The sequence below is a fragment of the Prionailurus bengalensis genome, chromosome X, assembly GCF_016509475.1.
Source record: "Prionailurus bengalensis isolate Pbe53 chromosome X, Fcat_Pben_1.1_paternal_pri, whole genome shotgun sequence".
In the NCBI taxonomy this organism is placed as follows: Eukaryota; Metazoa; Chordata; class Mammalia; order Carnivora; family Felidae; genus Prionailurus; species Prionailurus bengalensis.
In genome coordinates this window covers 60829759-60973937 of record NC_057361.1, presented here as the reverse complement: position 1 = coordinate 60973937, position 144179 = coordinate 60829759, and the positions used below count along the sequence as shown (strand labels likewise).

Here is a 144179-nt window from a genome sequence, read left to right as displayed (position 1 = left end):
ATGAGGCTCTGGGCCAGGCCAGTAACTCATGTCAGGAGTCCAAACTCCTAACTGTGTGAGTCCTGGCAACCATACTCTGCCCACACCACCCCCCCAACCTGTCCTGCCTCCAAATAGGTAAAAGAAGGCTTTAAGAAGGAGTCAGGGAAGGCCTCTTCTGACCACCTCTTAGTCCAGGTCCTACCCAACATCTGTGAAAGACCCATGTAATCCCACCTCTTCTGACTGCCCTGGACCATTTCTTTCCTCCCAAGTATCTGCCTTTGGATGCATGTGCGTCAGTCTCCCACTCACTCAGAGTGCAAGGAACTTGGCTCTGGATGTTGGTGACCCGCCCCACCTGAGGCTCACCCAGAGGCATTTGGAAGATGCTCCCCAAATGGAGGGCCTACTCACTGACTGCCTGAGTCAGGGGCCTTCTGGAGGGTGGGTGTGCTGGAAAGACAGTTGAGTCTTCGGGAGGAGAGTTCCTGGACCCCAGGAAGGAGCAACCATCAGACACTGCAGAGTGAAAGCAGTCTCTCGTGTCCTCAGAAGAAGCAAGGAAGTGTCCAGGGAGTAGCCAGACATCCTGAGGACAGGGGCCTTTGGCCTCACCCCTCCCTTTTATAGACCATTTACCCTGTGAAGGCATCAGGGAGTCCTCATCTGTGCAGCAAAGACACTCCAGAGAATCGGCTGGGCTGTCTTGTGGTTGAAGGAGCCCTCTCAGCTTGGAGCAATAAAATGTGCTCTGGCTGGAGAGCCCTGATGTCAGGTCTGGGTCTCTGCTCTTTCATATGCTGCTCAGTGACCCTGGGCAGGCAATTTCCTCCCTGTGGGTCTCAGTTTCCTTATCTATACAATGAAGGGATTGGACCAGATGATCTCTAGGGGCCCACTAGCTTCCACATTTCTCTGACCTCCAGGAAAGGGAGACCCACAACATTTCTTGGTAAATTGTTACTGTTCTTAACTATCTTTACAGTCAGGAGGGTCTTGCTGCCTGTTTCCTACTGCCTTTGAGCTTGTTTTCTCCTGCCAAGACCCACGTCTGGATAAGCATGTTCATTGTCCCAGAAGTACCTGGGTGGGAAATAGGCATTTTCATGGACTAGAATGCACAACTCAAGTCACAATGGTGGGAGAGTGGGGCTGAAGCCCTGCAGTCCCTGCTCCCAATCCCAGAGGTGATCAGGAGGCAGCAGTGTTCAGACATCATGGAGATGAACAATTGTGACACTGATCAGCTCCTTGCCCTCCATGTAGCCCAACTTCCCCATTTTCCAGACAAGGAAACACGGACTTGTCCAAGGTCACAAAACTAAACTAAAACCAGTTTACAAAACCCACCATCAGGGAGCTCCCAGGTTCTCCTGGGGGAACACACACACACACACACACACACACCCCACAGGAGAAGAGGTCACAAACATTTCTGACTACCAAGTGCCTGAGCTGGGGCTCTAACTTGGCCACCCCACCAGGAGCCACTGAGTCTCTCAGGTACTCTATTCAACAAATAGTGACTAAGTTACTGGGAACCGAACTGTGAACAAGTGGGATGTGGTTCCTGCCTTCTCAGAGTTTGCAACCTAGCTAGGCAAGCAAGTGCTCAAGAGGAGATTCCAACCCAGGGAATTACTCCCAGGCTAAAGGAAGCCAGCAGCTGTGGGAACCCAGTGGAGCCTATCTCAGGGGCTCAGGTGTAGTCCTATGCTACAGGCACTGCCATGGCTGTGCCCATTTCTGGAGGAGTCAGTTCTGGTTGGTTGGGAAGGTAGCTGTGGGAAGCAATTGGTCTCCCTTCTTCAGGTCAGGCAGGCATAGTCAAGGATGTGGATGACCCTCAGGAACTTTTTGTTATCTCAACAAGAACTGGGAAATTTCTGGGGCCTGGAGGAGAGGTGAGGCTCCCCTTCTATAGACAAGGGTTCTTGTAGTATTGGTTGGGATCCTCAAGATCACTGTTGAGTGTTCAGTGGCTCTTCTGAGCAGACATTGCATATGAACTTGGCCCCTTTTTCTTGCTGGTTATGGTGATGTGAAGTGTGGGTTGTGGGGACTCAAAAAGTGTCAGAAGTTAAATTGTTCTGAAAAACAAATTCCCCTACTCATTCAGAGGGTCGTTTTCTTCTTCAAACCTGTGTTTGTGATTTAGCTTCCATTGATCTTGACAATTAATATAAAGGGCACCTGAGCAAGGGCACTGAGCAAGGCTGCCCCTTTTCTCCATCCTTGCTGCTCTTCTCCTATGTGTGTGGCGGGAAGTGACACAGGAAACAAGGGGGCAGGTATGGAAAGTGTCCTGTGGATTCTATATTTACTGATCCCAGTGACATGTAGAGAAGTTTAAGTGACACTTTCAGGGAAAAATATAAGGAAATGTCTTGTTTTAGCTGCCTCATCATTCCTATTTGTTTGGTTTCTGAGTCTATTTGCTTCCAGGCTGTTTTGTAAGTGCTGAACCATCAAGGAGCTGCATGTTTTCTTGGATCAAAAAGGTAAGGGCCCTCTTGTCCCTTGGGCCTTTCCGACCCCAGACTCTCCATCCATTTGTAGGCTCCCTTTTCGCCACTGGCCCTGATGTGGGGCCTGTGCCCATGGAAAGCAGTGGGCCTCCACTCCTTTGGGGCCCAGGATTCCACCTCCCTTTATTTCCTCATACTGAACCCCACCGCTGTCTGACCATCATTGAGGGAGAAAGTACAGGTGTTCTGCATCCAGTCCCTTCTTTTTCAGAGTTAGGAAGTGAGACCCAGAGAACACAGGCCTCTTACCCTTGTTTCAGAAGACACAAGGCAACTCCTAATGAATTATAAAGGTAAGCTTAGGTGTTTGGAGATAGACTGCTAATCCTCCATTATTATTCATTCAACATGTTATTATTGTTTGCTTGACATGTGGCAGACACTATTCCAGATGCAGAATACAGCAATGAAAAGAAAATAGATGAAATCTTCTGCCCACAACGATCTTACATTCTAATAGAAGAAAGCGAATCCTAAATAAATCAATAGGAATATATAATATGTTGCAGGATACATAGTGTGGACATCTATCTTTTATATTTGGCCATTAATTACTGTCTCTTTGAGGAAGTGACATTTGAGAAAGAACTTGAAAGTCAAGGAACAAGCCATATGATTATCTAGGGGAAGATGTTCATGTAGGAAGAACAACAATTATATTTCCTTGAGACATGTTTGAAGAACAACAAGAAGACTAATGTTCCTATAATGAGTGTGAGGTACTTAAAATATTAGGAGATGATGGTAGAGAATTGGTGAGTCTGATTATATACAGCCATGTAGGCCATGATAAGGAAGCTGGCTTTTATTTAGTGAAGTGGAAAGCCATTGCAGTTTTGGGAGAGGAGGAAAATTACATCATCTAGTCATGAACTGGATCTTTCTGGTGACTGTGCCAAGAATGGACTGTTTGTAGGCAAGGATAGAAGCAATGAGACAGCTCAGAATGTTATTGCCATGAGACATTTTGTTCATGTTCCCCTGCCATTACAGATAAACTTGGCAACTTCCACTTCTGGATAATTCAGTCCTCTCCATTTGTGTTGGCATCTAGGGAAGTACTGAAACTTGCATTAGGCTCCAAACCCTGTGCTCTTTGTATTTCCCTACATAGGGAAATACATTTATCTATGATAAATGATAGTATTAAAATATTTTAAGAATGCATCTTTAGATATTTGAAAGTTCTGGTCAGGAACCCAAAGGATTGCCTGGCACCTTACTTCTTGTATTTTAAAGTTGGAAATTAGACGGGGCGCCTGGGTGGCTTGGTCGGTTAAGCGTCCGACTTCGGCTCAGGTCATGATCTCACGGTCCGTGAGTTCGAGCCCCGCGTCGGGCTCTGTGCTGACCGCTCAGAGCCTGGAGCCTGTTTCGGATTCTGTGTCTCCCTCTCTCTCTGACCCTCCCCTGTTCATGCTCTGTCTCTCTCTGTCTCAAAAATAAATAAACGTTAAAAAAAATTGTTTTAAATAAATAAATAAATAAAGTTGGAAATTAGAAAGATCCAAGAGTAAAAGTCACACACATATTTTAGCCTAATTTGAGGATTAATCTTTGCTTATGGAAAGAAAGCAAAATTCCTCACTTATTAGTGACAAAAGCTCTCTCCATGACCTAACTTTTAGTCAGGTTCCTCTCAAACTTCTTTCCAACTAGGCCTCAACCTTTGAACTTCCATGTTTGTCTTTGCATTACCCAATTTTAGCAAAAACCCTCCTACATTGGTTTAGGAAGGATCCCTATATTCAATATATGATTATTCTTGATATCTGATTAAGTTCTTTATATTTCACCCTTAATATCTGATCACACTGGCCTTTCTTCAACAGGAATCCTGTCAAATCACAATCTTCCTTTACCTCTGATGCTACCTTATAGTAATTTATTACACACTGACTCCCACTCCCAATGCAATAGGCACTTGAATAAAATCTTCCTTACCATTTTTTAACAAGTGTCAGAATAGTTTTTCTTTGACATCGATGAGAAAGACAAAGGCATTTGACAATGAAAGAAATTAGTTTATTCAGGCTATTGCAATAGGGAAAGTGTTCATTTCTGTGGAAGAATGTCTCAAAGAAAAGGAAAGGGACCTGGGTTTTATAGAGGCAGATAAACAAGAAAGCTATGAAGAAAGGTGGACAGCAAACTTTGTCTAAGTTATGAGGAAGAGTGGAGGGGAATACATGAGGGCAGAATGACCCTTTTGGTTAGCCATTTCTCAGATCACAAAAGGATAGGGGGATTATTCAACCACCTCTGATCGCCAAGAGCACAAGGTTCAGATATAGCTAAACATTTAGCTATATGTTTAGCTATACATCACTAATTTTATTCTATCATCTTGATTTAGGAAAATAATTTTCAGACTGTAATATTGTCTAGAGCTTTTCAGATAATACTATGGAGTACACACATGGTAGCATATGCATTAACGTGTTTCTGGAAGAATAAATAAGAAATTATTGTCAGTTCCTTTACCTTTGAGGGGAAAAGCTTGGGAGCAAGATAGTGAAGGAAAACATTTCTTTTTATCCTTCTATTTTGTTTGAATTTTCTCTCCATATGCATGTGTTTATTTTATTATTAAAAATACTATCTTTGGGTGGCCAGGAAGATGGCATACATTCACAGTTATCATGCCCAACAAAACCAACTAATAACCTATCAGAATAAGGAAGGGGGTCTGCTTGGAGAAACTTGCAAGAAGAGGCTCTCACAATACTACAAAACCATTGGTCTGGGATTCAAGATGCCAGAAATGCTCCTTTCCTCATAATGTCTCCACCCAACGGCACATTCTGTCTGGCATGGTGACCAGAGTGAAGATGCAGAGGACCATTGTAATCTGCCAAGATTACCTCCACTACATCCAAAAGTACAACTGCTTTGAGAAATGCCACAAGAACATGTCTGTGCACCTGTCCCCCTGTTTCAAGAATGTCAATATTGAAAACATTGTCACAGTGGGTGAGTGCCAGCCCTTGAGAGAAACTGTGAGCTTCAACACACTCAAGGTCACCAAGGCTTCTGGCACCAAAAAAGCAGTTCCAGAAGTTCTGAGGTTAGGCATCTGCCCACACCTCAAAACAAAACAAAGTTATTTTCCCTGTAAAAAAAAATACTGTCATTGGAAATTTATTGGGCATTCAGTTATAGGTCTTTTGTTTCTTATTAATATTTTTCTGCATTTCAAAACCTAACAAATAATTTTTTAAAGAGTAATATAGGCAAATTTTTCTACAAGTTTGATCTGTTAAAAGCAGCCCCATGGGGGAGATTGTCAGATGGAATTATTTGGATTCCCCTAGAAGTTGGTCCTTGGATATTGTTTCTCTTCTTGCCTACGTAAGGGGCAAAAAATTATTAAGATGTCAAGTTTCTCAATTTCTACTCTGCCCCTCAAGGAAGCAAACAGATGGAATCTTTCCAGGTGTAGAGGCCCCAATCAGGAGACCAATTCCCTACCAGGTAAGTTCTTAAACGTTTTGCAATGTAGAAATAGAAAAATAAACTGAGGAAAACAATATCTCAAAGGTCGACAAAAAGATAAAGGATGTAAAGAGAGAGAAGCTAAATTAACCTACATAATAAAGAATGAGAAAATATTGGCGAGAAAAAAACGAGAGTATTTGAAGGCATTTTTGCAGATAAGAGGCGCCAGACATGTTAAGGTGGGGTATGTAATAAAATTGAAAAGAAGAGAGAGTATATAAAAAGTATTGCAGGTGAGATACCTGGGTGGTTCAGTCAGTTAAGCGCCCAACTCTTGATTTTGGCTTAGGTCATGATCTCAGTGTTGGTGAGTTTGAGCCCCGCCCTGGGCTCTGCACTGACAGCATGGACTCTGCTTGGAATTCTCTCTCCTTCTCTCTCTGCCCCATCCCACTAGTGCTCACTCTCTCTCAAAATAAATTAATAAACTTAAAAACATTTAAATATTGTTGGTATGTATAAATTGGATTCTATTTCATATTCTGAAAGGAACATAAGATAAACATGTAAAATATTTTTAAATTATTTAAGATCTTTTGAATGTGCTTCCTTGAATACAACTCCTTGCAACAATTGGACCTCATGGGTGCAGTATTTGTAATGATTATCTTTGGGGTACTTTTCCATGATAATGGAACTATAGAGTCATATTCAACTCTACTTAAATCTAAGCATGTCTTAAATTTGAGCCAAGAGATGTCCATTTCTGGCATTCAGATTGTTACAAAAATCACGCAAAGAAATTAAGATGAACTCATGAGATGCAACCGTGTTTGAAATATTCTCTTAAAGGGAGAGGGATATGATAGAGAGCTGAATTCTTTACCTTAGAGTCACTGGATGCAGTGACCTTCAAGAGGCAGTATTTAAAATGGAAAATTGGAACTGTGCTTGCTGAGCTGTTTCTAAACAAAATTTCCCTTGATAAATCTCAAGGGAAGGTGGCCAACAAAGGGCTGTATATATACATGTGTTGTCTAACACAATGTTGTTTACCTTTTGCTTTTTAAAAATGTAAAAATTGTGTTTTTGTAAATGAAAATGTTCATATAATGTAAATGTAAAACTTGCAAAAGTTTTCTGTAGAAAAGTTGCAATAATAGTATAGGGAATTCCCATATACCTTCTGCTGCTGTTGCTGCTGCTGTTGTTGTTAAACTATTTGAGAATAAATGGAAGATGTCAAGCCCTTTATTCCTAAATATTTAATTATGATGCAAAATTTTAAAAGAAAGTTCAATTGTTTCTAGAGAGGTAAGGCACAAACATGAGCAATTTACTAGAGGTAGGAAGACCTAACACACACCAGATCTGAAAGTGGCTCAGGATTTTGCCGAGGTAATAAAATAGGTTCCAGACAAGGAAGACTAAACCATGGAATAAAAATGCTAAGGAACTGTTAGATAAATGGAACGTTTAGATTTCCTTAAGTTTTCCTTTCTGTGTATGGCCTCTATTTTTTCCAAAGTACTCTCTCTGTTTGTTGATTTTGGTCCTCTGTCTTTCATATTATTTATATTCATATTTCCTCAAATGTGTGGTGATTCTTGGTTGACTACTTAAGATTTGAATAGTAGGAAGCTGATTAGAAGTGCTGTGCATGTGGGTGGGATTTAGAGACTAACTCTGTGGGGTGTTCTGATTGCTCCTTTTTGGGGGGCAACTCCCCATGTCAATATCTTTAATCTTTTCTTTCGGGGTAATCAGATACCTCACAGTCATCCAATCTTTCCCCTGGAGTAAATCTAAATAGCAGTAATCTCAGAGACTGGGATGAGGTAGGTATCAATATTAAGTATGTAAACGTTCATTTAAATGAATTATACTATTTTAAGTGTAGTACTTCTCACTTCAATTGTGGCTGGGTTCCCTGCTCCAGAAATTGCTTTACCCTTTCTAAAGAATAAATCCCTGGGGCGCCTGGGTGGCGCAGTCGGTTAAGCGTCCGACTTCAGCCAGGTCATGATCTCGCGGTCCGTGAGTTCGAGCCCCGCGTCAGGCTCTGGGCTGATGGCTCAGAGCCTGGAGCCTGTTTCTGATTCTGTGTCTCCCTCTCTCTCTGCCCCTCCCCCGTTCATGCTCTGTCTCTCTCTGTCCCAAAAATAAATAAACGTTGAAAAAAAAATTAAAAAAAAAAAAAAAAGAATAAATCCCTAATCTTTAGCCAAGATGGAAGAAAGGAAGTTGACTAGCTGTGTTCAGTGGGGTGGGGATCCAGGGATCTAACTGATTTTAGATAAAATTTAGACAATCAACCATCAGTTTTTATCATCATCTTCATTCCCATTTTCAGAAGTACCCAGTATTGCCAATTCCTGACCCTTTTAAGGGTTTCTCAGGGTGAATTGGGTTATTTTTCAGTTTTTTCCATTGCTTGGGGTTCAGCTTCCTCAGGTGTGCAAAGTCAATTTCATTGTTTCCTTCTCCCAAAATTATGTTGCTTTTATTTGTCTCCCTTTACCTAGATCTTGGTACACTTATACCTTCATAATATCCTATTACTGTCATTTTTGTGAGTTTTCTGGAATATCTGGTTCACCATTTCTAACTAAAATTTCTGGATTCTATCATTTTTCAATTGTTCTGGGTGACATTTGTCCCCTTCAAGACCAACTAAAATTGGGAGGTTGTGGCATAAATGAAGATAACTTGGGGTTAAAGTTTAGAAGGGGTTATGGAGGGGAGAACAAGTGTAGACATTTCTCTAGTGGGCAGCTCAGGCTCCATGGGTTGAGCAGGATGTACTGCATTCGCTAGGGACATATTCAAGCTCTTTAAAGTTTTGGTTCATTACTGACACCAGCACCTTCAGAGCTACATTTAGTTGCATTTTACATACATTTTCCATGAGTTAATTAGTATATACCATAGCTAGCATGAGGCAGTTTCTAATCTGCCCAACCAGGAGGCTGTTAGAAGAAGAGGTGGGGAAAGCCTGACAGAGACTGTGTTTAGAAAATTTTGATATCAGGGGTGCCTGGGTGGTTCAGTCGGTTAAGCATCAGACTCTAGATTTGGGCTCAAGTCATGATCTCACGGTTTGTGGGATCAATCCCCACATTGGACATCATGCTGATAGCGTGGTGCCTTCTTGGGATTCTCTCTCTCCCTCTCTCTCTACCCCTCCCCCTTTCTCTCTCTCTCTCTCAAAATAAAACTAAATAAAATTTTTAAAAAAGAAAACTTTGATATCAGTGTTTACTCACAAAACACAAATAAAACACATAGTATCAAATTGAACCCAATCGCCTAGCTTCAGCAATTATCAAATCATGGACAATCTTGATTCTTCTATATCTCCACTCATCCTCCTCCTCATCCCTTCCCCACTCCAACCTTTGGAATATTTTGAAACAATTCCAAACATATAATTTTACCTGTAAAAATTTTGTTATGTAACCATATGTACTTCTAAAAGCAAGGATTCTTCTTTTTAAACATAACCACAATACTATCATCAAACACACATTTCAAAATCAACAAAAATTTGAATAATTTTAACAGGTAAGCCATGAGCTAGAAGTAAGATTTGCTTCATCCATGAATAGAATTTAGAACAGTATCAAATAGCATTACATAATCCTGATCTTCCAGGAACATTCAAGAAGAACTTGTCATTTAAGGGACCATATTTTTTTTTCTTTTTTAAAAAGTTTTTATTTAAATTCCAGTTAGTTAGCATACAGTGTAATATTAGCTTCAGGTATAAAATATACTGATTCAACACTTCCATACAACACCCGCCGCTCATCACAACAAGTGTACTACATAATCTCCATCACCTATTTAGCCCATTCCCCCACCTATGTCCTCTCTGCTACCAGTTTGTTCTCTATAGTTTAGAGTCAGTTTCTTGGTATGCCTCTCTCTGTCTTCTTTTCCTTATGCTCCTTTATTTTGTTTCTTAAATTCCACATTAGTGAAATCATATGGTATTTGTCTGGCTGACTTATTTGGCTTAGTATAATACTCTCTAGTTCCATCCACGTTGTTGGATTTCATTCCTGGCATTTCATTCCTGGAATATGTATGTATATATATATATATATATATTAGTATAATATTAGTATAATATAAATATAACTATATAAAATATTAGTCCCAATAGTATATATATATATATATATATATTAATCCAAAAAGTTTATTTTGCTTTTATTTCCCTTGCCTCAGGAGACATATCTAGTAAGAAGTTGCTATGGCAAATGTCAAAGAGGTTACTGCTGCTGTTCTCTAGGATTTTAATGGTTTCCTGTCTCACATTTAGGTGTTTTATCCATTTTTAATCTATTTTTGTGTGTGGTGTAAGAAAGTGATCCAGTTTTGTTCTTCTGTATGTTGCTGTCCAGTTTTCCCAGCACCATTTGTTGACGAGACTATTTTTTCACCATTGGATATACTTCCCTGCTTTTCAAAGCACATAATAATGCTTTGACCATATAATTGTGGGTTCATTTCTGGATTTTCTTTTTTTAATGTTTATTTATTTATTTTTTAGAGAGAGAAAGAGTGTGAGCAGGGGAGGGGCAGAGAGAGTGGGAAGGAGAGAATCCCAAGCAGTCTCCACATTATCAGCACAGAGCCTGACAAGAGGCTTGATCTCACAAACCATGAGATCATGACCTGAGCAGAAATCAAGAGTTGGACGCTTAACTGACTGAGCCACCCAGGCACCCCTCATTTCTGGATTTTGTATTCTTTTCTATTGATCTATGTGCCTATTTTTGTACCAGTACCATACTGTTTTGATTACTACTTTGTGATATATAGCTTTGTAATATAACTTGAAGTCTGGAATTGTGATGCCTTCAGCTTTGTTTTTCTTTTTCAAGGTTGCTTTGGCTATTCAGGGTCTTTGTGTTTCCATAAAAATTTTATAATTGTTTATTCTAGCTCTGTGAAAGATGCTGTTGGTATTTTGATAAGAATTGCATTAAATGTGTAGATTGCTTTGGATAGTATAGACATTTTAACAATATTTGTTCTTCCAATCCATGAGCATGGAATATCTTTTCATTTCTTTGTGCCCCCCTCAATTTCTTTCATCAGCGTTCTACAGTTTTCAGAGTACAGGTATTTCACCTCTTTGGTTAAGTTTATTCCTAGGTATCTTATGGTTTTTGATGCAATTTTAAATGAAATTGATTCCTTGGTTTCTCTTTCTGCTGCTTCATTATTGATGTATAGAAATGCAACAGAGTTCTGTGCATTGATTTTGAATCCTGAAACTTTACTGAATTCGTGTATCAGTTCTAGCAATTTTTTTTTGTGAAGTCTTTTGCGTTTTCTGTATAGAATATTGTGTCTTCTGCAAATAGTGAAAGTTTGACTTCTTCCTTGCTGATTTGGATTCTTTTTTTCTTTTTGTTGCCTGATTGCTGTGACTAGGACTTCCAATACTATGTTAAATAACAGTAGTGAGAGTGGACATCCCTGTCTTCTTCCTGGCCATAGAGGAAAAATTCTCAGTTTTTCCCCATTGAGGATGATACCTGTGGGTTTTTCATAGATGGCTCTTTTTTTTAATTTTTTTTAACGTTTATTTATTTTTGAGACAGAGAGAGAGAGAGAGAGAGAGAGAGCATGAACAGGGGAGGGTCAGAGAAAGAGGGAGACACAGAATCTGAAACAGGCTCCAGGCTCTGAGCTGTCAGCACAGAGCCCGATGTGGGGCTCGAATCCACGGACCACGAGATCATGACCTGAGCCGAAGTCGGATGCTTAACCGACAGAGCCACCCAGGCGCCCCTATAGATGGCTCTTATGCTGAGTTATGTTCCCTCTAACCCTACTTTGTTGAGGGTTTTTATCATGAGTGGATGTTGTACTTTGTCAAATGTTTTTTCTGCATCTATTGAAAGGATCATGTGGTTCTCTTCTTTTATTAATGTGGTGTATCATGTTGACTGATTTGCAAATATTGAATCCCCTTGCAAACCAGGAATGAATCCCACTTGATTGTGGTGAATGATTCTTTTAATGTACTCTTGGATTTGATCTGCTTTTTATTTTACTGAGAATTTTTGCATCAATCTTCATCAGGGATATTGGCCTGGAGTTCTTTTTTCTTTTTTTAGTGGAGTCTTTATCTGGTTTTGGTGTGAGGGTAATGCTGGCCTCATAGAATTAATTTGTGAATTTTCTTTTCATTTCTATTTTTTGAAATAGTTTGAGAAGAATAGGCTATTAACTCTTCTTTAAATGTTTGGTAAAATTCCCCTATGAAGCCATCTGGCCCTGGACTTTTGTTTGTTAGGTGATTTTTGATTATTGATTCAATTTTTTGAAGGTTATCAGTCTGTTCAAGTTTTTCTATTTTTCCTGTTTCTGTTTTGGTAGTTTATATGTTTCCAGGAATTTATCCATTACTTCCAGGTTGTTCAATTTGTTAGCATATAGGTTTTTTTTTTTAATTTCTCTTATAATTGTTTGTATTTCTGTGGTGTTGGTTGTTCTTTCTCCTTTCTCATTTGTTATTTCATGTATTTGGGTCCTTTCTCTTTTCTTTTTGATAAGCCTGGCTATGGGTTTATCAATTTTACTAAGTTTTTCAATGATCTAGCTCCTAGTTTAATTAATTTGTCCTATTAGTTTTTTGAAGCTTCTATATCATTTATTTCTGCTCTCATCTTTATTATTTCCTTCCTTCTGCTGGCTTTAGGCTTCATTTGTTGTTCTTTTTGTAGCTCCTTAAGGTGTAAGGTTAGGCTAGGTTTTTTTGTGAGATTTTTCTTGTTTCTTAAGATATGCCTCTATTGCTATATACTTCCCTATGTGGACCACTTTTGCTGCATCACAAAGGTTTTGGACCATGTGTTTTCATTTTCATTTGTTTTCACATATTTTTTTAAATTTTTCCTTTGATTTCCCAGTTGGCCCATTTATTATTTAGTAGCAGGTTGATTAACCTCCATGTATTTGTGTTTTTCCAAATTTTTTCTTCTGGTTTCCCAGCATTTGGTCATAAAAGAATACACGATATGATCTCAATATTTTTGTATTTATTGAGGTTTGGTTTGTGACCTATTATGTGATCTGTTCATGAGAATGTCCCATGTGCACTTGAAAAGAATGTGTATTCTGATGTTTTAGAATGGAAACTTCTGAATATATTTGTTAAGTCCATCTGATACAGTGTGTCAGTCAAAGCCAATTTTTCCTTGTTGATTTTCTGTTTAGATGATCTGTCCATTGCTGTAAGCGGGGCATTGAAGTCCGCTACTATTATGGTGTTATTGTCAATAAGTTTGCTTATGTTTGTGATTAATTGATTTATATATTTGGGTGTTTTCATGTTGGGGGCATAAGTATTTATAGTCATTAGACCTTCTTTTTTTAATTTTTTAAAAATGTTTATTTATTTTTGAGACAGAGAGGGACAGAGCATGAACGGGGGAGGGGCAGAGACAGAGGGAGACACAGAATCAGAAGCAAGTTCCAGGCTCTGAGCCATCAGCCCAGAGCCCGATGCGGGACTCGAACTCATGGACCGCAAGATCGTGACCTGAGTTGAAGTCGGACGCTTAACCGACTGAGCCACCCAGGAGCCCCAGCAGTCATTAGATATTCTTGATGGATAGACCCCTTAATTATGATATAATGACCTTCTTCATCTCGTTAGAGTCTTTGTTTTAAAATCTAGTTTGTCTATTATAAGTATGGCCATGCTGGCTTTCTTTTGGTGTCCATTAGCATGAAAGATGGTTCTCTATCCCCTCCCTATCAATCTTCACGTCCCTACATCTAAAATTAGTCTCTTGTGGGTTCAGAAGTGGTGCGTGCTACACGGACTGGTGGGAGGGAGCCCAGGTGGAGGGGCATCCCACCAGCAAAACAGAGCCCCAGAGTCTGGCTTGCAAAATCAGAGGGGCCAGAGTGTGTTCAGACAGCAACCGGGACTTAACATCTGGAAGGTTATCAGCTAACAGCTCTGCTCCGAGAGCAGGAAGGCTGGAGGACAACTGGAGGGACAGTTGTTGAGCCCCGGATGACAGAGATCAGCTTGGTGGGAAACAAAGGCGTTTGCCAGCAACATCTCCTTCGCCCATCCTCCAGCCAAAGTCCGAAAGGGAACCAGTTCCTGTCAGGGAACTTGCTTGAACCACGCAAACACTGCTTCTGCGGATCCATCCCTCCAGCGGTGGGTCTGACTCCCTCCCGGTGCTGCAGGGCCCCTCCTGAAGTGGATCACCGATGGAGAAGTGAACTGAGCCTGCCCCTCCGGCCCCTGTGCACCTTGCCGATCCACCCCGCTATTATGCCAGTTCCCCAGCACCACAAACCTGGCAGTGTGCAGGTAGCCCAAACAGGCCACGCCACCCCACAGTGAATCCCACCCCTAGGAGAGGGGAAGAGAAGGCACACACCAGTCTGACTGTGGGCCCAGCCGTGGGCTGGGGAAAGACATCAGGTCTGACTGTGGCCCTGCCCAAAATGCAATTTATTCAAGACAGCACAGGGGAAGTGCCCCACAGTTCCACACCACTCCAGGGACTATCCAAAATGATGAACCAGAAGAATTCCCCTCAAAAGAATCTCCAGGAAATAACGACAGCTAACTAACTGATCAAAAACGATTTAAACAATACAACAGAAAGTGAATCTAGAATAATAGTCATAAAATTAATCGCTGGGCTTGAAAACAGTATAAAGAACATCAGAGAATTTTTGCTACAGAGTTCAAGGAACTAAGGAACAGCCAGGAGGAGCTACAAAAAATGCTATAAATGAGCTGCAAAAAAAAAATGGAAACAACCACAGCTCAGATTGAAGAGGCAGAGGAGAGAATAGGTGAACTGGAAGATATAATTATGGAAAAAGAGGAAGCTGAGAAAAAGAGAGATAAAAAAATCCAGGAGTATGAGGGGAAAATGAGAGAACTAAGTGATGCACTAAAGAGAAATAATATACGCATAATTGGTATCCCAGAGGAGGAAGAGAGAGGGAAGGGTGCTGAAGGGGTACTTGAAGAAATAATAGCTGAGAACTTCCCGGATCTGGGGAAGGAAAAAGGCATTGAAATCCAAGAGGAACAGAGAACTCCCTTCAGATGTAACTTGAATCGATCTGCACAACATATCATAGTGAAACTGGCAAACTACAAGGATAAAGAGAAAATTCTGAAAGCAGCTAGGGATAAACGTGCTCTAACATATAAAGGGAGACCAATAAGACTCGTGACGGATCTCTCTACTGAAACTTGGCAGGCAAGAAAGGAATAGTAGGAAATCTTCAACGTGATGAACAGAAAAAATATGCAGCCGAGAATCCTTTATCCAGCAAGTCTGTCATTTAGAATAGAAAGAGAGATAAAAGTCTTCCCAAACAAACAAAAACTCAAGGAAGTCATCACCACTAAACCAGCCCTACAAGAGATCCTAAGGGGGATCCTGTGAGAGAAAGTACCAGGGACATCGCTACAAGCATGAAACCTACAGACATCACAATGACTCTAAACCCATATCTTCCAATAATAACACTGAAGGTAAATGGACTAAATGCACCAACCAAAATACATAGGGTATCAGAAGGGATAAAAAAAAACAGAACGCATCTATTTGCTCTCTACAAGAGACTCATTTCAGACCTGCGGACATATTCAGATTGAAAGTGAGGGGATGGAGAACTATTTATCATGCTACTGGAAGTCAAAAGAAAGGTGGAGTAGCCATACTTATATCAGACAAACTAGACTTTAAATTAAAGGCTGGAACAAGAGATGAAGAGGGGCATTATATAATAATTACAGAGTCTATCCATCAGGAAGAGCTAACAACTATAAATGTCTATGCACCAAATACGGGAGCCCCCAAATGTATAAAACAATTACTCACAAACATAAGCAACCTTATTGATAAGAATGTGGTAATTGCAGGGGACTTTAACACCCCACTTACAGAAATGGATAGATCATCTAAACACATGGTCAATAAAGAAACAAGGGCCCTGAATGATACATTGGATCAGATGGACTTGACAGATCTATTTAGAACTCTGCATCCCAAAGCAACAGAATATACTTTCTTCTCGAGTGCACATGGAACATTCTCCAAGATAGATCACATATTGGGTCACAAAACAGCCCTTCATAAGTATACAAGAATTGAAATCATACCATGCATACTTCCAGACCACAATGCTATGAAGCTTGAAATCAACCACAGGAAAAAGTCTGGAAAACCTCCAAAAGCATGGAGGTTAAAGAACTCCCTACTAAATAATGTATGGGTCAACCAGGCAATTAGAGAAGAAATTAAAAAATATATGGAAACAAGCAAAAATGAAAATACAACAATCCAAACGCTTTGGGATGCAGCGAAGGCAGTCCTGAGAGGAAAATACATTGCAATCCAGGCCTATCTCAAGAAACAAGAAAAATCCCAAATACAAAATCTAACAGCACACCTAAAGGAAATGGAAGCAGAACAGCAAAGACACCCCAAACCCAGCAGAAGAAGAGAAACAATAAAGATTAGAGCAGAAATAAACGATATAGAATCTAAAAAATCTGTAGAGCAGACCAATGAAACCAAGAGTTGTTTTTTTAAAAAATAAACAAATTGATAAACCTCTAGCCAGGCTTCTCAAAAAGAAAAGTGAGGTGACCCAAATAGATAAAATCATGAATGAAAATGGACTTATTACAACCAATCCCTCAGAAATACAAGCAATTATCAGGGAATACTGTGAAAAATTATATGCCAACAAACTGGACAACCTGGAAGAAATGGACAAATTCCTAAACACCCACACTCTTCCAAAACTCAATCAGGAGGAAAGAGAAACCTTGAACAGACCCATAACCAGCAAAGAAATTGAATCAGTCATCAAAAATCTCCCAACAAATAAGAGTCCAGGACCAGATGGCTTCCCAGGGGAGTTCTACCAGATGTTTAAAGCAGAGATAATACCTATCCTTCTCAAGCTATTCCAAAAAAACAGAAAGGGAAGGAAAACTTCCAGACTCACTATATGAAGCCAGCATTCCTTTGATTCCTAAACCAGACAGAGACCCAGTGAAAAAAAGAGAACTACAGGCCAATATCCCTGATGAATATGGATGCAAAAATTCTCAATAAGATACTAGCAAATCGAATTCAACAGCATATAAAAAGAATTATTCACCATGATCAAGTGGGATTCATTCCTGGGATGCAGGGCTGGTTCAACATTCACAAATCAATCAACGTGATACATCACATTAATAAAAGAAAAGGTAAGAACCATATGATCCTGTCAATGGATGCAGAAAAAGCATTTGACAAAATTCAGCACCCTTTCTTAATAAAAACCCTCGAGTAAGTCCGGATAGAAGGAACACACTTAAACATCATAAAAGCCATTTATGAAAAGCCCACAGCTAACATCATCCTCAATGGGGAAAAACTGAGAGCTTTCCCCCTGAGATAAGGAACACGACAGGGATGTCCACTCTCACCGCTGTTGTTTCACATAGGGTTGGAAGTTCTAGCATCAGCAATCAGACAACAAAAGGAAATCAAAGTCTTCAAAATTGGCAAAGAGGAAGTTAAGCTGTCACTTTTTGCAGATGACATGATATTATAGGTGGAAAATCCGATAGACTCCACCAACAGTCTGCTAGAACTGATACATGAATTCAGCAAAGTTGCAGGATACAAAATCCATGTACAGAAATCAATGGCATTCTTATACACTAACAATGAAGCAACAGAAAGACAAATAAAGAAACTGATCTCTTTCACAATTGCACCCAGAAGCATGAAATACCTAGGAATAAATCTAACCAAAGGTGTAAAAGATCTGTATGCTGAAAATAGAGAAAGCTTATGAAGGTAATTGAAGAAGATATAAAGAAATGGAAAGACATTCCCTGCTCATGGATTGGAAGAATAAATATTGTCAAAATGTCAATACTACCCAAAGCTATCTACACATTCAATGCAATCCCAATCAAAATTGCACGAGCATTCTTCTCAAAACTAGAACAAGCAATCCTAAAATTCATATGGAACCACAAAAGGCCCCGAATAGCCAAAGTAATTTTGAAGAAGACCAAAGCAGGAGGCATCACAATGCCAGACTTTAGCCTCTACTACAAAGCTGTCATCATCAAGACAGCATGGTGTTGGCACAAAAACAGACACATAGACCAATGGAATAGAATAGAAACCCCAGAACTAGACCCACAAACGTATGGCCAACTCATCTTTGACAAAGCAGGAAAGAATATCCAATGGAAAAAAGACAGTCTCTTTAACAAATGGTGCTGGGAGAACTGGACAGCAACATGCAGAAGGTTGAAACTAGACCACTTTCTCACACCATTCACAAAAATAAACTCAAAATGGATAAAGGACCTGAATGTGAGACAGGAAACCATCAAAACCCTAGAGGAGAAAGCAGGAAAAGACCTCTCTGACCTCAGCTGCAGCAATTTCTTACTTGACACATCCCCAAAGGCAAGGGAATTAAAAGCAAAAATGAACTATTGGGACCTCATGAAGATAAAAAGCTTCTACACAGCAAAGGAAACAATCACCAAAAGTAAAAGGCAACCAACGGAATGGGAAAAGATATTTGCAAATGACATATCGGACAAAGGGCTAGTATCCAAAATCTATAAAGAGCTCACCAAACTCCACACCCGAAAAACAAATAATCCAGTGAAGAAATGGGCAGAAAACATGAAGAAACACTTCTCTAAAGAAGACATCCGGATGGCCAACAGGCACATGAAAAGATGCTCAACGTTGCTCCTCATCAGGGAAATACAAATCAAAACCACACTCAGATATCACCTCACGCCAGTCAGAGTGGCCAAAATGAACAAATCAGGAGACTATAGATGCTGGCGTGGATGTGGAGAAACGGGAACCCTCTTGCACTGTTGGTGGGAATGCAAATTGGTGTAGCCGCTCTGGAAAACAGTGTGGAGGTTCCTCAAAAAATTAAAAATAGATCTACCCTATGACCCAGCAATAGCACTGCCAGGAATTTACCCAAGGGATACAGGAGTACTGATGCATAGGGGCACTTGTTCCTCAATGTTTATAGCAGCACTCTCAACAATAGCCAAATTATGGAAAGAGCCCAAATGTCCATCAACTGATGAATGGACAAAGAAATTGTGGTTTATATACACAATGGAGTACTACGTAGCAATGAGAAAGAATGAAATATGGCCCTTTGTAGCAACGTGGACGGAACTGGAGAGTGTCATGCTAAGTGAAATAAGCCATACAGAGAAAGACAGATACCATATATGTTCACTCTTATGTGGATCCTGAGAAACTTAACCGGAACCCATGGGGGAGGGGATGGAAAAAAAAAGAGGTTAGAGGAGGAGAGAGCCAAGCATAAGAGACTCTTAAAAACTGAGAACAAACTGAGGGCTGATGGGGGGTGGGAGGGAGGGGAGGGTGGGTGATGGGTATTGAGGAGGGCACCTGTTGGGATGAGCACTGGGTGTTGTATGGAAACCAATTTGACAATAAATTTCATATATTTAAAAATAAATAAATAAATAAAAATAAAACTATTCTCTTGAAGGCAGCATATACATGGGTCTTTTTTATTTTTTTTTCTTTTTAAAAATTTTTATTAACGTTTATTTATTTTTGAGACAGGGAGAGACAGAGCATGAACGGGGGAGGGTCAGAGAGAGGGAGACACAGAATCTGAAACAGGCTCCAGGCTCTGAGCGGTCAGCACAGAGCCCGACGCGGGGCTCGAACTCACAGAGTGCAAGATCGTGACCTGAGCCGAAGTCGGCTGCTTAACCGACTGAGCCACCCAGGCGCCCCTACATGGGTCTTTTTTAAATCCATTCTGATACCTTATGTCTTTTGATTAGAGCACTTAGTCCATTTACATTCAGAGGAATTACCTTTTTAAATTTTTATTTAATTTATTTTTTTAATTTACATCCAAGTTAGTTAGCATATAGTGCAATAATGATTTCAGGAGTATATTCCTTAGTGCCTCTTACCCATATAGCCCATACCCCTCCCACAACCCCTCCAGTAACCTCTGTTCCCCATATTTAAGAGTCTCTTATGTTTTTGTCCCTCTCCCTGTTTTATATTAGTTTTGCTTCCCTTCCCTTATGTTCATCTGTTTTGTATCTTAAAGTCCTCATATGAGTGAAGTCATATGATATTTGTCTTTCTCTAATTTTGCTTAGCATAATACCCTCTAGTTCCATCCACATAGTTGCCTACATTCAGAGTAATTATTGATAGATATATATTTATTGCCATTTTATCACTTGTTTTGTCAATGTTTCTGGAGATTTTCTCTATTCCTTACTTTTTTGTCTTTCCTTTCTGCTCAGAGAGTAGTCATTAATATTTCTTGCAGGGCTGCTTTAGTGGTCATGAACTCTAGCTCTTGTTTGTCTAGGAAACTCTATCTCTCCTCCTATTCTGAATGATAGCCTTGCTGGATAGAGTATTCTTAGCTGCAAATTTTTCCCATCCAACACTTTGAATATATCATGCCAATCCCTTCTGGGTTGCCAACTTTCTGTTGAGAAATCTGCAGCTAGCTTTATGGGTTTTCTAAGGGACCATATTTTAAAAATTCAAATTTAGGGCATTATAGTAAAGCCTATACATTCCTGATTTTACACAGTCCATAACAGACTTGGAGAAAGTAGGCTATGAGTGGAATATTGTACACTAAACAAATAACCTAAGATTGATCAGCATGCCGTGATTTGTACTCAGTAAGTGGCAGATTGTCTGGAAGAAAGCCAGGGGCTTTTAGTGTAGGTGTAAGTAGTATGGTGCCCCGCAAAGGAAAATAATAAGACATCTTTCTATTAGGATTTTTTCTAATTATATATAAAAAGGATTATAAGGGAACACTAAGAACAACTATATGCTAACAAAATAGATAACCTAGATGAAATAGACAAATTCCTAGAAACACAAACTGCTGATACTGACTCAAGACATAGAATATGTGAACAAATTTATAATAAAGAGAATTTGTAAGAAAATGATTATAACTATGACCAAGAGGAAATGTCTCAAATGCAAAGGTGGTTCAACATACAAAAATAAATTAATATTGCCTACATTAAGAGATTAAGGGGGAAAACCCACATGACTATTGATACAGAAAAATCAATGCAGAAAAAGTATGACAAAGTTCAACACCCTTTTATGTTTAAAACGCTGAACAAACGAGTTATTTCAAATTGCTTGTCTTTTTCAGAGATTTTCTGCATCATTTTACATGTATATTCCATATGAACTAAGGTATCAGGTTGTCTAGTTCAAAACAATAATCAAATAAATAAACCATATAAGCATATTTCTTGGCATATTGTTGAATTTGTAAATTAGGAAATTTGGCATCTTTATAAATCATCTTCTGAAAACTGTTATGAAATAACATACATACAACATATTTTAATATGTACAGTAATAATAAACAAATCAACATTCATTTATCCACCACTAGAGATACAACTAGAAGTACTTTTGTTATTATTATTTATTTTTAATTGTAAAACTCATATAACATAATATTTATCATCTCAACTATTTTCCCCAGCTTCATTAGGTATAATGGACACATAAAATTACATATATTTAAAGTGTACATCTTGATGATTTAATGCCCATATACATTGTAAAATGATTGCCACAATCAAGTGAATTAACACATCACCTCACAATTACCTTTTATGTGTGCGGTGAGAATGCTTAAGATCTATTCTTTTAGCAAGTTTCAAGGATACAATACGGTATTATAACTATAGTTTTACATATACTACATGTTGTATATTAGATCCTCAGAAGTTATTCATCCTATAACTGAATGTATGTACCCTTTGACCAATATCTCTCCATATGCCCCACCTCCAAGCCTCTGGTAATCATCATTCTATTAACTGTTTCTGTGACTTTAACTTTTTTTTTAATATTCCACATATAGATGACACCACATAGTATTTGTCTTTCTCTGGCTTTTTTTTACTTAGTATAATGCCCTCCAATTTCATCCATATTGATACAAATGAATTTCCTTCTCTTTCATGACCAAATAATATTCTCTTTTTTTATTATTTTATAATGAATATAAAACATTATATTCCAATCTTAATGTCTACACTTCCTAGATTTTAAAAAATATTTAAGTCCAAACTTTCCAATAAGTAGGTTTATGTCAACAATTTTTTCTGAAGGTTTTTTTTTTTTTGGTTTTTTGTCATTGCTCTCTGTCTCAAAGCTACTTACATACATTATACATATTTTTCTGGTTTATTTTCACTAAACTATACACTCTTTGTAGGGCCAGGTAAAGATGTCTTTCAATGTTATTTAAAAGCTAATGAGATCAGAAAATTCAAAGCAATCAATATATAATAAAGTTAAAGTTATTTAGCAAGGTCATACACATTTTCAGAATCAGCTTTATTTATGCAATGAATCTCTGAGGAAATGTCATCTCAGGGTACTTTGTGTATCTAAGACAGAACCACCTGTCCCCTCCCCATGCACATTCCATTCTTTTACCTGGTGTTCTTTTTCTCTACAGCAATTTATCTCCACTGACACATTATATTATTTTTCAATAGATTCTAGGCCTATGTTCCCAAACTCGATCTTATTTGTTCACTGATATATCCTCAATTCCTCCAACAGGGGCTGGCACACAGTAGTAGCCCTTAATTAAATGCTAAAGCAAAACACAAAGAACCTAGAAATTGGCTGATACCCAGAATGACTGTCCAATAATCAGATTCACCAATGGTGCAGAAACCCATTAATTACAGTATAAGACATCTAAAAGTGAACAACTTATTTGGAGATTTTTTTTTTCCAGCCCTTTCCTTCTAGCCTGGGAGTAGCCTCCATCTATCAACTTTTGGTCAGTGAAATGGTTTGAGAGAAAATAATACAATTATCTATCAACAAAAGGAGGGAGGGACAAAGGAAAAAAAATTAAGCGGTAGCCTCAGTGGGGCATTCCCGGGCCAGATGTCCAGACTCGCCACAGCGGTAGCAGTTGACTTCACTCGTCTTGCTGCAGTTGATGGCCATGTGGCCAATCTCACCGCACCGGTAGCATTTGACTTGGGTGCAGTCTTTCTGAATGTGGCCATATTCACCACAAGAGTAGCACTTCTGCTCTTCCTGACGGTCACAATCACGAGCCAGATGGCCTGGTCTGCCACAAGTGTAACAACACTGCTCTCTCTCTCGCTTAGGCTCAATACAATCTTTGGCGATGTGGCCACTTCTCCCACAGTTGTAGCAGATGTCCTCGAGAAGATCACAATTCTTAGCATGATGACCAGACTCACCACAGCGGTAACAGATGTCAGACGGGTTGGTGGAACTGCACTGGGAACCTCTGCCATGGCTTCTAGCTCCACGCCCTTGACTTCCTCCTCCTCTAGGGCATCCCCGGGCCCAGTGGCCAGAGCGTCCACACTTGAAGCATTCCTTATTGCTCATGGCCATGGTGAGATCTTAGGGCGAGGGGGCCCACCACTGCCCCTGAGGCTCCGACGCACCTCTCCTTAGGGCGGCTTAGAAACAAGTGGCCGTTTTTCTCTAGGTGCCTCAGTGACATCACACAAGGTTTGCGCACGACCCCACTCACGTGTCACAGGCATTCCAGCTGCCCTTCCCGCCTGACTTTTCCTTCCATTCTTGAAGTGAAAAGCATGGCTGAGTGATGGTATTTCCTGATTAAAAAAAAAAAAAATACTTGGGTCTTCAAGTTTGTTTGAATCCCTCCCTGCTCAGACAATGTACCCTGTAGGATTTCTTATATTAAGAATTAGGTCTTCTACCCTATGACCCAGCAATAGCACTGCTAGGAATTTACCCAAGGGATACAGGAGAACTGATGCATAGCGGCACTTGTACCCCAATGTTTATAGCAGCACTCTCAATAGCCAAATTATGGAAAGAGCCTAAATGTCCATCAACTGATGAATAGATAAAATGTGGTTTATATACACAATGGAGTACTACGTGGCAATGAGAAAGAATGAAATATGGCCCTTTGTAGCAACATGGATGGAACTGGAGAGTGTTATGCCAAGTGAAATAAGCCATACAGAGAAAGACAGATACCATATGGTTTCACTCTTATGTGGATCCTGAGAAACTTCACAGAAACCCATGGGGGAGGGGAAGGGAAAAAAAAAGAGGTTAGAGTGGAAGAGAGCCAAAGCATAAGAGACTCTTAAAAACTGAGAACAAAGTGAGGGTTGATGGGGGGTGGGAGGGAGGGGAGGGTGGGTGATGGGTATTGAGGAGGGCACCTTTTGGGATGAGCACTAGGTGTTGTATGGAAACCAATTTGACAATAAACTTCATATATTGGAAAAAAAAAAAAGAATTAGGTGTTCTCCGTGATCTAGTAGATGACCAGTTTTTATATATGCCCTATGGACATAGGAAAAATATGTATGAGATGTATCTAATCCAGTACATGAAAGAAACAAATTATAGCAAAGTAGACTAACTTCTTTTTTTGTTTTAAAAAATAAAATACAAACATCCACAAAGATATGAGATACATAAAGCAGAAAAAAAATCTTTAAAATGCCACAGTGAGATTTACTCACATTCTTCCATATTTTATTGCAGGAATGTTAGTTTTCAATATAATCACCAGCATTTAAGTTATGAAACATAACCCGATTGAAGCATTCAGTATAAAGAATACATTATTACTTGGAAACTAAATTACAAAACTGTAATTTAAATATTGGACAGATTTCCTCTCTGTTGTTTTCCAAATTGTTTATATCTTACAAAAACCATATAAAGATTTATGGACATGTTCATTTATATAGCTATAAAAATAAGTATGGAAAAGTAGGTACTGAAATATCCACCATAGCTATTTTGGGGCTATATGATTGAATACAATTTTTTCTCCTTATTTTCCTTTTCTATACTTTACAATTTTTGAAATGAATTTAGTTTGTTGGTAATTTTTAAACTGTACAATAAATATTTTTCCTTCAGCTACTAGTTAACTATATGTTTTGCTTATGAACTTTTTCCAGGCAGCCAATACAAATGTATTTGGTAAAGCATAGGCATGAGAATAGTAAATGTAGCAGTTGGTCTTTATTTTGAATGTGACTTGATTGGGATGTACAACTGATTCCATAAATGCAATGACAAAGATAAATATTTTCAAAAATTAATACATTTAGAGCCAAAGAGCATGGGCAATCACCATATATAGAGTAATGAAATGAGTTTTATTCCTAAACAATTAAATGATTCTGCATAAATGGTTTCAAAAAGCAAAAATTCTCTCCCTGGTTCAAAATTTGATATATGCTTATTAAATTAACCTTATTATCATGTTTAACCCCCCCTAAGGTTTATACTTTTATTAAAGTAATACATGCCCATAGTTAAGAGCATTGATTTTCAAATAGCTTTAATTGGGACATGAAGTAAGACTTGCATTTTACATTGCAACAGAGGATATGTGTGTGTGTTATAACTCAAATAAGTTTAAGAAAAAAATATTTACCTTTAATGTGTGCAATTCACTTTGATGTTTTCTTTTATTTTAGATATTAAAAGAATAATTTACTATGCCAATAAATTTGATAACCTAATATAATGGATGAATTTCTTATAGAGTTTCTTATAAAATTTCTATGAATTTCTTATATAACTGATACAAGTAGAAAATCTAACAAGTTCTCTATCCAATTAATTTTTTTTTTTTAAATATTTTTTTTAACATTTATTTATTTTTGAGACAGAGAGAGACAGAGCATGAACAGGGGAGGGGCAGAGAGAGAGGGAGACACAGAATCGGAAACAGGCTCCAGGCTCTGAGCCATCAGCCCAGAGCCCGACGCGGGGCTCGAACTCACGGACCGCGAGATCGTGACCTGGCTGAAGTCGGACGCTTAACCGACTGCGCCACCCAGGCGCCCCTCCAATTAATTTTTTTTAATTTAGAAACTTCCAATATATTTAATAAAGAGCCCACATAAAAAGTAGGATCATATGTAATGTAAGCTACACACTGGAATGTATTAAAAGTTGTACATGGCAAAAGGGAACTTAAAATGATGAAGTAACAGTGAAATTTATATGTCTATATCTATATACCTTAGGTTCATTACACCACCAGCTGTATTTGCCTAGCCTGGGACTGTTGGGTAAGACAAGGGGAAAGAGGAAATTAATATTAATTTGATATGTATAGTACAGTAGACACTATGGTATAAATTTTGAATTAGGAGGGCAAATGATTTCTATAAGAAAATATATTCTTTCCTGTTTTTCTTGAGGCTTAAAATCCTAAAAATCTAATTCAGTTTAATATATGGGAAGGCAATATGAAATTTCAAAGATAAGTGATGAATTTGTGATCACCTGCCACTCTTTTTTTCCCCCATCAGGCAAACACCCTAGTTTTATATTTTTTCTTTTTCAAGGTTTTATTAAATTCCAGTTAATATTAACATCCAGTGTAATTTTAGTTTCAGTTGTAGAATTTAGTGATTCATCACTTACATACAACAGCTGGTACTCATCACAACAAGTGCCCTCCTTAATACACATTACCTATTTAACCCATCCTCCCCTCCTCTCCAGTAACCCTCAGCTAGTCCTGTATAGTTAAGAGTCTGTTTCCTAGTTTGCCTCTCTTTTCTTTCCCCTATGTTCATCTGTTTTGTTTCTTAAATTCCACATGTGAGTGAAATCATATGGTATTTGTCTTACTCTGACTGACTTATTTCACTTAGCATAATACTCTGTAGCTCCATCCACGTCATTGCAAATGGCAAGATTTCATTCTTTTTTATGGCTGAGTAATATTTCATTGTATATTCATGTATATATATGACCTCTTCTTTATCCATTCATCAGTTGATGGATGTTTGGGCTTTTTCCATAGTTTGGCTATGGTGTTTTTTATTCATGTTGTAATAAATGCTGGTGGCGACCCATTACATTGATCTCTTAAATACATTACATGATTATAACTGACAGTTTCAAAACACACTGAATTAAAGAGTCATAACTTTAGATAATGCTTATGAGTTCTTCATGTTTCAATTTTAGATGTTTCAACTTATCTATGGTTTTCCATTTCAGAGAATGAACATTTAGCCCTCTGTTACCTACACCATCTTTTGGTCCACATCATACACTTAACACATTTCAAGTTCTCCACCCCCCCCACCCCCCACTGTTTCACCTTTCTCCTAATATTAGGAGAATATCCAACATTTACATAAGTATGTAAATGCTACTCATGGCTCAGCCATGAATACTCTGATCAATTTTCACTACCTGCACAGCTTTTTGTCTCCTGGAGTTAGTTATTGTCATTCTTCATTTCCTTAGTTTCTCATACGTTTACCTCATTTCTATTTTACAGATCTATATGGCTACTTTTATACCAGTACCACACAGTCTTCATTACTGTAGTTTTGTATTTTGTTTTGAAATTAGTTAGAGGCCTCCAACTTTGCCCCTCTTTTCCAAAATGTTGTGACTATTGAGTCTCTTGCATTTCCTTATGAATTTTAGTATCAGTTTGTCAATTTCTGCAAAAAAAAGGCAAATTAGATTTTGATATATATTGTGGAACCTATAGATAGAATTGGAGAATGTTAACAATATTGAGTCATCCAATTCATGAGCACAGGATGTTGTGTCATTTATTTAGGTTTTTATTTTCACTCAATAATATTTTGTGGTTTTCAGTGTGTAAGTTTACACATCTTTTGTTAAATTTTTTCTAAGTATTTCATTCTTTTTGATGCTATTGTAAATGGGATTATTTTCCTAATTTCATTTTTGAGTTGTTCATTGCTAGTATATAAAAATACAATTATTTTTGTATATTGATCTTTTATCCTGCTACCTTGATAAACTGAACTGATTTAGAGTACCAATAGTTTTTTAGTGGATTCCTTAGGATTCGATAGACAAGATTATGTCATCTGCAAGTGGAGATAGTTTGAATTCTTCCTTTCCAATCTGGGTGTCCTTTATTCCATTTTCTTGCCTAATTGCCCTGACTAGAACTTTCAGTACAATGTTATAGAAGTGGTGAGAACCAACATCCTTGTCTTATTCCTGATCTTAGGGGGAAATCTTTCAGTCTTTAAGACCATTAAGTATGGTGTTAGCTATGGGTATTTTATACACATTCTTTTTCAGGTGAAGAAGTTCTTTTCAATTCCTACTTTGTTGAATGTTCTTATCATCAAGGGGTGTTGAATTTTGTCAAAAGCTTTTTCTGCATCTCTTGAGTTTGTCTTGACTTTTTGCATTTGCTAGAACCACCAGTTGAATAGAAGTTGTGAAAGTGGGCATTATTGTCTTGTTCCTGACCTTAAGGGGAAAATGTAGTCTCACCATTAAGTATGATGTTAGCTGTGAGTTCTTGGTAGATGCCCTTTATCTGATTGAGAAAGTTCCCTCCTATAGGAATAGTTTTGCTAAGCAAATAGGAAAGTTTGCTAAGCACTTTTTATCATAAAAGTTCATTGGATCTTGTCAATGTCTTTGTGGCTATTGAGATGATCATGTAGTTTTGTCTTTTATTCCATTAATGTGGTGTATTATGTTGATTTTTATGTTCATCTAACCCTACATTCGTCAGATAAATACTACTTGATCAAGGTGTATAATCCTTTCTTTATGCTGCTGGATTTGGTATGCTAGTATTTTCTTGAGTATTTTTGTATCTTTATCGATAAAGAATGTTGACATGTAGCATGTTTATGATGATGATAATGATATATCTGGTTGCCATTTCAAGGTAATATTGATATCAAAGAATGATTTTTGAGGACTTTCCACATCTTATACTTTTTGGAATAGTTTGTAAAGAATTGATACTATATCTCTTTTAAATGTTTGGAAATTTTCACTAGGTAAGCCATCTCAGCCTGGGATTTTCTTGTGGGAATTCTGTAAAATACTAATTTAGTTTGTTGTAGCTCTATTCAGGTTTTCTATTTCTTTTTGAGGCAGCATTGGCAGTTGTGTCTTCTGGGAATTTGTTTAATTCATCTAGATTACCTAATTTATTGGCATACAGTTGTTCATAGTATTCCTTTTAGTTCTGTAAGGTCAGTAATGATGCATTCTCTTTCACTCCTGATTTTAGAAATTTGAGTCTTTTCTTTTTCTTGGCCAGTTCAGCCATGTGTTTGTTTTTTTTTTTTTCAATTTTCTTGCTCTTTGAAAAAGCCACTTTTGGCTTTGTCAGTTTTCTCTAGTGTTTTTTTTAACTTTTTATTTCACTTATTTTCACTCCAATTTTTATTCTTTCCTTCTGCTTGCTTTATGCTTAGTTTGCTCTTTGTTCAGTTTCTTAAGGTTATCGATTTGAGATCCCTTTTGTTTTTATAATATGGGTATTCACAGCTATATATTTCCCTCTGAACACTACCTTAGCTGCATCCCATAAATTTTGTATGTTGTTTTCTTTTTCTCAAGGTGCTTACTAATTTTCCTTGTGATTACTTCTTTAAGCTTCTTTAAAGTATGTTGTGTTTTCTTTTTCTCAAGGTGTTTATTAATTTTCCTTGTGATTACTTCTTTAAGCCACTGGTTATTCAGGAGTGCAGTATTTAACTTCCACACTTTTGTGAATTCCCCAAATTTCCTTCTGTTATTGATTTGTAATTTCATTCCATTATGATTGGAGAATATACTTTGTATAATTTCAATCATTTTACATTTATTGAAGCTTGTTTTATGACCTAGCAAATGGTCTCTCTTGGAAAATGTTTCATGAGTGCTTGAGAAGAATGTTTATTCTGCTGCTATTGGTTGGCACATTCTCTAGATGTCAGTTAGGTCAATTTGACTGATAGTATTGTTCCAGTTTTCTGATTGCTGATTTTCTGTCTACTTGTAGTATCCCTTATTGAGAATAGGATATTGAAGTCTCCAACTATTATTGTTGGATTATTCATGTATCTATTCAATTTTGTCTGTTTTTTCCCCAGCACTTTGGGGATCTTTTGTTAGGTGCATATGTGTTTTTAGTTGTTACAGTTTCTTGATGAATCATCCCCTTTATCATTATAAAATGCTTTAACCTTTTAAATATTTCTCCAAGGTATCACATTTATCTCCATCACACTACTACTCTAAAGCAGGTCTACATCATCTCTTGACCAAGTGATTTTCTAAAATGAAAAGTTGACCACATCATTCTCTTGCTTAAAATATTTCTCCAGAATAATTACTAGATAAACTCTGTTAGGTCCAAGAGAGGAAGTAATCTTCCCAAGATCAAATTAATATAGTGACAGAGCTAAGACTACATCCCAGGCTTCCAAATTCCCAGTTGAATACTCCCTTTACTGTATGTACCACTGAGCTGTGTACTTTGGATTGGCTCATTCAATCTTCATTTAATTATCCTTCTCATTTGAGAAGTTGGAAAGTCAAAAACTCCACTTTCTATACTCACTTGCAGCCATAGTTCTGTATGTAAAATAGGGTCTATCAATCAGAATCAACTCCTCAAGATTTGGAAGACAAATGTGGCATCTTCCAGTTACGTTTTGCCCATTCCTGCTGGCAAGCAAATTGTGCAGACTTGCTGTACAAATAACATTTCGATGTTCATTCACCAGCACTGTTTGCCAAAAATCAGTTATGGTGGTGACAGCAGATGGTTTTTCATTTTGGCTTTGGTATATTCTGGAGTTCATGGATGCAGTCATAGCCTCATAGATAATAGCAACTCTGGTTAGTCCGTTTTTTATTTTTGTTTTTGTTTGTTTTGAGAGGTACTGTGTAAATTCTGCCCTAGGTGGGGCCACCAGAACCATGATCCATTCTCCCAATTCTAATGGGGACCCCATTACCCTGGGCCTCAGGGTTCACACTCACTATCTTAGACTGGAGTCTATAGACCCAGTGGCAACACTGTAATCCCTCTTCTGGGAGTACTTAAACCTTCAAGCCCACATTCTGGATTTCCTAAACACTGTCTTAAGGGCCTGTAGGCTGAGAATCTCTGATCCGAGCCCCTGGCTTTCCCAAGACCCTTAAGTCCAGTTCTGGGACTCTGGATCTCAGATTCAAGCACACAGACACATTGAAGATGGCTTACACCAACTTGAAGTCCCCATCTAGAGAACCCATAAGACCAGGACCCCTACCTTTAATGTTGCATATGCATAGACTCAGTCCAGGGCCCCTCAAGCCAGATGGGGATGTATTGAATTGGGAGGGGACTTCAAGCCCTCAAGAATGGCACCTTCAAGCCCCAGCCAGAGGACAGGTCCCCACCAGAAGGCCTCATATTATTCCTCAATGTCCAGCTGCCAGAAATGCATATTCTGTGGGGAGGGGATGGGCTCAGGGGCAAAGTGGCCACCTCACCCCTTTTCCCCCTCAGGAATCCTAAGTCTTAGTCATGTTCTCTGTTAGGTCATTTTTTGAAAGGTGGTGGCTTCAGGGAAGACAGGGGCCTGGGGTGGGGCCTGGGGAATGTGCATGCAAGACTGAGATAGCAGTAGCAGTGGTGAGAGAACTCTGGTTGGTCAGTTCCATATTTTTCTAGGAGTTATTCCTTGGACTCCGCCTAGAACCTGTTCCTCTTTTCCTTCCAAATAGTTTGTAAACATGTGATTTTCTATATTAAATTCCTTCCTACATCTAAAATACAGATGGGTTTTCTGCTCCTTGAAATGAATCCTGATTGTTAAAAACATCTCCCAAATTTATAATTATGACCTCCTTAAAAACATACACATCCTCTTAAGTGACACACCTTTGCTTTATAACCAGCAAGATTATGGGAATATTGCCCATACACAAGAGTGGGTGGATGGATTCTAGGCCCTAGTATAACTTATATTTGCCCCCTGCCTGGATTTTGTTGCAACAGATCATTCTCCAAGTAATTTATCAGGAGTCAATAAACAAATCAATCCTGTTACTTGGTCTCTTAGCCATCTTGTTCACATATTCAAACTAATTAACTTTTAGCAATGAAATTAAGGCCTTTATTAACATGAGTTTGTTACTGTACCATCTTGCCAGTCTCTGCTATCCTGTTCCCTCATTCCTCAATATCACAAAGAACAGATGAGTTCTTGTGTCATCATGGAAAAATTATTCGACTCTGAGAAGACAAGGGTACTCATTTCCTCAGTTGTTTTACATCCTTGTAATGACAGCTTTTGCAAAGTTAAGTCCAGTTCTATGTCAGATTTAGCTGCTGTACAATTTGACAAGGCAAACCTGTATTCGAGGGTTTAATAGAATATTCTTTTTGACTACCATTCCTCCCTGCACCCCAACCTCAATTCAGGGTATTCACAGGTTTCAGGAAACCCCCCATGTGAGTCAAGATTCTTCAGAGAAGCAGAACCAACATGATATCTCTACCTATATCTGAATATATATGACCATACCAATATGATATATATATGTATCTCCAACATGGTTATAATTATATATCTATAATTATAATTATGTATCTATATCTATCTGTGAAGTCCAAAATCTGGGAATAGATGGTGTTGCAGTTCAAGTCTACAGGCTATCTGTTGGCAGAATTCTCTCTTGCTTAGAAAAGGTTAGTCTTTTGTTCTAATTCAGCACTTCAACTGAAGGATGAGGCCACCCCCAGTATGGGAGGCAATCTACTTTACTCAAAGTCCACGGATTTAAATGTTAATCTCATCCAAAAACACCATCACAGAAACATCCAGAATAATATTTGACCACGTATCTGGGCACCATAGCCCAGCAAAGTTGGCCCATAAAATTAACCATCACATCTTCTAAGAAAGGGTATAAGGTGAGGGAAAAGAGGGAAATAGAATGTTAGACTAAAATGGATAGATACAGTAGAGTTTTCCAAATTTCTCCTTTACTGCTCCCAAGAACCTGCGTATGAACTGGGAAGTTCAGACAAATAGGTAGGCCCAGGAATCTAAGTATTTTATAGGGTTCAAAATTGACAACTTGTGCCTCCTTTTTGAATTTCTCTTCAGATGGGACCATTGTAGATTAGGGAAGTTTTGTCAAAAGGAAGAGAAGTGGAAAGAGCAAGTAACTCCATCTGTAAGAATTATTAAGTGCTGACCTCAATTTTAACAATACTTAAAAAAATGAGGGCTGTCCATTTATTTAAAAAGATAAAGACAATTAGAAACATGGAAAAATAGTTAAAAGACACATTGTTACATGTATAAAAATAAGAATGGTGATGTTAAAACATTACATATTTAAACAAAAATTTAAAGAACACAAAGATACACTAATAGGAAGGCAGCTATGCTCACCACTATACCACCAACGCACACAAGATACACTAATAGGGATGAGGTTTCTTTTTGGAGTAATGAAAAATTCTAAAATGGTGGTGACGGTTGTACAACTCTGAATACACTAAAATCCATTGCATTGTACACTTTAAATTGGTGCATTGCATGACACGAAATTACATCTCAATAAAACTGCTATAGCAACAAAAAAAGAACACAAAGAGCAACTAGGAGATTTGGAAGTGAAACAGTGGAACTAAGAATAGGAGAGGGATTGACGAAAGAAGGATGGGCTGAAGAAGGGATGGTGGTGGAAGCCGGTGGGAACAAGGGGAAGATAGGTGAAGAAAGCGGATGGGATAGGGCCCTAGGGAAAACGTGAAAGCCAGAGGGTTAACCTCTGAAAGGCAGTAGTGGGTGGGGGTGGGGAGAAGAGGGCGTACTTAGCGCATGCGCCAGAAGTACACTGCGGCGATCCCGGAGAGGCAGATCTTAACTGGCATCAGCGCTGCGGCTGGAGGCGCGGCTGGTTCTCTGCCTGCTGTCCAGTTCCACCTTGGTTTGTGCAACCACCCTGGATCTCCGAACTCTGTGCAGCTGCTCCGTCCACCCTATCTTGCGGCGGCGAGCGCTAAGAATTCATGCTACGACACTCGATTCAGCCAGGAGGTAAAATAACGTCGTAGAAGAACACGGAGGAGGGAGGAGGGAATTCGGGCCGGGGAGACCCTTGATTTGTGAATTCTCGCGGTTCACGAGAGGAATAAGTGGGGGACAGCACGGGCCTCAGGCCTACAAAAGGATATTGAACATTTACTTTCTATTGGGAAAGGATACAGACTCCTTTCTTCTAATCAGGGTTGAGGCACAGGAGCGTTGTTATTTCCCATGACGTTCTCTGTTTAAATATTTTGGGAGTTCCTCTTACGTAGCCGAAGGTGTGTTTAAAGGGTGGGCCTTAGGACTAGGCTCATCCAATTATGAGAGGTTTGTTTGGTTTTTTTTTTTTTTTTTTTTTTTTTGGCCTTTGTTAAGGGTGGTGGGTCTTATTAAGGAATCTGAGGGCACGCCATCTCCTCCCTGGGGGCCGGTTCAGAGTCCATCTAGATTTGCTCTCTGCCATCACCTGCAATGCCGTCTTTCCCATATTCCACTTCCCTAGTTTATCACACCTACTTCCATTAGGAAACGCTGGTAGTGGCTCTCCTTGAGCACTGGGGCACAAGTATGGCGAGAGACACATCCCGATAGCATCAGGCATGTATATATAAGAAACCAAGGAGGAAGGAGGGCAGGGAATAGGGGAGGATGGTCTTGGTGCGCATGTGTATTGGGGAGGTTGGGGGAGGCGCGGGATCGCGCACACATATTTGAGAAGACCTGATGTGAGCGGGAAGGGGCCCCAGCTGGGGAGAGTGGGAGGTAAGCACGCGCAAGCTTGGGTGGGGGGGGAGCATCGAGTGCGTATTTAAGAGAGCGGAATTCCCAGTACACAGTTGGCAGCCCCGGTTGGAAGGGAAAGTGAAGGCGCGCATGCGTATTTGAGACGACATTGTGAAGGTTGGCTTTAGGAGGGGAGAGGGGCGCATGCGTATTTCAGACGGAATGACGGGGAGGGGAGGCGCGCACTGTAGGTGTGGTTACGATTGCAAAATGGCGAGGGGGGAGGTAAGTTGTCTTTTGCTAGGCCATTTTGGGCTGGGGGGCCCTGCAGAGAAGTACAGCTACCTTTCTGGTTGGGTGAAAGGATCTGCCGAGTTGGAGTTGCCCTAGGCTGTGGCCAAATTCACCAGAAATTAACCTAGAATCTTAGCCCTTCAGTGGTCCATTGATAAATGTGGGTTTGAAAATGCCGAGGCGATGATGACTCTGAAAGGTTTCGGCAGCTGGTGTGTGTAAGAAATGCGTAAAACGGGAGCCTTGGGGACAGGGCACATTCTGGCAATACACAGTTGGAGGGCTCTCTGTCAGACTTTGGGCCGCTGTACTTGGCACTCGACACATTCTCTCATCCCTTCAGATTTGCAGAACACGGTGATTGCAGTATTATTGTGAGAGTCTACTGTTACGTTGGTCGGAAGCCCTTGCTTTTCTCACTTGCAGAACATAGGGCTGAGGATTTGGCTGTTTCCAAGTGCTTGTTAAACTTTAAACCCAGGATTTGGGTAAATGGAAATGGTGGTGTGAAGGTGACCTGGGTTCATACCCTTTCCTCGAAATTATTTTTTTCTGCAAAATTTTAGCCTAGGGGGAGGACTTTTTTAGGTAGCCCTACTGTCGTGGATCTCAAGAGGGCTGTCAGTGAGGATCTATTGTAAATCACTAAAACTAACAGTTTAGCACTTAAATATGTAGCAGAAAGGGCACAGGATTCAAAATTGAAGAGACAGACAGGTCTTTTCCAGTGATCCTAGTTGTGATCTCCTAGTGGTCCTTTTCCTTCTCTGGGCCTATTTCTCTATTTATAATAATAATTGTATTCAAACGTCTGTAGCACTTAAAACTATGTGCCAGGTACTGGTCTACCTGCTTTTACACGTGCCTCAACTCATTTAGTACTTTCGACAATCTTACTAAATAGCAGTACCGTTATTCAGATTTTACAAATGAGAAATGTGGGGGACACAGATTAAGTAATTTGCCCAAGGCTTTACATCCATTTGAATGGCTGAAACTGGATTTTTGTCCAGGTTGTATGGGTCCATAATGCTGTGTTCTTAACTATTATGCTTTAATTCCCTAAAATGAGGGGGCAAATTTAAGGGACCCTTCTTTTATGATTTCAAAAAGTTTTTGGAACTTACCTGTGCTGTTTAAGAAGGGAGACCTGTTTGCTCTTGGCCACTTTTTACTCGGTGCATCCTACAGGGTTACATATGTAGAAGACAAAAAGTAAAAATTGTTGATTTGCAGCCTACCGGGGCTGCCATCCTTATCTATCCTTGTCTTCTGTGCTTTTTGTTCTGCAGAGGGTTTAAAATGGCCGACTGCGGCAGGCTGGACACACCCATCTTGTTTTGCCTGATTTGAGATCTGGTCAAATGCTTTGAGAAAGCAGTCTTTTGCTGCGGTAGAGATTTTTTCTTACCCATTATTAATATTATGGTGTGTTAATACAAATGTCCAATAGTAAAGTCAGGTTATTGCCTTTTTTCCCCCTTATAATAGAAGACTGAAAATACATGCATTTCTTTTATTATTGGTTAGGATAGATTCACTGAAGTGGAATTACTATATCAATGCGTTTTTAACATTCAATATGTACTGATAAAGTTCATTCCGAAAAGGTCGTACCAAATTTTACTCATAAAAGTATTAAGTGGTGTTTGTTTTTTAAAAAGATGTTATGGATAAAAACAAGTATTATTTTAATTTTGCATTTCTTTGGTTATTAGTGAGTTTGGACTCCTTCCTCCATATATTTCTTAGCAGTTTAATTTTCTTTCATGTGATGTTAGTTCATGTCTTACACTGATTCATCTGTTGGAGTTTAGTTTAGTGTTGTTATTATCTGTTTGAAAGTGTTTTTCAAGTAAAGGCTATTTATTACTCAGATTTCTGCATTGTTATATACTCCAGGTTATTGTTTACCTTTTAATTTTTGTTTTCAAATATTTGGTTCGTAGAGATTTGAAAGCAAGTAGTAACTTTGTCCATCTTCTATTTTGTGATTTTTTTCCCATTAAGTTTGAATAGTTTCCTCAATCTAGAAATTTGGTAAATATTCATTATAGCTTTGTCTGAGGATAACCATCAGGTATAGGGAAGAAGGATCTGTAATTTTACCACCCAGAGATAACCAGTGTTTATAAATGTGTTCACATCTTTTAATTCCCTGCATTTTTCTACAGTTAATCATGTATTTGTACTGTTTTATTTTCTGTTTTGTGTTTAACATTATAACATGCATTTTTCCATGCTAAACATTGTTTGCAGTTGTCATGTAATGGTTTCATGATATATTGTTGTATGGAAATATTTTAGGATTTTCAGTAAAGTATTACAATGAATGTCTTTTCATTTTCATTTAGTTTTTATTGTTTATCTATTTTGAGTTATTTCTTTATAGAGTTCCAGAATTAGAATGGTTCATCAAAAAGTTTGAACATTATAGAGATTTGCTACAGTAACATTCCAAAAAAATATGTCATTTTTTTGTGCCCAGCTATTTAGGTATTTAGAATATTTTTTTTGCTAACTTTATATGTAAAAGAACGGTATCTTTGTTTTATGATCCATTTCTCTGATTATTGGTGAGGCTGAATTCTCAAATGTTAATTATTAACTCTTCCCTTTGTGAACTATTCAATTTGGGTATGAATGTTAAGTATTTGTAAGAGCTGTATATTATGTGTTCTGTATAAGGATCTATTATCCTTGTCATTTATTGCAAAGGATACATGTGATTTGCTGCACATATACTCCTAGCATATGTTGCCTTTGAGTCTTAAAAAATGTTTGTGATTCCAAAGACAACTGCTTTGTGGAATACCTGTCAGATTCTTGGTAGCCATTTTGAGATAACATTTCTTTGTCCTTTAAATAGATAGCTATTTCTTTTTATCTAAAGGAGAGCAGTCTTGAATGCTGCATAGCATTATTGCACCCTGGCTATGGATGTGGGAAGAAGACATGGCAACATTTTGTCCCTAAAAAGAAACCAACTTATACAACACACAAAACAGTAGTACCCTCGCCCCCATCCATTCTGGGACTGATCTTATTTTGAATATTCACGAGTGATGTGGGAGACGGTATGGACATAGTGTGATGTCCACATATAGAGAGAACACTAAGCACTTTGAGGGTGTAAAATGCTGGTAGGAACAAACTGTAACACCTGAGAAGGCATTGTGAGTGTGGGCTGACCGTGATAGAATAGAACAGTGTAGGCAAGAGCAATATAATGACTTCAGGGGAAACTAATGTGTTAAGCGTATAAAATAGTGGCCTCAGAGACATTGAATCCCAAGACAGGGATCCCAGTGTAAATGGCAACAGTTTATTGATGTCATCAGCTCAATTTGCTGGTGCAGACACAAAAGAGCCATTAAAAACATAGGCCCTATTAAGAACAGTATGGGATGCAGAAAAATTCCATCCTGTCTTTGTATAAAACCATCTGAGCCAAGTGACTAGTAATCTCTTCACAAGAAGTCTGTTACTGTAACTCAGTTTTGAAAAGTGGTTGGGAAGAGTGTATTACCTCATTTCATTTTTCTTATTTATTATGAGGTAGGTAATTTAGAGAATCTTTAATTATATTTATTAAGTAAATCTTTCTAAATTATTATTCCCAATACATGAGCTATATACTATCTCATATATGTATTTAAAAACATTCTAATTTTTATATTTTCAGTTAATGAGGGGGATTATAGGATTTAGAAGTGCCAAGTCATTTGTTACGTATTGCTTTTTGCTATCCAGTTACACTGGGTTAATCTAGTTAGTCATAAGTTCCCATTTTTCAGCATTTTGTTAGTTGCAGATGTTAAACCAGGCTTAGGTATGGGGGTGGGGAGGTTGACAAATGTATAATAAGCAAAACAAAACAAGAACAGAGCCTGCATTGTAGAGGAGGTGGTGGAGAAGGTCCTTTCTAGAGGTCTGTGCCTACCTTAAGCATAAGAATCTTATCATGCCAATATCTAGTCCTGAACCCATGTCTGATCAGGAGTTAGGGAGAGCCTGGATATTTGAAATAGCCTAAAGGCATTTAACCTTTGATTTCCACAATTTGTTCCTCCCCTCTGTTGTTACAGCCAGCAGCAGCCTGGAGCAGCGCCCCTGGAAAGAAATTTTACATCGGCCATTATAATACAACCTGATAAGTGTTACAGCACTTACCAGGTTGTATTGTAATTGTCTGTGTATGCCTGTCTCCTTTCCTATGTTATCAGTTAGACTGTGAGCTCCTTGAGGGCAGGGACAGAGTCTTCTCCAGAGCCCAGCCTGGCACATTAGTAGGCTTCAGTAAATGTTTATTGGATGAATAAATGAATGACTCATCAACAAACATTTATCGTGTGCCTGCTAAGGTGATCTCCACAGGCTCTGGACTGTCAACTGTTTATTCAAAATGCATGTGGTCAGAAACTTGGTGTTTCTTTCTAATTATGTATCTATCGTAAGAGTTTTTCTGAGATAATGCTATTTTTTTGTGTGTTTGGATTTCAGTCCTTGGTATTTACAGATGTTGCTACTGTTGTTGCTGCTGACAGCCTCTTCCTTGGTGGGACCTGGGTGATAGCTGCCACATCATGAGCCTCATCTTCACTGCCCAGTGTTTGCTCAATGGTTCCTGTTTGTAGAATCATCCCCTTTTCACCCCTCCTCAGATCATCCTTCAAATGGTGTTCCTAGGTAGGGCTCCACATTCTAGATATAGGTAGACAAATACAGCCCGTGGACTGCCTGGTTTTGCAAATAAAGTTCTATTGGATCATGTGTTATTTGTTGATATTTGGTCTGTGGCCCTTTTGGCCTGCAAAGGCAGTGTTGAGTAGCTCCATCAGAGATCCAGTGGCCCATAAAGCCTACCCTTTACAGAAAATGATTGCCTACCTTGCTTTGGATCATTACTTAACAGTGATGGTTTAATTTCCCTCTCCATTCACCAAAGATACTTCTGGCATCTCAGAAACTCATTTATTTACCTCATTCGTTACTGCTTATAACAAGTCTTTTTCCTATTTTACAGATGGGCCAGCTAGAACGCATCAAACTAGATGCTTATAAGGCCTCCACCAGAGTCCTACAGTCAGTCAGTTATACCATGTACTTCAACATCAAGTTTTGAGCATCATCTCTAGAAATTCCTTTTGTTATATCCTAACCTGAAGAATGTGGCCATATCATACCTTGGTGCCTTATGCCTTGACCCCCTCCTTCCTACACAGCTCTTTGCAATGAGAATATGGAAAATAACAAATTAATGTGAGATAAGGCAGACAGGTAGGCTGAGGCAAATGTTTACAGGGTCTGAATGCTAATGCACAAAGAAATGGGGTTTCTGAAATATTCACTTGCTTAGACTTAATACAGTTAAGGAGCCTGGACTTCCAAGAGCTTAGGACCTTCCCCTTTACCATCCCTAACCTCCCACACTGTTGTCTTGGTTACCTGCCTGTGGATATATTGTGATTCATTTCAGGTCATTAAAAAGTTGAGAGCTCCCAAGTCCAATTCAAGAAAGCTAGATCTAAAAAAAATAAAATGGAAAGAATATAGGATAGTTTCATTTCAGGAGTGAAATGGAGAGAAAGGCCTTACTTTCTCAGCATTATTTTTCAAGCTGCTTGCTGGATTTTTCCCAGCATTCTATTATGAAAAATTTTAAATATACATATAGAAAAGCTAAAGAGTTGTGCATTGAAAGCCCATCTATCTACCAACTAGATGTTACAACTAACATCTTGCCATATTTGCTTTATTGCATATTCATCCATCTTTGTCAGATAGGTTTTTAAAATGTTTGTGTTGTCATCCATTTTGATCTCATCTGTATCTGACCCACATGGTACTGAAAAAATAGTTTCTTTGGATTCTTCTCTGTATTTCCCAAGTTGGCATGGATACTACTGCAGCCTAAATATGTGGGCTGATCTGCCTGGCAGTGAGATTCCAGGGAGAGAAGCCATTGGTTTCTGAAAGAAAATGGTTGCTGCTCACTGTTTAGTGAAAATGGTAGGAGAAGGAAGGATGGAAGTCCAGGTTCCAGTGTCAGTTAATCTTCTAATTGTATATTGTTCTACACTCCATTCACTTCACTGCCTTGCGGGGGTCGGGGGTGGGGGAGCAGGTGGTTTTCTGAGCAGCTTCTACTTGGTTCTTACCTTTTAGACTTGATGAAAAAACAACGAAGTCACATCAAAATGCCACTGAGGTGATTTAGCATTAGCACAATTCCTTGCAATTTTAGCAGATGGATTTTTAATTTGGAGTACTGTCAAATAATATTCTTGTGGACCTTTTCTATTAGCAACAGCTGCAGAGTCCATTTAGGAATCACCATGAACTGAAATCTTAATTTATCCTCATTATGAACATGATAATGGTAAACGTTTCCAGTTTGTGTCTGTCTCCCTTCATTTAAGCTCAAGGGCAGAGACTGTATCTTACTCATCTTTGTAATTCTCTTAGTAATAAATGTTTGTATTCATAAGAAACTGTGTTATTGCATTTAATACCCATCACATGGGCAAATGTTAAAAAATGTTACACTAGTGTTAGTGGGGTTACCCAATTTCAGTATAATTCTTTGTAGGGGCAGTTTGGCAGTATATATTAGTGGGCAGAATAAATATTGTCTGACTTTTGACCATGCAATTTCATTTCTAGGGCTATACCCCAAAATATTCTAAAAGAAATATTCTAAGGCTATTCTAAAAGATGTAGGTATGGGAATGTTCACAATGTTCATAGCAATAAAAAATGGAAAATTGCCTGTTGATGAATAATTTGGGTAAATAAATTTTGATGTATTCATGCAATATTATAATATGGCATTAAAATAAAAACCTTAAATAAAAATAGTCTTACAGATGAATATTTTACTTGGAAAGGTGTATCAAGTATATTAATTGAAAAAAAGTCTAGAGAGCAATAGTGCAGTTCTCATCTAATATTTGTAAAATAAAAATTAATGTTTGTGTACAATAAGTAGTTGGAAGAACATACTCAGTGTTAAACTTGCTGGGATTCTATGATTTTTACTTTCTATCTTTAATACATTCCTGGAATTTTTTTCTCACAGTGTACATTTGTGACTTTCAAAGTTAGACGAACACTGAAGCTATTTCCATTTTGAAATTTGTTGACCCAAACAGAAGCGGAATAAATTGGGTGGTAGGGGGGCCGGAAACTGGAGCAATTTCGTTTGGAAAAGAGCTAGATGGAGTGGGGGAAGGGAGTGGTGGAAAGAAAATCTCTGCAGAGAAAGTCCATAACTGCCAGCTACTCTATTCTTGACTCCTTAGTGAAGGCATTTCATGCATCAGGGTTTACATTTACCATTTATTTCCCAATTCTGCCCTTTACAAATTTCTTTCCCATTCTTGTCCCTCTGGTCTGTATGTAACAAGCTAAAAATAATTACTAGTGGCAGCAGCTGCTTGTAGGTGTCCAGATCTTACTCTAGTCATATCTGCATTGATTTATCCAATAAAGAGATGGCTCAAACTCATCAAGACTCCTGCTCCCCTCACCCAGTGCTTGGCCAGCATGAAATCTTCCCCATTTATGGTGGGAGAGCTTTCTGCCTGGCTCTCATGATTATTAGTAGATTATAAGACATTTTTGCTGGTGGTTAATGACACAGTTAAAAATGAGCCCTGAGAAACTGCTCCTTGGGTTTTTCTGGGGTTTGAGGGTTGTCTGCATCTCACCGGGTGACAGGAAACCCAGTTGCGTTAGCTTGTGCTACCAGCATCTGATGCTATTAATAGCCTGGGGTGGGTTGTTTTTCATGCTAAGCAGCTAGGGACTGGGAAACTTAGAGGCAATAGGCTGCTTCCTTAGAAAGAAAGGACACTTGGGGATCTTAACTTATCCTGTGTGGGTCTTAGGTCTCAGAGCTCCATTCTTCCTAGTGGTTGAGTCTTGGAGATAGGGGAGTAGGCATTGGCCTACCTAGCTCCCTCCGTTTAATCATTTTGGTAACCTGGGCAGCTGATAAGGGGATAGATATGTTCAATTCCTTTTCACGTACAGCTAAGGTGAGTCCTGGTGGAAGTTGGGATTGTAAATGATAGCCCAGAGCCCAGGGTTTTGTTACCTTTTCTCATTAGTGTGAACCAAATGCCATCCAATGACTAGCTAGATGGGGGTTTCATTCACTTTTTTGGAGCTCTTTTAGCCAGGAATACAGAATGGAGGGTCATATCTGCCAGACATAGAAGGACCCCTAAGAAATCAAGTTTACTCCCATTCAAAGGTAAGGATATTGAGGTCTAAAGAGGGTAAAGGCTTGGAGGTAGCTAGGAAGATTAAACATCACACTTCATATCTGAGTTCTAACACTTTGATACATCTATTTGCTTGGTGCCTGTAAATGCAAGTTATCTCATTTAAAATGGATGCAATACCCTCCCCTGTTCATGCACTGTCTCTCTCTGTCTCAAAAATAAATAAACGTTAAAAAAATTTTAAATGGATGCAAGAATTCTTATTAAATAATAATTGTAGATATTGGAACAGTCTTCCAGATAGAGAATATAATTGACGCTAATAGTAATGCTTACCAAGAGCAAAATCTGAGATCTATGGTGTGGGCTGGATGACTTGACTGAGGTGGTAAAAAGTAAATTAAAGCTGTATCTCAAAACTTGGCTATCCTGTGTTACATTTGTTTCTTCTTCCTTCCCTCTATCCTACAGGTGACACCAAATGTGATCAGAAGCCATGCCCATGGTGAAGAGGTATACTGAACCCGGCCTGGCCCAGTGAGGTTACTAGAGAATTGGGAAAGGCTTAAATAAGTATCCTGCACATGGTTATCAAATCATTGTAAAGTCTTGGTAAGTGGTTAGCGGCTTTAGTAAGCTAGCCCAGTTACTGGGAAGGGACAGGGAAGGTAGTCTTAATAGATATTAGGCAATTACTTGGTATTTTCCCCATCATGGTATGAATAAAAAGCATCTTAAAATATTCGGACTACACAGAAAGCAGTGAGCCTAACCTTTCATTTTTTAAGTTTCTTTTTAAAATTTTTTTGAGAGAGAATATGAGCATGAGTTTGGGAGGGGCAGAGAGAGAGGGAGAGAGAATCCCAAGCAAGCTCAAAGTCCAGTGTGGGGCTCGGACTCACGAAACCTGAGATCATGACCTGAACCAAAATCAAGAGATGCTTAACTGACTGAGCCACCCAGGTGCCCCCAACCTTTCATTTTTTCATCCTCTCATTTTGTATATCTTGCCCAAGATTATAGCTAGTTAGTGTAGGAAATGGATTTGAATTTAAGCCAGTACTGTGTCTTTTTACCCAGTGCTTCCTCTAGGTTCCATCTAAGTCTAAGGAGGCCATATGAGAGAGAAATGTCTTTATTTCACACTGAAATTTTTTAAGTTTATTTATTTATTTTGAGAGAGAGACATCGCAAGTCGGGGAGAGGCAGAAAAAGGGGGAGAGAGAGGATCCCAAGCAGCCTGTATTCTGCCAGCACGGAGCCCGACGCAGAGCTCAAACTCACAAAACTGTAGGATCGTGACCTGAGCCAAAATCAAGAGTCGGACGTTTAACCGACTGAGCTACCTTGGGTGCCCCTCACATTGAAAGATTTTTATAATAGCCTCTGATATTGTTCTTTCCCAATGAAGGAAATTTTCATGGTGTAAATTTTTTTTATGCAGAAAATCATCTGGAATGCTTGTTAAAAATGCAGATTTCTGGGCAGCCAGAAACCTTGCACTAGTCAAGAGCAACACTAAGACCCACCTGTCATTTATATTGAGGCTTCCTGCCCGGTGGGTTCATCAGCAAGCCAGAATGAATCACCATTGCTGTGTGTGGATCCTTGTGAGGCAGCTGGGAAGTCTTGGTAAGCTGCCAGTGGTTTGGGTGGGGCTCCCCCATTGGTAGTAGAGAAGAGACGGTTGTGATGGACACTTCCCCCGCTTCCTTAAACAGACAGTTACTAAGTGCTTACTAGTTGCCAGAGACTATTCTAGATATTAACAAAGTTCTGCCATCATGGAACTTTCATTCTTATGAGAGTAGACAGAGGAACAAAGAACCAGGGAAAGCATAAAGTATCATACATGTTACATCAGAAGTTTTCCATTATGGTATGAAAATTGTGTTAAAAATGGGTGGGTTAGGCTAAGCAACACCTTGTGTATTTTCCCCACTTTCCATTCTTCCTTTTAATACCTGCCCCTGTCTTTCAGTGCAGTGGAGGCTGACCAAGCTGAGTATGAGAGGGTTATAGGTGATGAAAGCAATTTTTTTCCTTTTTGTTACCCTCACTAGGCTAAATTGTGAAGGATGTCTTTTGAAAAGTGTTCTAGAGAGTCTACTGGTTTTCCCACATGAGTGAACGTGTAGCAGAAGAGAGGATCCTCTCAGTGATTAAGGTAAATAGGGGAGGAAAGGATGACTTTGCCCTAACTCCTATCAGGGAGGCTCTTAGAAATGTCATTTCTGGGTGCCAATACTTTTGCTTTCTTTTTAAATTTTATTTGTTTGTTTGTTTGTTTATTTATATTCAAGTTAGTTAACATACAGGGTAATTACGATTTCAGGAGTAGAACCCAGTGATTCATCTCTTGCATATGACACCCAATGCTCATCCCGAAAAATGCCCTTCTTAATGTCCATCACCCATGTATAGCCCACACCCCCCCAACCACATCAAGCCTCAGTTTGTTCTCTGTATTTAAGAGTCTCTTATGGTTTGTCTCCCTCTCTGTTTTTATCTTATTTTTCCTTCTCTTCCCCTATGTTCATCTGTTCAGTTTCTGAAATTCCACATATGAGTAAAATTATATGATATGTCATTCTCTGACTTGTCTTGCTTAGCATAATACCCTCCACTTCTATCCATGTTTTTGCAAATGGCAAGATTTCATTCTTTTTCATCACCGAGTGGTATTCCATTTTACATATGTGTATATATATATGATATATATATATCATATATATATCACATGCCTTTAAAGTCTGTAGTTTATTCTATAATACATTTTTCTTGAAACAATTGGGGTAAACTGTCTTGTTTACCCAGTCTGTAATCACCCCTGCAGAGGATCAGAAGAACTAAAATGGTTGCCAAGTAAACTAGGCAGCATAAGCTACAGTCACAAATAAAGGCAGGACACTAATTATACTCCTCTTAAGGGGAGAGTGTCTTTTTAACCAGACTTGTTGAGAGTTTTTATCAGACAGTGGAGCTACATCTTGTCGAAAGTCAGCTCATAGCAGAGGCTCCATATTTCAGCGGTAGCCAAGTTAGTAATTTCAGAGATAGCAGTGTCTTCTGGATTGCACTTAAACCAATTGGACTAGTGTTCATTTTGGACTCCTAAGGGATCAGCCCCCTGATGGGCTCCAGGGAGCATTTAAATGGTCCATAGTTAAGAGAAGAGAGGCACAAAATCAGGTTCTTTGCTGACACTGGTCTAGTCTGGGGCCAATAAAGCCCCTGTGTTTTGGACACCACTTTGAGTCTGATACACCACTGAAAAGTGCTCTTCTGGCACCACCCTTGAACTCATTACCTCAGATGTCTGGATCAGTGGGTCCAAATCTTGGTAGACCACTTTCACTCACTTTGTCTGAACCTAAGAATCTGCAGTCATGGCACAGACAAGCCAACCCACATGGAATACCTACAACGCAGAAAGACTTTTGCCCTCAGTGGAGCACAGGCACCAGGTCGTCTCCTTTCATTCATTTTCCTCCTCCTTCCGAACACAGAGCTAGACACCCAGTAAATAACCCCTTCACACATGCAGCACAGCAGTTAACAAAGGCTTCAGTAAGAAAGTGCCTTTGTCAGAGTTGGCCTGCTGACCCCAGTGTTGGAGGAGATTATTGACACGACGTGACCACTGGTTGACCCTTGAGCTTGACCCACGCAAATGGAGGTTCCTCACTCTTTCCCTGTCCTTGGAGTGTACAGTTTCTGCATTAGGAACTGTTCCAAGGATGGAGCCTTGAAAGGTAAGGTGTGGTATATAGACCGTCTGGATGGCACATGTGACTGAACCACATTAAGGCCTCTATACCTACAAACCTTTAAGACTCTGGCAGAGGGGTACAGACATCTGCTAGTCTCTGGCTGCCCGAGACAAGCCTCATAAGTTCCCTTGCTTATTAAAACCACTGCCTACCAATCTGGAGTGGTCTACCTCTTTCAGCAGTTTCTTTTGCCCCATGTGTATATGGACCAGCTGGGAACCAACACTCAGACACTAGGAGAGGTCAGGTCTTTCTGCTGCATCACTGGTAGGAGGGGCTGAGAACGGGCAGGAGTGACTGCCATACAGCAGACTCAGGCTGCGGGCCAGCCTGGTGGGACGAGCTGGCCTAGGAGAGCCAGTCACACGGCTTGACCTGTGGCTGCCACCATGATCAGAGCCATCCTGAGAGGTAGCTTTTGCCCTCATGGACAGGGAAAGACCAGAAGGTCACAACCCATCTCATCAGAGAAGAGGGAGGCAGGGAATGAAAACACAACACTGCTGGTAAGCAGATCTCTGCCACAAACCTTGGCAGAGCACACACCTTTCTGAAGAGCCTGAGCCTGTACAAGCCAAGACATAAACAAGTACAGAACATCCCCTTCATCATTTCATCTATAGGTGGGGTAGGTAGTCTAAGGAGTTCACACAGGGATCAGGGCAAAAAGTTGATGGGGGAGAGGCGGTAAATAAGGTTCCGGAAAGGTAAAATAGGACTAGAAGAATTCACCATGACTGGTCAGTTCTCTGTCACCTTATACCATGATCACAATTCAAATTTAATCACTCATTTTAAAATCGACTTTAAACTATTAAATCTTTTCTACAACGGAAACAAAAAGGTCCATAGTTAAAGTAGGAGGCATCTATAATATGGCCATTCCTGGGAGATCTCTACAGAGGCCATCCCTACTTTAAGCTAGTAATGCCTCCATCCAGAGTTAATAACCAGAATGCCAGTATCTGCCATTTTTCATAAAAGTAATAAAGGTCACCTTTTCCCATGAGGATGGTTTTGAGATGGTGCCTTCATAGCATAATGTTCCTCTGGAATATTTGGATAACTCTATTGACAGAATTCGATAATTAGCCTGCACAAGGAACCTGAATGATAGGAAAATTGTCTTTTCACTAAGGAGAAGCCTGGGATAGTACAAAGGGATTTCCCACATTCCGTGTATATTACAGCTTACTTTAAAATGACATTGGTCTTTGGGTATCTGGATGGCTCAGTCGATAAGCATCCAACTCTTGATTTCGACTCAGGTCATGATCTCACAGTTCATGGGATCGAGCCCCACATTGGGCTCTGGGCTGACGGTGTGGAGCCTGCTTGGGATTCTCTCTCTCCCTCTGTCTCTCTGCCCCTCTCCCACTTGTACTTAACTACCTACCTACCTAACATTGGCCTTGTATAAGGATAGGAATGTTAGTATGCTGTCCAAAAACAAAAGGTCTTCCTGTCTCTTTCTTTATATGGGCCAAAATGGGTTGTATAAATCTGGCTTTTGCTCTCTGAATCCCAGTTTTTTCCCTGGGATTTCCCTATCCTCATTATCCATTCTTTACTTTTGTGACAGCTGGGTCTGTTGTGGTTTTTTTTTTCTTTTGTCTTTCTGTTTAGGCTAGTCATCACTCCCATAGTAACACCCATGCACAATTTTTGAAAATTTTCTTCCTGAGGACATGTAATATCAATAACAATGATTATTCAGTTAGTTATCAGTGTCTTTTATGTTCTAGGCAAGTGCTTTACACATATTTGTTGTCTCATTTTAACTTAATAGTAATTCTGGGATGTATGATTTGTTCCTACTTTACAGATAATAAAACTGAGGATCAAAGAGGTGATGGCCACTAGCATGCCACCAGGAGCCAGTGGTGGAGCTGTATTGTGTCATACTCTAAAGATCTTGACTACCTTACTCTACTTGAAGTGGTAGAATATGACAAGCATATTCTTAGTTTTGGGGACCTCCTGCCTCCTTATGGGATCCTTGTCACTGTCTTCTTCCAGGACATAGGGGCATATGTGAAGGGTTTGTTATCAAACATTTATTTATTTTTGGGAGAACGCAAGTGGGGAGGGACAAGAGGGAGACAGAGGATCCGTAGTGGGCCCTGCACTGATAGGCTGACAGCCGGAAGCCCAATGTGGGGCTCGAACTCACGAACTGTGAGATCATGACCTGAGCCAAAGTCAAACGCTCAACCGACTGAGCCACCCAGGTGTCCTGTGAAGAGTTTTTTTTCAAAGGGACGTTCAGATGTGCAAGAGGGATGGTGTGAGGGATGTGTGGATCCCTTTAGTTTCTAAAGATGACCACTTTAGATGAACTAGCATCACAGCTATTCACCGTGTGCTTATCTTTGTCTTTTTACTTTTTATTATAACCCCCACCCTCCTGCATAATGTTTATGTTGGATGATTTCCATGAGGTTATACTTTGTTCTACACCAAACAAAAAGGAATTGCAAGAGTCAGAGTCACAACTGAAAATCCATTGCTTGCAGAATTAACTCAGGTACAGGCTCATCAGGGGCTGGAGCAGCTTGCTGTGCATGTCAGGATGTCCCAGCTGGAATTCAGCATAAATAGTGCATTCTGTTAGAAGACAATACTGATAAGATTACTCTGTATCAAGTGGAAAATAATAGGGATACCTATCAATTAATACTTATGTAAATTTTATTGCTGGTGAGGTGTCCAGATAGTTGGCATAGGCTAAGGTTTGGCAAGGTGTGGCCCACTTGCTGGCTGCCTGTTTTTGTAAATATAATTTTGTTGGAACACAGAATCATGCTGATTCTCTATTGTCTGTGGTTGCCTTTTGTGCTACAGTAGAGTTGAGTATTTGCAACGGACTGTATGGTCCACAGCCTGAAGCATTATCATCTGGCCCTTCACTGAAAATTTGCCAATTCCTGGGGCACCTGAGTGGCTCATTTGTTAAGTGTCTGACTTCAGCTCAGGTCATGATCTCACAGTTCATGAGTTAAAGTCCTACATCAGGTGAAGCTTATGCCCCACTTTGGGTGAGCCCTACTTCTCTCTCTCCCTACCTGAGGAGACATGTCTGAAAAGTTTTGATAAGGCTGATGTGAAAGAAATTACTGCCTGTGGTTTCCTCTAGGATTTTTATGGTTTCAGGTCTCAATTTAGGTCTTTAATTCATTTCAAGTTTATTTATTTTTTTTTTATTTATTTTTTTTTTTAAATTTTTTTTTTCAACGTTTATTTATTTTTGGGACAGAGAGAGACAGAGCATGAACGGGGGAGGGGCAGAGAGAGAGGGAGACACAGAATCGGAAGCAGGCTCCAGGCTCTGAGCCGTCAGCCCAGAGCCTGATGTGGGGCTCGAACTCACGGACCGCAAGATCGTGACCTGGCTGAAGTCGGACGCTTAACCGACTGCGCCACCCAGGCGCCCCTAGTTTATTTTTGTATATGATGTAAGAAAGTGGTCCTGTATCATTCTTTTACATGTAGCTGTCCAGTTTTCCCAACACCATTTATTGAAGACACTAGCTTTTTCCCATGGTATATTTTTGCCTTTTTTCTCATAGATTAATTTACTGTATAATCGTGGATTTATTTCTAGGTTCTCTATACTATTCCCTTGGTCTATGTGTCTATTTTTGTGCCAGTACTATACTGTTTTGATTACTACAGCTTTGTAGTAGTATCTTGAAATCTGGGATTGTGATACCTCCAGCTTTGTTCTTTCTCAAGATTTCTTTGACTATTTGGGTCCTTTGGGGTTCCATACAAATTTTAGTATTATTTGTTCTGGCTCTGTGAAAAATGCCATTGCTACTTTGATAGGGATCACATTGAATCTGTAGATTTCTTTGGATAGCATGGGCATTTGAACTATTTTTCACCACATGAGCATGGAACATGCTTTCATTTGCTTGTGTCACCTTCAATATTTTTTATCAGTGTTTTATAGTTTTTAAAGTACAGGTCTTTCACCTCCTTGGTTATGTTTAATCCTATTTTATTATTTTGCGTACTATTGTAAAGGGATTGTTTTTAATTTCTCTTACTGCTATTTCATTATTAGTGTATAGAAACAGAACCAATTTCTGTGTATTAATTTTGTACCCTGCAACTTTACTGAATTCATTTATTCTGATAGTTTTTTGGTGAAAACTTTAGGATTTTCTATGTAAGGTATCATGTCATCTGCAAATAGCCAAAGTTTAAATTCTTCCTTACCAATTTGGATTCCTTTTATTCTTTTTCTTTTCTTTTTAATTTTTTTACATGTTTATTCATTTTTGAGAGAGAGCGTAAGCAGAGGAAGGGCAGAGAGAGAGGGAGACACAGAATCCAAAGCAGGCTCCAGGCTGCAGGCTCCAAGCTATCAGCACAGAGCCTGACACAGGGCTCAAACCCACGAACTACAGGATCATGACCTGAGCCGAAGTTGGGCACTTAACTGACTGAGCTACCCAGGCACCCCATATTTCTTTTTATCTGATTGCTGTTGTTGTGTTGAATACAAGTGGTGACAGTGGACATCCTTGTCTTGTTCCTGTTCTTAGAGGAAAAGCTCCCAGTTTTTCACCATTGAATATGATGCTAGCTGTGGGTTTTTCGTATGTGACCTTATTTATGTTGAGATATATTCTCTTTAAAAATTTTTCTAATGTTTTTACTTATTTTTGAGACAGAAAGAGACAGAGCATGAGCAGGGGAGGGGCAGAGAGAGAGGGAGACACAGAATCTGAAGTAGGCTCCAGGCTCTGAGCTGGCAACACAGAGCCCGACGTGGGGCTTGAACCTCACAGACTGTCAGGTCATGACCTGAGCTGAAGTCGGACGCTTACCCAACTGAGCCACCCAGGCGCCCCTAGATATATTCTCTTTAAACCCACTTTGTTGAGAGTTTTTATCATGAACAGATGTTAAATTTTGTTAAGTGCTTTTTCTGCATTTATTGAGATGCTGTTATAATTTTTATCCTTCGTTTAGTTAATGTGTATTACGTCGATTGATTTGTGAATATTGAACCATCCTTGTATCCCTGGAATACATCCCACTTGATCATGATTAATGTTCCTTTAATCTATTACTGAATGCGGTTTGCTGTTGCCCTATAGTTCTCTTTTTTTGTAGCATCTTTGTCTGGGTTTGGTATGATAGGTTTTTCTTTGCATGACTTGGAATATTTATGTCATTTTTTCTTATCCTTACTTTATCAGTTCTACTGTTTATGTTCTTCACCAGCATATGTATTCTCTGCTACTTAGGCCCATAAGTGAGTCTAATATAGAGGTTACCTTAGATGGAAACACTGTCCTTAGTCAAGGTAGGAGGCAGTGGTTTTGGTAATTTGCTGTGTCAAAACCTAAATTTCTCATTCAGGATAGGAGGAATTAATCCTTCCATTGCTATGTAAAAATGAGATCTGGACAAAGGAACAGCCATCTCCGTCAAGTAAGTGATTATTTTGACATGGAAGTAAATATTTTTCTTTGACCTTTTGTTGTATGTGTTCTATTTAATAGTTTTCTTAATAATGAACCTACCTTGCATTTCTAGAAGAAAACTTTTTACTTTTTAATGATTTTGAATTAGGTTTCCTAAATTTGCTATTTTTAATGTTATTTTCTGTTTTATTTTTTACTGTTTTGTTTCTGTTTAACAGTGAGTTTTTGGTTAGGGTGGCAGTCTTTGTCAGGTGTTGAAGTTAGGGTCATTAATGAAATCTTGTTTCCTGATCTTTTAAATTTAGCAGATCTCAAACATGTTCCATGCCATTAAATATGGTTTAGATATGGTTTAGGGGCACCTGGGTAGTTCAGTCGGTTAAGTGTCCTACTTCAGTTTAGGTCATGATCTCACGATTTCGTGAGTTCAGGCCCTGCGTCGGGCTCTGTGCTGACAGTTCAGAGCCTGGAGCCTGCTTTGGATTCTGTGTTTCCCTCTTTCTCTGCCCCTCCCCAGCTCATGCTCTGTCTGTCTCTGTCTCTGTCTCTCTCAAAAATAAACAGAAAAAAATTTTTAAATATGCTTTAATGACATCTCTTTTAAAGTGGCACATAATATGCCATTGCATTAATGTAAAATTTTAATTCTTATCCAATATTTGGGCTCTTGTTCAATTACTGCTCTTTTTTTTAATATGAAATTTATTGTCAAATTGGTTTCCATACAACACCCAGTGCTCATCCCAAAAGGTGCCCTCCTCAATACCCATCACCCACCCTCCCTTCCCACCCCCCCCATCAACCCTCAGTTTGTTCTCAGTTTTTAAGAGTCTCTTATGCTTTGGCTCTCTCCCACTCTAACCTCTTTTTTTTTTTTCTTCCCCTCCCCCATGGACTTCTGTTAAGTTTCTCAGGTTCCACATAAGAGTGAAAACATATGGTATCTGTCTTTCTCTAATTACTGCTCTTTTAATATTGTATAAATAATACTGATGTGAACATCTCTTTAGATAAATCTTTGCACATATTCATGTTTGCTTCCTAAGATTGAATTAAATGTACCATCCCCCTAGTAGTGTATGAAAATGTCCATTTTTTCATATCCTCACCAGTACATGACATTACAGTTTCTAAAAAATCTGTCAATTACAAAGGTAAAAAGTGGTCTTCCTTGATGTTTTAGTTTTTATGTCTTTGATTCCTAATGAGAAAGAACAGTTAAAAATCTTCCTTGAGACTTCTTTTTGAGTTTCTTCTTCACACAGATTTTGAAGCTACCATATGTTGTAGATATTTTCCCCAATTTGGTGTGGAAATTGTTTTGTTTTGTTTTGTTTTATTTTGTTTCATTTTTATTCAGGTATAATTAAACATACAGTGTTACTAATTTCAGGTGTACAGTAGAATGATTTAGCAGTTCTGTACATTACTCTGTGCTCATTATGATAAGTGTTCTCTTAATCTCCTTCACCCATTTCACCTGTATCCCCTCACGCATCTCCCCTTTGGCAAGAGTGTTTAGTGTTGTTTTGTTGGTCCACTCTTACTAGCTGGCTGGAAGTCCTAGCCATCATCCGAGCAATCATCCAAGAGAAAGAAATAAAAAGCATCCAAATTGGTAGAGAAATTAAACTGTCACAATTTGCAGATGCCACGATACTATGACAGAAAAAAAAAAAAAACCCTAAAGTTTTCACCAAAAAACTGTTAGAATAATTTCTCCCATTACATATTGGCTTGTGTGTTCACTTTATCTTTTTCAACCCACCTCATATTGTTAGCTTGTTCATCAGTTCTTCTTACTTCGGCCTTCACTTTCATCGTAGGTTTTGCTTGCTTGTGGCCCTCATGGCCTCACTTCTGCATTGTGTTGGCTTGCTGTGTATCCTCTGAGTTTCAGTTCTCTTTGCTACTATGATTACATTTAATAGCCCAGTTCTAATACTGAGAACACAAATTACTAGGCCCGACTTACCTCCGTTTAGATCGATATTTATATGCCAAGAGCAGCAGTTTATGGATCTTCCTGTCTGTCATGTTCTGCAATTAGTATGATTATTACACTTGGTCTCTGTTTTTTTTTTTTTTTACTGTGCTTCATTCCTTCCAGCTTCTAATGCATTCATTAAACAACTGGCCTCTCCCATCTTCTATTTCAGGGGTTGCAATTGCAAATGCTTGCAGGCTCCAGATGGGGTATCTGTATAGCACCATCCCGATTTTTATTTTCTTCCTTTTTCTTCTTCTTCAAATGGTGCTTAGGGGATTTTGTGGGGAGCTCTTCTCTTGTTTATCTACTTTTGGTAGAGACAGTGGAAAAGAGATTACTCTTAAAAAACAAGAGAGCAGATTAGATGGTAAAGAGCAGCTGATGCTTCCAAGAGTATTAGTAAAGAGTGTTTGGGATTGTGGTTCCCTGGAACATGCACCTTTGATACAAAGGAGAAGGCTATTACTCTGGCTCTTGATTGTTGCCCAGTAGGAAAATAGCCCAATATTGACAGGATTTTCAGCTCTACAAGGAGCCTGATTTTGAGCTGTTAACTTACTTTTTTAATGTTTATTTATTTTGGGGAGAGAGAGAGAGGCAGAGCACAAGCAGGGGAGGGGCAGAGAGAGAGGGAGACACAGAATCTGAAGTGGGCTCCAGGCTCTGAGCTGTCAGCACAGAGCCCGACACAGGGCTCAAACTCACAAGCCATGAGATCATGACCTGAGCCAAAGTTGGATGCTTAACTGAGCCACCCAGGCACCCCTGTTAGCTTACTTTTTAAAAAAAATTTCACAGACCAAAACACAATGTGTTTGTAAATGCTTTTATGACCTAATATCTTTGCTTCTTCATAATTTTAGCTTATTCATAGTGTTCCCTTTTCCCCATGTTGTATTAAAAATGGTGTGTAGCACTACCCATTCAACTTAACCTGGGAGTTGGCAGTTTCCCTTGGGTACTGTTTAAAACTGGGTCACAGTTTTGAATGGAATTGTATAGCTTAGAATAGAATAGATTAGGACAGAACACAAAAGAAGAAAATACTGGCTTCCATCTGGCAAAGTGTAAATACTTTGTGAAATTTTTGTTCCAGCTATATGTTTGTATATGTGTTATCTTTGGTCCAATGTAACTGTATTTCTTACTGTGGATTAAACAACTTTATAAGACACTGAATGAAACGTGAGCAAGCTGGTATCCTCTAGTCTGGATCCCCCCTCTAGACCCACAGAATGTTTCTTGAAAATCGGATGGTTGCCAAGGGCTAGGGGGAGGGGCCAAATGGGGAATTGTGTAATGGGTATAGAGTTTCAATTTTGCAAAATGAAAAGTTCTGGAGATTGGCTGCTCAACAGTGTTAATATGCTTAACACTATTAAACTGTAGGCTTAAAAACAGTTAAGGTGGTAAAAAAAAAACAGAACAAGAATAACCCATTAAACAGAAAGTTTACACAGTCATCAGAATTTCCTTGGTATGTTAAATATAACATCTTCAAATTTAAGAGTTTCATGACCATCCTTCAATGTCTGTTTATCAAGGGTCTGTTCATAAACAGTGACCCACTACTTTTTCTACAGGCTGTGAGTGAAGATGATGTTTAATTTTTTAATAGTTGGGAAAAATAAAAATATTTCATGACGTGAAAATAATTCAAAAACCAAATTTCAGTTTTATTGGAACATAGCACCACATCCATGTATGTATTGTCTATGCCTGCTTTATGCTACAGTGGCAGAATAGAGTAGTTGTGACAGAAACCATATGGCCTGCAAAACTTAAATTATTTACTACCTGGCTATCAACAGAAAAACTTTGAGGTTGCTCTGTTGCAGAAGTTGCCAGATCCCTCACAAGCATCATCTCTGATGGCTTTAAATGCCAAATAACAGCTTTGTCATGGACTACTAGTGGCTGTTATTCTAATATGTGGAGAGATTCTCACTTCTTTATTCCCTAATGTGACACCCTAACCACATCCAGAAAACTCACATTCTTGGTGAGCTTCAGTTGTGGTTGTAATCCTGTTAGCTAGTTTCTGGTATTGTAGGCTCCTTCATTTTTAAGAAACAGACTTCTCTTGCGCCATCCAAACAATTGGACCACCCAGCTCTGCATAGGCAGCCTCCTAAGATAGACCGGGATCTCATAAGAATTCAGATACAGAAAACCCTGTATTTGACAGGCCTGTGGGTGGCTCAGTCAGTTTTGGCTCAGGTCATGATCTCACAGTTTCGTGGGTTTGAGCCCCGCATTAGGCTCTGTGCAGACAGTGTGGAGCCTGGTTGGGATTCCCTCTCTCCTCTCCCTCCCTCTCTCCCTCTCTCTCTCTCTCTCTCTCTCTCTCTCTCTTCCCTTCCCCCGCTCATGCTGTCTCTGCCTCTCTCAAAAATAAATAAATAAACTTTTTAAAAAAAACCCTGTATTTGAACAAAGACAATTTAAAAAATAAAATTCAGTTTCCCCTCTGTGGAAAATGGTTTGAGGATTAGAAGTGGTTCCAAGACATAGCTGGGAATGTTGACAACAGAGGTTTGTATCATCTGTCTAGTATGTCACCTTTAGCATCTTTTTTTTAAATAAAAATTGTACATATTAAATGTATTCAACACAATGATTTGGTATATATAGTGAAATGATTATATAGTGTAGTCAGATGCCCCTAGTAACTTAATCTTCTCAGTTACAGTTTTGTGTGTATGTGATGAGAGCACCTGAAATCTACTCTCTTAGCAAATTTTCAGTAGTCAATACAGTATTGATTGTAGACACCGTTTCATACATCACATTTTAACTACTCTTTGTCTCCACCTTTTTTGGTCTCTACTTCCTCATATCTACTCAAGCTTTAGTTTACTTCCTAGTTTTGTATTCTACTTCCTCGTAAATTTTCAATTACTCATCATTAAATCTTACTTGTTCCTCCAATGTCTTTGGCTATATCTCATGTTTCCCAACTCTGTCTTTTAAGGTTCAGCTCCCTTTGCTATGGGACTCATTCGTTTTCATTTTACAAACTTCATTGTTCAGTGCAAGAATTCCAGTGGCTTAGCTCATGCCTCTTTGGGTAGTCACTTTTTGAGTCATGCGATAACAGCATTTGGGTAGTGTATCCTACACCTGGTGCATTCTACCTTGGCTGCCAGGACAGGTCATATTCTAAAATTCATTGCTGTCTAGGACTGCCTTTTCTCCAGAAATATGGTTGGGACTTTACCTTAGATGGGACTATGAGTGTGGCCGCCATTTAATTCAGGTATGTTTGTATTGCATTTCTACATCTTGACCTCTAAGCACATAGGCTCCTCATTGCATATTCATTTCTAATTTTTTTAATGTTTATTTTTGAGAGAGAGAGCACACACATGTGCATGAGTGGGGGAGGGGCAGAGAGAGAGGGAGGCACAGAATCTGAAGCAGACTCCAGGCTCCAAGCTGTCAGCACAGAGCCCAACACGAGGCTCAAACTCACAAAACATGAGATCATGACCTGAGCCGAAGTCGGACGCTTAACTGACTGAGCCGCCCAGATGGCCTCATATATTCATTTCTAAAGATGCTCTGCCTATACTTTTCCAACGCTTACTTAAGTGTAAATGTTGGAGAGTAACTAAGTCACAACCAGATCCTGTAGTCTGAAGTAATGTCATAAAGCCACTTTAGAAATTTACTCTTCAGTTTCAGAATCACTCACCTATCTGTGATCTTCCTTGGCCACTTGAATTTTGTTTGTTGTTGTGATTGTGTCACAAGTTACATTCACTGGATGTGTGCTCCTGTGACAATAACTTTGCCACAGTTCCTGGAGGCTCTTAACATTCCAACCTGGATTGTGGTGGGTGTATGTTCTCTCCACCCTACCACCAAGTAATAAGCAGGTCTAAATATTTCACATTCCTGCAGAAGTCCTGTTCATGTACCCCAACTGTATACTATTTTCTAAATTATGTGGGATTTCTGGTTTCAAGAAATAAGACACAGGTTTAGGTCAAGAAACAAGTGTTTATCACATAGATAAACATAGTAAGATAATAGTAAGGAAAATAGGGATTTCATAGGAATTGCAAGAACAGTGTGGCATGGAAATGCATCTATGGTGGCTCGAGGGACTTAAGCACAGGAATTAGTGGACCTTTTCCACTGTGTCACTGACTTGATTCAGCATTCTATTCTCTTGGCTTATCTACATTTTTCTTCACTCGTCTTTCTTATGCCTGGCTTTTCCATTGCCTTGTCTTTGGTGAGGCTTTCAGCTTTAGATTTCACCATTAGTTACCTGTCTGGTCCTAATTGGCTTGGTTTATCTTTATTTGTGCAGTGCTTTTTCATGCTTAGACAGGTCATAGGCTGCTGTCAGTGTATGGGTTGGTCCCATCAGCTGTACTCCATGGAGAGAATATAATACTGTTTTGTGAAACAAAACCTGATTGTCAGCCTGTGCTACAGTTGTGACAATAAAAAGGTCTTTAGAAGGAAATAAGTGTATGTTTGGTAGGAACCAGAACTGACATGTTTAGTTCAGTGATTGTCAAATTTGTGAATCTATGACCTATCCATGTTATTCCATGCCTGTTGGAATGGCAACTGAGAACCATGCCTAGATATAATAGAGACAAAACCATGCTTTCCAGGGTCAGCACCTCATGGTTATATCAAGAATTTGTACATCAGTGTCAGAATAGAAACTGTCAAACCCTACTTTGCTTATTTCTTTGAAGTTGCTATAATACATAGCCACTACTGATTTCCTCAGACCTTCACCCTAAATGTGTGCACATTTGAGTCACAAAGGCAATTGTATAAGTTGTGGCTTTGCCAAACTTCTGAAACTTTCATCCTGGTTGTGTGTGATTTTCACTCTGCAGTCATTCCCTAACAATTTCAAATGTTACTTTTCTGCTGAGGGTTTGTTTCATGCAACTATATACTTGATACTAACTTCTATATTAATTTGGTTCTTTTGGTGTCAAGAAATGAATCACTCAACTTACCTCATTAATAGGGGTTTATTATATTAAATATGTGGAACAGTGGGAAGATGGGGAGTTAGTGGGACTGGAAATGAACAATACTGAGTATGGGAACTAGATTCAAGCAGCCCTGGGTACCTTAACAGCAGTACCTTTGGGTCATTATGCTTGTACTACACCATTGGCATCACTCAGCCACTCTGCATTTGCTATTTCTCCTGGCTTAGTGGTTCTCTGTCAGGGTTGTACTTTAGAATTAACTGGGGAACTTTAAAAATAAACCAGAGCAAGATTATTGTGATTTAAATAGCCTCAAATGGCCCCAGCCATCCGCATTTTAAAAGCTCCTTCCCACTCTTAGTGCTTCTTTTGCTATCAGCTGGCTTCCCAGCTGATACTTCTTTACCTTTTAGCTTCTGCTTACTTGTGGTACTCGTGGATCAGATCGTAGTACCTCATAAATTTGCCTTCTCTTGGCCTTGAACTCCCTTAGAGAAGAGGCTGTGGGTATGACAAGCAGAATGGAAGTGTCTGCTCCAAAGGTTGGCAAAACATTTTATGTAAAAGTCCCAGATAGTTAACACTTTGGGTTTGTGAGCCACACGGTCTCTTTTGCAACTGTTCACTTGGGGAATCAACCGCAGACAATGAATGCAAAATCTGTCGGCAGGTTTGACCCATTGGCTGTAGTTTGCTGACCCCTGGTCTATTCCCTTCTTGCTTATAGTAAAACTTCTTATTTATTCTTTCTTAATATTTTCCCTACTGTTCCTATTTTCCTACTGTTCCATAATTCGTTTTTAACTGAATTTAGGAATTCTTTTGTAAAATTCTGCCTTGTTTAAAGAACTTAACTTGGGGATATTGTAATAATAGCCTTTTATTTGTACATTTGTTTGGTCAGAATTAACATGTTGGCAACATTTTTCTCCCCTTCTAAAAACATTTATTAAACTCTTTAAATTCTAATAATCATAATTTTCACCATGTGAATCCCCAGTATTATGATATTCCTTAGTTATATTATGCCATATATAGCTAAAAGTAATTAGATTGTTTTCTGTTAATTTTAATAAGTAGTTATTTTTCATAGCTTATTTCAAAATGGAAGTATTATTTTTCCTGGTGATAAAGAGGTGCTTATTGTAAACAATTCAGATAACACAGGTTATAAAGAATACAGTCAAGATAAGCTATAATCCCATCATTCAACTAAAACTGCTATTAAACTTTTGGTGTATAGACTTCTTGAATGTCAGGCTGTCTTTGTTTAACGTTATTGAGCATTTATTTTGTCTAATTATGACACCTGTTCAAATTCCATGCCGATTAAGCAATTTTATGGTATAATTTGGCTACAGGGAAAGAATATGCTTTTGATGTGGAAACAAGTTTCCTGGTTGCATTGATGAGTACATTCACATTCTTGTAAATTAAGAAATTGGCATGCTGGGGCGCCTGGGTGGCGCAGTCGGTTAAGCGTCCGACTTCAGCCAGGTCACGATCTCACGGTCCGTGAGTTCGAGCCCCGCGTCAGGCTCTGGGCGGATGGCTCAGAGCCTGGAGCCTGTTTCTGATTCTGTGTCTCCGTCTCTCTCTGCCCCTCCCCCGTTCATGCTCTATCTCTCTCTGTCCCAAAAATAAATAAACGTTGAAAAAAAAATTTAAAAAAAAAAAAAAAAAAAAAAAGAAATTGGCATGTTGAAGATTATTTACTCCTTATTATATATCAGCTATGGTGAATGCCCTTGCAATTTATATTTGCACTTGACTTGTCATTTCCTTACCAACCTGTAATTTTTAGTCAAAGAAGCTGCAGTGAATTCTCTCAGGGCCTTGAAGTATCGTTTGTTCTCATAGAAAATAACCTAACTAGGGGCGCCCGGGTGGCTCAGTCGGTTAAGCGCCGACTCTGGCTCAGGTCATGATCTCACAGCTCGTGAGTTCAAGCCCCACGTCAGGCTCTGTGCTGACAGCTCAGAGCCTGGAGCCTGCTTCGGATTCTGTGTCTCCCTCTCTCTCTGCCCCTCCCCTGCTCACGCTCTGTCTCTCTCTCAAAAATAAAATAAACATTAAAAATTTTTAAAAGAAAAGAACCAAATGAAAGATTGGTAATGTGGACATATTTCTGGCTTCAGGCATGAGGGTAAGTATGCATTTGGAAGTGTTAAGAGAAGACAATGTGATAATAAAAGTCAGTGGTTATAGTTTGTTAGGAGAAACTCCCTCTTTTTCTAATTGAACCTAGAGAATTACTTTAGTCACTTTAGACATAGTACATATATACCTGAGGCACGGTTGCTAGAAGTTACCTACAGTGGGCCACCAAAAGTTCTTTACATTCCTCGAAGTCATCCAAGTAGAGAGAATTGCTTGAACTTTTTAAATTAAAAATATGAGTGACTGTTTTCATCTGGAACTTGACAGTGATATCACTAATTAAAAATAGGATATATGATATATTTTAACTGAGGTCAACACCTTAATACCCAAAAAGAACTTCTGCATCACTAAAGAAGAAAAATGTCTTGCCGGGAACAAGCTAAGGAAACAATTGTACCACCTCCCTACCTTACTGATTGATTGATTGATTGATTGATTGAAAGGTACCCTCTCAAAAACAAAACAAAATGACTTGCTTAGCTAGGAAGATGCATTTTTTTCCCTTAAAGACCAGCTTGACATTTTGTTCTAAGTCAAAAGTAGTTACTAAGCTCTGTTTATGTTCTATAGATGTAACCTCATTTATTGATAGCTCTAATCCAGTGATTTTTACAAATCTTGACAATAACACCCCAAAACATCCAATTGTTATTAATGTAAATATGTGTTATATATAATTGTGGTTGAAAATGCAATTTTGAAACATGGAGGAAAATACATGATTTGGCATCTCAATATCACAAAATAGGTGGGATGTTGGGGGTCACTAGATCACAGGTCTCAGCATATAGTTGTTGTACTCACAGCTGAGATTTATTATAGCCACATAGTAAGGATATACAGCCTTTCTTTTTTTAAATTTTTTAAGTTGATTTATTTATATTGAGAGCAAGTGATCAGGGGAGGGGCAGAGAGGGAGAGAGAGAGAATCCCAAGCATGCTGTGCTCTGTCAGCACAGAGCCCCATGCAGGGCTCGAAGTCACAAACCACGAGATCATGACCTGAACTGAAACCAAGAGTCAGACGCTTAACTGACTGAGCCACCAAGGTGCTGCAGTATACAGCCTTTCTAAGGTTATCAAAAGGGAAGAAGGTGCAGGAGGGTGTGGAGGAATCTCTATGCAGTCCTCTTTCTGCTCTCCCTCCCGTGAGCAGTCACACAGAGTACATCCTCCAGCAATAGAAATGCAGCAACTTGTGTGCAATGTTTCTGCCATGGAAGCCTGTTATAGACACTCAACAGGAAAGGTTTTTATTGTGGACTGATCACAGAGGTACTGTCTTGTTTAGTAGGTACCAAAATTCCACTTTCCAGAAGGAAAGTAGGTGTTCAGCATGATCCACATTATTTATACCAGTAACCTAGATACAGTGAGCCACTCTTACTAGTTAGGGAAAGTTTTCTACCAGCATAGGGACCTGTTTACCCATAAAGTTCCCAGATGCCAGCCAAGGCTAACCTTGAGAAGCAGGCCTTTCTGAGATAGTAGTCTTAGGGTTGCTTACATTAACTTTTCTCTGTGTACATGCATTGGATGTATAATAAAAGATCAAAATAAGAGCATTCTATAATTGACCACATTCAGACCCTGTTTAAGGGAAGAGGGTGGGCCACTTCGATAGGAAGAAGTTTAAATACATGATTTCCATTTTGTTGGGGACATGTGAAAAAATTGAGAGTGCCTATTTGGGACTTTTTTATGTCAAAGAGTGATCTAAGCTTATTTGTAAACTTTTTTTAAACAAAATCTTTGATATATTCACTATTTTTTGCTTCCTTTTTTTTTCTCGTACTGTTGCAAAAGTTAACTGTGAAAAGTGTGATAATTTTTAAACTTTGTGCGTCATTCCTTCCCCACACATGACTTTGGAATTTGACATTCAAGAAACTGTTCTTTAAGAAATAAGTCAAGGGGCGCCTGGGTGGGTCAGTTGGTTAAGCGTCCGACTTCAGCCCAGGTCATGATCTCGCAGTTCGTGAGTTCAAGCCCCGTGTCAGGCTCTGTGCTCACAGCTCAGAGCCTGGAGCCTGTTTCGGATTGTGTCCCCCCTCTTTTTCTCTGTCCCTCCCCCATTCATGCTCGCTCTCTCTCTCTCTCTCTCTCTCTCTCTCAAGAAGAAACATTTAAAAAAAAGAAAGAAAAAGAAGTCTAGGGGCTCCTGGGTGGCTTAGTCAGTTGAGCCTCCAGCTGTTGATTTCAGCTCAGGCGATGATCCCAGGGTCATGGGATTGAGCCCAACTTTGGGCTCCGTGCTGAGTGTGGAATCTGCTTGAGATTCTCCCTCTCTCTCCCTTTGCCTCTCTTCCCCACTCGCATGCTCTCTTTTGAAAGAAAGAAAAGTGTTAAGGGAATGTGAAATTTTTGTTCGTGGCCTCGCATGAATTTAGTTAGAAAACTGAAAGTTGGTTTAAAATAAACTTTTCCATTTGACTAAAATTTAAAAACAGATGAACTATGCTATCTGGGCATAATTCAATTTAGGTAATAACTATTTTTACCCATAATAAGAAATTAAAGGAATTGCTGTAAAGTCTTTGATGCATTTTCCTGGTAAAGTTAAAAATGTTGAAATCTACACACCAAAATGTTCACATTGGTTATCTTTTGAGACAGGTGTAGATTAGTAGTTGTTATTTTGGGGGGAGTGTTTTGGTTTCCTTGATTTTTTTTCATAATAAAAGTATACCATGTTGCTTAGCTTTTTGTTCAACTTGTATAAATTAAATGCCTCCTATGCCATGGATACTGGACATACAGTTGTGCATGTAGTAATTTCTAGGTTTTCTCAGCAAGTTCAGTAAGCTAAGGGAAGTATAATAGAGTTAAGAATAGGGTATGTAGGAAGGTTACTTAATAGTATAGAAGATATGAAGCCAAGATAGGAAGGGAGAGGAAGACTTTGTAACATTGGACCCCAGGGGAATTTTTACCAAAGTGATATTCTAAGGCAGAATCCCACTTTGGGAACAGCTAACCAGGCTGACATTGGTAGATCTTGTTCTCTGAAGGACTTTTGGTATTGTCGGAATAGACTTAGCACCATATATGTATATATTGCCACTAAATAATATTTTTAGGGCTTAAATTTCAACTATTGGAGGTTCCAAGGGATCTGATTTTGTGCATTAGGTGTTCTGCTAAAATTACTGTAATTTGGGGGTGCCTGGGTGGCTCAGTTGCTTAAGCGTCTGTCCAACTCTTAACTTCGGCTCAGGTCATTATCTCTCGTAGTTCATTAGTTTGAGCCCCGCATCTGGCTCTGTGCTGACAGCAAGGAGCCTGCTTGGGATTCTCTGTCTCCTTTCTCTCTGCCTGTGCCCCTCCCCTGCTCATGCACATGCACACACTCTCAAAAATAAACTTTAAAGTAAAATAACTATAATTTGGGGTAAGGAATCACATCAGTCATAAATGCAGCCTTTTTCATGATGTCCTCAGATAAAATTTTGTCCATTTTTATTTCATGTTAAATTGTTGGTCATCATCCATTCCTTTCTTTTAGAGTCATAGTACTTTGGTAGCCTGAAGTAATTTCCAGATTATGTTCATTTCACAGAAACTTAAAAATTTGTTGAAGTAATGTTAAATGTCTGATTTAGGTTCTGCTTGGGCATGTCTTTGTCCCACTATGGTCCCTCTGACATTAGACCACATACAGTGAAACCTTGGATTGTAAGTTGTTCTGCAAGTGTTCCACAAGACAAGCAAACATTTCCAATAAATTTTTTTTTAATTTTTTTTTTCAACGTTTATTTATTTTTGGGACAGAGAGAGACAGAGCATGAACGGGGGAGGGGCAGAGAGAGAGGGAGACACAGAATCGGAAACAGGCTCCAGGCTCTGAGCCATCAGCCCAGAGCCCGACGCGGGGCTCGAACTCACGGACCGCGAGATCGTGACCTGGCTGAAGTCGGACGCCCAACCGACTGCGCCACCCAGGCGCCCCTCCAATAAATTTTAACTTGATAAATGAGCAACATCTTGCAATATGAGTAGTACGTGATGCCAGACATCACATGATCAGAACTAAGCCAATGGTTCTTGAAATTCAGTTTGATATATGAGTGCTTTGGATTACAAGCATGTTTCCAGAAGGAATTATGCTCATAAACCAAGGTTTTACTGTGTAGTAATCCCAAGGGGTCAGTATATCTTGTAATTGTAGTGACTGATCTCTGATTGGTAATCTGATACTTTGGGATTGATTATTTTCTAGTTAAGAGACTGGCAGACTATGTCTGTCAGTACCTGGGATCAAATAATTGGTATATTATATAAGCATTGCACCCTGGATCTGAAATTACATTGCTGTAATGTAAGCTGTAGACTTACCCATTTTCAACAAGTTGTATGAATCTCTTAAAACCAGTGAATTTCTACCAGAGTCATGGAGGTCAAATGTATATCTTAGAATTTGTAGGAGTTTACTAAGCATTAACACTTGAGACTCAGGTTAGGTTGCAATCATACAAGGTGGCCTGCCATCTTGCTTTGGCATATTTTCCTATAACCTCTGATTGGTTTGGGAGCCTAGTGGCAATTTGATAGCTGTTCCTGATATATAAGCCTCTTGCTGATATATACAAGGATTTGTGCATTTGTAGACAGAGAATTTTTATCCTTTTAGAATGTTATGATTCCAATTCTTTAAAACTGCCTGGCACATAGTAGATGCTCATTAAATGTTGAATAAACATTGAATCACATGTATAAATGGTACTATATATATCATCCCCTAAATGCAAACAATGTATTACACGTTTATTCATATTTTTATGTGTCTTACAAATTGTCTTTAAGTACTTGCACTGGTAATACTATGTCATAGTTTATGAGTAAGCAGTTTTAATAATTTGATTCATTGGGTTTCTAGATTATCCTTTGAAAATGTTCCAGTTTTACACTCATAGATTATAATTTTTTTCAAAAATAATAACACATGCAAATGGAAAATAGTATAAAATTCAATTTGTACTAAAGTTAATTTAGTTCAAAGTTTCCTTTCCACCACTGGTTTTCTAGTCCTCAGTCTTCCTTCTTTCCAGATACAAGTATTATTATTAACTTCATGTGTAACCTTTCAGAGATCTCTGCATATCTAAGTCAGTAGTCTTGTTATAAAGTCAGCATATTGTAGAGACAGTAGCCTGATAAAAACTGAAAAATGAAAGAAGTCTGTAGACCCGTGTCTGATAGTGATATATAAGCAAATAACCTAAGTATAGATTTGGTAAAAAGAACCCAGAAGCAGATTCATGAGTAATATGCAAACAAGTGGTATTCATGCCAACCATGCAAGGATGGTTCAATTTTAGGAAATCTGTGAATACAATTGAGGATGTTGTAGGTCAAAGGAAAAACCATCATATGAGTAGCTCTACAAGTTGAACTTCCTTTTAGTATTTTTATGATTTAATTAAAATTGATGTCAGTCATCATATAATCTCACATTTTATTTTAAGGGGCCAGTCAGCTGTCCAGTATCATTTATTGAAAATCCATCTTTTGCTTAATTAAAATTATATCTGTCAGATATTGAATTCTCGTTATTTGGGTCTGCTTCTGGGCTCACTGGTTTCTGTCATTAACTTTCTTTTCCTATGACAGTATGGAATTATTTTGATTATATAAGTATAATAAATGTTACTGTTTGGTGTCCCCATTTGCTGCCTGTCCACATTTAGATTCATTTGTGATGCCATTCTATATACTCTAAATTTCTTGGTTCTACATGATAATTTTTGCATCAGTGACTATTCATTATGGCTCCTGACTTCCTCACTTCAACAATTTACTGGAATAGGCTCTATCTTGAGGTTTTTCATTATTCTATTTGGTGTCAGTTCTGTCCAGGGTTTTGTTTGTTTTCCTCAGCTGCTATTATATTTTTTTTCTGCCAGATGTCCCATAAAGATGTCACATAGGGTGCATGTGTTGGGGAGGGAGGAAGAGAAAGAGAGACTTTATAACAGAAAAAATTTACAAGTTAAAATTAATACGTAGGGTGATTTTAATCAGAATGCATGTAACATAATAGAGCTATATCAGAAACAGTATAGACAATGTTTCATGATATATGTTTTCTTGCATGCCTATTGCTGCACATTGCTTGTGTTCTTGGTTGAGTGAAAAGTAATTTTTATGGGATGTTTCATGACTGTCATACTCGTAAAGAGTCCTTCCTTTGCCATGTGTCTTTGCATGTCTTAAACAAGACCCTTTGTCATACATAAGCCATTCAATTTTACATTCTAAAAATCATTGGTTTGGGCATTTAACGAGACTATGGGCTATGCATCAGAAAACCTGGCTCTTAGTTTAAAATGAAAATTCATGTATACCATAATTTACTTATTGAACAGTTTACTTATTAATAAGGCTTTTGGTTGTCTCTTTAATAAATAATGCGGCAGTGAAAACTTGATCCATGTGTCCTTATTTCTATATGACAGTATGGTGGTATCCTTGTAAAAGTTGATAAAAAAAATATGAAGTTTTTGTTTATTAAAGTTCCTCCAAAATTGCCTATCCATGGGGCGCCTGGGTGGCGCAGTCGGTTAAGCGTCCAACTTCAGCCAGGTCACGATCTCGCGGTCCGGGAGTTCGAGCCCCGCGTCGGGCTCTGGGCTGATGGCTCAGAGCCTGGAGCCTGTTTCCGATTCTGTGTCTCCCTCTCTCTCTGCCCCTCCCCCGTTCATGCTCTGTCTCTCTCTGTCCCAAAAATAAATAAACGTTGAAAAAAAAAAAAGAAAATTCAAAATTGCCTATCCAAAACTATTTTAATATAAGCCATAGTGCTTTTATTTAAGTATTTTATAGTTGCTTAAGTAACTTTCTTCAAAATATACAAGACTATGGACTGCTTAACCTGTAATTTAGGACTATATCACAAAACAGGTTTTCCAAAACTTTCCTTGAACACTAGGGGGGCCCCACAAGGATATCATAAACTTGATTCAATTTGCTTTATTGAATTTGTATTAAGTCTAATTTTTAACACACACAAAGTATCAAAATGTGTGATAACCTCTTTATAGAAGTAAACATTTTTTTGGGTGGATGCCACCATTCTGTTCGGTATTAAATAAGCTTTCTGTTTTCAGAAAAGTTTTAGATTTACAAAGAAGTTACAAAGAGTTCTCATATACCCCACACTCAGTTTCCCTTATATTAACATCTTATATTACTATGGCACATTTGTCATATTCCCCCTCTCCCCAGCCCTTGTTAAACTCTAATCTACTTTCAGTCTCTGTAAATTTGTCAGTTCAGGGTACCTCACAGAATTGGAGCAGTGCAATATTTGTCCTTTTGTGTAGGGCTTGCATCACTTAACAAATCCACAGGGTTCATCATCTGTGTTGTTGCATGTGCCAGAACTTCATGTTTTTTTATGGCTGAATGATATACCATTGTATGTATATACCACATTTTGTTTAGCCATTCAGTTTGTATATGTGCCATGTTTTGTTTATAGATACATACATTAGTATATATTTATTTATATACATATTTTATTTATCTACCATCTAGCTAATGGATAGCACTGCCCTAGAAACATATTTTTGGTTAATTGTTATCGCATTTCATTAGTCTGATTAAATTGGTCATAGTAAACTATGCAATAGGAAGTTATTTAACTCTTGCAATAAAATCTTGAAAATGTCTCTGGAGTATCAAGATAAAACTTCAGCCCACTGGAATTAGGAAGTATGCGTATCAATATTAGCACAATTTATCCAAAAATTAACAAAAATGTTTTCTTATTCTAGGTGTGATACCTTTGGCATCATCGTATATTTTCCTCAGTTAAAATTAAACAGTAACACTGATTGGGCGAGTAGTTTTGTGATTTAAAAAGTATTTTTCTTTTAGCCATTATTTTTAATGTAGGCTATAGCATATGCTAGGTAGAATTGTATTACTATCCACTTCCCAAACATCTCTTTGCTTTCCTTTTTTCTTATTCTCTTCATACTTTCTCAGGGCCTTTAGTCAGTTTCTCTAGGGAAGAATAAGTTCAAATCTATACCTATCACTCAAAAAATTGTTTTCTTTCCTCCATTATACATTGTATTAAAGTATAAAAGGCATAGATATTCATTGTAAAAAATTTGAAAGAACCATAGCACAATTAAAAAAGAATGCACAGGGGCGCCTGGGTGGCTCAGTCGGTTGAGCGTCCGACTTCGGCTCAGGTCATGATCTCACAGTTTGTGAGTTTGAGCCCCACGTCGGGCTCTGTGCTGACAGCTCAGAGCCTGCTTCGGATTCTGTCTCCCTCTCTCTCTGCCCCTCCCCCCCCATGCTCTGTCTCTCTCTGTCTCAGAAATAAATAAACATTAAAAAAAAATTTTTTTTAAAAGAATGCACAGAGGGGCGCCTGGGTGGCTTAGTCGGTAAGCATCCAAATCTCGATTTTGGCTCACCTCATGATCTAACGGTTGTGAGATTGAGCCCCACGTTGGAGCCTGCTTGGGATTCTCTCTTTCTCTCTCTCTCTCTCTCTCTCTCTCTCTCTCTCTCTCTCTCTCCCCCCCTTACTCTGCCCCTCCCCCACTTGTGCTCACACATGCATGCTCTCTCTACCTCAAAATAAATAAACATTTTAAAAAATCTTTAAAAAATAAAGAATACACAGAAACAGATTGTTGGTTTCTTTCTTTCTAGTATGTATGTATATTACATAAATAATTAGTATATGTGTATTAATAAGGTTTTTAGATACTCTTGAGTGTAGTCAACATAAAATGTTAAATTAGTTTCAGGTATACAACTTAGTGATTAGATGGCTCTTGAGTTACCAAGAACATTTTCCTATCTTTAGGAATATCTTTAGGAATACACACAAGTCTTTTATTTGGGCCATGATTTTTTATATAATACTTACATATTTTTTTAAACATTAGGATTATTTTAAGTTTTTTTAAACAACACTTGAACATAACGTAGTTAACGTACTTGTAGAAACATTTTTCTGTGCATATCTCCTTGATTATTTGTTTTACTATAATCTTGTTAGACACTGATTATTTTTGTCCATTTTGCATCTCTTGATTAGATAATGTGAACAAAGTCAAGTGTAAAGTAATTAGAGCAAATATTGTTCGTATATCCCCTACATCTCTTCACACTTAATTCATTCTCACCTCTGACAAACATAATCATCTCATGCCCTGCTATCATCCACTATTCTTTGTTTTCCTCTCTCAGCCCTCTGTTATGAGATTGTTCTTTCTCACAAAATGATATACTTTTAATGGTCATAAGATTATTTTACCATTTTAATTGGTTTTCCTGGCACGTTCTACCAAATACATCTATTTTTTTTTTCATTTCAGTACCTCTTAATTATCTCTTACCTATTTGTTCTATTTCAGGCAGCATTCCATTTTATACAGTATTCTTTTTTATACTAGTCTTTTGATAACAATAGTTCACGTTAGCTGAGCACACACAGTAAGCATTACACACTGTTCTACATGTGCATTAACTCAGTTTTAATGCTCAGGAAGTACATTCTAATATTATCCTTTACTTTTTCAGATGAGGTAATTGAGGTCAGTTACACTCAGTAACATTGCCCCCAAATGTCACAGAGCAGGCAGTTTGGCCCCACAGTCTCTACTCTATAGGCTCTCTCTCTCTTCTTTATCAATGATGCTTTAGTTGTGGTTCAAAAAAGAAAAAAAAAATGAGGTCCTTTTCAGTGTCCGATGGTGACTGTGTTCCTGCAAGGATTAGGAACTCTTTAAGAGTATTTTTTTTTTAAGTTTAAATGCTGGTCCAGCATAGTAGATACAGTTAGAAGAGTTTAGAGGATAGGAGTGTCAGGATTAACTGGGGCACCTCTCTAGCAGAACACCTGGATGTGATCCACGTCCCCACATCTGGTTTTCAAACATGGCAGGCACAATGAGCCTCAGAAATGACCTTTAATAAAGGCCATTTCCTCCCAAGGTTGGTTTGTTTTAAAGATAGCCAAACATGATTGTTTTGATCATTTCTACTTGATATAATAATCTCACCAACACTCATGCTAGTATGGTTTTTAGTAAATTTCAGAGACAGGTTTTCAACCCAAGAGAAGTTCAGAACTTGGCCATGAATGTCCAGCCAGTAAATTGTAAACTCCTTTTTTGAACCCATGTCTTACGGTGCAAAGGCTTAAATTCTTAATTGCCCTGGGATACTACAGTGTCCTCTTCGGGCTTTGCTGATACCCTTGACATCTCTGGTGTTTCCTCTTGTGATGTCTCCACCCTGCCAATCTTTTATGCACATGTTTTTTTCAACTTAGCCACACTCCAGGGGGGAAGCCCTTTAAAATGAGACTTGTTCCAAAGTACTCCATTGGCTTCCCAAGTAGATATATACCTTTTGGTTCTTTTATCTGGCTGCTGGGACAGAGATTCCTAGGAACCAATGCGTCATCAAGTCCATTGTTTTGCCCCAGGTGTTTCTTTCCAGCTTCAGTTTTGGAAATTGAAGTCCCTCTACCTTCAGGTCTTCAGCCTCCATTTGACTCCCTATCATGTTCACTGAGGATTGTGGAATTAAGTCTCAGGTGAGGAGTCATACTATCCCATTTGGGAAGAGGGCTTTCTGTCAGAGGGGAAAATTTTTTATTCATTTAAACTGCAGAATAAATTATGAACTATATGCATTAGCCAATTGATTGGTTTTAAAGAAAACTCATTAACACCTGGGTGGCTCAGTTGGTTAAATGTCCGACTTCAGCTCAGGCCATGATCTCATGGTTTGTGGGTTTGAGCCCCACGTCAAGCTTTGTGCTGACAGCTCAGAGCCTGGAGCCTGCTTCAGATTCTGTGTCTCCCTTTCTCTCTACCTCTCATCTGCTTGCACTCTGTCTCTCTGTCTCAAAAATAAACAAACATAAAAAAAACTTTACAGAAAACCCATTAACAACATAGCTTTACTATGTCCTGAGTATCTTATGTCTATATTCCTATTGATTATTTTTTGAAGTTTATTTATTTTGAAAGAGAGAGAGAGTGCATGCAAGCAGGGGAGGGGCAGAGAGGGACATAGAGAGAATCCCAAGCAGACTCCAAGCTGTCCTCTCCATCCATGAACCATGAGATCATGACCTAAGCCAAAATCAAGAGTCAGACGCTCAACCTACTGAGCCATGCAGGTACCACTATTCCTATTGATTATTATGTACCATGGGCATTGCAGATATTCTCTTCCCCACATTCTCTAATGAGTTAATTATAATTGGTGTTAATATCATCTAAATTATACGTATCATGAAAGTGTGAATGGGGAGAGAGAATTTCAATGAGATCAGAATGTTTTTAAGTTATAGTTTGAATTTGAAGGCTCAATTTATGGCATTTCACATTCCAAGGAAAGCTTTGAATTATTTAGGATTCAGTTAACTCAGTTATATCACAGAATGATAAGCATGGCTAACCTTCACACATGAAAATTTCCCAATATCATCCTGGCCACAGATGAGCTGTATGCACACATGTCCTTGTCTAAGAGAGACATAGGGTTCCTTAGCAGTTGCACTTTTGATTCAGTGAAAGTGCAGTTAGGCTCCTCCAACAAGACAGTTTTTCTAAGTAAGATTTTTTTTTTATGTGACATTTTAATTTTATTCTCAAGTTGGCTAATATACAGTATAGTCTTGGCTTCAGGAGTAAATTCCCGTGATTCGTCACTCACGTACAATACACAGTACTCATCCCAGCAAGTGCCCTCCTCAATGCCCATCACACATTTTCCCCACCCTGCCACCCCCATCAAGCCTCAGTTTGTTTTCTGTATTTGAGTCCCTTATAGTTTGCCTCCCTCTCTGTTTTTATCTTATTTTTCCTTCCCTTCTCCTACACTTATTTGTTGTTTCTTAAATTCCACATATGAGTGAAATCATATGTCTTTGACTGATTTCACTTAGCATAATACCCTCCAGTAAGCTTTTTTTTTCAATAGGAAAGAAAACAGCTGTGCACAGTGGGAGATTTGAACACTGTGTTCTTCAAAGATACCTGTGGCAGTGGTTGGGGCTGTTAGTGCTCACTGCCCTGACAGAGACTTGCTTTGGCAGGGTAGAAGGACAGTGGGCTTTGGGTGTCAGATTTTGTGTCTCTGGTGTTGACTGCAGCTTTCTTGAAAGTCAGGCTGTACTCCTTCTCCAGGGACTCCTGAAGTGGTGGAATTCTTTAATGCCTAATTAGTCTTAGTTGCTATCTTCAACATGTTTGCTGTTTGAAAATGTTCTAATATGATTTTGTTGCCTGTAGTGCCCCTGCTCTTTGGGAACCATATGATTGCAATAGCATTTCCACCCGTTGGTTTTAAGGCCAGTTTTTCTGCAAGCAGACAAGAAGTTGTTTTAGTGTAGTGCTAGCACTTTTTGTCTTAGCCAACTGGTGTTCTTTTTTTAAGTTTATTTATTTTGAGAGAGAGAGCCCACATGTGCACATGTGCATGTGCGAGGGAGAGAGAGAATCCCAAGCAGGCTTCGCACTGTCATCCCAGAGCCCAACATGGGGCTCAAACTCACGAACCATGAGATCATTACCTGAACCGAAATCAAGAGTTGAATGCTTAACCTACTGAGTTAACCAGGTGCCCCTAGCCAACTGGTGTTCTTCTAAAAACACTGGGGTTCTCAACTATCCCCTGATGGGCTGGGTTGTATTTTTCTAGTTTGTTAATGTCTATTACTATTGGTAGCCATTATTGTTCATTTCAAGCATTCTACTGCCTAAGACATATTACTTAAATTTTCATAAAGTTAAGATTATACAGATAATTTCCTACATTGGTAGTGTAGCTAAGCTTAGCAATTTTTTAATAAACGCTTTTGAGATATTTTGTTTTCTTAAAAGTGTGCTAATGTCATACTTCTCTGACTATCCATCTGCCCTTCCTAAGTATGCTCTTGTAGACCCTGTATTGTATTGCTGACAGCCACCGCTGGAGAATTGCTGTCCTGAAATAGAATAAAGATCTCAGACATGGTGCTGCTTTTATTTTTCTAGCTTAACTGATTCTTTACATGGGACTTAACATCCAGTCAGCAGCTAAACTCAGCAAAGGATTATCTTGCCATGTGTATGGCTGTAATGAATTTCCAATTTTGGTTTCTGTATGGACAAATGAGAAGCAAATAAATCTTTTATATGTAACTGCAACCTTGTCCTTCTAGTGCAGAGCTCTGTTCCAAGTTTAGACCTAGTAAAATTTTGCTGCTTATTAAAAAATACTGCATCTTAAGGGCTTTTGATTTTTGGAATTATGTATTCATTCATATACATATAAACACACAGGGATACACATCAGCCACTATGTTTTAGGTGCAATGTTTAATATTAGTTAGAAAGCCTATTTCCTAGTTGGGCTACTTCCATCCTGTGCAAATAGTACAATCAAGTTGCCCAATAGGATTACAGACTGAGTGCCTGGGTGGCTCAGTCAGTTAAGTGTTTATTTCTGCTCAGGTCATGATCTCGCGGTTCATGAGTTTGAGCCCTGCATCGGGCTTCGCACTGATGGTGCAGAGCCTTCTTAGGAGGATTCTGTCTCCTCTCTCTGCCCCTCACCTGCTCACTCACTATCTATCTCTCTCTCTCAAAATAAATAAATAAACATTAAAAAAAAGATTATAGACTGGACACCCATTTTCGAAATACTGAGGCATTAACTGTGTTCTATAGTGCAATAATGTAGTCTTTTGCTATCAGATAACAATTTTCTGTGGGAAATTTGATATTGTAATCAGATGCTATGATAATACTGAAAACCTGGATAGCTATACTTCTACATATTTATGTATTCACATTAGCTCATGTTACTAATGTCCTATACTTATAGCTTCAGTCATCTTCCCTTCATTTGAGAACACTGCCTAGAGGCTTACAAACAACAGTACGGGTTTATGGAGTTCCTAATGGTCTATTCTGCATTGCCCCTTTAGAGATGTCATTACATACCCACTTCTCAGGGTATTTTCCAGTTGCATTTCATTAGGATCCCTCAATTCTATGCCAATACAATGAGGCTTTAAAGAATTTGCTGCAAATTATTTTGCTTTAGTGTTGTTACCTGTGTGGCTCAGCACATTACAGTGCTTTACATGTGTAACTGTTCATTGTTTAGTTTTAGTTCAGTGTTGCTATTTAGATTGGGTATATTCTAATAGTATTAGCTATTTAACTGCCTTTTGCCCCTTCAGTTCAGTTGACCGCCTGGAATTTTGTCTGTTACCAAAATATTAAGTATTAGGATCTGCCAACCATGGGATGAGTAGTTTTGGAAGTACTGTTATTTGCCATATTATGAAACCATAAGTCCATGAGTTGTTATACTGCCATTGTTGACTTAATAAAAAAAAAATGTACCCACAATTTTATCATGGTGTGCTCTCATTATTTGTTGAATAGTATTAATCTAAACCATAGTCACCATGATGATTCAAATCTATTTGGAAAGTCTTAGACTGTTTCCACATTAAGACAATTTTGGGTTCAAGCCCTGTGTCGGGCTCCACACTGTCAGCTCGGGGCTTGGGATTCTCTCTCTCTCAAAATAAATAAATAAACTAAAAAAAAAAAAAAGACAATTTTGCTATTCCACTGTCTTGTTTGGTTGTGAGTTATCATATTTTCCTATCTGTTGCCAGAAAATATATGTTGTCTAGTTGTTGACTCAGCAGTTCCTTTGTACTGTAGATACGGTCCTGCAAGGATTTTTTTTTTTTTTTTTACCACCTGTGGTTAAATGTAGGAGTACCTTCTGTTTTTGAAGTTCTGTAGTGACGGTTCTTTGTCGAGTCTTGCCTCTGGTACTTCACTACTAGATCATTATTTAGCCCAACTATAATATGGGATCTTGTTTTGACTCCACGGTGTTACTGGAAAACTTATATCTCCTAGTGGATGAAAATATTTCAGTGGTAGGGCTAATCTCCATGTAGTTGGTATTCCTTTGTCTCTAATCTTTGTTTACATGTTTATGTGTTATACCTATACTTACTGGGCAGTTTGATCCTTTACAAATCCTTTACCTTCACACATGGCCAAGATACCAGTAACCACTATTTGGGGGCAACCTGTCAATGGACTTATAGCTAACAAGTGTCCTCTCAATTTTGTAATAAGGTTAAATGCTTTAGAAGATTAAACACCTATCTTAGCAACCCTACTAATCAGATTGACTCTGAATAAGGCAATTAACTTAAAAAAAATAATAATCGTGACATCATTCATATACCCTGAAATTCACCCTTTTACTTTTCAGTGGCTTTTAGTATGTTCATAGAATTGTGCAATCATCATTTCTGTACTGCTGTAAAACATTTTTATCACCCCAGAAAGAAGCCTTATACCTGTTAGCAGTAATTCCTCCTTTTCCTCTTTTGCCAACCCTGCTACCACTAATCTAACTTTTGTCCCTGTGGATTTGTCTATTCTAGACATTCATTTGAATGGAATCATTCAATGTGTCTTTTATATCTGACTTCTATCACTTAGCATGTTTTGGTGGTTTGTCCATATTATAGTATAACTCAGTGTTTCATCCATTTTTATGTCTGATTAACATTCCAGTTTATGGATTAGCTTCATTTTGTTTATTCATCTGTTGAAGGACATTTGGGTTTCCGCTTTCTGTCTGTTAAGAATAGGTGCTATAAACATTCGTATACAAGTTTTTACATAGACATATTTTCATCTCCTTGAGTATACCTACATTTAACATTGGAATTGCTTTGTAATATGGCAACTTTATTTATAATGTTTTAAATTTGAAAAGTTTATGAAAGTGCTTGCACCATTTTACAGTATCACCAGCAATGTGTGAGGATTTCAACTCTTCCCTAGTCTCACTTGTTACTTTTGGTCTTCTATAAAAAGAGCCATCCTAGTGGATGTGGAGTGTTTCATTGTGGCTTTGACCAGTATTTCTGTGTTGAGCAATTTTTTATGTGCTTATTCGCTATTTATATTTCTTTGGAGAAATGCTTATTGAAATCCTTTGTTCGTTAGAATTGGGTTATATGTCTTTTTGTCATTTTATTGTGAGAATTCTTTTTTTTTTTTTATGAAATTTATTGACAAATTGGTTTCCATACAACACCCAGTGCTCATCCCAAAAGGTGCCCTCCTCAATACCCATCACCCACCCTCTCCTCCCTCCCACCCCCCATCAACCCTCAGTTTGTTCTCAGTTTTTAACAGTCTCTTATGTTTTGGCTCTCTCCCATTCTAACCTCTTTTTTTTTTTTTTTTCCTTCCCCTCCCCCATGGGTTCCTGTTCAGTTTCTCAGGATCCACCTAAGAGTGAAACCATATGGTATCTGTCTTTCTCTGTATGGCTTATTTCACTTAGCATCACACTCTCCAGTTCCATCCACGTTGCTACAAAAGGCCATATTTCATTTTTTCTCATTGCCACATAATATTCCATTGTGTATATAAACCACAATTTCTTTATCCATTCATCAGTTGATGGACATTTAGGCTCTTTCCATAATTTGGCTATTGTTGAGAGTGCTGCTATGAACATTGGGGTACAAGTGGCCCTATGCATCAGTGCTCCTGTATCCCTTGGATAAATTCCTAGCAGTGCTATTGCTGGGTCATAGGGTAGGTCTATTTTTAATTTTTTGAGGAACCTCCACACTGCTTTCCAGAGCAGCTGCACCAGTTTGCATTCCCACCAACAGTGCAAGAGGGTTCCCGTTTCTCCACATCCTCTCCAGCATCTATAGTCTCCTGATTTGTTCATTTTGGCCACTCTGACTGGCGTGAGGTGATACCTGAGTGTGGTTTTGATTTGTATTTCCCTGATAAGGAGCGACGCTGAACATCTTTTCATGTGCCTGTAGGCCATCCGGATGTCTTCTTTAGAGAAGTGTCTATTCATGTTTTCTGCCCATTTCTTCACTGGGTTATTTGTTTTTCGGGTGTGGAGTTTGGTGAGCTCTTTATAGATTTTGGAGACTAGCCCTTTGTCCGATATGTCATTTGCGAATATCTTTTCCCATTCCGTTGGTTGCCTTTTAGTTTTGTTGGTTGTTTCCTTTGCTGTGCAGAAGCTTTTTATCTTCATAAGGTCCCAGTAATTCACTTTTGCTTTTAATTGCCTTGCCTTTGGGGATGTGTCGAGTAAGAGATTGCTACGGCTGAGGTCAGAGAGGTCTTTTCCTGCTTTCTCCTCTAAGGTTTTGATGGTTTCCTGTCTCACATTTAGGTCCTTTATCCATTTTGAGTTTATTTTTGTGAATGGTGTGAGAAAGTGGTCTAGTTTCAACCTTCTGCATGTTGCTGTCCAGTTCTCCCAGCACCATTTGTTAAAGAGGCTGTCTTTTTTCCATTGGATGTTCTTTCCTGCTTTGTCAAAGATGAGTTGGCCATACGTTTGTGGGTCTAGTTCTGGGGTTTCTATTCTATTCCATTGGTCTATGTGTCTGTTTTGGTGCCAATACCATGCTGTCTTGATGATGACAGCTTTGTAGTAGAGGCTAAAGTCTGGGATTGTGATGCCTCCTGCTTTGGTCTTCCTCTTCAAAATTCCTTTGGCTATTCGGGGCCTTTTGTGGTTCCATATGAATTTTAGGATTGCTTGTTCTAGTTTCGAGAAGAATGCTGGTGCAATTTTGATTGGGATTGCATTGAATGTGTAGATAGCTTTGGGTAGTATTGACATTTTGACAATATTTATTTTTCCAATCCATGAGCAGGGAATGTCTTTCCATTTCTTTAAATCTTCTTCAATTTCCTTCATAAGCTTTCTATAGTTTTCAGCATACAGATCCTTTACATCTTTGGTTAGATTTATTCCTAGGTATTTTATGCTTCTTGGTGCAATTGTGAATGGGATCAGTTTCTTTATTTGTCTTTCTGTTGCTTCATTGTTAGTGTATAAGAATGCAACTGATTTCTGTACATTGATTTTGTATCCTGCAACTTTGCTGAATTCCTGTATCAGTTCTAGCAGACTTTTGGTGGAGTCTATCGGATTTTCCATGTATAATATCATGTCATCTGCAAAAAGCGAAAGCTTGACTTCATCTTTGCCAATTTTGATGCCTTTGATTTCCTTTTGTTGTCTGATTGCTGATGCTAGAACTTCCAGCACTATGTTAAACAGCAGCGGTGAGAGTGGGCATCCTTGTCGTGTTCCTGATCTCAGGGAAAAAGCTCTCAGTTTTTCCCCGTTGAGGATGATGTTAGCTGTGGGCTTTTCATAAATGGCTTTTATGATCCTTAAGTATGTTCCTTCTATCCCAACTTTCTCAAGGGTTTTTATTAAGAAAGGGTGCTGGATTTTGTCAAAGGCCTTTTCTGCATCGATTGACAGGATCATATGGTTCTTCTCTTTTTTTTGTTAATGTGATGTATCACGTTGATTGATTTGCGAATGTTGAACCAGCCCTGCATCCCAGGAATGAATCCCACTTGATCATGGTGAATAATTCTTTTTATATGCTGTCGAATTCGATTTGCTAGTACCTTATTGAGAATTTTTGCATCCATATTCATCAGGGATATTGGCCTGTAGTTCTCTTTTTTTACTGGGTCTCTGTCTGGTTTAGGAATCAAAGTAATACTGGCTTCATAGAATGAGTCTGGCAGTTTTCCTTCCCTTTCTATTTCTTGGAATAGCTTGAGAAGGATAGGTATTATCTCTGCTTTAAACGTCTGGTAGAACTCCCCTGGGAAGCCATCTGGTCCTGGACTCTTATTTGTTGGGAGATTTTTGATAACCGATTCAATTTCTTCGCTGGTTATGGGTCTGTTCAAGCTTTCTATTTCCTCCTGATTGAGTTTTGGAAGAGTGTGGGTGTTCAGGAATTTGTCCATTTCTTCCAGGTTGTCCAATTTGTTGGCATATAAGTTTTCATAGTATTCCCTGATAATTGTTTGTATCTCTGAGGGATTGGTTGTAATCATTCCATTTTCATTCATGATTTTATCTATTTGGGTCATCTCCCTTTTCTTTTTGAGAAGCCTGGCTAGAGGTTTGTCAATTTTGTTTATTTTTTCAAAAAACCAACTCTTGGTTTCGTTGATCTGCTCTACATTTTTTTAGTTTCTATATTGTTTATTTCTGCTCTGATCTTTATTATTTCTCTTCTTCTGCTGGGCATAGGCTGCCTTTGCTGTTCTGCTTCTAGTTCCTTTAGGTGTGCTGTTAGATTTTGTATTTGGGATTTTTCTTGTTTCTTGAGATAGGCCTGGATTGCAATGTATTTTCTTCTCAGGACTGCCTTTGCTGCGTCCCAAAGCGTTTGGATTGTTGTATTTTCATTTTCGTTTGTTTCCATATATTTTTTAATTTCTTCTGTAATTGTCTGGTTGACCCACTCATTCGTTAGTAGGGTGTTCTTTAACCTCCATGCTTTTGGAGGTTTTCCAGACTTTTTTCTGTGGTTGATTTCAAGCTTCATAGCATTGTGGTCTGAAAGTAAGCATGGTATAATTTCAATTCTTGTAAACTTATGAAGGGCTCTTTTGTGACCCAGTATATGATCTATCTTGGAGAATGTTCCATGTGCACTCGAGAAGAAAGTATATTCTGTTGCTTTGGGATGCAGAGTTCTAAATATATCTGTCAAGTCCATCTGATCCAATGTCTCATTCAGGGCCCTTGTTTCTTTATTGACCGTGTGTCTAGATGATCTATCCATTTCTGTAAGTGGTGTATTAAAGTCCCCTGCAATTACCACATTCTTATCAATAAGGTTGCTTGTGTTTATGAGTAATTGTTTTATATATTTGGGGGCTCCGGTATTCGGTGCATAGACATTTATAATTGTTAGCTCTTCCTGATGGATAGACCCTGTAACTATTATATAATGTCCTTCTTCATCTCTTGTTACAGCCTTTAATTTAAAGTCTAGTTTGTCTGATATAAGTATGGCTACTCCAGCTTTCTTTTGGCTTCCAGTCGCATGATAAATAGTTTTCCATCTCCTCACTCTCAATCTAAAGGTGTCCTCAGGTCTAAAATGAGTCTCTTGTAGACAGCAAATAGATGGGTCTTGTTTTTTTATCCATTCTGATACCCTATGTCTTTTGGTTGGCGCATTTAATCCATTTACATTCAGTGTTATTATAGAAAGATACGGGTTTAGAGTCATTGTGATGTCTGTATGTTTTATGCTTGTAGTGATGTCTCTGGGACTTTGTCTCACAGGGTCCCCCTTAGGATCTCTTGTAGGGCTGGCTTAGTGGTGACAAATTCCTTCAGTTTTTGTTTGTTTGGGAAGACCTTTATCTCTCCTTCTATTCTAAATGACAGACTTGCTGGATAGAGGATTCTTGGCTGCATATTTTTTCTGTCTAGCACCCTGAAAATCTCGTGCCAATTCTTTCTGGCCTGCCAAGTTTCAAAAGAGAGATCAGTCACGAGTCTTATAGGTCTCCCTGTATATGTGAGGGCACGTTTACCCCTTGCTGCTTTCAGAATTTTCTCTTTATCCTTGTATTTTGCCAGTTTCACTATGATATGTCGTGCAGAAGATCGATTCAAGTTACGTCTGAAGGGAGTTCTCTGTGCCTCTTGGATTTCAATGCCTTTTTCCTTCCCCAGTTCAGGGAAGTTCTCAGCTATTATTTCTTCAAGAACCCCTTCAGCCCCTTTCCCTCTCTCTTCCTCCTCTGGGATACCAAGTATGCGTATATTATTTCTTTTTAGTGTATCACTTAGTTCTCTAATTTTCCCCTCATACTCCTGGATTTTTTTATCTCTCTTTTTCTCAGTTTCCTCTTTTTCCATAACTTTATCTTCTAGTTCACCTATTCTCTCCTCTGCCTCTTCAAGCCGAGCTGTGGTGGTTTCCATTTTGTTATGCATTTCGTTTAAAGCGTTTTTCAGCTCCTCGTGACTGTTCCTTAGTCCCTTGATCTCTGTAGCAAGAGATTCTCTGCTGTCCTGTATACTGTTTTCAAGCCCAGCGATTAATTTTATGACTGTTATTCTAAATTCACTTTCTGTTATGTTATTTAAGTCCTTTTTGATCAGCTCATTAGCTGTTGTTATTTCCTGGAGATTCTTCTGAGGGGAATTCTTCCGCTTGGTCATTTTGGATAGTCCCTGGAGTGGTGAGGACCTGCAGGGCACTTCCCCTGTGCTGTGGTGTATAACTGGAGTTGGTGGGCGGGGCCGCAATCGGACCTGATGTCTGCCCCCAGCCCACCGCTGGGGCCACAGTCAGACTGGTGTGTGCCTTCTCTTCCCCTCTCCTAGGGGTGGGATTCACTGTGGGGTGGTGTGGCTCGTCTGGGCTACTTGCACCCTGCCAGGCTTGTGATGCTGGGGATCTGGCGTATTAGCTGGGGTGGGTAGGCAAGGTGCTCGGGGGCAGGAGGGGCAGGCTTAGATCGCTTCTCCTTAGGTGATCCACTTCAGGAGGGGCCCTGTGGCAGCGGGAGGGAGTCAGATCCGCTGCCGGAGGTTTGGCTCCGCAGAAGCGCAGAGTCGGGTGTTTGCGAGGAGCGAGCAAGTTCCCTGGCAGGAACCGGTTCCCTTTGGGATTTCGGCTGGGGGATGGGCGGGGGAGATGGCGCTGGAGAGCGCCTTTGTTCCCCACCAAACTGAGCTCTGTCGTCAGGGGGCTCAGCAGCTCTCCCTCCCTTTGTCCTCCAGCCTTCCCGCTTTCCGAGCAGAGCTGTTAACTTATGACCTCCCAGACGCTAAGTCGTGCTTGTTGTGGGAACACAGTCCGTCAGGCCCCTCCGCTTTTGCAAGCCAGACTCGGGGGTTCTGCTTGGCCGGCGAGCCGCCCCTCCGCCCCGGCTCCCTCCCGCCAGTCCGTGGAGTGCGCACCGCCTCGCCGCCCTTCCTACCCTCTTCCGTGGGCCTCTCGTCTGCGTTTGGCTCCGGCGACTCCGTTCTGCTAATCCTCTGGCGGTTTTCTGGGTTATTTAGGCAGGTGTAGATGGAATCTAAGTGATCAGCAGGACGTGCGGTGAGCCCAGCGTCCTCCTAAGCCGCCATCTTGCCACAACTCCCCGAGAATTCTTTATACAACTGGATAATAGACCCCTATTGGGTATGTGATTTGTAAATATTTTTTATTCCATTCTCTGGGTTGTCTTTTAACTTTCTTGTTTGCAGTACGTAAGTTTTTAACATGGATGAAATCTAATTTCTCTATTTTTTGGTCACTTTTGATTTTGGTGCCATAACAAAGACACTATCATTTTACACTGAGGTCTGCTCCATTTGGCATTTATTTTTATATATGGTATGAAGTATAAGTTCAACCTCATCCTTTTGCATGTAGATATACAGTTTTCCTACTACCATTTATTGAAAAGACTATCCTATTGAATTATCTTGACACCTGTATTGAAAATCCATTGATTCTAAATTCAAAGGTGTATTTGGGGCCTATAAATTTTTTTTCACTTATCTGTGTATCCTTATATCCAGGCAATACTGTCTTTATTATTTTATTTTTATAGTAAATTTTGAAATCTGGAATTATGAATCCTTCGACTTGGTTCAAGATTGTTGGACCCTGAGTTTCCATACGAATTTTAGGATCATTTTGTCAATTGCTATAAATTAAGATCTGGAATTTTGATGAAGATCACATTTAACCTGTAGATCGCTTTGTGGAGTATTGCCACATTAACTGTTCTCTCAGTTCATTAATATGGGATGTCTTTCCATTAATTTAGTCTTTAATTTTCTTCAACATTGTAATTTTCAGTATAGAAAGTCTTGTATTTCTGTTTAAAACTATTCTAAGGGCATATGGGTGGCTCAGTCAGTTAAGAATCTCTTAATTTCAGCTCAGGTCATGATCTCACAGTTGGTAAGATAGTGCCCCATGAGGATCTGCAATGACAGTGCAGAGCCTGCTTGGGATTCTCTGTCTCCCACTCTCTCCCTCTCTCTACCCCTCCTCCCACCTGCACATGTAAGCTCTCTTTCTCTCTCTCTGTAAAATAAACCTTTAAAAAATTATTCTATATGCTCCACTTTTACTCATAATGTTGATAACAGAATTATTCTCTTATTTCATTTTGATTATTAATTGCTAGTATATACAAGTAAAATTATTTTTTATTGGTACTGTATATTCTAAGGTTTCTGAACTCATTAGAATTGCTTCTTTTTATTCTAATAGTTTTAATTTTAGGTGGGGTGAGTTTCTTTTTGGTAGATTCCTTAGGATTTTTATGTATAAGATTATATTTCCTACAAATACAGATCATTGTACTTCTTTCTTTTTAATCTCATTGATTTTTATTTCTTTTTTCTGCCTAATTACCCTAACTAGAATCTCCTATACATTATTGGCAAGAGCAGTCTTCCTGGCCTTAGGGGAAATATACTTACCCCTAATTGCAATGATAGCTGTACAATTTTTCTAGATCCCCTTTGTCAAGTATGGAAAGTTACCTTCTCTTCCTAGCTTGTTGAGGTTTTCATTTTTTTTAATCATGAATGATTGTCATGAAATTTCTACATTTGTTGATATGATCATGAGGTTATCTTTATTTTGTATAGTGTATTAGATTCATTCATTTTCAGATACTAAACCAACTGTATTGAGGTAAATCCAATTTGGTCATGGTATATAATCATTTCATTTCTGGATTTGGTTTGCTAGTATTATGTTGGACTTTTTTGGAACTCTCTATTCATGAGGCATTTTGCTCTGTGGTTTTCTCATTTTATCTTTGTCTGGCTTTGGTATCAGACTACTAATGGCCCCAGAGAATGATTTGGGAAGCATTTCCCTCTCTTTTTTTTTGAACTTTAAACAAAGGATTGGTATTAATTCTTTTTAAACATTTCACCGAATTAGCATGAAGTCATCTTTTCATGGACTCTTCTTTTGGAAACTTTTATAGATTAATTATCAAATTTATTTTTCTAGGTCTGTTCACAGTTTTCTTCTTGAGTCAGATTTGGTTGTGTCTTTCAAGGAATGTGTCCATTTCACCTAGTTGGCACACACTTTTTGATATTCTTTGTGATTCTTTTTTTTCCCTATAAGGTTGGTAATGTCCCTTCTCTTATTCCTGATCATATTTATTTCAATTTTCTCTCTCTTTTTCATGGTCACTCTAGCTATAGGTTTGTCTTTTATTATTATTGTTTCAAAAAAACCAAATTCAGTTTTCTTGATTTTCTGTTTTTTCTATTCTTTATTTATTCCTATTCCAACCTGTATTATTTCCTTCTTCCTGACTCATTTGGTTTAGCTTGCCCTTTTTTAAATTTAAGATTGTTTATTGATTTAAGATCTTCATTTTTTTAATGTTTATTTATTTTTGAGAGAGAGCATGAGCAGGGGAGGGGCAGAGAGAAAGGGAGACACAGGATCTGAAGCAGGTTCCGCGCTATCAGCGTAGAGCCTGATGCAGGGCTCGAACTCACGGACCATGAGATCATGACCTGAGCCAAAGTCAGATGCTTAACTGACCGAGCCACCATGGCATTCTGAGATCTTCATTTTTATTACTATTTTTTTTACTTTTTGTTATATTTATTTATTTCTGAGACAGAGACAGAGCATGAGCAGGGGAGGGACAGAGAGAGAGGGAGACACAGAATCAGAAGCAGGCTCCAGGCTCTGAGCTGTCAGCACAGGGCCCAACACGGGGCTCGCACTCACAAACCGTGAGATCATGACTTGAGCCGAAGTCGGTTGCTCAACCTACTGAGCCACCCAGGCACCCCGAGATCTTCATTTTTATTTTTATTTTTATTTTTAAAAAATTTTTTTTTTCAACATTTATTTGTTTTTGGGACAGAGACAGAGCATGAACGGGGGAGGGGCAGAGAGAGGGATACACAGAATCGGAAACAGGCTCCAGGCTCTGAGCCATCAGCCCAGAGCCTGACGCGGGGCTCGACCTCACGGGCCACGAGATCATGACCTGGCTGAAGTCGGACGCTTAACCTACTGCGCCATCCAGGCGCCCCGAGATCTTCATTTTTAATATAGGTAACTACAGCTACAATTCTCCCTGTAGGCAATGTTTTTGTTGCATTCTATAAATTTTATATGTTTTGTTTACATTTTGAAAGTATTTTCTCATTCTCTTTATGATTATTTTTTTTTTGGCCCATTAGTTATTTAAGAGTTTGTTGTTTAATTTTCCCAAATTTGCAAATTTCCCAAATTTTATTCTGTTATGGATTTCTGATTTCGTTTCTTGGTGGGAGAACATACTTTGTATGATTTCAGTTCTTTAAGTTTATTGACACTTGTTTTATGTCTTAGCATATGGTCTACCTGGAGAATATTTAATTCTATTTTTTATTAGTATAGTTATCCAGCTCTCTTGGTTACTGTTTGCCTGGTATATCTTTTTATATCCTTTTACTCGCAAACATTTTGTGTCTTTGAATCTAAAATACATGTCTTGCAGATAACATATAGGTGGGTTATATTTTTTTATCTATTTTTGCCAAACTCTGCCTTTTTATTAGATTATTTTTATTTATGTTTAATGAAATAAAACATACTGATAAGGTAGGACTGATGTCTCTTGTTTTCCTATTTGTTTTCCATGTGTCTTATGTCTTTTTGTTTTAATTCCTTTTTTCTTTTACTGTATTTTTAACTTACTTTTTTCATGATTGCTCTGCTATTTCAGTTAACATCTTACCTTAAAATAATTGTTTTCAGATTAATTTCAATTGTGTACAAAATTTGCTCCACTATATCTTTGTTCCCTCCCCTCTTCTTGGTGTTGTTATTATACAAATTACTTCTGTGTGCAATGTAAACATATCAACACAATCTTCTAGTTACTCCTTTATGCTATTATCTTTAAGTCAGAAATGAGAAAAAACATTACATATAAAAATAGATTTTTTTGTCTCTTAAATTTATTTATGCAGTTACCTTTATTCATGTTCTTTATTTTTCATTTATATGTGAGTTACCGTCTAGTGTCCTTTCATTTCTGCCTGATGGACTCTTTTGTATCTCTTATAGGGCACATCTGTTAGCACTGAATTCTTTTAACTTTTGTTTATCTGGGAATGTTATAATTTCTCCATTTCTCAAGGATAGTTTTGCTGGATACCGAGTTCTCAGTTAACATTCTTTTTCCTTCAGGAGTTTGAATATATCATTCCACTATTTTCTGGTTTCCATGGTTTATGAAAAGTCAGCTTTAACTTTCTTAGGATCCATTACATACGATGAGTTGTTTTTCTCTTGCTGCATTCAAGATTCTGAAGTTACTTTGATGATTTGATTATTATGAGTCTAGGTTTGATTTGAATATCTTTGAGTTTATCCTTGTGGCATATATTGATCTTCTTACATGATGTATAGATTAATATTTTCATCAGATTTGGTAAGTTTTGGCCATTATTCATTCACATATTCTTTCTGTCCTCTTCTCCTTTGTTTGACTCCCATTATGTTTGTTATCTTTACTAATTCTTTTTCATTATCTTATAAGAGAATTTAAGGTTCTGTGTAGTACTGGCTCAATCTCATAAGTAGTATTGTTTGTTTGTTAAATATGTTTGATCATAATTACATTTCTTTTTTTTTAACGTTTATTTATTTTTGAGACAGAGAGAGACAGAGCATGAACGGGGGAGGGTCAGAGAGAGGGAGACACAGAATCTGAAACAGGCTTCAGGCTCTGAGCTGTCAGCACAGAGCCCGACGCGGGGCTCGAACTCACGGACCGTGAGATCATGACTTGAGCCGAAGTCGGCCGCTTAACTGACTGAGCCACCCAGGCGCCCCGATCATAATTACATTTCTTTTTTGACTCCATTATTTACTGTGATGCTTCCTATTGAGAATTTCTGGTTTGAACTGCCTTACACATACATGATATGTGTTATATAATTATGTATATATAAGTATACATGTAAACTTACATGTTTTTATTACATATACAATATATATATTGTTTTATTGCATTGTGATTAGTGTGGTTACTGTCCTTTTGTACATACCGAGTTCTTAATAACTTCCTTAGAGCAAGTGCCTCATTCTTTTTAAAAAATATCTTTATTTTCATGTGCTTATTCTTCCAGGCGACCTTAGAAACAACTTGTTGAGTTCTCACCATGAATACCATTGGAATTGCAGTTGGAATGGCATTAAACATGTAGATTAATTTTTGGAGAGCGATCATCTTTATAATCTTCTCCTACATGAATGTGGTATGTTTCTCCTTTTATTCAGATCTTAAGTATTGTGTATGTCTGTTCCACTTATTACCTTCAATATTTTTTCCTGGTTTCTGAAAGAAATAGGCAGATGTCTTAGGAACTGAGATTCTGTTGGGCAAAGTAGAGAAGATGTCATCTACATAGACTAGATTCTTCAGTATAAAAGGTCATACAAAACATTTTTTTTCCAATATAATGGTACTATTTCTTCCACATGGCCCTAGAAGTCTGCATTATTTATAATGTTCCATATCCTTGTTTTGTACAGAGGTGGTTTCTAATATTAGGAAAACTATGTAGTAAGCCCTTTGTTTTTTAGTGCCATCAGCATCCCTTTGACCCTCTCCTTTCCCATTTAGAAGTGCTTCCTCCATCCTGCTTCTGGGAACTCAGTGCTCATTGTTTACAGGATATGCACCCATTGAAGACCTCCATGGCCTCCAATATAAGGCTAACTATTTGTGTTATCACTACAAAAGTGTAGAATCAGAACGGTTAGAGTCCTGTTCCCACTTGATGGTTGGTTCTGTTTCCATTTTAAGAGCATCTCTCTGAGAGGGAAGCTAGAGAACATCCAGGATTCTGAGAGGGATTTGAACTTAGATCCTATGAGAAGCATCATAGGAATTAGAGCTGTTTAGATGGTGGGAGACAATTCCTCCGGAATAAGGAGTTTGATGATCTGTTTCCAGATCTTTTATGGAGTCGGGAATGGTTGATTTTTGCTGCTTTTCAAGGCAGTTCTAATTAATGCCTTCAATGAATAAACAAATTTAAGAACTGTCCAAAGATGAAAACATTCTTGGAAGTGATAACCTAGTGGTTTCTATGACCACTTGGAATAGAATTTGAGAATTTCCCTGCATGTAATGAGATACTGGATTATATGCACTTAAAAGTCACATTTATTTCTGAGATTCTGACTATCTCAGTAAGGACAAATGCAACTATTATTGTGTGCCTACTTCACATGTTCCCATTCAATAATTACTACAACTTTTTGAGCATCCCAGAGAGGTAGAATAAGTTTAAGGCAACTAATCTAATTAATGGCAGAGTATACTTCTTTTACCTCTCTCTTCTAGTGTATCTTAATTTACAGTAGTGATTCCTTAAGTTTGTATAGCACTTTATCATTTAGAAACCTTTCACAAGCATGGTTTTATTTGACCCTTTGGTAAAATCGGAAGAACAGATGCCACATGTCTGTTTTATAAGTGGGAAAACATAGGTTTAGAAACTTTTTTTTAAAGTTTACTTCTTTTATTTTGAAAGAGAGAGCAAGAGCGGGGTAGGGGCAGAGAGAGAGAGGGAGAGAGAATCCCAAGGCAGCTCCATACTGTCAGCTGAAATCAAGAGTTGGATGCTTAACTGACAGAACTACCCAGGTGCCCCAGGTTTAGAAACTCCTTGAGTTTCTGTGGAGCAAGAGGAATCTAGAACGTTCAATATAACTACCATATTTTGCAGTTGAGGAAACTGAGTACCAGAAGTAAAAATCAGGGTATTTTGTAGGTATTCTTTGATTTGTGTTGGGGGAAGGGAAGGTCAGGCTAGTTGATTTCCTGGGGGTACAGAAGGGTTATGTTGCATTTATCCATCCTTTAGTGTACGCTTGATTAATGCCAACCCACCACATTAGATTAAGTGGCGTTTTAATAAACATTGTTCAAAGGCACTAAAGGTTTAAGGAGAAAATTTGAGGCTTTAGGGAGCAGGCTATGGAAGATATTTTGGGTCATGAGGTCCTTCTTGGTAGCCCTGAAAGCATTAAGTATTTCCTGCTCCAGGTTCAAGGGACACCTGGGAAGCAGGGCAGGAGAGAATGGTTTATGTTGTCCATTTGCAGTCATTCTAGTATGGTTGGGAATGAAGCCCCAGCCTTTGCCCATGATTCTGGGAGCTAACTAGTCTCTCACTCATGGGTCTGTGACATAGGCTCAAGAGTGATGGCTCTCTTGAATATAGCATGGGTTGCAGATTTAGCACCTCAAGAATGGAAGGACCTTAAAAGTCTCCTATCCAAACCAGCTTATTTCAATTTGATCCTAATTTGAGTTCTTTTACAATATACCCAATAACGAATGCCCGGGTGGCTCAGTCCGTTAAGCATCTGACTTTAGCTCAGGTTATGATCTCACAGTTCGTGGGTTCTGGCCCCACGTTGGGCTCTGTGCTGTCAACACGGATCCCACTTTGGATTATCTGCCCCCCCTGCACCTCTCCTGCTTGTGCACCCCCCCTCAAAAATAAATATTTTAAAAAAAGATTCTCTCACTCCCTCTGCCCCACTCACATGCTCTCTCTCTCTTTCTCTGTCTCTAAAATAAGGTAAATTAAAAATAAACTCTTCTTAAAAAAATAAACAAATTAATAAATAAATAAAATATACCCAACAAATGGCCTTTTAGCCTGTAGGTAACTATAATCAGTGACAGTTATGGGGAAGTCCTTCCTAAGTCAGTTTGTCTCTTTCAAGACCTCTGCAGTATTGAGCTAAAATATATTTTTCCACAGCTTCAACTTAATCAGCATATTTGTGTTGTACCCCAACTCAGGAATATTGCTTTATTCTGTCTCCTGCATCTTCAGTTTCTCCTCTGCTGCCTTTTGAGCTGCCAGGCACTGTGCTGGGTGATGGGGATATGGAGACGACTTAGACACAGTTCCTGCCCTCAGGAGTTCTCAGTCTAGTGAGAGAGTTCGACATGTACACAGATAATTACAACATATGGTATGCTCTACAATGGAGGTATGTACAAGATACTATGGGGTTCAGAAGAGAAATCATTTGATTGAGTGGGGAAATGGCTGAGGTTGGAGGAACTGATGCTTAAGTGGATTCTTAAAGGAAGTAAAGGTTGGCCAGGCAGAAAACAGAGAAGGACCTTTTAAGCAAAGGCATGGACACTGGAAATAGAATGATGAAATGGGGGAACTGCAAGTAGTTCCTGAAATTAGGTTAGAAATGTAAGCTGAGAATAGATCCTAATAAGTATTCCATGAACTTTGGATTTCGTTTGGAGCGTTTAAGTAGGGGATGCTTTTGAAGGTCACTTTGGCAGTACTATAGAGTATGTTCTGGAAGATTTTCAAACCTGGACAGGGAGATTAGTTAGAAATACACCATAGTAGAGAAGATGATAAATGATCAAAGGCCAAAAGGATTGGGAGTGGAGAAGAGGGGATAGACTCTTTAATAAGAGGTTATAAAAACATGGACAGTTCTAGAACATGGAAAAATTAAGGTGGTAAAGAGGGAAAAATTAGGGCTCTCAGACTTTGGCAAATGTGCGTCCACCTACTTCCATTCCTGGCCTTGTTGAGATCCTCTCATGTTTATTTTTATTATGTTTATGAATGTTTATTTATTTATTTTGAGAATGAGAAAGTGGGAGTTGGGGGGAGGCAGAGAGAGAGGGAGAAAATTCCCAGCAGGCTCTATGCTGTCAGTGCAGAGCCCAACGTGGGGCTCCATCTCACAAGCCGTGAGATCATGACCTGAGCCCAAATCAAGAGTCAGAGGTTTTTCTGACTGAGCCACCCAGGGACCCCATCCTCTCATGTTTTTTAGATGGGCATTGCTATTGATTTCTTTTGGACCAGAGCTTGACTGTACAGATTTGATAAGTTTTGTTCTGGGATGGCAGCTGTATATGAAATGTTGATTCTCAGAAAGACATCTGAACAGCTGTAGACCTCTAATAGTATTACTTAGTTCCTTGCCCTTCTCATCAGTAGTAGGTTTCCCTCACCATCACATTGTCTCCCAAAGTCAGAGAGGAAGCTTTTCCCTCTAAAACCCACTCAGGGGAGAAATGGCCCTAGTTGTGACTGTCTCAATTGTTTTATTGTTTGTTGAATGAAAAAAATGAGTCATCAACAGACATTAATTGTGGACACCTGCTCTGTAATCTCCATGGACTCAGCTTAGGGATTTTACAACGTTTGTGGTTACATCTCCAAGTAAAATATATCCAGTAATCAAAAATCTAAACATATTCAGTATTCATTTCCTGTTTTCTCAAAGCAATATAAAAATGTTCTGTGGACAGTTCTCCACCTAAGGCTCAGAGTAGTGACCTTAGGGATTCAGAGAATGGATTTCTGTGACTAGAATGATTAATAGGAGATTATATTTAAGTAGACCTTATGTATTTTCAGTGGACCTTATGTAAGTAGCCATCCTAGAGGGCAGTAGGGGGAAGAAGGATTGGGAGAGGAAGCTCTGAGTAGGACGGCAAAGCAGTACATAAGAGTCTGGGCCTTGGGACTAAATATCCTAGGCTCAAATCTGCTCTTAAACTCACCAGTGTGGTATTGAGCATGGTTTTTCACCTCTCTGGGACTTGCCTTTCTCTTATGTAAAATAGGGGTAATGGTCTTTTCTGCATGTAAAATGGGGGTAATGGCCTTTTCTGTGATGATTTGGATGGGGATGGGGGTAGGTGTAAGGATTTAATGGGATTATTGTACATTTCTTAGAACAAGTCTGGAATGTGCCAAATGCTATTATCAACTGTTGTTGCCACTAATAATGATGTTGACCATGTCTGGGATTAAAAGAAGATAGTTAACCAGAGGTGCTTATGTCTTACATTGTCAATGAGGCTCTTCGGGTGTGAGAAAGAAAGGGAAACTAACTGGCCTGAAGGTTTTCAATGGTATGTTAGTATGAAGTCAACTCTCTACCTTCTTTTTCTTCTCTGCCAAATAGGTTGGGAAACCAGATGAATTTTGTCCATGCCCTGATCACTAATCTATTGCCTTTGCTCTTATTTCCAAATAGAAACCTGTTGAAAAGTTGTGTTACACCTGCATAAAGGTTATCCTAAAAATGTAGAAAAATGCTTTGGAGTTGGTCAAAACTGGACTTGAAACCTGACTCAACTGCTTACTAGCTGTGTGATCTAAGACATGTTACTTAACCTCACTGAACCTCAGTTTTTTCATTGAATATAATAATTAATTTGCAGGGTTTCTCTGAGGATATTTGTGAAGTGTATGTCATAAGCACTAAGTCATAGCTGTCATTGTTAGTTCTTGGGATACTCACCACGTGACAGAAACAACAGCGGGCCCTGGTGGCTGGGAGGACTGCATGGATCCAACCTCAACCTGGAGTTGTGCTCTTCTGAAGAAATCCTACTCGGATGGATATAATACAACCTGCTAAGTGTCCTCGCACTTATCAGGTTGTATTATCATTGTCCGTGTCTATGGCTCTCGTCTACCAGACTCTAAATTCCTTACAGGCAAGGACAGTGCCTTGTTCATCTTTGTATTCGGTGCCTAATCCCGTGCACATTGTAGGCCTCATTAAATGTTTGTTGAATGAAAAAATGAATCATCAACAGACATTAATTGGGCGCCTGCTCTGTGATCTCCATGGGCTCAGCTTTTCCCCGCCAGTTGCCTACAACGTCCAAGCTGTCTTCAATATGCTTTCTCCTGGAGCTTACTCCTATCTTCTCACTCTTTTGCTGAGGACTTTTCTGTGTAGTACAAAGATAGCAGATATACTTCATCTCAAGTACCATCTCCAATTGGTCAATAGTACCTGCCTTGATTATGTTTCACAAAAAGGATGCTGAAGCCAGGTCTTACTCAGTTCAGTGTGAAAGAGAGTTATAACTAATTAGCTATGTTTACTGAAGGTGGGAGAAGGGGGAATAGCAGCCTAAGTGACACATATATATCATATTTAATATGTTTTCCGTGAAATATTCTGTTTCCATGCCTGTATTTTAGTCTTGGCTACTTGCAGATGTTGCATGCCTGCTGCTGCTGCTGCTGCTACTACTACTACAGTTGCTGCTGATTGCTCCTTGGGTAGGACCAAAGTGATCATTGATCAGAAACTTCATCCTCACAGTCTGGGGGTTGCTCCTGTGGCTGGTATTCACAGTTTCCCCTTTCAACTTTACCTCAGCTATCCCCTTACCTACAGTGACAGGTAGGCCTCCACTTTCCTTTCACCACTCAACAGGCTCCTATTTCCTTTTCCTTCTTTAGTCTGATTAATGACTCTTGTTCCATGAGAAGCCTTCTTTCTGGTAGAAGATGTGACAAATACAGTACAAGTTAAATGATTCCGTCAGGGCGCTACAGTGAGTCATATAAGCTGCCCTTTAATGTGGGAGAAAATGGAGTATGCTTGCAGACTTTGGGGCAGGAAGAACAGAGAAGGAAGTCATTGTTGATGGGGGAAAGAAAGACACTAACAGATGGAATAAGTTCCTGAAAAATGATGGCAGAAGGGAGGGTGAAACCTATGACTCTAAAATAGGGGGAGAGAGAGCACCTCAGATGAAAGGAATTACCTCCTCGCTGGAGCATAGGGATAGGAGTTAGGAGAAACATGTGACAAGAGTGTTGAAGATTTGTAATTGTTGATGTGGATGATGGAGAGGAAGCTGACAGGATTATGGGACAGGGATTATGGGACAGGATTATGGGGACAAATAATCCAGGAACAGGATTATGGGGACAAATCCAGGGACAGGATTATGGGACAAACCAGAGTCCAAGGGATATTTGGGCCAAAAGGCTAGAGTGGGGCCTTTCGGTCTATTAAAGTGAGATACTATTATATTAAATTATATACTAAATTAAAGTAAGAAACCAGAAACTTGAGAAACTTTAAAGTGGTCTTAGGCCACCCGTCACAAGTAGCTTGATTGCCTGGGACTGACCTTTATTGGTTGAGGGATGGACAGCTAGCAAGAGAGGGGCTACACAGAAATGAATTTGAAACTCCAGACTATATGTGGAAGGAAGTTAGATCAGAAGTGAGCTGAAAGTCTGTGAATGAAAAAAAGGCCCTAGTGTGATCAAGATGGGTGTTGGGTAGTTGGAAATTGGAATAATAGAACCTGTAATCAGAGAGTGGATTTTGAAACATTAAGATTGCAAAACCAGAGTGGTCAAGGTAACTTGTGAAGTGAGGTTGTCAGATGGTCAGTTACATAAATACTGAAGTAACCCCGGACTATAGCAAAACCCAAGCTGGGAATGAACTCTGGAGGCCAGGTGTAACAGGCCTTGATGCCTGAGGAGTGATTTAGAGGTTGGCACATGGCAACTGTGCAGGTGTAAGAGAAGAAACGATGTAGTGGGATAGTTGTATGAGCCACGGAGGAGCGGTAGGGATCATTAGAAGTTACCAAAACCATGATCTGCACATTGCTCCGAGGTGTTGGCTTGCAGAATGCCTAGCTAAAGTGATCCCCTCCTCTATCGGGTGCTTGCTCTATACCCAGCACCTTGCTGTGTGCTAACCATTTACCCTGTCTGGGTCTGTCACATATCAGGTATGAGAAAATAAGCAGCATTCCCGAGCAAGGACAGCTAGGGGAGCTGCTGGTCCTTTGAATTGACAGAATGCTGTGGCCGTGTCTACAGACTGGTCAGCTTGAAGTGGCATCAAAAGATTTCTTTTGGACCCAAATTTTTCCTTGACCTTGACCTAACTTTATCCACGTGGTACAAGTTTGTGTTGGCTGTTCCATAATGTACTTTGACTTCTGAGTCTCTGACTTGAGGAGTATGCTAGAACTGTCCTTTAAAAAACAACAGGCACAGCACATTAAAAACACAGATTAATTAACTAGAACAAGGGGGCCCTGTTACATAATTGAGCTTTTAAGATAAAGGATAGACAAAAGAAAGCTCAGTGTGTAACAACAGCACTTTGTGACAGCCACTCTAAGGTCAGGATACATCTAGTTTAGTGGCCATATTGTACATGTTCCCTGTGTTGTTGGGAAGAAGGGCTGGAAATTGATGCAGAGAGATGTCCCTTAGGACTTGGAATGTAAAGTTTAGGAGAAGAGAATCTCCATGAATCCTGTGACACTGCATGTCATCATTTTTCCTCTGTTATAGTCTTTGAATGAGTCAATATTTCAATGAAGGGGTAGAGCCCTTGAGACAGAGTTCCCAGGCCCTTAGACGGTGCATCCCCTCCTTTGGGGCCGCTTTATATTTATTCCTCAGGAGGATCTGGTAGAAGACTTCGTGTGAGGAAGAAGAAAAAGAAAGAAGCAGAGAATCACTACAGCATGTCTTCATATCAGCTTCACAAAGCACGACTCAACAGAGGGCTTACTCTCTTGAGACTCCAGACCACAGGTTGCTCTTTTCAATTGCACGTTTGGCCCTCTCAGCTACTTCCTACATTCAGAAATTGTACTGTATGTGCATGTATGAACTATCATTTCCCATAAAGACTACCCCGTGTTCACAGCAAAAAAAAAAATCCCTAAAATAAGGTATAATGCTTGTTCTGTTAGGTTTCCAATAGTCACAAATTGCTGGATCTCCACTGCTGTAATACAGGCCACGAGAGATGAGTTTGGGTTTCGGAAACAAAGGACCCCAGCTTCCTGGAAGGAAGGCAGTCAGTTAACTTGAAAGTAACCCCTGTCCCTGCATTCTTATTATTTCTTTTTCCTTCAGCCCCTTGACTAAGATACCACTGATGAAAGCAAACAAAGCCATACTTTCCCCTTCCGCTGGCACTTTTCTGGCCTACATATATGCCTTTAGGAGTCACTCTCTCTTTATCAGCACTTCCTTCTTCCCATCTCTTAAGACCCAGAGAGTCATGAATGCTAGAGTTGGGGTTGAACTTGTCACACCTACCTCCTGCAGTTGGGGAATACTAATGTTAATCAGCCTGATACCCACTTCCACCTGATAATCATGGCAGCCACTGGAGAAGCTGTACCAAAGGCCAGCAACCGTATGGACCCCAGCCCCAAGACTCACTCCTGATGTCTCAACTGATTGTGAAAAACTAGTAGGAGGGCTTGCCCCACCCCAGCCCCCTTCTGAGTTGGTCATCAGAGATCAGGACTTGTCTTAGGGCCTATGTTACATAAGGACAGATATCTCATAAACAGTATCAGGAGTCCTGGTTACCTTTTATCTCTCTTGGGGATGGGCAGGATAGGGCATAAGGATAAGTGGTAAGTCTTGTGCCTTTCAAATATATTCCCAGTGATTCCTCAGGACACCCTTGGTCACACCATCTGGTGCCTAATCCTGGGTCTCGCCTCTTCAAAGCTTTCCTAGTGTGTTCCTTGCTCTCACTAACCACCTTTTATTTCCTGCCCCATCCTGATGGATTTCAGCAGGTGTTTTTTCTTTTCCCTTCCTCAGGCCATCTGTAACAGCCTTTCATCTGGAAGGAGCCTTGTGAATGAGTGAATGAAACTTCAGTGAGTGTTTACAATGACACCCATGTTTTTCTATGGATATAAGGAGAAAGAAGGAGGCTATGAAATGCCATCATGGAGTAACAAAAATTTGACATTTTAGTGGATATTGGACCTAGAAGCCTACATGAATGAAGGAAGCAAACCTGAGATTCTGATGTTTGTGAGTGAAGATAGGCGTGAACTCCTTACTGCTGTTAGTAATGGAAGAAGAGAGGGGAGAAAAGTGAGGGAGGTCATACAGTCCTTCACTTCAGTGGAGGGAGTGCTGAGACTTGCTTCATAAACCAGTAACTTATTAAGGTGGATTGGAGAAGAATTGTTGCACTGCACTATTTCTTTTGCTGTTTGTGTGAAGTCACTGCCAGGCACTGTCCTCAGGTAGAGCTGCCTTTGTGGAGGTTTCTGTTGACCCCTAATGAGAAACAACCCAGAACAAGGTTTGCGACTTAGAACTCTCTGGTTCGATGACAGAGTTTTAAAGAGGTCGAGGACAGAGGAAATAGCACAAGTAGTACCAGATAGCCTAGTTTTTCTTATTGGATGGGTGAGGTAGAGGCAGAGGGCACAATGATTCTAGGCAACTCCAAACCCCTGGTAAGGCATTAGGAAACAATATAATGAAAGGTTAGCCCTTAGACCTATTGATTTGTCATTCCCCAGAGCGTGATAGATTATCTAAAAGAACAAGGAGAGCTGCTTTGGAGAAGAGTTCTAAAAGATTCTTTCAGAGAACAGATTTAAAAGATGGGGAGCTTCCTGTTATGTAATATGGGCATTACAGCTTTTAAAGACCTCTGTTCCAAATAACCAAATTATGGAAAGAGCCTAAATGTCCATCAGCTGATGAATGGAGAAAGAGATTGTGGTTTATATACACAATGGAATACTACCTGGCAATGAGAACGAATGAAATAATGGCCTTTTGTAGCAACGTGGGTGGAACTGAAGAGTGTTATGTTAAGTGAAGTAAGTCACACAGAGAAAGACAGATACCATATGTTTTCACTCTTATGTGGATATGGAGAAACTTAACAGAAGACCATGGGGGAGGGGAGGAAAAAAAAAAGGAGGGAGCCAAACCATAATAGACTCTTAAAAACAGAATAAACTGAGGGTTGATGGGGAGGGCGGTGGGAGGGAGAGGAAAGTGGGTGATGGGCATTGAGGAGGGCACCTGTTGGGATGAGTACTGGGTATTGTATGGAAACCAATTTGACAATAAATTTCATATAAAAAAAAATAAAGACTTCTGTTCCCTACCTAGATCATGGAAGTTGACACTAGTATCAGCCTGTGGCTGCATAGGCCAGTATTAACATAGAAGTATCATGCTCTTGGAGAGATCTTGCCACTCTCTTGCTTTGACAGGTGTTCAGCTGCAATACAAGTCCAGTGCTTGAAGAAGCAAAGAGGGCAACAAGCCTCCAGGGGACAACAGTGTGGTCTTCTAAGTGAAGATAGCAACAGAAGAGATCACGGACTTGGCTGGATTGGGCTGAGCTTGTTTGTTTGTTCAAAATTTTAAAAATACTTTTTTTCTTGACCATAAAAGTAACATGATCATTGTTGAAAAATGAAACGAAAGGTATAAATTAAAAAGTAAAGAACACCTATAATATTATAACCAAGAAAACAACTCAACATTTGAGTGTTTCCCTTTGTTCTTGTAAAAAAGAATGTGTGGAACACAATTTTTAAAGTTTTTTTTTTTTTAATTCCAGTTAACATACAGCACTCTATTAGTTTCAGGAGTGTGACTTAAAAACAAAATCGACATATTGTATATGTTGTTCTCTAACTTTTTTCATTTGAAAATAAACATATTTCTACATCATTGGCATTCTTTGAAAACACAGTATTTTTTTTTACAGGGCTGTTGTGTTTATTTTTTTTTTCAATATATGACGTTTATTGTCAAATTGGTTTCCATACAACACCCAGTGCTCATCCCAAAAGGTGCCCTCCTCAATACCCATCACCCACCCTCCCCTCCCTCCCACCCCCCATCAACCTTCAGTTTGTTCTCAGTTTTTAAGAGTCTCTTACACTTTGGCTCTCCTCCACTCTAACCTCTAAAACACAGTACTAGGTGTTACATAATATTTCATATGAATCTAACAGAATTTATGTAAAAAAATCACATGCTACTGGACATGTTGGATATTACCAATTTTGCCTATAAAATGTAATAAACATCATTTTATGTTAATTATTATGTGCATTTCTAATTATTTCTTTGCAATACATTTCCAGAATTGGACTCACTGAGTTTGAATGAGAGTATTATTAAGGCATCTGAAAGGTATTGTTGCATTGTCTTCAATATAGTTGTACAAATTACATTTCCATCAGTGGTGTATAAATGTTCATATTTCTCCATACATTCATCAAAATATGGCCATTCTGTCTTTATATAAATCCCTGCTCATTTGACAGGCAAAAGTATACATCTTTTCTGTTAGAGCTTTTTATTTGTAATTTATATACAGTAAAATTCCCTCATGATTTATAGTTGGGTGGGTTTTGACAAATATAGTCAGGCATACTACTCCAGTACCATTCCAAACAGTTTTATCACTAATAATTTCTCTCAATTGTTCTTTTTAAAAAAAGTTTATTTATTTTGAGAGAGAGTGTGCACACACACTCAGAGGAGAGCAAGAATCCCAAGCAGGGTCCTCACTGTCAGCGCGGAGCCCGCTCAATTGTCCTTTTTGTTGTAAACCTCTTTCCCCATTCCCAGTCTCCAAAAACCACTGATTTGTTGTCCATCTCTTTGGTTTTTGCCTTTTCCAGAGGTTGTATGATTGGAATTATGCAATATATAGATATTTTGGTCTGGTTTCTTTCATTTAGTAAAGTGCATTTAAGATTCATCCGTGTGGGGTGCCTGGTGGCTCCCAGCTCTTGGTTTTGGCTCAGGTCATGATCTCACAGTTTGTGGGTTTGAGCCCCGCATTGGGCTCCGTGCTGACAGTGCTGAGCCTGCTTGGAAATTTCTCTCCCACTCTCTGTCCCTCCCCCGTGTGTATGTGCATGCACACTCTCTCAAATAAATAATAAATAAATAAAATTTTATGAGAATCATTAGTTTATCCCTTTTTATTGTTGTACACCATTGTATGAATGTACCACAGTTTTTTATCCATTCACTAATTGATGGACATGTGAGATGTTTCCACTTTGGGTGATTATGAATAAAGTTGCTATAAACATTCAGGTACTGGTTTTGTGTGAGCATAAATGTTCCATCTCTATAGGGTATATAGAGTAAATGCCTAGGAGTGGGAATGAGTACCAAACTTTTCCAAACTTTCTGTATCATTTTGCATTCCCACCACAAATATAGGAGTTCCAGTCGTTCCGCATCTTCCCCAGAATTTTGCATTATTATTTATGTTTTATTTATTTTATTTTAGAGAGCATGAGCTGTGGAGAGGGGCAGAGGAGGGAAGAGAGAGAGAGAGAATCCCAAGGAGGCTCCATGCCCAGCACAGAGCCTGAACCAGGACTCGATCCTACAACTCTGGGATCATGACCCGAGCCAAAATCAAGAGTTGGACACTCAACCAACTGAGCCACCCAGGTGCCCGTATATATTTTTTAAATGTTTAGCTGTTCTACTAGGAATATAGTGTTATCTCACTATAGTTTTAATTTGCAATTCCGTAATGGCATAATGAAGTTGAGCATGTCTTCATATGCTTATTTGCTATCTTTGGTGAAGTGTCGGTTCAAATCTTTTGCCCCCTGACCTTTACTGGGTTGTTCCTTTTCTTTTACGTGTTTAGATTTCCATATATATACTTTTTTTAATTTTTTATTTTAATTCCAGTTAACATACAGTGTTCTATTAATTTCAGGTATGCAATGTAGTGATTCAACACTTCCATACAATGCCCAGTGCTCTTCTCAAGTGCCCTTCTTAATCTCCATCACCCGTTTCACCCATCCCTCCACCCCTCATAAACATCATATTGTCCTCCATAATTAAGAGTCTGTTTCTTGCTTTGTCTTCCTCTGTTATTTTCTCCTTTGTTTTGTTTCTTAAATTCCACATGTGAGTGAAATCTTCATATTCTTGATACAAGTCCTTTGCCAGATACGTTATTTGGAAATGGGTTTTCTGAGTTTGTGGCTTGTTTTACCATTAACAATGCCTTTTTCAGAGCAACAGTTTTTAATTTAATGAGTCCCACGTTGTCAAATATATGACAATATAAGTAGTAATGGGCATAAATGGAGCTGAAGCATTCTAAACCACTTATATTATCCAGGAGGTTTTTTAATAATAAATATTTATTGTAAAAGTATGATTCTAAAGGTAGATGTAGGGGCGCCTGGGTGACTCAGTCATTTGAGCATCTGACTCTTGATTTTGGCTCAGGTCACGATCTCAGTTTGTGAGATCGAGCCCCATATTGGACTCCACACTGACATTGTGGAGCCTGCTTGGGATTCTCTCGCTTTCTGTCTTTCTGCTCCTCCCACCCACTTGTGCTCTCTCTCTAAATAAGGAACATTTTTAAAAACTGGTAGATCTAAAAGATCTGTCATTATCCTTACACTGTGTAATCTCCCCTTAACTGTGGGCAAGATCTGTCTTGCTTCTAACCAATAGGGCATGGCAAAGTTGATGGGATGCTGCTTCCATGAAAATGTTACATAACATTACACATACACTTAAAAATAGCCTCAAAATATACAAAATAGTAATAGAAGTCCATGGAGAAATTGAAAAACTCCAAGTGAGTGAAATTCAACACCCTTTCTATTATTGAGAAATCATATCTACAAATCAACAGCATACAAAGATTTAAACAACCCAACTCACAAGCCTCACCAAATGGAAATATATGCACTCTGCTTTGAAGAATTACAGAAATAATTGATCTGAAGCACATTTGCAATAGTTACAAGAATTGATTCTGCATTAGATCAGACAAAAATTATTCACTAATAATTGGCATTGATATTGGCGTTATAAGATTCATGTTGTCTTCCCACACTGCAATTAAGTTCTATATTAACAAAAAAGGTAAATAAATCATTTACATATATTTCATAGTTTAAAGCACATTTCTAAATATGGTATTTGTCTTTCTCTGATTGGCTTATTTCATTTAGCATTATACTCTCTAGCTCCATCCATGTTGCAAATGGCAAGATTTCATTCTTTTTAATGGCTGAATAATATTCTGTTGTATATATATACCATATTTTCTTTGTCCATTCATGTATGGATGGACACTTGTGTTGCTTCCATGTCTTAGCTATTGCAAATAATGCTGTGATAAACAGGAGTGCACATATCTTTTTGAATTGGTGTTCTCATTTTATTTGGGTAAATATCCAGTAGTGGAATTACTGGATTATGTGGTAATTCTATTTTTAATTTTTTGAGGAGCATTTATACTGTTTTCCACTATTGCTGCACCAGCTAGTTTTCCTGTCAAAAGTGCATCACAGTTCCTTCTGTATATCAAATAAGAAATCATGAGGTACATCTTAAAATATAATGATAATGAAAACACATTAAAAACGCGTGAGACGTGGTGAAAGCACGTTTCAAGGGAAATTTATAGCCTTAAATACTTTTATTAGAAGAGAAAAGAGTGTGAAAATTAGCTTAGTATTCAAGCTAAGAATATAGTAAGAACATTAGGGAAAAAAGGAGGTATTAAAAGTAAAAGCTAAATTCATGAAATAGGAAACAAAGCTACATTAAAGAAGATCAACAAAACCCTACATTTGTTTCTTTTATAAAACTAATAAAATACAAGGTGCCTGGCTGGCTCAGTCGGTGGAGCATGTGACTCTTGATCTCAGGGTTGTGAGTTCAAGCCCCATGTTGGGTGTAGAGATTACTTTTAAAAAATAACAAAATCTTTAAACAAAATCAACAAATGTTTGGCTGACTCATCAATATTTAAAAAAGATATATAGAAGTAATATGAAAAAAGGGGGGAACTTAAAGATTTGAAAGATCAGGGAACAGTACTAACAATTCATGCCAATAATATTGAAAATCTAGAGGAAATAGGCAAATTCCTACAAAAATGTAACTTAACAAAACTGACAATAAAAATTAGAAAGTTTGTATAGTCACATAAAATATTAAGTAGTTGCTCAAATCTTCCTCAAGACCCAACTATATGCTTTCTACCAGAAACTCTATTTAGATAAAAATGCATAGATAAGTTATACTATGCAACCATTATTCAAAAGAAAGTTTGAAAGCTATATTGACATCAAAAAGTAGATTTCACAACAGGGAATATTCTCAGGATAAAGAAGGACATTACATAGTGATGAGGACAATTTACCAAGAAGGCATAACAATACCTGAAGCAAAATCTGACAGAACTGCAAGGAAACACAGGCAAATCCACAATTATGTTTGGAGATTCCAATACTTTTAAGAATTAACAGAACAATTAGCTAAAAAGTTAGTAATAATAGATCTAGGGGCACCTGGGTGACTCTTGATTTTGGCTAGGGTCATGATCCCAGGGTTGTGGAATCAAGCCCCACACTGGGTGTGTAGCCTGCTTGAGATTCTCTCTCTCCCTCTACCCCTCTCCCCTGCTCAAAGGTGCTCTTGTCTCTCTAAGACTAAAAAAAAAGAATTAAAAAAAAAGAATAGATCTAAACAACACCAGAATCAACTTATAACTGACATTTGTATAACACTATACCAATCAGAAGTAGAATTCATATTGTTGCGATTTCACATGGGATGCTCACCATGATAAACTATATCCTAATTCATAAAATAAATTAACAGACTGGCTTCTTTTATTTAGCAATATAAATTTAAATTTCTTCCATGTCTCTTCGTGGTTTGATATCTCATTTCTTTTTATCCCTGAATAACGTTCCATTTCTTGGATGAATCTCAGTTTTACCACTCACCTGTTATGGGACATCTTGATTGTTTCCAATTTGGGGCCATTACTTAAAAAGCTGCTATAGGGGCGCCTGGGTGGCGCAGTCGGTTGGGCGTCCGACTTCAGCCAGGTCGCGATCTCGCGGTCCGTGAGTTCGAGCCCCGCGTCGGGCTCTGGGCTGATGGCTCAGAGCCTGGAGCCTGTTTCCGATTCTGTGTCTCCCTCTCTCTCTGCCCCTCCCCCGTTCATGCTCTGTCTCTCTCTGTCCCAAAAATAAATAAACGTTGAAAAAAAATATTAAAAAAATAAATAAATTAAAAAAATTAAAAGCTGCTATAAGCATTTATGTGTGCATTTTGTGTAATCATATGTTTTCACTCATTTGGATAAATGCCTAGAAGGGCAATTGCTGTATGACATGGTAAGTCTATGTTTACTTTTATAAGAAACTGCCAAACCATCTTCCAAAGTGACTATACCATTTTATATTCCCCCCAGAATGAGTTCCTCTTGCTCCAAATCCTTGATGATATCTGGTATTGCCAGTATTTAGGATTTTAGCCATTCTAGCAGATGTGTAATAATATCTAGTTGTTTTAATTTGCAATTCCATAATGACATAATGCTGAGCATCTTTTCATATGCTTATTTTCCATACATATATTTTCTATGGTAAGATGTGTGCAGATTTTTTTCCCACTTTAAAATCAAGTTGTTCATTTTCTTATTGTTGAGATTTAAGAGTTCTTTGTACATTCTGGACAACAGTTCTTTATCAGGTATATCTTTTGCAAATATTATCTCCCAGTTTGTGGCTTATCTACACATTTTCTTGATAGTGTCCTTTGCAGGGAAGAAATTTTTAATCTTAATAAAGTCCAATTTATCACTTCTTTCTTTCATGAATTATGCCTTTGCCATTGTATCTAAAAAGCCATTGTCAAACGAAGGCTATCTAGATTTTCTTCTCTTATCTTCTAGAAGTTTTATACTTTTGCATTTCACATATGGGTCTATGATCCATTTTAAATAAAGTTTTGTGGGGCATGTAAGTCTGTGTTTAGCTCTCTATCAAGGCTTACCATATCTCACCTGGCTGCCTACATTTCTTCTGCCCTCCAATTCCAAGTCAAAAAGATCAAATTCCTGGTGATTGCAGCCCAGAGTGTAAGGGTTCTTTTCCTTTATCCAGTCCCTGTTTATAGGATGGAGATTCTACTCCAGATGTGTCAGGACTAGAACACTGCCAACTCTGGCTTCTCACCCTTGCCCCAGCTGTTTCGTGGGGTGGAGGTTCAACACGGAGAGAAAAAGCCTAGAAGTCAAGAGACTGCCACTCCACCCAGTACCCATAGTAGTTTTTCAAAGAGTTTTCCCGGGGGTAGAGACAGTCCATAAGAAAAGTGAACTCTAAAGCTATACCCAAGGCAAATGATTATTTGAAGCAGAGTGTAGGAAGCTCAAGTCTAGGGGCACTCTTGAAATAATTATTTTCTCCCATTTAAGAGAAGAGGCTATACCATAGTCCAGCTAATTTGCCAGAGAAACCAGGGAAAGACAGAACTAAAAAGAATCTTTCTGGAAGTAGAACAAACTACAAAGATAGTTTCAAACTCTACCTTTGTGAATCTAATTAAATCAGAATGCTAAGCAATCTGTGCTTCACAGCATTGTTGAAAACATTGTAACAGTCAGCTAGTAATTAGTAGATACTAATAGGTGAAGTATAATAACATATGGAGCAAACATCTGAAAAGATAAATCAGAAAAAGGTAGTCGGGTGCCTGGGTGGCTCAGTCTGTTAAGCATCCAACTTTTGGTTTTGGTTCAGGTCATGATCTCACGATTCATGAGTTCAAGCCCCACATCAGGCTTCACGCTGACAGTGCAGAACCTGCTCAGAATTTTCTCTCTCCCTCTCACTCTCTCAGCCCCTCCCCTGCTCACCCTCTCTCAAAATAAATCTTTAAAAATGTTAAAAAGAAAAAGATAGTCAAAGAGAGCACTGCTAAACTTTCTGAGATCCCAAGATAACTATGCATATACTCAAGTCTCCACCCTCTGAAGAACAATATCACATGCTTCACACCACAAAGAAATAGACTTCGCTAAATCATCTTAGCTGCAAAACAACAACAGCAACAACCAAGTAAAGAAGAATAAAAAGTCTTGCAGAGGGCTAGAGGTTAAGATCCAATGTTTAACATATTACCTGAGATGTCTAGTTTTCACAAAAATTGTGAGATATTCAAAGAAACAAGAACATGTAATCCATAAACAGGGAAAAAAAGTAGGCAACAAAAACTGCCTGTGAAAGAGAGCAGATGTCATATTTAAGAGACAAAGACTTCAAAGTAACCATTAGTTGAAAGAAATTTATTTCCAAGTACTAAAGGAAACTGCTTAAAGAAATATACGAAGGAGAGAATATTATGAAAAACTAGATGCCAACAAACTGGACAACCTAGAAGAAATGGATAAATTTCTAGAAACATATAACCTGACAAAACTGAAATAAGAAGAAATAGAAAATTTGAACAGACCAAAAACAAGCAAAGAAATTGCATCAGTAATCTAAAAACTCCCAACAAAAAAAGTCCATGACCAAATGGCTTCACAGGCAAATTCTACAAAACAATAAAAGAAAAGTTATTGTCTATTCTTCTCAAACTATTCCAAAAAATAGAAAAGGAAGGAAAACTTCCAAATTCTTTCTATGAGGCCAAAACCAGGCAGAGAGACCAGAAAGAGAGAGACAGGCCAATATCTCTGATGAATATGAATGCAAAATTTCTTAGTAAAATACTAGAAAACCAAATATAGCAATACATTAAAAAAATCATTCACCACAATCAACTGGGATTTATGTCTGGGTCACAAGGGTGGTTTAGTATTCATGAATCAATCAACATAATACATCACAGCAAAGGATAAGAACCATATGATAATTTCAATAGATGCAGAAAAAGCATTTGACAAAGTACAACATCCATTCATGATAAAAAGCCTCAACAAAGTAGATTTTAGAGGGAAATTACTTCAACATAATGAAGACCATATATGAAAAACTCACAGCTAATATCATCCTAAATGGGGAAAAACTGAAAGCTTTTCCTCTATGGTCAGGAACAAGATGGGGTTGTCCACTCTCACCACTTTTATTCAACATAGTACTGGAAGACCTAGTCTCAGCAATCAGACAACAAAAAGAAATAAAATACATCCAAATTAGCAAGGAAGAAGTAAAACTTGCACTATTTGCAGATGACATGATACTATACATAGAAAACCTGAAAGACTCCATCAAAAAACTTCTAGAACTTATAAATGAATTCAGTAAAGTCACAGGATACAAAATAAATCCACAGAAATCTATTGCATCATTATGGGGTGCCTGGGTGGTTTGGTCAGTTAAGCATTGAACTCCTGGTTTTGGCTCAGGTCATGATTTCACAATTCTTGAGTTTGAGCCCCATGTCAAACTCCTCTCTGACAGTATGGAGCCTGCATGAGATTCTCTCTCTCTCCCTCTCTCTGCCCCTCAGGCACAGACACACACTGTCTTTCAAAATAAGTAAATAAACTTAAAAATATTTTTAAAAATTCTGTTGTGTTTCTATACACCAATAATTAAGCAGCAGAAAGATAAATCAAGGAATCAATACCATTTATAATTGCACCAAAAAATACCTAGGAATAAACCTAACCAAATAGGTGAAAGATGTGTACTCTGAAATCTATAAAACATTCATGAAAGGAATTGAAGATGACACAAAGAAATGGAAAAACATTCTATGCTAATGGATTGGAAGAACAAATAGTGTTAAAAATGTCTATATTACCCAAATCAATCTACACATTTAATGCAATCCCTCTGATAATACCAACAGCATTTTCCACAGAGCTAGAACAAACAACTCTAAAATTTGTATGGAATCACAAAAGACGCCAAATAGCCAAAGCAAACTTGGAAAACAAAGCTGGAGGCAACACAATTCTGAACCTCAAGTTATATTACAAAGCTGAGGTGACCAAAACAATATTGTACTGGCACAAAAATAGACACATTGATCAATAGAACAGAATAGAAAACCCCAAAATGAACCCACAACTATATGGTCAATTAATCTTCCACAAAGCAGAAAAGAATATCCAATGGAAAAAAGACAGTCCCTTCAATAAATGGTATTGGGAAAACTGGACAGCAACATTTGAAAGAATGAAACTGGATCACTCTCTTACACCATACACAAAAATAAATTCAAGATGGATTAAAGACCTAAATGTGAAACAGGAAACCGTTAAAATCCAAAAGGAGAACATAGGCAGTAACCTCTTTGACACTGCCTACAGCAACTTCTTACTTGACATGTGTCCTGAGGCAAGGAAAATAAAAACAAAAATAAACTATTGAGACAATATAAAATAAAAAGCTTCTGCACAGTGAAAAAAAACAACAAAACTAAAAGGCAACCTATGGAATGGGAGTAGGTATCTGCAAATGAAATATCTGATAAAGTGTAAGTACCCAAAAAATATAAATAACTTATCAAACTCAACACCCAAAAAACAAAGAATCGAGCTTAAAATGGTCAGAAGACATGAACAGACATTTTCCCAAAGACATAGAGATGGCTAACAGATACATGAAAAGATGCTCAACATCACTCATCATCAGGGTAGGACAAATCAAAACTACAAGGAGATATCACCTCACAGTAGTCATAATGGCTAAAATCAACAACAAAAGACACAACAGGTGTTGGTGAGGATTTAAAGAAAGGGGAACCCCCCCAAAAAAAGAAAGGGGAACCCTCTTGCACTTTTGGGAATACAAACTGGTGCAGCCACTGTGGAAAATAGTATGGAGGTTCCTCAAAAAGTTAAAAATAGAGCGACACTATGATCCAGCAATTACACTGCTAGATATTTACCTAAAGGATACAAAAATACTAATTTGATGTTTACAGCAGCATTATCAACGATAGCCAAATTATGGAAAGAGCCCAAATGTCCACTGATTGATGAATGGATGAAGAAGATGTGTTATACAATGGAATATTACCCATGAAAAAAATGAAATCTTGCCATTTGGAATGATAAAGATGGAGCTAGAGAGTATTATGCTAAGTGAAATAAGTCAGAGAAAGACAAATATATGATTTCACTCATACCTGGAATTTAAAAAAAAAATCAATCATAGGGGAGGGAAAGAGAGAAACCATGAAACAGACTCTTAACTATAGAGAACAAACTGATGGAGAGGTGGATGGGAAGATGTTAAATAGGTGATGTGGGTCCTTATTGTGATGAGGACCAAGTGTCCTATGTAAGTGTTGAATGACTAAATGGTACACTGTATGTTAACTAACTGTAATTTAAATAAAATCTATGAAAATAAAAAGTAAAAGAGCCGAATGAAGGAGAAGAGAAGGTGGTGGAGCAGCATGGAGCCCCTCAGCTTGTCTTGTCCCTGAAATGCAGCTAGATCAGCACCAAGCCATTTTGCACACCTAGAAAATTAATCTGAGGATTAATACAACAATTTGCGTAACTTGAGCCACAGAACTCAGCAGGTATGCAGTGCAGAGAGGTGAACTGGGGGAGAGAAAAGCCTCAGAGGGTAGGGAGCTGTTTTTGCAGAGAGAGAACAGAGAAAGGAAGAGAGTAGGGCATATCGGGAGAGGGCAGGAAAAACACTCCCCTGAAAGTAGCTGGAAAGAAAGAGATAGAAAGAGTGAAAACACTCACAGGGGACTGAACAAGAAATCTGTTCCCCAAAACCAGGGACAGGAAGAAAGGAGAGGGTTTCACTACCACCAGGATTCTATAAACAGGGAGTGCAGAGTCTGAATTTCCAGAGCTCAATGCCTGGCAGTGCTTTGGTGAAGAAATAGGGTGAATCCCCATGAGCAGGCAGCGGAGTCTGAGGGTCTGAGTGCCACACGGGGAGAAGAGATTCCCCTTATTAAAGAGCATTTGGTAGAGGCCATATGGCCTCCCCATAGGCAAAGATCTAAGTGGACCATGGAGAGCAGCCAAGTTTGCTGATAATGGGACAAGGACACTAGAGGACAGTGAACCCTGGCACTGGCTGTGAGTTGTGATTTGGCATAATCTCTGAACCTCTGCTGCTACGTGATAGCATGAAGATTTTCTGTGACAAGCTGGCACCCAACCATTGCTCAATGAGACCCTTCCCCAGAGAGTCATCACAGGTCCAAGCCACAGGGGTCTCTGAAGTGTGGGGTCTTGAAACACCACCCCATCTGACGTAAAACTCTGGAGGGAGGTGCTGCCAGGCTGGTGGACGGCTTGGACAGGGACAGGGTAGAGGCAGGGAATAAATGGATGCCTGAGACAGAGGGTAATTGATTGTGGGTCGCTAAAAACCCAAAGTTCCTGTGTCAGACTAGGGAGTTGGGTGAAGCCACTTCCACCTCTCCCACGCACGTGCATGCACACCAGACTGATCCACCCCAGTAAGGTAAGCAGCGCCACCTAGTGGAGAATAGAGCCATTACGCCAAGCCCCGCCCAATTGTGCCCTCCAGGCACATCCCCTAGAAGACCAGCATGAGTCCCTCCACCTGCTTAGTGTACAGAGTGCTTCATAATTTGAGTTCAAGGGGAAACTGTATGTAACTTCATTTGGATTTCATTCTGTTTGCTGGTTCATTTATTCCATTTAAAAAAATTGTTTTAATGTTTATTTTTGAGACAGAGTATGAATGGGAGAGGGACAGAGAGAGGGAGACACAGAATCTGAAGCAGACTCCAGGCTCTGAGCTGCCAGCACAGAGCCCGACATGGGGCTCGAACCCATGAACTGTGAGACCATGACCTGAAGTCAGACACTCAACTGACTGAGCCACCCAGGCACCCCCATTCCATGTTTTTTTGTTTCTATTTTTGTTTAAATTGTTTTGTTGTTTTTTCTTTCTTTTCTTTTTCATGGATACAGAAAGGGAAATTTTTTAATTTTCTTTTTTTTAATTTTTAAAATTTTTTCTATTATTTTTTACTTTATTCTTTGTTTCTCTTAAATTTTTTCTTCTATTTCATTTTATTACATTTTATTCTATATTATTATATAAATATTTTTTATTTTTTCTTACTTTTTTTCTTTTTATTTTCTTTCCCATTTTTCTCTATCAAACCTCTTTCAACAATCAGACAAAAACACACCTAGGTTCTAGTTTCCTTTATTTGATTTTTTGTTTGGCTTTTAATTTTTTAATTTTAAGTTTTAATTTTATTAATATTTTTCTTCCTCCAAAATGATGAAATGAAGGAATTCACCCCAAAAGAAAGAACAGGAAGAAATGACAGCCAGCAGCTTAATGAACACAGATGTAAGCAAGATGTCTGAAGTAGAATTTAGAACCACGATACTAAGAATACTAGCTGGAGTTGAAGAAAGCCTAGAAACCTTTTCTGCAGAGATAAAAGAAGTAAATCTAGTCAGGACAAAAGTAAAATTGCTATAACCGAGATGCAATCTTGAGTGGATGCCAAGATGACAAGAATGGACGAAGCAGAGCAGCGAATCAGCTATAAAGAAAAAATTGTGGAAAATAATGAAGCAGGAAAAAGAGGGAAACAAAGGCAAAGAGCACAATACAAGACTTAGAGAACTCAGTGACTTATTAAAAAGGAATAACATCCAAATCATAGGAGCATAGGAGTTGAGAAGAAAGAAAAAGGGTCAGTGAGCAAATTATAGCAGAAACCTTTCCTAATCTGGGGAAGGACACAGACATCAAAATCCAAGAATCACAGAGAACTCCCATTAGATTAAACAAAAACCGACCATCAAAAAGGCATATCATAGTCAAATTCACAAAATACATAGACAAGGAAAGAATTATAAAACCAACAAGGGAAGGGTGCCTGGGTGGCTCAGTCAGTTAAGCATCCGACTTCAGCTCAGATCATGATCTTCTGGTCTATGAGTTCGAACCCTGCATCGGGCTCTGTGCTGACAGCTCAGAGCCTGGAGCCTGCTTCGGTTTCTGTATCTCTCTCTCTCTGCCCCTCCACCAGTCGCACTCTATGTCTCTCTCTTGCTCTCAAAAGTAAACAATTAAAAAGAAAAAAAAGGGAAAAAAATCCTTAACCTATAAGGGAAGACAGTTCACGTTCACAGCAGACCTATCCATAGAAACTTGGCAGGCCAGAAAGGAGTGGCAGTATATATTCAACATGCTGAATCAGGAAAATGTGCAGCCAAGAATTCTTTATACAGCAGGGCTGTCATTCAAAATAGAAGGAGATAAAGTGTTTCCCAGATAAACAAAAACTAAAGGAGTTCATGACCACTTAACTAGCCCTGCAAAAGAATTTAAGGGGGACTCTTTGAGTGGAGAAAAGACAAAACAAAACAAAAAAGTCAAAAGCACTACAGGCAACACAATGGCACTAAATTCATAACTTTCAGTACTCGCTCTAAATGTCAATGTACTAAACGCTCCAATCAAAAGACATAGGGTATCAGAATGGATAAGAAAACAAGACCCATCTATATGCTGCTTACAATAGACCCATTTTAAACTTAAAGACACCTGTAGATTGAAAGTAAGGGGGTGGAGAACCATCTATCATGCTAATGATTGTCAAAAGAAAGCTGGATTAGCCATACCTATATCAGACAAACTATATTTTAAAGCAAAGGCTGTAACAAGTGATGAAGAAGGGCATTATATCATAATCACGGGGTCTATCCACCAAGAAGATCTAACAATGGTAAATATTTATGCCCTCAACTGAAAGCCCCTGAATATATAAATCATTAATTACAAACATAAAGAAACTCATTGATAATAATACCATCATTAGTAAGAGACTTCAACACCCCACTTGCAACAATGAACAGATCATCTAAGCAGAAAATCAACAAGGAGACATGGCTTTGAATGACATACTGGACTCGATGGACTTAGATAAATTCAGAACACTTCATCCTAAAGAAGCAGAATACAAATTTTACTTGAGTGCACATGGGAGATTCTCCAGAATAGATCACATACTGGGACACAAATCAGCCCTCAATAATACAAAAAGGTCAAGGTCATACCATGCATATTTTCAGACCACAACACTATGAAACTTGAAATCAACCACAAGAAAAAATTTGGAAAGACAATGAATACTTGTAGATTAAAGAACATCCTACTAAAGAATGAATGGGTCAATCAATAAATTAAAGAGGACATTAAAAAGTACATAGAAGCCAATGAAAAGGAAACCACGACAACCCAAAAGCTCAGGGATGTGGCAAAGGTGGTCAGAAGAGGGAAGTATATAGCAATCCAGCCCTTCCTAAAGCAGGAAGAAAAGTCTCAAATACATAACCTAACCTTAGACCTAAAAGAGCTGGGTAAAGAACAGCAAATAAAGCCCAAAACCAACAGAAGAAGGGAAATAATAAGGATAAGAGCAGAAATCAATGATATCAAAATCACAAAAACAGAACAGATCAATGAAACTAGGAGCTGGTTTTTTGAAAGAATTAACAAAATGGACAAAGCCCTGGCCAGATTGATCAAAAAGAAAAAGGAAAGGACCCAAAGTAATAAAATCACAAATGAAAGAGGAGAGATCACAACAAACACCACAGAAATACAAACAACAATAAGAGAATATTATGAGAAATTATATGCCAAGAAGTTGGGGAATCTGGAAGAAATGCACAAATTCCTAGAACATATAAACTACCAAAATTGAAACAGGAAGAAATAGAAAATTTGAACAGACCCATAATCAGTAAACAAATTGAATCAGTAATCAAAAATCTCCCCAAAAATAGGAGACCAGAGCCGGGTGGCTTTCCAGGGGATTTCTACCAAACATTTAAGAAAGAGTAACACCTAGTCTTTTGCAGCTATTCCAAAACAAACTCATTCTATGAGTCCAGTATTACTTTGGTTCCAAAACCAAAGACCCCACTAAAAAGGAGAACTACAGAACAATTTCCCTGATGAACATGGATGCAAAAATGCTCAACAAGATACTAGCAAACCGGATCCAACAATACATTAAAAGAATTATTCACCATGATCCAGTGGGATTTATTCCTGTAATGCAGAGCTGTTTCAATATCTGCAAATCAATGTGATACATCACATGAATAAAAGAAGGGATAAGAACCACATGAACCTCTCAACAGTTGCAGAGAAAGCAATTGACAAAATACAGCATCCTTTATTAACAAAAACCCTCAAGAAAGTAGAGATAGAGGGATCATACCCCAAGATCATAAAAGCCATATACAAAAAAACCATATACAAAAGACCTGGAGCTAGTATCATCCTCAATGGGGAAAAGTTGAGAGCTTTTCCATTAAGGTCAGGAACATGACAGGGATGTCCATGCTCACTGCTATTATTCAACATAGTGTTGGAAGTCCTATCCTGAGCAGACAACACAAATAAATAAAAGGCATCCAAATCAACAACGAGGAAGTCAAACTTTCATTCTTCACAGATGACATGATACTCTATATGGAAAACACAAAAGACTCCACCAAAAACTTGCTAGAACAGATACATGAATTCAGCAAGGTTGCAGGATATAAAATCAATGTAGAGAAATCAGGTGCATTTCTATACACCAATAATGAAGCAACAGAGAGGGAAATCAAGGAATTGATCCCATTTACAGTTGCACCAAAACCCATAAAATACCTAGAAATAAACCTAATTGAAGAGGTAAAAAAGCTATATGCTGAGAACTATAGAAAGGTTATGAAAGAAATGAAGACACCAAAAAATGGAAAAATATTCCATGCTCATGGATTGGAAGAACAAATATTGTTAAAATGTAGATACTACTCAAAGCAATCTATGTATTCAATGAATTCCTATTAAAATAACAGTAGAATTCTTCACAGAGCTAGAACAAATAATTCTAAAATTTATATGGAACCAGAAAAGACATTGAATGGCCAAAGAAATCCTGAAAAAGAAAACCAAAGCTGGAGGCATCATAATTCTGGACTTCAAGCTGTATTACAAAGCTGTAACCATCAAGACAGTATGGTATTGACACAAAACAGACAGACAGATCAGTGGAACAGAATAGGGAACCCAGAAATGGACCCACAAATGTAAGACCAACTAATCTTTGATAAATTGGGAAAGAATATCCAATGGAAATAGGACAGTCTCTTCAGGAAATGGTGCTGGGAAAACTGGACAGTGACACTTAGAGGAATGAACCTGGACCACTTTCTTAAAACATACACAAAAATAAACTCAAAATGGATGACAGACCCAAACATGAGACAAGAAGCCATTAAAATCCTAGAGAAAACAGGCAACAACCTCTTTGACCTCAGCCACATCAACTTCTTACTTGACATGTCTTTAGAGGCAAGGGAAACAAAAGCAAAAATGAACTATTGAGGCCTCATCTAGATAAAAAGCTTCTGCACAGTAAAGGATACAATCAGCAAAATTAAAAAGCAACCAACAGAATGGGAGAAGACATTTGCAAATGACATATCAGATAAAGGGTTAGTATCCAAAATCTAAAAATAAACTTACCAAGCTCAACATCCAAAAAACAAATACTCCACTGAAGAAATGGGTAACGACATGAATAGACGCTTCTCTAAAGAAAACATCCAGATGACTAACAGACACATGAAAAAATGCTCAACATCACTCATCTTTAGGGAAATACAAAGCAAAACCACTATGAGATACCAACTCACACCTGTCAGAGTGACTAAAATTAACAACTCGGGCAACAACAGATGTTGGTGAGGATGTGGAGAAAGAGAACCCTTTTACACTGCTAATGGGAATGCAAACTGATGCAGCTACTCTAGAGAACAGTCAGGAGGTTCCTCAAGAAACTACAAATAGAACTACCCTATGACCCAACAATTGCACTACTAGGTATTTATCCAAGGGATACAGGTGTGCTGTTTCGAAGGGACACATGCACCCCAATGTTTATGGCAGCACTATCAACAATCGCCAAAGTATGGAAAGTGACCAAATGTCTATCGACTGATGAATGGATAAAGAATTGGTATGTATACACAATGGAATATTACTCAGCAATCAAAAAGAATAAAATCTTGACAATTGCAACTACATGGATAGAACTAGAGTGTATTGTGCTAAGCGAAATAAGTCAGAGAAAGACAAATAGCATATGATGTCACTCATATGGAATTTAAGATATGAAACAGATTAACATAAGGGAAGAGAAGTAAAAATAATACAAAAAAAGAGAGAGAGGTCAACCGTAAGAGTCTCTTAAATTCAGAGAACAAATTGAGGGTTGCTGGATGGGTGTTAGGTGGGGGGGATGAGATAAATGGGCAAGGGGCATTAAGGAGGACATTTGTTGCAATGAGCACTGGGTGTTATATTTAAGTGATGAACCACTAAATTCTATTCCTAAAACCATTATTATACTATATGTTAACTAACTTGGATTTAAATGTTTAAGAAAAGAATTTTTTAAAAGAGCCGAATGAAAAATGAATATATCTGTACTATTCCGTTTATTCATTCATTCATTCATTCATTCATAATTAGCATACAATGTTATATCAGTTTCAGGTGTACAATATAATGATTCAACAATTCTACAGATTACTTAGTGCTCATCGTAAGTGTTCTCTTAATCCTCTTCACCTATTGACCCAACCACCTCCCCTTGGGCAACCACCAATTTATTCTATAAGAGTTTGGTATTTTGTTTCTCCTCTTTCTTTCTCTGTCTCTCTCTGTCTTTTTAAGTAGGCTTCATGACCATCAATCACCCCAAAGCAGGGTGAACCCATGACCCTGAGATCAAGAGTCGGATGCTTAACCAACTGATTAACCCAGGCGCCCCTGTTTCTTTTTTCCTTTGTTCATTTGTGTTTTTTTTCTTAAACTCCACTTGTGAGTGAAATCATATGGTATTTGTCTTTCTGACTGACTTATTTCACTTAGCATTGTACCCTGCAGATCCATCCGTGTTGTTACAAATGGCAAGATATTCATTCTTTCTTATGACTGAGTAATATTCCATTATATATACACACCACATCTTAACCTAGGTTGCTTCCATATCTTGGCTATTATAAATAATGCTGCAAGAAACATAGGACTGCATATATCTTTTCAAATTAGAGTTTTTATTTTCTTTGGGTACATTGTTTTCTAATCATATAATTTTTTAAATGAGAACTATTCTATACTGATCAGAAATGGGTCAATGGTTACCAGTGGATATGTGGGGGTGTTGTTGAAGGCATTACAAATGCACAAGGGAACATTTTTCCTGATAATAGATGTGCTTATTATCTTGAATATGATAGTCTTGCATATGTAAAAACGTATCAAATTGTACATTTTGAACATGTACACTTTGTTCTATGTCAATTCTACCTATCAATTATGTTAATACCTATGCAAATTCTGGCATGAAAGAAAGCACCACTAAAGGGAAAAAAATGTCAAGAACTTGTATCCTAATTAAAATAACAATTTATCAACACTGGTGACTGAAATAACAAAGAAAGAAGAAAATGTGTAAGGTGCTAAAGTTGTTGCCTGGTTTTTTGATGCTTATAATGAAATGTGAAAAGAGAAACTAAAAGGAGTATTAATCATAAAGGAGTTTAGACCTAATGGTTTAGAAATGTTTTAGCATCTCCTGAAGGTCAACTATGTTTAAGTTATGTCTTCCGAGTAAAGAGAAAATCCAAGATCCTGCCAGGAAAATATGGTCTCAAGGTGAAGCTGAAGCTATGGTGCTAAAATTCTTTGTTAAAGTATGAGAAAGACAAAATGTTGTGCCTCAGATTATTAAGCTGGACAAAGGCACTTTAAAAAGTTTAAGGGTGTGCCTGGGAGAGTATCTTCATCACACAATAGGGCTTTTAAGAAATGTAAAGACTATTATACAAAACTCCCAAAAGAAGGCCAGGGTGAAACGGGGCTTAATGAAAGAGATTTCGGGGACTGGTGTTTCTTCATAGAATATCAAAAATAATTTTGAAAGAATTATGTTTCCAAACATATCACCAAATCTACTGACAAGGACAGAAACACCACAAAAAAGGGAAAAAAAGGACTTTGAACCTTCAAAACCTACTTAGCTGGACCACTTTCTTATACCATACACAAAAATAAATTCAAAATGGATGAAAGACCTAAATTTGAAACAAAACACCAATAAAATCCTAGAGGAGAGCACAAAAAGCAACCTCTTTGACCTTGGCCATAGCAACTTCTTACTAGATATGTCTCCTGAGACAAGGGAAACACAACCAAAATATGTACCATTGGGACCTCATCAAGATAAAAAGCTTCTGCACAGTGAAGGAAACAATTAACAAAATGAAAAAGGCAAGTTATAGAATGTGAGTATATGCAAATGACATATCAGATAAATGGTTAGTACCCCAAATCCATGAAGAACTTACCAAACTCAACACCTCCCCAAATAATCTAGTTTAAAAAAGGGGCATAAGACATGAATAGACATTTTCCCAAAGAAGACATAGAGACGGCTAACAGACACATGCAAAAATGCTCAACATCATTCATCATCAGGGAAATACAAATCAAAACGACAATGAGATACCACCTCACACCTGTCAGAATGGCAAATATTAACAACACAAGAAACAACAAGTGTTGGTGAGGATGCAGAGAAAGGGGAACCCTCTTGCAATATTGTTGGGAATGCAAGCTAGTGTGGCCACTCTGGTGGACAGTATGGAGGTTCCTCAAGAAACTAAAAATAGAACTACCCTATAATCCAGCAATTGCACTACTAGGTATTTATCCAAAGGATACAAAAATACTGATCCAAAGGGGCACATGCACCACAATGTTTATAACTGTATTATCAATAGCCAAATTATAGAAAGACCCCAAATGTCTATCAGTTGATAAATGGATAAAGATATAATACACACACACACACACACACACACACACACACACAATGGACTATTACTCAGCCATCAAACAGAATGGAATATTACCATTTGCAATGATTCAGATGGAGTTAGAATTATGCTACACGAAATAAGTCAGTAAGAGAAAGACACCATATGATTTCACTCATATGGAAATTTAAGAAACAAAACAGATGAACATAGAAGGAAAAAAGAAGAAAACAAAACATAAAAGACTATTAACTCTAGAGAACAAACTGCGGGTTCCTGGAGGGGAGGTGGGCAGGGATGAGCGAAATGGGTGATGGGTATTGAGGAGGTCATTTGTGATAAGCACTGGATGTTATATGTAAGTGGTGAATCATTAAATTCTATTCCTGAAACCAATATACACTATATGTTAACTAACTAGAATTTATTTTAACATAATTTATCCTCAAATTGGTTTCCATACAACATCCGGTGCTCATCCCAACAAGTGCCATCCTCGATGCCCATCACCCACTTTCACCTCTCCCCCAATCCCAATCAACCCTGTTTGTAACTTTTCCCCCTCCCCCTCCCCCATGGTCTCAAGTTTCTCAAGAGCCACATATGAGTGACAACATATGGTATCTGTCTTTCTCTGACTGACTTATTTCACTTAGCATAATACCCTCCAGATCCATCCACATTGCTGCAAATGGCTAGATTTCATTCTTTCTCGTTGCCAAGTAGTATTCCATTGTATATAAAAACCACATCTTCTTTCTCCATTGATCAGTTGATGGACATTTAGACTCTTTCCATAATTTGGTTATCATTGAAAGTGCTGCTATAAACATTGGGGTATATGTGCCCCTATGCACCAGCACTCCTGTATCCCTTGGATAAATTCCTAGCAGAGCTATTGCTGGATCATAGGGTAGTTCTGTTTTTAAATTTTTGAGGAACCTCCACACTGGTTTCCAGAGTGGCTGCACCAGTTAGCATTCCCATCAACAGTGCAAGAGGGTTCCCATTTCTCCGCATCCTCGCCAGCATCTATAGTCTCCTGATTTGTTCATTTTAGCCACTCTGACTGGCGTGAGGTGGTATCTCAGTGTGGCTTTGATTTGTATTTCCCTGATGATAAGTGACGTTGAGCATCTTTTCATGTGTCTGTTGGTCATCTGGATGTCTTCTTTGCAGAAGTGTCTATTCATGTCTTCTGCCCATTTCTTCACTGGGTTATTTGTTTTTTTGGGTGTGGAGTTCGGTGAGTTCTTTATAGATTTTATCCCTTGCCTTTGGAGATGTGTCAAGTAAGAAATTGCTGCAGCTGAGGTCAAAGAGGTTGTTGCCTGCTTTCTCCTCTAGTGTTTTGATGGTTTCCTGTCTCACATTCAGGTCTTTCATCCATTTTGAGTTTATTTTTGTGTATGGTGTAAGAAAGTGATCTAGTTTCATTCTTCTGCATGTTGCTGTCCAGTTCTCCCAGCACCATTTGTTAAAAAGATGGTCTTTTTTCCATTGGATACTCTTTCCTGCTTTGTCAAAGATTAGTTGGCCATACATTTGTGGGTCCAATTCTGAATTCTCTATTCTATTCCATTGGTCTATGTGTCTGTTTTTGTGCCAAAACCATACTGTCTTGATTACAGCTTTGTAACACAGGCTAAAGACCGGGATTGTGATGCCTTCTGTTTTGGTCTTCTTCTTCAATATCACTTTGACTATTCGGGGTCTTTTGTGGTTCCATACAAATTTTAGGATTGTTTGTTCTAGTTTTGAGAAGAATGCTGGTGCAATTTTGATTGGGATTGCATTGAATGTGGATTGCTTTGGGTAGTATAGACATTTTAACAATATCTATTCTTCCAATCCATGAGCATGGAACGTTTTTCCATTTCTTTGTGTCTTCTTCAATTTCCCTCATAAGCTTTCTATAGTTTTCAGCATACAGATCTTTTACATCTTTGGTTAGATTTATTCCTAGGTATTTTATGTTTCTTGGTACAATTGTGAATGGGATCAGTTTCTTTATTTCTCTTTCTGGTGCTTCATTATTGGTGTATAAAAATGCAACCAATTTCTGTACATTGATTTTGTACCCTGAGACTTTGCTGAATTCATGTATCAGTTCTAGCAGGGTTTTGGTGGGTTTCCATGTATAATATCGGGTTTTCTATGTATAATATCATGTCATCTATGAAAAGTTAAAGTTTGATTTCTTCCTTGCCAATTTTGATGCCTTTGATTTCATTTTGTTGTCTGATTGCTGATGCTAGGACTTCCAAAACTATGTCAAACAACAGCGGTGACAGTGGACATCCCTGTGGTGTTCCTGATCTCAGGGAGAAAGCTCTCAGTTTTTCCCCATTGAGGATGATATTAGCTGTGGGCTTTGCATAAATGGCTTTTATGATGTTTAAGTATGTTCCTTCTATCCAGACTTTTTTAAGGGCTATTATTAAGAAAAGATGCTGTATTTTGTCAAATGCTTTTTCTGCATCTATTGACAGGATCCTATGGTTCTTATCCTTTCTTTTATTAATGTTATTGTATCACATTGATTGATTTGCAAATACTGATATCACATTGATTGATTTGCAAATACTGAACCAACCCCGCAGCCCAGGAATGAATCCCACTTGATCATGGTGAATAATTCTTTTTATATTCTGTTGAATTCAATTTGCTAGTATCTTGTTGAGAATTTTTGCATCCATATTCATAAGGGATATTGCCCTGTATTTCCCTTTTATTGCTGGGTCTCTGTCTGGTTTGGGAATCCAAGTAATGCTGGCTTCATAGAATGCGTCTGGAAGTTTTCCTTCCCTTTCTATTTTTTGGAACAGCTTGAGAAGGGTAGGTATTATTTCTTCTTTAAATGTCTGGTAGAATTCCCCAGGGAAGCCATGTGGTCCAGAACTCTTATTTGTTGGGAGAATTTTGATAACTGATTCAATTTCTTCACTAGTTATGGGTCTGTTCAAATTTTGCATTTCTTCCCATTTGAATTTTGGTAGTGTGTGGGTGTTTATAAATGTGTCCATTTCTTCCAGGTTGTCCAGTTTGTTGGCATATAATTTTTCCTAGTATTCCCTGATAATTGCTTGTATTTCTGAGGGATTGGTTGTAATATATCCATTTTCATTCATGATTTTATCTATTTGCGTCCAGTCTCTTCTTTCTGAGGAGCCTGGCTAGAGGTTTATCAATTTTGTTTATTTTTTCAAAAAAAAAATTCTTCGTGTCATTGATCTGTTCTACTTTTTTTTTAATTCTATATTGTTTATTTCTGCTGTCATCTTTATTATTTCTCTTCTTCTGCTGGGTTTGGGGTGTCTTTGCTGTTCTGCTTCTAGCTCCTTTACGTGTGCTGTTAGATTTTGTAGTTGGGATTTTTCTTGTTTCTTGAGATAGGCCTGGATGGCAATGTATTTTCCTCTTAGGACTGCCTTTGCTGCATCCCAAAGAGTTTGGGTTGTTGTATTTTCATTTTCATTTGTTTCCATATATTTTTAAATTTCTTCTCTAATTGCCTGGTTGACCCATTTGTTCTTCAGTAGGATGTTCTTTAACCTCCATGCTTTTGGAGGTTTTCCAGACTTTTTCCTGTGGTTGATTTCAAGTTTCATAACATTGTGGTCTGAAAGTGTACATGGTATGATCTCAATTCTTTTATATTTATTGAGGGCTGCTTTGTGACCCCAGTATGTGATCTGTCTTAGAGAATGCTCTGTGTGCACTCGAGAAGAAAGTATATTCTGCTGCTTTGCGATGTAGAGTTCTTAATATATCTGTCAAGTCCATCTGGTCCAATGTATCATTCAGGGCCATTGTTTCTTTTTGATTTTCTGTCTAGATGATCTGTCCATTGTTGTAAGTGGAGTATTAAAGTCCCCTGCAACTACCACATTCTTATCAATAAGATTGTTTATGTTTGTGATTGTTTTATATATTTGGGTGCTCCCGAACTCGGTGCATAGACATTTATAATTGCTAGCTCTTCCTGATAGATAGACCCTATAATTATTATATAATGCCCTTCTTCATCTCTTGTTACAGCCTTTAATTTAAAGTTTAGTTTGTCTGAAATAAGCATGGTTACTCCAGCTTTCTTTTGACTTCCAGTAGCATGATAGATAGTTCTCCATCCCCTCACTTTCAATCCGAAGGTGTCCTTAGGTCTGAAATGAGTCTCTTGTAGACAGAAAATAGATGGGTCTTGCATATCTGAGATAAATTCCACTTGGTCATAGTGAATGATCCTTTAATATGCTACTGGATTTGGTTTGCTAATATTTTGTTGAATACTTTTGCATCTATATTCATAAAGGATATTGATTTGTAAATTATAATTGTAATAATTCAGGATTTTATTTTGTTGGGGGGTTATATTAGTTACTCCATCTCTTTACTTGTTATAGGTCTATTGAAATTTTCTATTTCTTGAGTTAGTTTAGGTAGGTTGTGTATTTCAAGGAATTTGTCCATTTTTCTGTTTTCTAATTTATTGGTGTACAATTTGTCATACTATTTTCTTACAATAACTTTGTTAAAGTCAGTAGTAATGTTACCACTTTCATTTCTCACTTAATTATTTATGTCTTCTCTTCTTTTTCTCAGTCTAGCTAACCATTTGGTGATTTTGCTTTTCTTTCAAAGAGTAATTTTTTATTTCATTGATTTTCTTTATTGTTTGCTTAGTCTTTATTTTGTTTATCACCACTTTAATCTTTATTATTTCCTTTTTTTTAGTTTTGGGGTAGTTCACTCTTACTTTTCTGGTTCCTTCAGGGTTGAAGTTAGGTTATTGATTTGAGATCTCTATTCTTTTTTGATGTAGACATTTACAACTATAAATTTCCCTGAGAACTGTGTTCTCTCATCCCATTATTTTGATATGTTGTGTTTTCATTTACACTTGTCTTTAGGTGTCTTCTAATTTCCCTTGGGATTCCTTCTTTGATCCACTGGTTGTTTAAGCGTGTTGTTTAATTTTAATATATTTGTGAATATTCTAGTTCCTTCTGTTATTGGTTTATCCTGTTGTGGATATATAACTTTATCCTGTTGTGGTCAGTTAATATATTTTGTATAATATCCATCTTTTTATATAAAATGAGACTTGTTTTGTGACTTAATATGTATTCTATCCTGCAGAATGTTCCATGTACATGTGAGAGAATGTTTATTCTCCTATTCTTGAGTAGAGTGTACTTCATATGTCTTTTAGGCTTATTTGGTCCATTGAGTTGTTCGAGTCCTCGCTTTCTTTACTTATTTTCTGTTTGGTTACTCAATCCATGATAGAAAATAGAGTATTGAGGCCTCCCACTTCTTATTGAAGAACTGTCTGTGTCTCCCTTCAATACTGTTCATTTTTGTTTCATGTATTTTGAGGATTGGTTATTAGGAGGGTAATTGTTTATAATTATTATCTCCTCCTCATACAGATGGCCAACAGACACATGAAAAGATGTTCAGCATCACTAATCATCAGGGAAATGCAAATCAAAACCACAATGAGATATTGCCTCATACCTACCAGAATGTCCAGAATCAAACAGACGAGAAATAATGTTGCAAGGACAAAGAAAAAAAAGAACCCCTAATGGAAATGTCAATTAGTACAGCCACTGTGGAAAACAGTATGGAAATTCCTTAAAAAGTTAATAATAGAAATACCATATGATCCAATAATACCACTACTGGGTATTTACCCAAATAAAATTAAAACACTAATCTGAAAAGATATATACAGACACCCTCTGTTTATTGCAGCATTGTTTATAATAGTCAAGATATGGAAGTAATCCAAGTGGAAGATGTGGTAGACACACACACACACACACACACACACACACACACACACACAAGTTACAGCATAGGGAATATATTCAATGATATTTTAATAGTATTATATGAGGACAGATGGTAGCAAATTTTTTAAAGTTTTTATTTAAATTCCAGTTAGTTAACATACAGTGTAATATTAATTTCAAGTGTGCAATTTAGTGATTCAACACTTACATACTACACACAATGCTATTCACAGCCAACTGTACTCCTTAATCCCCATCACCTATTTAACCCATCCCCTCACCCACCTCCCCTCTGGTAACCAGCACTTTGTTCTCTCTAGTTAAGAGTCTGTTTCTTGGTTTCTCTCTCTCTTTTTTTTCACCCTTTGCTCATTTGTTTTATTTCTTAAATTCCACATATGAGTGAAATCATATGGTATTTGACTTTTTCTGATTGACTTATTTTGCTTAGCATAATACTCTCTAGCTCCATATAAGTCATTGCAAATGGTTAGATTTCATTCTTTTTTTATGGCTGAGTAATACTACATTGTGTATATATGTATATCACATCTTCTTTATCCATTCATTGGACATTTGGGCTGTTTCCATAATTTGGCTATTGCAGATAATGCTGGTATAAACATCAGGATGCATGCATCCCTTTGAATTAGTATTTTTGTATTCTTTGGGTAAAATTCTAGTAGTGCAATTGCTGGATTGTAGGGTAGTTCTAATTTTTAAACTTTTTGAGAAACCTCCATACTCTTTTCCACAGTGTCTGAGCCAGTTTGCATTCCCATCAACAGCATACAAGGGATTCCCTTTCTCCACATCCTCACCAACACCTATTATTTTCTGTGCTATTGATTTTAGCCATTCTGATAGGTGTGAGGTGATAGCTTCCTGTAGTTTTGATTTGTATTTCTGGGATGATGAGTGATGTTAAGCATCTTTTCATCTGTATGTCTTCTTTGGAAAAAATGTGTGTTCATGTCTTCTACCCATTTTTAATTGGATTATTCATTTTAGAGGTGTTGAGTTTTAAATTCTTTACATATTTTGGATAATAACCCTTTAGCAGATATGTCATTTGCAAATATCTTCTCCCACTCTGTAGGTTGCCTTTTAGTTTTATTGTTTCCTTCTTTGTGCAGTATAGAAGCTTTTAATTTTAATGAAGTTCCAATAGTTTATATTTCCTTTTGTTTCCCTTGACTCAGGTAACATATCTAGAAAGCAGTTGCTACAGCTGATGTCAAAGAAGTTACTGCCTGTGTTCTCCTCTAGGATTTTTATGTTTTCATGTCTCACATTTAAGTCTTTAATCCATTTTGAATCCTAAAATTTCTATGGAACCACAAAAGACCCCCAAAGAGTCAAAGCAACCTTGAAAAAGAAAAAACAAAGCTGGAGGCATTACAATTCCAGACTTCAAGTTATATTGCAAAGCTGTATTAATCAAAACAGTATAGTACTGGCACAAAAATAGACACATAGATCAATGGAACAGAATAGGAAACCCAGAAATGAACCCAACTATATGGTCAGTTAATTTTCTACAAAGCAGGAAAGAATATCCAATGGAAAAAAAGACAGTCTCTTCAACAAATTGTGTTGGGAAAACTGGACAGCAACATGCAAAAGAATGAAACTAGATCACTTTCTTACACTTCTTTTACTATTGGATTCCTTTGTTGTGTGAAAGCTTTTTTATTATGGTGTCATCCCAATAGTTTATGTTTGCTTTTGTCTTTGGTCTGAGGAAATATATCCATAAATATATTGCTAAGGTTGATAGCCAAAAGTTTCCTGCCTATGTTTTCTTTTAATTTTTTTTTTCTTTTATTTATTTTTTTTTTATTTTTATTTTTTATTTTTATTTTTTATTTATTTTTTTCTTTTTATTTTTGGGACAGAGAGAGACAGAGCATGAACGGGGGAGGGGCAGAGAGAGAGGGAGACACAGAATCGGAAACAGGCTCCAGGCTCTGAGCCATCAGCCCAGAGCCCGACGCGGGGCTCGAACCCACTGACCACGAGATCGTGACCTGGCTGAAGTCGGACGCTTAACCGACTGCGCCACCCAGGCGCCCCTCTTTTAAAATTTGTATACTCTTAGGTCTCATATTTAATTCTTTAATCCATTTGGGTTTATTTTTGCATTTGATAGAAGAGAGTGAACCAATTTTATTCTTTTATGGAAAAACTGTCTTTTCCTCATTGTATAATTTCACCTCCTTTGTCACAAAGATGTGGATTTGACTATATAGATGTGGGTTTATTTCTGGGCTCTATATTCTGTTCTGTTGACCTATGTGTCTACTTTTGTGTCTGTACCATACTGTTTTGATTATTACAGATTTGTAGTATATCATGAAATCTAGGATTATGATACCTCCAGCTTTATTCTTCTTTCTTAAGATTGTTTTCACTATTCAAAGTCTTCTGTGGTTTCATACAAATTTTAGAATTATCTGTTTTAGTTCTGCAAAGGAAAAAAATGGTACTGGTATTTTGAAAGGGATTGCATTGAATTTGTAGATTGCTTTACATCATATGAATGTTTTAACAATATTAATTATTCTAAACTATGAGCATGCTGTATGTTTACATTTGTGTCATCCCCAATTTCTCTCACCTCCTTGGTTAAATTTATTCTTAGATATTTTATTCTGTTTGGTACAATTGGACCATTTTCTTATTTCTCTTTATTTTATTGAGGTATAATTGATTCTCAGTGCTATATAGTTTCAGGTGTATGACACAATGATTCAACACTTCTATACATTTCTCAGTGCTCATCAAGTTAAGTGTACTCTTAGTCCCATTTACCTATTTCACCCATCTCCCCACCGACCCCCACTCTGGCAACCACCAGTGTGTTCTTCCTATTTAAGAGTCTGTCTTTTTCTTTGTCTCTTTTTTTTTCATTGTTGGTTCATATGTTGTGTTTTTTAAATTCCACATGAGTGAATTCATATGTTATTTCACTTATTTCACTTAGCAATTATACTCTCTATGCCCATTCATGTTATTGTAAATGGGTAGATTTTATTCTTTTTCATGGCTGAGTGATATTCCATTGTGTGTGTGTGTGTATGTATGTATGTATATACGATTTTTTAATCTGCTCATCTATTGATGGTCACTTGGATTGCTTCCATATTTTAGCTGTGGTAAATAACAATGCAGTAAACATTGGAGTGCATATATTGTTTTGATTAATGATTTTATTGGGGGGGGTGGGGTAAATATCCAGTGGGGAAATTACTGGATAATATTGTAATTTTATTTTTAATTTTTAGATTAACTTCTATACTGTTTTCCACAATGGCTGCACAAGTTTGCATTCTCACCAATGTGCAGGAGGATTCCTTTTTCTCCATATCCTTGCCAGACTTGTTTTTCTTGTCTTTTCAATACTAGCCATGCGACTGGTGTGAGGTGATTTCTCACTCTGGTTTTGATTTACATTTCCCTGATCAGTGTTGTTGAGCATCTTTTCATGTGTCTGTTCGTTATCTCTATGTCATCTTTGGGAAAATGTTTATGTCCTCTGACCATTTTAATGGCATTATTCAAGTCAATTTTTTTTAGTGCCATAATGCTCTTTTGTTTGTTTTTAAATTCCAGTGTAGTTAACATACACTGTGATATTAGTTTTGGGTGTACAATATAGTGATTCAACAGTTTCATATTTTACTCAATGCTCATCAAGATAAGTATACTCTTAATCCCTTCACCTATTTCATGCATCCCCTTACCCCCTTCCGCTCTGGTAACCATCTGTTGTCTATAGCTAAGATGGGACTTTGTGTTTTGATTCTAAGTTGTATAACCTTTTTATATATTTTGCATATTAACCCATTATCAAATATGTAATTTACAAATATCTTCTCCTATCAGTAGGTTGCATTTTTGCTTTCTTGATGGTTTTCTTCACTGTGCAAAAGCTTTTTACTTTGGTGTAGTCCCAATACTTTAATTCTGTTGTTTCCTTTATATCTATAAAACATATATAGAAAAATGTTTCTATGGCAGATGTCAAAAAATTACTGCCTATATTTTCTTCTTGGAATTTCATGGTTTCAGGTCTCACATTTAGGTATTTTTTTAAGTTTATTTACTTATTTTTGAGAGATGGAGAGAGACAGAAAGAGAGGAAGAGGCAGAGAGGGAAAGAGAGAATCTCAAATAGGCTTCACACTGTCAGTGCAGAGCCCAGTGCAGAGCTCAAACTCATGAACCATGAGATCATGTGAGCCAAAATCAAGAATTGGATGCTTAACCAACTGAGCCACCCAGCCACCCCTCACATTTAGATATTTAATTCATTTTGAGTTTATTTTTATGTATGGTGTAATAAAATGATCCAGTTTCATTCTTTTGCATGTAGCTATCCAGTTTTCCCAACACTATTCCTAGAAGAGACTGTCTTTTTTCCCTTTATATATTCTTGCCTTCTTTGTTAGATTTTAATTGACCATACAAGCATCGGTTTATTTCTGAACTCTGTATTCTGTTCCATTGATCTATGTGTCTAATTTTCTTCCAGTACCGTACTGTTTTGATTACTACAGCTTTGTGGCATATCTTGAAATCTGGAACTGTGATACTTTCAGTTTTGTTCTTTTTCAATATTTCTTTGACTATTTGGGGACTTATGTGGTCCCAAACAAATTTTAGGATTATTTATTCTACTTCTTTGAATAATGCTGTTGTTATTTTGACAGGGATTTGATAAATCTGTAGATTGTTTTGAATAGTGTGGACATTTAAAAAATAGTTTCCTCCAACCCATAAATATTAAACATCCCTCTATTTCTTTGTGTCATCTTCAATTTCTTTAATCAAAGTTTTATAGTGTTCAGAGTTCCTGTCTTTCACCTCCTTGTTGTTAAGTTTATTCCTGGGTATTTTATTCTCTTTGGTGCAGTTGCAAATGGGATTGCTTTCTTAATTTATTTTCTGCTACTTCATTATTAGGTTACAGAAATGCAACAGATTTCTGTACTTTGATTTTGTATCCTGCAATTTTACTGAATTCGTATTTAGAACTGTATCAGTTCTAGCAATTTTTGGTGGAACCTTTTAGGATTTCTACAGAGTATCATGTCATCTGCAAACAGTGGAAGTTTTACTTCTTCCTTACTGATTTGGATATCTTTTATTTCTCTTGGTTGTCTAATTGCTATGGTTAAGACTTCCAGTACTATGTTGAATAAAAGTGGTGAGAGAGGACATCCTTGTCTTGTTCCTGACCTTAGGGGAAAGCTGTGCTTTTCACCATTAAGTATGATGTCAGCTGTGGGTTTTTCATTTATGGCCTTTATTATTTTGAGATATGTTCCCTCTAAACCTACATTGTTGAGAGTGTTTATCATGAATGGATATTGTACTTTGTCAAATGCTTTTTCTTCATCTATTGAAATGGTCATATGGTTTGTAGCCTTTCTCTTGTGAATGTGATGTATCACTTTAATTGGTTTGCAGATGTTGAACTACCCTTGCATTCTGGAAATAAATCACACTTGATTATGGTGAATGATTTTTTTAATGTGTTGTTGGATTTTGTTTGTTAATATTTTGTTGAGAATTTGGTTCATCAGAAATATTGGAGTGTAAAAAAAAAACAAAAAACAAAAAAAAAAACAAAACAAAAAAAAAGAAATATTGGAGTGTAGTTTTCTTTCTTAGTGGTAACTTTATCAGGGTTTGGTATCAGGGCAATGCTGGACCCATAGAATGAATTTGAGAGCTTTCTTTCCTCTTGTATTTTTTGGAATAGTGTGACAACAATAGGTATTAATTCTTTTAAATGTTTGGTCGTGAAATTTTGTTTATTGGGAGTTTTTTCTTTACTGATCCAACTTCATTGCTAGTAATTGGTCTGTTCAAATTTTTTATTTCTCCTTTATTCAGTTTTGTAAAGTTATATGTTTCTACAAATTCCTCCATTCCTTCTAAGTTGTCCAATTTGTTCGTATATAATTTTGTATAATATTCACTTATAATCTTTTTATTTCTATCATGTCAATTGTTATTTCTCTTATATCTTATTTTATTTGAGTGTACGCTCTCTCTTTTTCTATCTCCTTTGTTGTTGTTGTTGTTGCTTTGTTGTTGTTGAGTTTGGCTGAAGGTTTATCAAATTTGTTGATCTATTCAAAGGACCAGCTCCTGGTTTCATTGATCTATTCTACTGAATAGATAGAATTTTTGTAATTCGTTTTGCCTCTATTTCATTTATTTCTCCTCTAGTCTTTATTATTTCCTTCCTTCTACTGGCTTTGGGTTTTGTTCATTCTTCTTTTTCTAGCTCCTTGAGGTGTAATGTTAAGTTGTTTATTTGATATTTTTCTTGCTTCCTGAGGTAGACCTGTATTGCTGTAATCTTCTCTCTTAGAACAGCCTTTGCTGCATTCCAAAGATTTTGGACTGCTGTATTTCGTTTTCATTTGTTCCCATGTGTTTACAAACTTCTTTAATTTCTTGGTTGACTAATTAATTGTTTAGTAGCATGTTATTTAACCTCTATGTACTTGTGTCCTTTCCAGATTTTTTCTTGGTATTGACTTCTAGTTTCATACCATTGTGTTTGGGAAAGATACAGGATATGATTTCAAATTAAAAAAAAATTGAGGCTTCTTTTGTGTCCTAACATGATCTATTCTACAGCATATTCCATATGTACCTGAAAAGAATGTATTCCATTGTTTTTTGCTGGAGTGTTCTGAATATATATGTTAGATCCATCTGTTCCAATGTGTCATTCAAAGTCACTGTTTTCTTGTTGATTTTCTGTCTGGATGATCTATCCATTTATATAAATGGAGTATTAAAGCCCTTTACTATCATTATATTACTATTGATGTTTTCCTTTATGTCTGTTAATGGTTGCTTTATATATTTTGTTGTTCCATATTGGGTGCATAAATACAATTGTTTCATTTTCTTTTTGGATTGTCCCCTTTATCATTATGTGGTGTCCTTCTTTGTCTCTTGTTGCAGTCTTTGTTTTAAAGCTTACTCTGTCTGATATAAGTATTGTCACCCTACCTTCTTTTCACATCCATTTGCATGATAAATATTTTTCCATTCCTTTACTTTCAGAATGTGTCTTTATGTCTGAAGTGAGTTTCTTGTAGGCAGCATAAATATGGGTCTGCATTTTATCCATTCAGTGATGCTGTGTCTTTTGATTAGGGCTTTTTGTTCAACTACATTCAAAGTAACTATTGGTAAGTATGTACTTATTGCCATTTTGTTACATTTTTAACGGTTATTTTTGTAGCTCTTCTCTGTTCCTTTTTTCTCTACATCTCTTCCCTTGTGGTTTGAATGCGTTTTTTTAGTGATATGCTTGGATCTCTTTCTGTTTATTTTTTGCATATGTATTACAGGTTTTTGATCTATGGTTATCATTAGATTTATTTTTAATATCCTATGCATACAGCAGTCTATATTAAATTGATGGTTGCTAAATTTTAAACCCATTCTGAAAGCATTTAATTTTTATTTCCCTCTTCCCCCACTTTTTAGGTATATGGTGGAAAATCTAGTAATGCAATTACTGGATCATATGGTAATACTATTTTTAACTTATTGAGAAGACTTCATACTGCTATCTATAGTGGCACACAAGTTTGCATTCCCATCATAGTGGGATTCATTTTGAGTTTAATTTTGTGTATGCTATAAGAAAGTAGTCCAGTTTCATTCTTTTGTGTGTTGCTGTCCAGTTTTCCCAGCACCTTTTGTTGAAAAGACTGTCATTTTCCCATTGCATATTTTTTACTCCTTTGTTGAAGATGAATTAACCATATAATCACTGGTTTACTCCTGGTATCTCTATTCTATTCCATTGATCTATCAATCTATTTTGTGCCAGTACCACATTCTTTTGATTATTACAGCTTTGTTATATAAGTTGAAATCTAAAATTATTATACCTCCAGTTGTGTTTTTCTTTTTCAAGATTTCTCTGGCTATTTGGGGTACTTGTGATTCCATACAAATTTTAGGATTGTTTTTTCTAGTTCTGTGAAAAATGCTGTTTGTATTTTGATGGGATTTCATTAAGTGTGTAGATTGCTTTGGATAGTATAGATATTTTAACAACATTTTTTCTTCCAATCCATGAGCATGAAATGTCTTTCCATTTGTTGGTGTCATCTTCAATTTATTTTATCAATATTTTATAGTTTTCAGAGTTCAGGTCTTTAACTTCCATGGTTAAGCTTATTCCTAGGTATATTTTTTTCGTGCAATTGTAAAAGGGATAGTTTCTTAATTCTCTTTCTGTTGATTCATTATTAGTGTATAGAAATACAGTGATTTTCTGTATATTGATTTTGTACCTTGTGGCTTTACTGAATTTATTTATTAATTCTAATAGTTTTTAGGTGGAGCCTTTAGGATTTTTCTGAATATAGTATCATATCATTTGCAAATAGTGACAATTTTACTTCTTTCTTAACAATTTAGATGTCTTTTATTTCTTTTTCTTGCCTGTTTGGTGTGGCTAAGACTTCCAGCACGATGTTAAGTAGAAGTGCCAAGAGTGATGTTCTTTGTCTTGTTCCTGACTTTAGAATGTTCTTAGTTTTCACCATTTAATTTTATGCTAGCTGTGGGCTTTTCATATATGGCCTTTATTATGTCAAGTTATGTTTCCTCTAAATCTACTTTATTGTGGGTTTTTATCATGAATGGATGTTGTATTTGTCAAAAGCCTTTTCTGCATTTATTGAAATGATCATATGGTTTTTATCCTCTCCTTTATTGATATGATATATCACATTGATTGATTTGTGAATATTGAACCATACACACATCCTGAAAATAAATCCCACTTGATTATGGTGAGTAATGTTTTTCATGTATTGTTGGATTCAGTTTCCTAATATTATGTTGATTTGTGCATGTGTGTTCATCAGTGATATTGGCCTGGAGTTCTCTTTTATTGTGGTGTCTTTATTTGGTTTTGGTATCAGGGTAATGCTGGCCTGATAGAATGAATTTGCAGGTTTTCCTTTTTCTAATTTTTGGAAAAGTTTGAGAAGAATACGTATTAACTCTTCTTTCTTTTTTTTTTTTTTGGTATTAACTCTTCCTTAAATGTTTTTTTATTTTTTTTTTAATATTTTTTTAAATGTTTATTTATTTTTGAGACAGAGAGAGACAGAGCATGAACGGGGGAGGGGCAGAGAGAGAAGGGGAAACACAGAATCTGAAACAGGTTCCAGGTTCTGAGCCATCAGCACAGAGCCTGACGTGAGGCCCCAACCCATAGACTGCAAGATCATGACCCAAGCCAAAATCAGATGCTTAACTGACTGAGCCACCCAGGTGCCCCTAAAACTCTTGTTTTAAAATATAGTTTGTTGTAAAGTATATTTTGTTTGATATAAATATTGGTATCTGGCTTTCTTTTCACATCCATTTGCATTATAAATGTTTCTGCATCCCCTCACTTTCAATCTACATGTGTCTTTAAGTCAGAAATTAATCTCTTTAGACAGTACATAAATTAGTTTTTTTTTATCCAATCAGTCAACCTATGTCTTTTATTGAAACATTTAGTTCTTTTACATTCTAAGTAATTATTGATAGGTGTGTATTTATTGCTATTTGATTTGGTTTTCGTTGGTTTTGTAGTTCTTCTCTGTTCCTTTCTTCCTTTGCTCTCTTCTTTCATCATAGGTTGGCTTTGTTTAGTGATATACTTGTAGTCCTTTCTCTTTATTTTTTATATCTGTATAACTGGTTTTGACTTATGGTCCTCATTACTATGGTTTGTATATAACAACTTCAGCATATAGCAGTCTATATTAAGTTGATGGTCACTTAAGTTTGAACCCATTCTTTACTTTTCTCCTCCCCATGTTTTTTTTTTTAATTTTTTTTTCAATGTTTATTTATTTTTGGGACAGAGAGAGACAGAGCATGAACGGGCGAGGGGCAGAGAGAGAGGGAGACACAGAAACAGAAACGGGCTCCAGGCTCTGAGCCATCAGCCCAGAGCCCGACGCGGGGCTCGAACTCACGGACCGCGAGATCGTGACCTGGCTGAAGTCGGACGCTTAACCGACTCCGCCACCCAGGCACCCCCCCATGTTTTAAGTATATGGTGTCATATTTCACATCCTTTGATTTTTCTAGTTTCTTGATTTATTGTTACAGATATACTTAATTTTACTGCTTTTGTGCTTCCGACTTTTCTTTTACTTATGGTTTTTCTTTTCCACTCTAAGATTACCCTTTACCATTTCTTGTATGTTTTTTTTAGTAGTCATGAACTCCTTTAGCTTTTGTTTATCTGAGAAACTCTGTCTCTCCTTCTATTCTGAATGATAGCCTTGCTGGATAAAGTATTTTTGGCTGCAGATTTTTTCTTTTTAGCACTTTGACTAATATCTCATGCTACTGTCTTCTGGCCTGCAAAGTTTCTGCTGAAAAATTCCCTGAGAGCCTTATGTGATTTCCCTTATATATAACTGTTTTCTTTTCTATTGCTACTTTTAAATTTCTCTCTTTATCAGTACTTTTTAAATTTTAAATATTATGTGTCTTATTGTTGACCTCCTTGGGTTGATTTTGTTGGGGATTCTCTGTGCCTCCTAGATCTGGTGTTGTTTCCTATATCAGATTAAGGATGTTGTAGCTATTATTTCTTCAAATAACTTTTCTGCGCCTCTTTCTCTTTCTTCTTCCTCTGGCATTCTTATGATACAAAAAATTATTATGCATGATGATGTTCTTGAGTTCTCTTAACCTATTCTCATTTTTTTATTATTCTTTTTGCTTTTTCAGCTTGGTTTCCATTACTTTGTTTCCCAGGATACTGATGCATTCTTCTGCTTTCTCTAGTCAAATATTTATTTTCTCTAGTGTATTTTTAATTTCAGTTATTGAGTTTTTCATCTATGATTGGTTATTTTGTAATATTTTCTATCTCTTTATTGAAGTTTTCACTGAGATTTTCCACTATTTTCTCAAGTTCATTGAGCATTTTTGTGACTATTTATTTTGAATTCTCTATAAGGCATATTGCTTATCTTCATTTCATTTAACTCCTTGCTGTGATTTTGTCCTATTCTTCATTTGGGACATATACATTGGTCTCATTTTGTATAACCCTCTTTATTTGTATATATTAGGAAAGTGAGCTACATCTCGTGATCCTGTAATTAGTGGCCTTATGAAGAAGAGGTCCTGTGGTGCAATGTCCCATGTTCACCAGAACTAGGCCTTCAGATGTGTGTGTTGTGTGTTTTGTGCACCCTATTGTTGTGATTGAACCACGTATGGTTTCAGTACAGTCAGTTTCCATAACCCCTTTGGCCTATTTTGGGGAGGTTTTGATACCTGTGCTGTTAACAGTCTAGTCTGACATCACCTTGGTCTTTTTTTTCTCCAAATCTTACAATGCTTTAACTTAAAAAAAAGTACATGTATGAACATTTCCAACATATGTAAAGGAGATTTGTAATATCTTAAGGAAATACTATGTCTACATACAGGCTAATTAATTTGAAATCTCAAAAAGATAATGATTTTCCTAAACATATAAAGGACAAAATTGACTGAAGAAAGAGAAACTATGAATAAATCGAAAACTATAAAAAATGTTGAAAAATTAAAAAATTACATCCAAATAAAGATATGGAATAAAATAACATTGATATATTTCTAGCCTTTAAAAAACAGATAATTGCACCTTATATGATCTGTGCATGCATTTTAAAGTTCCATTGGGTTGCCAGGTCATCTAAAACCTAATTCAGATAATAGAAATTTATCATATTAATATATGAAGAAGTTAAAAAAAAATTGAGAGAGCTGAAAAGTCAAACACAAAAGAATAAAAACTCATAATTAGCATAAAATTCAGCGCTATTGGTCAATTTACCTTCACCTATCCATGGCAGATGTTGATTATTAATCAATCTAGAACCTCTTATTTATACCAACCACTTATGTTTATTTTAATCTTTTTTTAATGGTTTCAGGAGTAGGATTTAGTGATTCATCACTTACATATAATACCAAGTGCTTATCTCAACATGTATTCTCCTTAGTGCCCATCACTCATTTAGCCCATCCCCCACCCAACACCCCTCCAGCAACCCTCAGTTTCCTCTCTGTATTTAAGCATCTCTTATGGTTTGCCTCCCTGTTTTTACCTTATTTTTCCTTCCCTTCCCTGCGTTCATTTGTTTCCTTAATTCCACATATGAGTGAAATCATATATTTATCTTTCTCTGATTAACTAATTTCACTTAGCATAATACACTCTAGTTCCGTCCATGTTGTTGCAAATGGCAAGACTTCATTCTTTTTGATCCCCGAGTAATATTTCATTGTGTATATATACCACATCTTCTTTATTTGTCAGTCAATGGATATTTGGGCTCTTTCCATAATTTCACTACTGTTGATAGCACTGATATAAACATTGCAGTGCATGTGCCCCTTGGAATCAGCATTTTTATATCCTTTGGATAAATACCTAGTTGTGCAATTGCTGGGTCATAGGGTAACTCAATTTTTAATTTTTTGAGGAACTTCCACATTGTTTTCCAGAGTGGCTGCACCAGTTTGCATTCCCACCAACAGTGTAAAAGTGATCACCTCTCTCTGCATCCTCACCAACATCTCATGTTTAGTGAGTTGTTAATTTTAGCAGGTTCTGACAGGTGTGAGGTGGTATCTCATTGTTGTTTTGATTTGTATTTCCCGGATGATGAGTGATGGTGAGCATTTTTCATGTGTCTGTTAGCCATCTGGATGTCTTCTTTGGAGAAGGGTCTGTTCATGTCTTTTGCCCATTTTTTTACTGGGTTATTCATTTTTTGGGTGTTGAGTTTGATAAGTTCTTTATAGCTTTTGGATACTAAGCCTTTATCTGATATGTCATTTGCAAATATCTTCTCCCATTCTGTCTGTTGTTTTTTAGTTTTGTTGATTGTTTCCTTCACCGTGCAGAAGCTTTTTATCTTGATGAGGTCCCAATAGTTCATTTTTGCTTTTGTTTCCCTTACCTCGGAGACATGTCTAGTAAGAAGGTACTGCAGCCTATGTTAAAGAGGTTGTATGCCTGTTTTCTCCTCTAGGATTTTTATGGTTTCCTGTCCTACATTTAGGTCTTTTATCCATTTCGAGTTTATTTTTGTGTATGGTAAGAAAGTGGTTCATTCTTTTGCATATCGTTGTCTAGTTTTCCAAACATCATTTGCTGAAGAGACTGTTTTGTTTTGTTTTTTCCTGTTGGATACTCTTCCCTGCTTTGTCAAAGATTAGTTAGCCATACATTTTTGGGTCCATTTCTGGGTTCTCTATTCTGTTCCATGATCTATGTGTCTGTGGTTGTGCCAGTACTATACTGTCTTGATGATTACAGATTTGTGATATAGCTTGAAGTCTAGAATTGTGATCCCTCCAGCTTTGGTTTTATTTTCCAACAGGATCTTTTCTGGTTCCATACAAATTTTAGGATTGTTTGTTATAACTCTGTGAAGAATGCTTGTGCTATTTGATAGCAATTGCATTGAATGTGTACATTGCTTTGGGTCGTATCAACATTTTAACAATATTTGTTCTTCCAATCCATGAACATTTAATGTTTTTCCATTTCTTTGTACCTTTCTTCAAATTCTTTCATAAACTTTCTCTAGTTTTCAGTGTGTAGATCTTTTACTTCTTTTGTTAGGCTTATTCCTAGGTATCTTATGGTTTTTGGTGCAACTGTAAATGGGATCGATTCCTTAATTGTTGGGTCATAGGGTAGCTTTATTTTTTCTGCTGCTTCATTATAGGTGTATAGAAATGTAACCAATTTCTGCACGTTGGTTTTATATCTTGTGACTTGGCTGAATTCATGCATCAGTTCTAGCAGTTTGTGTGTGTGTGTGTGTGTGTGTGTGTGTGTGTGTAATCTTTCAGGTTTTCCACATAAAATATCCTGTCATCTGCAAATAGTGAATGTTTGACTTTTTTCTTGAGGATTTGGATGTCTTTTATTTATGTTTTTTGTCTGATTGCTGGGGCTAAGACTTCCAACATATGTTGAATAACATTGGTGAGAGTGACATCCCTGTCATATACCTGACCTTAGGGAGAAAACTCTCAGTTTTTCCCCATTGAGGATGATATTAGCTGTGGGTCTTTCCTATATGACCTTTATGATCTTCAGGTATGTTCCTTCTGTCCCTACTTACTTAAGGCTTTTTATCAAGAAAGGATGCTGTATTTTGTCAAATGCTTTTTCTGTATCTATTGAGAGGATCATGTGGTTCTTATCCTTTCTTTTGTTAATGTGATGTATAACGATGATTGGTTTGTAGATATTGAACCAGCCCTATAGCCCAGGAATAAGTCCCACTTGATCATGGTTAATAATTCTTTTAATGTATTGTCGGATTCAGTTTGCTAGTATCTTGTTGAGAATTTTTGCATCCATGTGCCATCAGGGAAATTGGTCTGTAGTTCTCCTTTTTAGTGAGGTCGTTGTCTGGTTGTGGAATCAATGTAATGCTGGCCTCATAGAATGAGTTTGAAAGTTTTCCTTTCCTTTCTATATTTTGGAATATCTTCAAAAGAACAGGTATTAACTCTTCTTTAAATGTTTGGTAGAATTCCCCCTGGAAAGCCATCTGGCCTTGGAGTCTTGATTCTTGGGAGATTTCTGATTCTTGATTCAGTTTCCTTTCTGGTTATGAGTCTGTTCAAATCTATTTCTCCCTGTTTCAGTTTTGGTAGTTTATATGTTTCTAGGAACTTTTTCATTTCTTCCAGATTGCCCAACTGGTTGGTATATAATTGCTCATAATATTCTCTTATTATTGTTTGTATTTCTGTGGTGTTTGTTGTGACTCTCCTCTTTAATTCCTGATTTTATTTATGTGGATCTTTTCCTTTTCCTTTTTGATAAATCTGGCCAGGGGGTTATCAATTTTGTTTTCTTTCAAAGAACCAGCTCCTGTTTCTGTTGATATCTTCTACTGTGTTTTTTTTTTTTAATTTTGATATCACTTATCTCTGCTCTAATCTTATTTCCCTTCTTCTGCTGGCTTGGGCTTTATTTGCTGTTCTTTTTCCAGCTCCTTTAGGTGTAAGGTTAGGTTGTGTATTTGAGACCCTTGTACCTTCTTTAGGAAGGCATGGATTGCTATATACTTCCCTCTTATGACCACCTTTGCTTCATCCCAGAGATTGGAGTTGTCGTGTTTTCATTTTCATTGGCTTCCATGTACTTTTTAATTTGCTCTTTAATTTCTTGATTAAACCATTAATTCTCTAATAGGATGAGTTTTTTTTTTAGTTTTTTAATGTTTTGTTTATTTTTGAGAGAGAGAACACAAGCAGAGCAGGAACAGAGAGATGGGGGACAGAAGATACAAAGAATGCTGTGCACTGAGAGCATGGGGCTTGAAGTCACGTACTGCAAGATCATGACCTGAGCTGAAGTTAGACACTCAACTGACTGATCCACCCAGGTGTCCCAGTAGGATGTCCTTTAATCTCCAAGTACTTGTGGTCTTTCTAAAAATTTTCTTGCAGTTGATTTCAAGTTTCATAGCATTGTGGTCCAAAAATATGTATGGTATGATCTTGACTATTTTGTACTTGTTGAAAACTGACTTGTGACCCAGTATATGATCTATTCTGGAGAATGTTCCATGTGCACTTGAGTAAAATGTGTACTCTGCTGCTTTGGGATATGTTCTGTATATATCTGTTAAGTCATTCTGGTCCAATGTGTCATTCAAAGCCATTGTTTCCTTGTTGATTTTCAGCTTAGATAATCTGTCCATTGCTACACGTGGGGGTATTAAAGTCCTACTATTTTGGTGTCATTATCAATGAGTTTCTTTATATTTGTGATTAATTGATTTATATATTCAGGTTTTCCACGTCAGGGGCGTTTACCATTTACCATTTTATTTATATTTACCATTGTTAGATCTTCTTGGTGGATAGACCTCTTAATTATGATATAGTGCCCTCTTTCATCTCTTGTTACAGTTTACACTTAAAATCTAGTTTGATATAAGTATGGCTACTCTGGCTTTCTTTTGATATCCATTAGAGTGATAAGTGGTTATCCAACTCCTCATTTTCAATCTGCAGGTATCTTTAGGTCTAAAATGAGTCTCTTGAGGGTAGCATAGAGATGGGTCTTGGTGGTTTTTTTTTAATCCACTCTGATACCTTATGTCTTTTGATTACATTTAGAGTGATTATTTAAAGATATAAATTTAGTGCCATTCTGTTGCCTCTAGGGTTGGTGTTTCTGGTGATGTTCTCTGGTCTTTTCTAGTCTTTGTTGCTTTTGCTCTTTTTTGTTTTGTTTTGTTTTTACTCCAAAGATTCCCCCTTAAAATTTCTTGAAGGGCTGGTTAAGTGGTCACAAACTCCTTTAGTTTTTGTTTATCTGGGAAACTCTTTATCTTCCTTCTCTTTTGAATGAGAGCTTTGCTGGATAAAGAATTCTTGGCTGCATATTTTTCTGATTCAGCACATTGAATATATCCTGCCACTCCCTTCTGGCCTGCCAAGTTTCTTTGGACAGATCTGCTGCTAAAGTGATCTGTTTTCCCTTGTACATTAAGGACATATTTTCTCCTGCTGCTTTAATAATTCTTACCTTCTCTGTGTATTTTGTGAATTTGACTATGAAATGCCTGGGTGATGGTTGGTTTTTATTGAATCTGATGGGAGTTCTTTGTACTTTTTGGATTTTGATGTCTATGTCCATCCCCAGATTAAAGAAGTTTTCAGCTATAATTTGCTCACATAAACCTTTTCCCCTTTTTTCTCTCTCTTCATCTTCTGGGACTCTTATGATTCAAATGTTATTCCTTTTTAATAAATTACTGAGTTCTCTAAGTCTTGCATCATTATCTTTTGCTTTTGTTTCCCTCTTTTTTTTCTGTTTCCTTCTTCTCCATAATTTTATCTTCTATATCACTGATTCAGTGCTCTACTTTGTCCATCCTTGCCCTCATGGCATTCATTTGAGATTGCATCTCAGTTAACAGCATTTTTAATTTTTGCCTGACTAGATTTTACTTCTTTTATCTCTGAAGAAAGGGATTCTTTGGTGACTTCTATGTTTGTTTGTTTTTTTACTCCAGCTAGTATTATCATCTTGGTTTTAAATTATATTTCATACATCTTATTTATATTTGTGTTGATTAAATCCCTGGCCATCATTTCTTCTTGTTCTATCCTTTGACAATTCTTCCGTGTTGTCATTTTGAAGAAAGAAAAAAATAATAAAATAAATAATGAAAATTAAAAACAAAACAAAAAAATCAAATAAAGGAAGCTAGATCCTAAGTGTGTTTTGGTCCGCTTGTTGAAAGAAGCTTGATAGAGGGGCACCTGGGTTGCTTAGTTGGTTAAGCTTCTGACTTCAGCTCAGGTCATGATCTCACAGATCATGGGTTTGAGCCTGGCATCAGGAGCTGTGCTGACAGCTCAGAACCTGGAGCCTGCTTTGGATTCTGTGTCTCCCTCTCTCTCTGCCCCTTCCCAACTCACAAATTGTCTCTCAAACATTAAAAATTTGGAAAAATAAAATCATCTCTTTAAAAAAACAAGCTTGATAGAATAGAGGAAAAAGAAAAAGCAAAAAAAAGAATTTTTTAAAATAAAGAAAATAAGAGTAAAAAGTTAAAAAAAAATAAAAAAGATTTGCTGTTTCTGTATCCAAGAAAGAGAAAGAAAAGAATGAAAGAAAAAGGGAAAACAATTTAAGCAAAAACAGAAGCAAAGAAAACAAATGAACCAGCAAACAAAATGAAATCCAAATGAGGTTACATTCAGTATTCCCTAGCACTGAACCTCTGAAGCACACTATAATCCATAGACTAAGTAGGTGGAGGGATTTGTCCTCGTCTTTTGGGGGATGTGCCTGGAGGGTACATTTGGGTGAGGCTTGGTGTAACAGTTCCATTCTCCACTTGGTGGCACTGCTTAGCTTACTGGGGTGGATCTGTGTGTGTGCCCGCACATGTCTGCATGCATGGACTCGAAGTGAAAATGGCTTCACCACCCAGCTCCCTGGTATCTGGCCCAGGAACTTTTCACTCTCACCATGCTGTGATCAAACACCCCTCCTTTGTCTCAGGCCTCCATCAGCTCCCTGCGTCTACCTTGTCTGTGTCCAAGCTGTCTGCCTGCCAGGTGGCACCTCCCTCCAGAGTTTTATCTTAGATTGGGCTGTATTTCAAAACCCCACACTTCAGAGACCCCTGTGGCCTGAACCTATGGTGAGTCTCTTGGGCAGAGTCTCACCCAGAAACGGCCAGGCGCTAGCTTGTCTCAGAAAATGTTTGTGGGATCATGCAGTGGCAGAAGTTCAGAGTTTATGGCAAATCACAACACAGCCAGTGCCAGGTTTTGCCACACTCTGGCGGCTTTGTCCCAATACCAGCAAACATGGCCCTTCTCCAGGGTCCACTGGGACCTTTGCCCATGGGGAGGCCATATGGCCTCTACTAAATGAACTCCAATCAGGGGAACCACTTCTCCCCATGTGGCACATAGACCACACAGACCATGCTCCCTGCTCCTGAGATTTGTCCTACATCCTCACCAGAGCACTGCCAGACACTGAGCTCTGAACCTTCAGTCTCTGTTCCACTGTTTATAGAATCCTGGTGGTATTGAAACCCTCTCCTTTCTCCCTGTCAATGGTT

The 144179-nt window shown here is 38.0% G+C and overlaps 1 protein-coding gene and 1 long non-coding RNA gene across 5 annotated transcripts; one reads left to right on the top strand and one right to left on the bottom strand.

Moving 5' to 3' along the window:
* Positions 1 to 22395: 22395 nt before the first annotated feature.
* ZCCHC13 (zinc finger CCHC-type containing 13) lies at positions 22396 to 23687 on the bottom strand. The gene has a single exon (XM_043569834.1). The coding sequence runs from the start codon at positions 23465 to 23467 to the stop codon at positions 22946 to 22948; it is 522 nt and encodes a 173-aa protein (XP_043425769.1). The 5' UTR covers positions 23468 to 23687; the 3' UTR covers positions 22396 to 22945.
* A 10044-nt stretch (positions 23688 to 33731) lies between these two features.
* On the top strand, positions 33732 to 100157 carry LOC122478041. Of its 4 annotated transcripts, none has more exons than XR_006295821.1 (9): positions 33748 to 33930; positions 43641 to 43781; positions 44614 to 44801; positions 45233 to 45336; positions 88531 to 88659; positions 91261 to 91420; positions 94436 to 96801; positions 97834 to 97892; positions 99261 to 100157. It is a non-coding gene; the product is annotated as an uncharacterized LOC122478041 (long non-coding RNA). The 4 variants fall into 4 exon arrangements; XR_006295818.1 differs by adding an exon at positions 71969 to 72079 and having other exon boundaries at positions 91261 to 94624; positions 96667 to 96801; positions 97834 to 100157; XR_006295820.1 differs by having other exon boundaries at positions 33732 to 33930; positions 91261 to 96801.
* Positions 100158 to 144179: the final 44022 nt, after the last annotated feature.

Coding starts and splice junctions, on each gene's coding strand:
- ZCCHC13 (XM_043569834.1), bottom strand. CDS start 23,467: ATGGCCATGAGCAATAAGGAATGCTTCAAGTGTGGACGCTCTGGCCAC.